The sequence below is a fragment of the Gopherus evgoodei genome, chromosome 6 (assembly GCF_007399415.2).
Source record: "Gopherus evgoodei ecotype Sinaloan lineage chromosome 6, rGopEvg1_v1.p, whole genome shotgun sequence".
NCBI lineage: Eukaryota > Metazoa > Chordata > Testudines > Testudinidae > Gopherus > Gopherus evgoodei.
Genome location: NC_044327.1, coordinates 57,804,935 through 57,949,113, shown reverse-complemented (window position 1 = coordinate 57,949,113; position 144,179 = coordinate 57,804,935). Strand labels below are relative to the sequence as shown.

Below are 144,179 nucleotides of genomic sequence, written 5' to 3'. Positions count from 1 at the left end.
CCTTGTAAAGAAAACCTCTCTGTTGCTGAAGTGTGTGAGCATTCTTGGGGACCCATCAAAGGCTCAAGTTTGAAGAGCCTACTGTTGGGAGCACTGAAGGCTACACCCAGAATATTACCAAACAACACCTAGAGATTGGAGTACCACAACACCAGTAGCAACACCCTGCAGTGAGGTCAGTTACATTGTAGAGAGCCTGAGTTGCCTCTTCTGCCCTCATGTTGGCTGCCTTAATTTGAGCTCTCATTGTTTCCTGTTTTGTGAACAGAAGCAACAGCGCCAGCCCTGAAAATGATGAGAGGATTGGCTTTTGGCCCTAAAGGCCAAGCTGGGTGGCTGTAGTTAGGGCCAAATGAATATGCTGTTTTTTAAAAGAAAAAACATCATGACCCACTTTACTTTCTAGTCATTAGTTATATTTTGAAAGTTTTCTTTACAGTGAACTGGACATTTCCTTTAATAAAACACTTGGGCCTTGAAATTTAAAGTGGCCCAACACTAGGGGGAACCTCGGTCTGGGGAAGAGCAACCTGGGAAAAAATAAAATAGGGTAACCATCAACACTAATTATGTCAACTCCTTTCTATTGTTCTATATGCCAAGTAATCTCAACTACTGTCTGTCTGTCTGTGTAGACGATCCAATAATACAAGTGTAATGAGATTTTAGAGAAAACTCACTTTTTAGGAGTTGCAGACCTATGAAGATTAGCATGTTTTTCAGGCTTTGGCTACATGTCATCAAAACAAATTCTATAGGCTGGGAGAAAAATAAATAAATAAATAAATATAGTTTTTATACTTTCCTATTTTAAAGAGAGTGAATTACAACACGTATGTTCCAATGTTACCCCATGTGTAGCCAGGTCTGTTCTGGCTGCGAAGTCTGTGACTCTATTAATTACATAAAGCTATATAGTTTAGCATATCTTTAAAAAATATACTACATTTGCAATTATCCTACCCATTTTGAGCTCTTTTATAGACCCCATCATCATAGTGTCTTCCAAAATAATTAGATCTGTACTGAGAAGCCTCTGGTGCATTTCATTGAGTCTTCTGTTATTCTTTCTTCCTTGGTGCTAGAAACTCTGACTGGGGCATATATATATTTATACAGCATTTCAAAATGCCTTTTAATCATTTGTAATGAATCTGAGAAAAACTTGTGCATTGCAAAAACTAGGTTCAGATTAGCTTTAATACCTGTCCCCATATATTGGGCAACGAGCGATTTAGTTAACAATTTTATAAGCTACAGGTACTGAGATGGTTTATTAGCCATAGCTTGGAGGAATTACAATTTTGGGAATGGGTTAGAGATTCCAGAATCCAGAAATTAGTAAAGATTGAGGTTATAGGATTAAAGGATTTTGTCACAAAGAGAATATTGCCCAGGAGATTTAAATGTCAGACATTTATTAGGGAGAATAGATGTGGCCATCCCCAGTATTTACAATAAAGGAAGCTTTGTTAAAGGTATGTTTGAAGGGGTTATGCTGAGGAGGAGTTCAGGGGAAGAGAAATGGATGGTATGATTCTGCAACCAAAAATGGACAAAGACAGAGGCAGGAAGCATCAGACCAGACCAAGCAGGCATGAAGGTAGGATCATGAGGAAGTATGAAGAAGAAGGAATGAGATTGTGGAGAACTTGGAAGCTAATTTTCTGGGGAGTATCCAGAAAAGCAGAAAGTTGGCTGAGGTCATATAAAGGCAATATTGACTTCAATGGGAATTGGACTGGGACCATTCTACAATTGGCCATGACTTCTTACTTTTCACAAGACAGGAAAAAAGAGATGAGTTCATGGAGAGACGTTATTCTTTACATAACTAAAACAAACAAACACAAATCATCATTAGAACCAAATCTTCACCTTAAGCTCCCTAGTGGTGTGTATACTGGCTCAGTGCTGAAATGACCAATCATGTCTGGGTTGAAAGGAGCACAGAAGGACTCCCTGCACAGCTCATGTTTGGAACCTATGAAGAGCTGAGGCAAATAAGTACAGTTGGGGTGGAAAGCAAAGGCAAGTAAGTTCTTCAGTTCCTAAGTAGCTCACTGCAAGTCTGATCAGAGGCTACTGCATATCTAAGGCTGCAGCAGGAATCCTCATGGAGTTATCTGGAAGAGGAAGGCAAGAAACCCAAGATGGGAATTTTAAATATATTTTTTTTAATGTACTTACCTGCTCAAAAGCAACTGAGGGTCTGATAGTGCCACTCTGTCCTTTCCCCAGTGTTCTTTTACATTTGTTTCCATTCTAATTAAGTTTTTATATGGTGTATACTATCACGTGGTATTTTAGTGCATTAAGCGATGTGACTAGCATCTGTCATGTGTGGTTCTTGCTCTAATTTGGTTCCCAAGGGGGCAATCTGGATATTTGTTTGCTGTTTTGGTCAGTGTGGCGTGTGCATGCATGCAGGCATGTGTGTGTATGTGTGTGTCTGCATTATGTGCTTTTATTTGTGAAGACCAGGATGAAAAAGTGCTTTGACCTTATACCTTAAGATCTTTGTCTTGATGGGCACTGTCCCTTACCAGAGCCCCTTTAAAACAACGTATTTCCAGTGCACTAAAACACAAAATGCAACAGAATGCTCATTTGATAAACTCCATAGATTTTATACCTGGATACACTTTCTGTGAAGCAAACTAAATGTCTCATAAAAACAACTGAACCTTATAATGAATATTTGTTGAAAGAAGAGTAGATTGTGTAGAAGAAAACTATTGTGAAAGAGCAAGGTTATTTTTTGAATATATTTCTAGTCTAGTACATTTCTCCTCTTATTGATAGGCATGATAGTTCCATCTTTAAGCACTGCTCACCAGTCTACACTGTGTAAATTTGTGCCAGACCCTGCCAGGGCTGAGCCCTGGCACCTGCAGGCTTGCTGTATCAGTTATGAATATAAGAAAATTGTTTAAGCCGCAGCACCTAATTGCTTGAGCCCCAACACTTCCTTCATTACAAATTAAGCCCTGTTGTAAGATAAAAGTCAAGGAAAGGGCTGCAATTTTTTTTTTTTGTTTTTTTTTGAGAAATGTCAGCTGAAGATATTTGCATCTGATACTGATTCAAGTGACATGCTGGCAGGATCAATATAGCTTTCTGAATACTTAGTTTATCAGAGTCATCAATAATTAATTCAAAACAAGCCCTTTTAAAAGACAATGTGCTAAGCCATCAAGTGAAACAGCTACAACACACCAGTTAAATCTTTAGTGAGGGCCATGCTAGAAAGATGTATTTTATTAATTGTTAAATAAAAAACACAGGAACAAAATCATTTTTCAGTTCATTTGCATAATTATTTTCAAATATTTGTGACTATGGAAAACAAAGGAGGATTAAGAGTTGTTTTTTTTTCTCAAAAATAGTTATTTGGTTTTTTAAAAAGAAAAGAGATATTTCCTATCTAAAAAAGATGGTAAATTAATGGATTACTCATTTCACAATGATTTACATATTGTTCAATAATTAATGTGCTGCTTGTGCTAAAGTGGTAATATAGAGAAGAACTTATTCAAAGGCAATTAGTAGTATTAGCTGAAAGTTTTGCTTTGGGGACTTTTATTATTTAGAAGCTATCTTTTATCATTAATTTAAAAGAGATAACTTAAGTTTAAGCTAATGCTGCTGCAGCTGGGCCCTGAATTTCAAACTGCAATCTATTCTTTTAACCAGTTTTACAAATCACATATAATAATTCCAAAATGGTTGTGTGCACTCAAGGTACGCTCCGGGTGTGCACACATTTTTAACCTCACCCCACCTCGCTATTGTAACTAAGATATAAAGGAAGAATGCAAAGCCTTGGCATTGTCTCGCATGTCAATCCAAGGAAGAGGCAAAGGTTAAGACTGAGGAAAATGAGACAGACTATCCTGTGTGGCCAAGAGAAAGATGTGCTGTTCTGTGGGGGCCACCTCCCCTCACATAAATGGAAGAAAGGCCCATGAATGAGATCATTTTTACTTCCTTTGCTCACATGCTAATAGGGGCATTCTTTCCTTTAGTTAAAGCAGATCATTCATGCACCAGGGTTCAGTGCTGCATTGTGCAGTGTTTCCGAACTCCTGGTGACTGTGCTGTGACTCAGGTCTGAAGTACGTGACACAAGCATGGTTTCCCTTGCTTTGCGGTGACTGTATAAGGGCCTGGTAGTCAGAACCCGCCTTTTGTTTTCAGTGAAATCTTAAGTTAAAATCTGGCAACCAACGTGGTAGATAGCAAACATGGTAAGCAGATTTGATTTTAAAACAGAATACTTCTCCAGGGCTTATTAAAATGGCATTTGTGTGTGCTCTGGCCTCACTGATAGCAAATCGAATTTGAATGGGGAGTAGTTCTGGCTTCTAGGAGTGCCAACTGTTGCATACCGGCCCCAGTGATAAGATTTCACAGCGACATCCTTTCTGTTTGTCTACCTTATTAAAAGGCAAAGTCAGCTCTGTCATAATTGGGAGCAACACCTGTTAATTTTTATGGGAATGGCACCAGGCCTGAATTTGATTCACTTGGCCAAATTCATCCCTCCCATAGGCCTCGTCTACACTTAAAGTTAGGCTGCTATATGTTCAGGGGTATGAAAAAATCTATAGCCATGACAAAAATAGCTATGCTGACCTAATCCTCAGTGTAGATACAGCTATGGCAATGGAAAGATGCTTCTTTCAGCATAGCTATCAACACTAGGGGAAGTGGTTTCCCTTCAGTGATGAACCCACTATTTTTCCCCTCCCCACATCAGTGTAGGTTGCATCTACACTACAGAATTACATCAGCATAGCTATGGTGACGTAGTTATGCTGCTATAGTCTCTGTAGTGTACACACCCCCTTACTCCAGTGTATTTGTATTGACTTCCCTGACATTACTCAGGATTTGAACTGATTAAGTGAGGGCAGAGCCTCTGGCATTGTGAGTGTAAATCTGTGTAATTTACATGCTTGGAGGACAGATGGGTGGGGTTGTAATAGGAAAAGCAACCAATAGAAAGGGGTAAGAGAGTACAAAATAAAGTAGGACAATTTACAGTTTTATCCTACATCTTCTTACAACTTCCTTCTGGTCATATCTCCTTCTACAACTCCCCCTCTTCCACCTTCTCACTGGGTGTGATACATTAACATAGTCATTTTAATTTCATTAATGTAAGGGTCTGCACAGGTAGCAGGTGTGTCTCAAGGGAGACTGGAGTGGATGCAAAAAACACACAACCACCAGTCCCAAGGAGCCCTTCATTCACACCAAGCTGAGCGATGCTAACTGAGGGGAAGGAGACTTGCCAGGGCAATGTGCTGGAGACTTAGACCACGTCTACTTTAGGATAAAAGGTGTATTTTAACATAGTTTAACGAACCCATGCTAACATCCTGATTGCAGACAAGGCAATATTAGTTTTAACATCTCAAGGTAAACCTTAAGTGGGGAGCCTAGGGCTCACCTTGAAAAGCTACAACTTCCTTTGTCTACAATAGGCTTTTAACAGATTAGTTAACTAATATGTGTCAAAAACACACCTTTTGTTCTAGCAAGACAAGGCCCTATTGTAAAGCTGGCCATCCCCGATGGAATCCCCAGTAACAATTGCAAGTTACACAGTACCTGCTCTCAAATGGGGGTGCTCCCTTTTTCTACTGTAGCAGTCCCAGAATGAAGTTTTTGAACTGTGTTAGGTCATTGATGGGACTCGTGCCCATAGTTTGCCCTACATAAGAGCACATGAGAACTTAAACCACAAAGGGTATTAACTCCATTGTTATGAAGGCCCTCCTGGACCACAGAGACATATTGATGAATGTCAGTGTGGGTTGCATGATGCCAGGTTTTTTCACTGATCGGAAGTCTACATTCATGGACAGACTGGGTTACTATTCCCACCAAAAGACATTGTCATAAATGGAGTTATGGTCCCCACCATCAATCTGAGGGGCCCTCTGTACTCCCTTTTGCCTTGTTTTATGAAACTGTACCCTGATTTATGAGGCCCTGGCAATAAATGGTATAATTATACTCACAGCAGGTGTGGAATGGTTGTTGAATGTGTTTTTGGCAGATTGAAATCCAGCTGGTGATGTATACAGACCTATTTGGATACCAATGTCATCACAGCTATGTGCATTAATGTGGCTTGCTATGCTATTCACAATCTTTGTGAAGCCAGAGGTGAGCCATTTCCCCTGAATGTACCTATGACAGTGAGGGGTGAGTGCCTTTCCCGTGCTGAAACCCTGTCCTCAAGCTGTGTAGCCAGCCTGAACCTTTCCTCTTTCCTGCAAACATGCCTTTCCTCTAGCCTTAAATCCCTCTGTTTTTGATACTGGATGTGCTTGTTGACCTTATTCAGAACCTCAACCATAAGTTCATCCTTCGAAACACTTCCTCTTGGAATAGTCCATGCAGGTACCTTGGCCCAGGCTTTTTGCGGGGGGGGGGGGATTTGGAGGTGCTGTAGGCTGTAGAGGCTGCGGGGCCTGGAATAGGATGAGACACAGACTGCTATTGTCTCAAATAGCTCAGGAGCACATTAAAAATCCTTGTGAAATTTCAAGGGCATAAAATGATACTTCAGTATACTGTGAGAGGGATGCTTCAGTCCACAGAAGCTACCTGGACAAAGCCTGGTTAACTGAAGTGAAAGCAGTGCAGAGACAACGGTAAATTAAAAATTCAGAGCTGTCTTTTGATTTCTAAAAACTGCAGAACTACGTGGTGGGGGAGTGTCATCAGTGACTGTGCTACAAAAACTTTTATATACGCCATCATATGCCAGCAATGCCCCTCTGCTATGTACATCAGCCAAACTGGACTGTCTCTATGGAAAAGGATAAATGGACACAAATCAGATATTAGGAAGGGCAATATACAAAAACCTGTAGAACACTTCAACCTCCCTGGCCACGGTATAGCAGATCTTAAGGTGGCCATCCTGCAGCAAAAAAACTTCAGGACCAGACTTCAAAGAGAAACTGCTGAGCTTCAGTTCATCTGCAAATTTGACACCATCAGCTCAGGATTAAACAAAGACTGTGAATGGCTTGCCAACTACAAAACCAGTTTCTCCTCCCTTGGTTTTCACACCTCAACTGCTAGAACAGGGCTTCATCCTCCCTGATTGAACTAACCTCGTTATCTCTAGCTTGCTTGCATATATATACCTGCCCCTGGAAATTTTCACTACATGCCTCTGACGAAGTGGGTATTCACCCACGAAAGCTCATGCTCCAAAACGTCTGTTAGTCTATGGCCAGGTCCACACTACAGAGTTAAATCGATTTAAACAGCGTTAAATCGATTTAACGCTGTACCCATCCACACTACAAGGCACTTAAAATCGATTTTAAGGGGTCTTAAAATCGATTTCTGTACTCCAGCTAAATGAAAGGAGTAACCCTAAAATCGATATTACTAAATCAATTTAGGGTTAGTGTGGACGGAAATCGAAGTTATTGGTCCCATTCTTTTACTGAGCTACCCAGAGTGCACTGCTCCGGAAATGGATGGTAGCCTGGGACCATGGACGCACACCACCGAAGTAATGTGCCCTAGTGTGGATGAGTAAAATCGATTTCATAAAATCTGTTTTATAAAATCGATTTTATTAATTTCGATTTTACTCTGTAGTGTGGACGTGGCCTATAAGGTGCCACAGGATTCTTTGCTGCTTTTACAGATCCAGACTACCCCTCTGATGATAAACTTTTTTCTATCATTTCAGGTCTACCACATTTTGGAGGACATAACAAAGGATGCCCCATGGGCAAAAGGAGATGTTATTCCAAAGTGACTATGAGAAATCAATAGTGCATGCAACCAAAGTATTCAAATGTGTAGTTACTGAACAGCACATCTATGAGTGGACTGGACTGGTCAGCTACAGACGTGGCCCTGGGAAATACACCCTTCTCCGAATCAAGAGAATGGTGCATTAGCTGCCTCGCGGCTTAGACTGTTATGGCTGAATGCAAACACTCAGAACTCCACAGCCTTCCTCCTCCACTCCCCCTCCAGCACATTTCTCGACAAAATTTCAAAGCCCAGTCATATTTGGGACGAATAGTTTTGTCACCTTTGGACTACATGGATATCTCTAATTGAAATGGACTAGATTTGTAAATAAAACACATTTCCACCTTCCCCCCACCCCCCAATTTGCAGTTTCCAAGCATCCCAATAGACCATTGAGTGGTTACAGAGTGGCATATTTACAAGCATGGCAATATAAGGTTATTATTTTTAAGAAACAGGAATGGCCCTAGCAAAAATCTGCACCTTTCCAGTCAAAATTCACTTTCAAGGCAATTTTTTTACTGTTTGCATTTCCTGGTCAACATTTTGAACTTCACATGGTGCGGTAGGAAGCCAAGTTGCTGGCATACAATCTGCCATTATCGGATAAACGCTGCTAGTCAGGGCTTATAATAATTTTTGGTTTGGTTCACAGAGCAGGAATCCCACCCATTACTATAGCAAGAAACACTAAAATGGAGTCAGAAACTTACCAGGTTCCATGGTGGGTTGTTCCTTTGGGAGGCATCAAACAGCTCCTCAGAGTATGGCCCCAGGATGTGCTTCTTCTGTGCCTGCTCCAAAGTGTCCTCTGGGACCCCTTAAAATAACTGTCACTTCATTGTCCTCACTTGGCACCTGCTGCTGAATTATGGGGCCAGCAAGTCACCACCCTGAGCTGACTAGGTTATAGCGCATTACCACTGGCTTCACGCTCAGCACAGTGCCCAGAACTTGGTCAAACTCCTCATAAAATGGGCATGATGTCGGGAAGCTGCCTGAGGTGTGGTTCTGGTCCCTGATTTTATTGTACTCAGTCTTAAGCCACTTAATCCGCTCCCTGCACTGATCTCTGGTCTCGAAAATTTGCAACTTGATCATTCCTGATAGTGAACAAAAGAAGTAATTCTTCCGCTCTACTCCATGCTGATTAGGCCTCAGCTGAAGTATTGTGTCCAGTTCTGGGCACCACATTTCAGGAAAGATTTGGACAAATTAGAGAAAGTTCAAAGAAGAGCAACAAAAATGATTAAAGGTCTAGAAAACATAACCTATGAGGGAAGATTGAAAAAATTGGGTTTGTTTAGTCTGGAAAAGAAAAGATTGAGAGGGGACATGAGAACAATTTTCAAATACATAAAAGGTTGTTACAAGTAGAAGGGAGGTAAATTTGTTCTTGTTAACTTCTGAGGATAGGACAAGAAGCAATGAGCTTAAATTGTAGTAAAGGGGTTCAGTTGGACATTAGGAAAAACTTCCTAACTGTCAGAGTGGTTAAGCACTAGAAAAAATTGACTAGGGAGGCAGTGGCGGATTAATGATTTTGCCGCCCCTAGGCCCTGAAATAATTGTCACCTCGCCCCTGGCCCCGCCCCAACTCCACCCTTTCCCGACCCCCATTCCAACCTCTTCCCCAAAGTCCCACCCCAACTCGACCCCTTCCCTGTCCCTATTGGATCCCTTCCCCGAATCCCTGCCCTGTCTTCCCCCAGCGCACTGCATTCCCCCTCCTCCCCCCTCCCTCCCTTCCCCACGGAACAGCTGTTTTGCGGCGCAAGCGCTGGGAGGGAGGGGAGAGAAACAGGACACGGTGGCACGCTTGCAGAGGTGGCGAGCTGGAGCAGAGGAGCATCTCCATGGGTGCTCAAATTTGCCGCCACTTCAAATTTGCCACTCTAGGCCTAGGCCTTGTCGGCCTAGACAATAATACGCTGCTGTAGGGAGATTGTGAAATCACTAACATAGGAGATTTTTAAGAGCAGGTTAGACAAACACCTTTTAGGAATGATCTAGATAATACTTAGTCCTGCCATGAGTTCAGGGGACTGAACTAAATGACCTCTCGAGGTCTATTCCAATCCTATTATTCTATGATATTTTATAGAATGTGATCTTATATATACAGTAGAACCTCAGTGTTATGAACACCTCGGGAACAGAGGTTGTTCATAACTCTGAAATGTTCATAACTCTGAACAAAAAGTTATGGTTGTTCTTTCAAAAGTTTACAAATGAACATTTACTTCACACAGCTTTTTAACTTTAGGATGCAGAAGAAAAATGCCACTTTCCCTTTTTTTAGTAGTTTATGTTTTACACTACTGTAATGTATTTGCTTTGTTATTTGTTATTTAATTTTTTTTTTTTTTGGTCTTTGACGCTGTCCGATTGTGTACATCCAGTTCCAAATGCGATAAATTGTTGACTGGTCAGTTCATAGTGCTGGTGTTCGTAACTCTGAGGTTCTACTATATATATAAAAAACAAAATATGGTTTCTATTAATATTTTTTGTTATTGGAAGTTAATTTTGGTCTTAAAAGTATATGTGCATGTACTAATTCATGGTATATGTGTGTATGTTCAGATTTTTTCATGTCTGATCTCTTTTCTTTTGTTTTTTTCATTGCAAGATCAGAAGCTGTAAGCACATTTTTCTGTTCCTGATTAGGTAGGGGTGGCATTTTGCCTAATTCAAGGATGTATTCCTTTACACTTTGAAAGCAGATTATTAGTTGCCAAACTCTTATCAAAGTCAGTGGGAGCTGTATGACTTAAACTTTGCACTACTCTTTGAAAATATATTCTTCTTCTTCTTTTCTGACGGGGCTAGCCTCTTTGATGTCACAGCCTGCCATAGCTTCTGAGCTGCTGTGCAATGCAGCAGCTCCAAAGTTGCATATCACGTATTTGGAGCAGAACCTGAAATGCTGTCTGTCACATCTACCAATTACATTGCCTTAAATTCAACATCAATCAAAATGGTTAATTTGATAGTCAAGAATCTGATCCTGCTGAGCGCTCTCTGAGCCTGCAAAATGCCTCCTCAGTTCCCATTGATTTCAGTTGGAGCTGGGAACTCCTTACCTTGCAGAAGGTGCAAGTCACATCATGGAATTGAGCATTAGAATCTAAGTCCAAGGTTATGGTTATGTAGAAGGAGACGTCAGAGAGATTCTCATGGTCATGCTAATATCTCCAGCCTTGGCAGAAGCAGACTGTTTACAGTATCCTTGAACATCTTCCTTGTGTTAGAGTAACATCAGCTCAATATTTTGAATAACTCAAACCAAAATTAAAGTGTAAGAAAGAGATCTTCAACAACGTGGAAAAGAGGATGGCAGAGATAGGATAGATCAAAGCTCTGGGACCAGACTTTGGAAAAGTTTAGATACAAGCTTAGTGGCTGAGCGCCAGCTCTAGTTAGGTTTTTTTATATCTTGCTAATTAAATTGAATTGAAGGAACTCTCTTATGCCCATGCATTTTCAAGCAAGGGTTGGATATTTCTTTCCTCTCTGTTTTAACTGAGGGATCAAATCAGAAGAACAAATAATTTGTGCCTAAAATTAGATAAATTAACAAAATCGCCCATGTCAATGAGAGCTGTGAGAGTTCAGCATCACTTATGTAGCAGGTCACTTATTTAGGTGCTTTAATATGAATGTAGGTGCATAGAATCATAGAATATTAGGGTTGGAAGAGACCTCAGGAGGTCATCTAGTGCAATCCCCTGCTCAAAGCAGGACCAACACCAACAAAATCATCCCAGCCAAGGCTTTGTCAAGTCGGGCCTTAAAAACTTCTGAGGATGGAGATTCCAACCCATTCCAGTGCTTCGCCACCCTCCTAGTGAAATAATGTTTCCTAATATCCAACCTAGATCTCCCCCACTGCAACTTGAGACCATTGCTTCTTGTTCTGTCATCGGCCATCACGGGAACAGCCTAGCTCCATCCTCTTTGGAACCCCCCTTCAGGTAATTGAAAGCAGCTAGCTATCAAATCCCCCCCTCACGCTTCTCTTCTGCAGACTAAATAACCCTAGGTCCCTCAGCCTCTCCTTGTAAGTCATGTACACCAGCCCCCTAGTCATTTTCGTTGCATAGCTTTAGGCCCCTACATTTGAAAATATGGACCTAAATTTCTGGATTGATCTCTTATATGCCATGATTCAGTTTATATCAGATTTTTGCAGCACAATTTTAAAAATCCTAAAAAAAGATGTTCAGTGTAAAATCCACTGGCACAGCCTCTATATAAATTCAGCAGTGTAATAGATATGTTCTCCGGCAGATGTTTCTTAACACTGAAGGGACCTGTGCATAAAAGGAAAAAAGATCCCAGCAGCCTCACCAACCTAATATGAACATTAGATTATTCACTTTCCCAACTAATCAATAATTGTTATAATTAAAATTGATAGCTGCAAAGAACATGATAAAAGGCTGCTGCCAGAATACTGATTGTGTATTTGGCTTGAAAAGATCAGCAGTAGTGTGAAACACTTATTTTCCAATTTGCTTGTAGCTATGTGCAAATTGCTTTAGCTGTATACAGCTGATTTAGACCTTGCCTGGAGGTACACTAGATTAATTGGGAGCCACACATTCATTGCTTACAGAATAGACATGGTAATGGGTGAAATTTGTTAGTGCCAGTTATAAAATAACTATGTAATTCTGTTTTTTTAATGTTGTCCTTTTATTACTCTTTCAGGATGGGGGAAAAAAAAACAATTAGAACCTTTCAGACAAATTGTGATTGCTTTCAAGTCTTTATGTAAAACCCAATGTGACTTTGGTCAATATTTTATGCAAGCAAACAGTGTGAATATGGTATTGACTTTTTTTCAAAAACGAAAAGCACTTCAATGTACACAAGAGGGATTTTTTTGTCCTTGTTGTAACTGAGCTTTAGATACTGAAACCATTATGTTGTAACTACCATTGTCTTTTGAAAATAACTCTTTGTTCTCTTTTGTATCTTTACTGTTTAATAATAAGGTAGTTGACAAATTCATCATTGCTTGTGGGCAACCAAAAGTTTTTTTAAAATGTATAGTTGTAGATTTTCTTAAATGCTGTCTCTCCCTTATCCATGTGTATATGTAACAAAGACACCTAAATCCCACAGCAAAATACATTTGCAATATGCAGGACTGAAACCCCAGGGAATATGTGAGCCATTTTAATTGGAAGGCACTTTACATTATGGAGCCCCAGAACAAACATGTAAGGCTAAATTTGCATATATGCTTGACTGAATGGCACCTGCAAAATTTGAATCTGTACCAGCTGCATCCACGTAATCCAATTTTACATGCAAAATATTAAATTGTGTCAAACTGAGCACACAGTTACCTACCTCTATAATAGGCTGATCCAAAATTATGGATCAAAAGTCCTGAACTCTGGGGATTTAGGAGTCAAAAGCCAGATTTTCACCTAATGACCCAACTTTATTCCCTTTGTTATTCACATGTACATACTAAAAGTATATTAATTGCACTGGTTATCTTAGTTCAGTGAGCCAAATTCATATCTAAGAGCATGTCTACACTGCAGCTAAATTGTCACTGCGTCGATTTAGCAGGTATGATGAAGACCCGCTAAGTTAATGGCAGAGCAATCTCCTGTCGACTTCTGTTCTCTAGCTCCCCGAGAAGCATAAGCTAAGTTGGCAGGAGAGCACCTCCGTTAACACAGCACGGTGTAGACACTGCAGCAAGTCAACCTAAGCAACTGAAGTAGTGTAACTTAGGTTGACTTACAGCTTTCATGTAGACCAGCCCTTAGTTACACCCGTGTAATCCCACCTTTCTTAAAGGAGTTTTCACTACTATAATAAACAGCAAAGTTTGACCGATTATTTTCAGTGACTTCCAACTGATTATGTTAACTCCTGCTGAACCTTCCTTACCCTTTGGAGCAATGAATTACTACTCCAAACATTAGATTAGGTCCTTAGCTGACATAAATGAAGCTTTGGCCATTTACACAAGCTGAGGATCCAGCAAACAAATACCTGTCTCTGATAAAGAAAACCATAGAACTAGGCAACTCATTCTGAAGTGGGATGATTCTGAATTAGGATAGCAGAAACTGGAGGCAAGAATAAGCATTAACTTATTATGTTACAATAAATGGAGGGGAGAGGCCTATCATGCCATTGATTGCTAAGCAATCTTTTCATTGGGGAGTTCTGTTTAAAAATCAATGGCATGATATGGCCCAGCATTACTTAAATATTTACTCATTTAGGCTCAGCTGCAGCAGAGACTGCCAGGGGAAGGATACAAAAAGCCGCCCTCCTCCATCCCCGTGCAATGAGTAAGTACAACCACAATCCCTGCTTCCCCCCCCGCCCCCCCCCCCCAGGTTCTGTTATATCCTACTGCACCCTGGGAAACAAAGCACCCAAAAGGGAGCAGAGAGGAGGTAGAGCCAAGCCCCTATAACCAGCTGGTCAAGAAGCAGGTTTACCAGAATGCTATATTCTCTTAGCGAGCTGCCCCGAGAGCAGTGAGTTTTCATAATGCTCTCAGTGTGACCCAGTACCTAAAAGGCACAACTGAGCCCACAGATCATGATCATGATCCAGCTCCCATGAAAGGCAATTACAAAACTTCTCTGATTTTCTGTGCTCCACACAAAAAGGAAATAATTTGGCCCCAAAAGTTACTTCTACCCTTAGTAAGATGATATTTTTGTAGATGGGCATGCTAACCATCAAATCCAAGTAAACGATAGTATCTAGACCAGTGGTTCTCAAACTTTTTTTTGTGGACCACTTCAAAATTGCTGAGGGTCTCGGCAGACCACTTAATGATCTTTCCAAATGTTGTTTGTACCATTAGCTAACTATTGTAAAGCACTTTGGATAAAAGCACTATATAAAAACAAACAAACAAACAAACCTTTATTAACTTTTTTTGTTCTACAAATGAAAGTACACAGCTCATATTTTAATATCAATAGTCTTATCTTTTTAATGTGATGGATCTGTCCTCTCTCCTCTGCCGCAGTAGCCCTCAAGCTGGGGCTGGGAAGGAGAGGGGAGGTCTCTCCCTAGCAGCCCAACCATAGAGCTGGGGAAAGTTAGCTCTCTCTCTGGCCACTGCAGTCCTGCACATCCCGAATTCGCCTTGACCCCTCTTCTCACACCACCGCCCCCTCCCACTTACCCCATATTGCCCCCAAGGCCACCACCTCACCTTACATGTGTGTCTTCTAAGGGCACCTAATTAGTGGAGCCCCACCTACATGATTCCACTAATTAGGTGTGCAGCCACCCAGGCATGCACCTTATCGGAAACTATCCATGAACCACCCGAATGGAGCTTGCAGAACAATAGTGGTCCACGGACCACAGTTTGAGAACCTCTGATCTAGACACTTACACACAGTATCTCACTAGTGAGAGGCTGAAAATAAGCAGAAAATTCTAAATTTATACAGCAGCTCCTTAACAGTTTGGCAGATTTTTCAACCAGAGAATTCCAGGATGTTTTTATACGGCACTTCATGTTTATGTACTTTAAATAAAACTCTGCTCGGATAATAAAGACAAAATCACTTTTTCACCTTTACACTTAGCTAATGCTACTCAAGAAAGTGTATTGCTGAAGAACATAACCTGCAGTGAATTTATAGAGATTAGCAATACATACATCCTTCTATTAGAAAGATAGCCTGAAAATAGACCTATGCTAAAAGAATCCATACAACTCTGCTCACAAATCAAAAAAGAAAAGCAGAAATCACTTACTGTATATTTCACAAAAACAATGTTTAAAACTTTTTTTTTCCAGGATTTGAATTGGATTTCAGAGTCTTTGTTTCCTTATGTTTAAGTGGAATTGCTATGCCATTTACTTACATGAACAAATAGTGTAACACTACACTGAAAGCAATAAATAAGCACTATTCTAGCATCAGCAAATTCAAATAATGGAAATAATATAATTTAGGTACAACATTATATAATTCAAAATGCTTGGAAACGGTGTTGAAAGGACTATATACATGAATCCACTGATATAGAACTGCATGTATTAGCTCAGTGTTTAAAGGTTCATTCACCTGTAATAAAAACTGCTTCTGAAAGTCCCCAATGCATTTATATAGTATTATGGTGGAAATAAGTTTTCTGAGTGATTAACACCTTTAGTCTGTAAGTAATAATTATCTTTGCTAAATCCTAAAGTTTGCTAATGTATCAGAACATTTAAGAAGTTTCAAGTTGCCACTGATGTTGAAAGAATAATTTAGTACATTCTGCATAAAAATTAATAACACCCATTGTGAGGATTTTAATGGGGTCTAGCATCCCATCACTGCACATGTTAATGGCTTTCTGTGTGCATCAGTGGTCTTGAAAGAGTCAGATAAGAAAGTGAAACATTCACTGTCTTTGCAGTTTTTCCATAATGAAGCAGATTCAACTTGTAAACATTGTATGCACAAAAAAGGGTCATTTGCTGCTCTCACTGGGGCCAATGAGAGTTGCAAAGTGACTCAAGGGAATGGTCCAAAGTTGGAATGAGCAATTAGTGCACAAACAGGTAATAGGGTACCCCATTTTCCCAAAGCTTAGTGAAAATACGGATCTGCAATATTTTTCATGTCCTGTATTGAAAGAAAATGAAAAAGGATGAAGAAAAAGTACAATGACATGCATAGGCTTTTCTATGTTAAACTAACACAGATAGTTTACTGTACTTACCTAGAGTCGCACCTCTTTGCTGTCTGATGTAGTCATCGTAGGTTGCAGGTTAACAAGTAACAGAAACATAGAAAGGCTCCAACAAACACACACACACTACGTTAACTTAGAATTACGCCTGCTTTAGTGCATTTCGTAGCAAAGGAGACACTAAAATCAAAGAACTATGGTCAAGGCAACATTAACATCCAATCCAACCTCAATTCATATGCTTTGCCACCTAGACATCATGCTATCTAAATACAGACAGTCCTCAATGTTATGATGTTTGCATTACGACGAACGGCACTTATACGTTTATAAATTGACATCGTTTTGACTTTCTGACATTGGTTTCGACTTTACAGTGCTCGATCCGACATTGTTCCTATGGGAAAATCAATTTACGACATTTCGACTTAAGACGCGGTTTTCAGGAACCAATTGTGTTGCAAGTCCGAGGACTGCCTGTATACCCAGATTCTCCTCCAATCTACAATACATTTCCTTTCGATTCCACTATACAACTACCCTCAGCATACAAACAATTCCTCTAGATCACGCGCAGCTGCAAAACCATAATTCTTATCTCAGCAAGATATTATGCCTTACCAACACACATCTTTACTTGAAAAGATGGGTTATTAATACTTATGGAAAAATGTGGGAGAGGTACAATCAGTGTGGCAGAAGCGGAAGTTATGGATAGCTTGGAAAGCAGAGGTAACAATAGGAGAGGCCAGAAAGGAGAAAGTTGAAGTAATCAAAGGGAGAAACAACCAAGCATACATATACAGTTTTAGCAGTGAGGATAGTGAGAAAAGGGTGAGTTTTGGTAGATATTAAATAGGAAGAAGCTGGAGGACTTATTGTGAGGAGATGGGAGTAGGGGAGAAGAGAAAAAAAAAGTGAAGATTACACTGAGATTTTGAGTCAGGCAGATGAAAAGCAGTAGACATCAATAGTGATACAGAAGACAGGAAGGAGAGGAATAATGAGGGCAAGCAGTTGCATTCTCTGCTACACTCAGTTTCCATTGAGTGCACCTGAAGTAGGGAGACATGAAAGAGGTCTGTGCTGCTCCCCAATCTTGGGTCTAGTACTATGCCATTCCCATCCCTGGCATATTTTAAACACAGATTCAGGGAGGCCCTAATTTATACTGCCTTGCTATGGTCCCCAGGGGCTGATATACCACCTAGGAATTTCCAGAGCAGTGATTCTCCAGGGCTTATCTTCAACCAAACCACTATATCAGGTACCTGGAGGGACTGGCATAGAGCCAGATATACTAGTTCTTAAGATTCCCCAATACCAGGCAGAATTTCCAGTAAATTGGTTCTGGTACCTTTACAGTCCCTTTGTACTGGTGGGACCAGCAAAAAGGGACCAGATGAAAGAAGGGAATCTGGTCTCATACATACATATTTTTAAGTGTTGATTTCGAGATGACAGTAAGACCTCCAACAGGAGACAGATGAGAGATGTTCTGGAGGTGTAGAAGGTAGGGAGATACATATGGTAACCTCACACAAAGATGTTGTAGTTGAAAATAGGTTAGTTAAAGAAGGTTGAAAAGGTTAATGTAGGTTGAAACAAGAGGGAATTCTCACTTCATCAGCTAGAGAGCAGGTACTGTTCCCCAAGCCAGCAAGAGGAGGGAGTTTCTCTAACAGAGGAGAGAAAGCATCCCATAATTTAATCTCTGGTTGAAACCCTGGGAATGGATGTTAGCAGAAGAGAGTCCATTTAGAAAAAAGGGGAACCAAGGATGGAAGTCTGTGGTCCTTCAACAGATTGACGGAAACGACAATGAGGAACGACAATGAGGAATTAGAGTTAGATGCTGAAATTGTCAGTACACCTGTAGTGATACTAATAGTGCCCCTTCTGGGACTTTCTGTGCCTTTGTGGACTTTCCCACAGAGCACCTGGGAGCATGAAGAAACAAACTGGGAAGCCTTGGCTTATTGCTTTACTCCCTCCACAGGTTCCAGGTCTCATGAAGAGGTTGCCAGGTCCAAGAATGTACTGGGATGCAAATCACAACGAAACGCAAAGGCAGCACCGACTTCTGGGTACGTCAGTCACCCTGGAGGAAGATGGAGATGGAATGGGGCAGGTGCTTGTTGCTGCTGGAGTGAACAGAGTGGGACGCATTTCACTAGAGGCAACAAGGGCAGGACTATCCCTGTGTCTGTACACCACACTGCCTGAGATGCCAATCTGCAGCATCAGAGGAGTCATGTTAGACTCACAGGGCTTGGGCTACAGGGCTACTTTATTGCTGTGTAGACTTCTGGGTCCAGGCTGCAGCCCAGGCTTGGGGACCCTCCTACCTTGCAGGGTCCTAGAGCCCAGGCTCCAGCCTGAGCCCAGAAGTCTACACTGCAATTAAACAGTGCAATAGCCCAAGTCAGCTGGCATGGGCCAGCTGGGGGGGACTATCTTTGCTGTGTAGACATAGCCTGAGAGATAAAGCCCCCGGTGAGGAGAAGGCTTAGCAGGAAGGGTCAGCTTCTCTTGCATTCAGACAGGTTCTGGGCCCATATTATTTCCTCTCTTCATTAATTCTTTGGAGTCTCAGCCTTCACATAGCTGAGGCAGAAGGGTATATTGTGCCTGACTGTTGATGCTTGGCAGCATGGCCACTTCCTGGCTTTGGAAGATGTCAGCCATGCTGTATTCCTTCTAGCTGTTCAGAGTTGCAAAGCATGCAAGGTGTTAGTCTCTCAAAGTGTTAAAGCTAAAGGAAGGCCTCAGAGAAGGAAGAACAGATTAATCGTCAGTGGAGGGAAAAAATGAATGGCTTGGGCTGCTAGTCTCTCTTATAGCCTAAAGACTGTAATGAAACCATGTAATTAATCATCTTTTAAACAGCTGCTTACCCCATATCAATCAGTGTAATTCATTTTGTTACTTACGGACACTCATTCTTAAGCCACACTAAATCAGAATGACCAACAGTGTGAATGTATGAGATCTATTTTGCTGTAGAAGTGTTAAAGGCAAAGGCTGCAAATCAATGGCACATTTCAATACAAAACCAACTGAAATTTTAATGTAGAAGTAATATGACACTTATTTAAGTGGTCAAGAATTCTTCATTTGAAGGACACCTCCCTCCCCAAGGAATACACCCTTTTCCCCCATTTCTTGATTAAGTTAATTTGAACTATATCAGCACTACAAGCTTTCCACATGTGTTTAGGGCCAGACGATAAGAACAGCCCAGAGATGAATAATGTATAGTAAAATCAATAAACCTTATTACTAGCCACTAAGGGGGCTGATTTTATGTCCATAAAAGTAAAACAATTATAGCAACATTAATGGCAGATTCTTCAAAGTAATAACAAATTCAAGTATGCTTGTCTGTTGGGAATCGTTAATCCACCCTTGTGCATTTAGTATCCACTAAGCAAGAAAAATGGTACCCACTTCATATACAAGCTCTGACCTCTGACAGTGCAAGTCGTCATCAGAATAAAGAATGAGAGTTCAAACACCCCTGTATTTGCTGATGAATGAATCAGTGGTACGCAATCAAGGATAAAGTTGACACCCAAAATAACCTGGCTAACCATCTGTTTCTTTCATGCATTAATTGGTGTCCTTTTATTATCATCTTGTACGCTACTTACTGCAGTGGAACAAAACTATCGGACAATCATAGAACTGGAAGGGATCGAGAGGTCATCTAGTCCAATCCCCTGAACTCATGGCAGGACTAAGTATTATCTAGAACATTCCTGACAGCTGTTTGTCTAATCTGCTTTTAAAAATCTCCAGTGATGGAGATCCCACAAGCTCTCTAGGCAGTTTATTCCAGTGCTTAACCTCCCTGACAGGAAGTTTTTCCTAATGTCCAACCTAAACCTCCCTTGCTGCAGTTTAAGCCCATTGCTTCTTGTTAATGCAATAACATGTACAACATGTTTTTGGGTAGTATGGGTAGGAACATTTAAAATAAAGGTGGGCTAATTCTGTCCACAGGTACACACAATCAACTCCACACAGCGGGTCTGCACAGGTTAAATCCAGGACAAAGTTTGGCTAGTGTTTCTAGTGCACACAGGCAGTCATTTCTCAGCTGAAGGTATCAGTAGCTTAAGAATCAGAAAGATGACTCATGGGTACTAGGTACCTGATCCAAAGCCTACTGAAGTCAATCAAAGACCTCCTTTAACTGCAGTTTTGGCTCAGGCCCTATGTGCCCAAAAGGAAGAAGGCGTAAGGTAAAAATGGAACAGACTGGGCATGGAGGGTGTGGATTCGTGCTTCACCTTATTCAAGGACAGCATAGCTGCCAAACTGGTGAGTACTGCCTGGAAACCAAGCCAAAAGTCCTTCTGGGGACACTAGCAGCTGTATGGTGCCTCCAGAGCCTATCAAACATACCTATTAGTAATTAGGACACAATCTCTCTCTAAGCTGGGCAGAGGAAAGCAAGGTGAGACAGACGCCAAAAAGTACAAAAACAACTTTTTTTTTTTAATTCTGATTGCCAAATTATTTAAGGCAGGTATAAAAATGAAAGCATTCAATATACATTTTACATAAAATAAACTAGATTACAGCATAAAACAAGTAACCAGGCAATGGCATTAAAGTCTCTCTTCTAAAACTGGATAATTGTAAACATTAAAAAAAAGACTGCAGGACTATTCAAGTAATAGAACAATCACAGATGTCTTCTGGTATGCAGGCTATTGGGTTATTTGCCATTCAAGATTATCAAAAAAAGACATTTCATTATTCACAGATACTCATTATTTCCCCATTTAAAATCTATACATTATGTACAACACAGTTTTTGTGGTACTGGCAACCCCATGCCTTCCAAATGTATATTTTTCACAATACACAATTACAATGAAACAGTGAGTACAGTAACATTTTACACTGATGCATCTTAACAGGAGCCACCAAATAGACATCTAAATTGTACCAAAGTGTCATCATCACAGTTAGCCTCTCTGAGGGCTTGTGGGCAATATTAGAAGTGTATGCAAGGATCAGGCACACTGATACATCGTATTATTTATTTACAATTAAAAAGCAAAAAGAAAAGAAAAAAATGGCCTTTTGTGGTTAACATTTTTCTAAACATGACAAATACATTTTTCCTTTATTGTGTGGTTTGCAATTTAGCAGCAGACCCTGTGTGCGAGCCTGGTTACCGATACAAAAAAAGTAAAGAATCTATATATATTTATATATATATATACGCGCATATATATATAGATATATAAAAAAACAGAAGTCTAATTACAGCAACATTTGTTACTCTGTGATAAAATCTGCAATTTACAAAAATGAAATGACTGGTTTTTGCCTGCCATTAAGGCATTTCAAATTAACACCATGGAACTGATGTCTGTAATAAAGCGCTTCCTCATGTGATCCAGTCACATGACAATGTACATTTCCAAACTCCTCATTCTCTAAAAAAAAAAAAAAAAAAAAGAAGAGGTTTTAGTATGATATCCTTTTCCAACATTTAATTATGAACTCTTGAAATGCACAAAAACTAAGAAACTAAGTACATCTAATTAGTATTGCCAACCCTAGCCCTCTGCTCCAAATCATGAGATGCTAATAAAGGGGGAGAGGAATACTGTGTCTCTTCTAATTTCTGAACCTTTAGGGTGCACTTGAGTCACATGCTCAAGCATTTCTCTGCAACACTGAGTGCTAAAAACTTGCTTTTTATTCAAATGAAAGCTGAGATTCTCATTTAATCACTTGCCTCTGGGCGGCTGTGACTAAGAAAAACAGCATATATCATGGGACTTGTGATAAAATCATGGAAGTTGTTAATTTTACTGCATAAGATTTATTCTGGAGGTGCTGGTGGAGACTCCACTGTTAAGGCAGAGTTGAGCTTTTCTCTTAAGACAGAATTTTTATTATATATAGGGTTTTCATTTCTTTTAGAGGTTGAAAAGTAAATTCTATTTAAAAGCAAGTAAATAGTTGAAAGGCAAATACATTTGATTCCTAGATAACTTTAAAACAATATAATCTTTAATGTACCTTCTGAAAATATGTTATTTCCAATAAAAGTATCTGCAAATCAGGAAGCCAGATATACTTGTACTTATACATAACAGCAGAAGTTTACTCAACCTTAGATGGATCTATTCCAAAATTAATCCCTTACTTGCCTTTTATGAAAACATTTTGAATCCTAATTATATACTTCATAACAGATTGTTTTACTTTAATAAGTACTAAGAGGTAAAGGATAGTCTCTGAAAATCTCAGACGACAGGCAGTCTATTTCATTGATTAATTATCTACATTATGATTATAATACGAGTGTCAGAGACAAGTGTCTTGTTAGGAAGAATAGAGCTACAATTAACTAAAAAATCCCTACAACCTCTCCCCTCTCAATAAAAGCTGCTGTCTATAGGGATGCAGACCTCCAGTCTTAGAAACCTATAATTTGCTTCCTCCTTCCCTATTAAGATGTCTATGTAAGTATAATTCAAGGTTTACAAGATATTTACCTTCTTTGTGCAGGAAACATACCAGATGCAGATGCCTGAGCAGCCACCTGCTGAGTGGCAACAAGGGCAGCAGAGGTCAATCCTGAAGGAAAGAAGAAACAAAAGACTGTGGATATACTTCTGGATTTTATGGTGTTCAGAGAGACAAGTATAGTCGTCAGTGCAAAAACCATAAATAGCAGCCAATCACTTTTTGCAGGATGCGTACATCAAATATTTCAGGCAAGACAGGTAAGACAATTTGCCTGGTCTGATCAGTGTGCCTTAATATAATGTACTGAATTCTCCTTAACAGGCATTTTACAAGAAAATATGGCATTCTACCTTATTGTATTTCTTTCCAAGCATTGCACTGCATGGTGCTAAATGGTTTGTATGAATTCCTGAATAGGAAGCTCAGTCGAAATAATGGGTACCAGGAAACAACAAGAATCAAAAGTCAAAGTGAATTATAGAAATGAATACTAGCTGCTTGGAATACAATACTTCCATAGTAACTTGTTTTTAAATTTCTCCCACTGAATGAGTATAATGCATCCCATAAGACGTATGGAATCACTGAATCAAATTTAGAAGTATTTAAGACTTTTGTATAGGAAAATGACTCTAAGGCACTGAGATGAATTAATGTCATTTTAGCTACAAACTGTACTAGTGTGATCTTCACTGCAGGGAGGAAATCTTTTAATTCTGCTAAAACAGTGTCAGAAAAGGAAGAAAAACTGGTGTAAATCAAGAGAAAATTAATAATCTTTCATGCATCTCTTCTTGTGGTTCTTTTTTCCTTGACTGCAACAATATGTGCTGTATTCACCTAAATAAAAACAGATCATGTGCTATTTGAGAAGCTGTAGCTGTGATAATCTCAAGGATGAATGCAGGGTCTCTGCTGTACATAAAATTGGTTCAAAATTAAGAGCTTTTCTCTTTGCTATGCTCTCTCCATTGTTTACACAAGACTAATTGTGTCAAAAAGGTGTTTTTTTTTTTACCTCTTTTGGGTCTTTCTAATGTTAATCAGTTAATGTCGGTTTTTATTATGGTTGATAATATGCATGTGAATGATATCCTAGCTGACAAGTAAAATTTTAATAATTTACTGGCAATCAGTGGTGATTTCTAAAACAGTATTACTCAAGCATGAAGCTGTAGCTATAGTGTAATTTGGTGTTACCAGCTTAGTCCTTGCTGCATTTTCAAGCTTTCTCCCTAAACTATTTTTTCTGGTTTCCGTAAAACACGGGTTTCTATTAAAATAGCTTCACCTCATACTTGCAACATCAACTAAACAACTTTAAAAAGTCACGTCGATCCTACCGTTAGAAGCCACACCTCACCTTGAAATGGGTCATATTGCCCAGGTATAAGTGGGTAGCCCATTCCAACGTGTGTGTGGTGGTGTGTATGAAGGTGCCGCTGGCTAAAGGGGGAGTGACGATCTCGCTCCCTCTCTGCTTCCCGCTCACGTTCAGCTGTAGATTTTTCCACAGGCTGACAATAAAAAGATAAAAGAAATGGTATATAATATTTTTAAAATTGAGAATATCACAACCAATACACTGACTCTGGGTATTTAGCAATGGACATTTAAACACAAAACATGAGACAGATTCTCCAGTACACTGGAGTGGATTTGCTTTACTCCCCAGAATACTTAGGTGCCCTAAAGCTGGTGTAGCCATACTCTCAGGATAAAGGGATCCTCAGGCATCACATAGCAGCCACAAACCACCTCTTCTCCCACCAAATCTGCAGGGGGGGGTGGCCTAGGCTCCCTTATGCTGGGCTGATTCCCGGCTGCTCTAACAGCTTATTTGAGCTGGTGGCAGCTGGTGTAAATCAGTCCTTGGACTTCTTTTATTTCTTTCATCAGAGAGCTATTTCAAAACTATCTTTAAGGTCAGCAACTTGCTTTCATCAATTAAAACTTTTATGACGACTTATCTGAAGGCAAAGTAACACTGTTTACTCTGACATGGATGTCTCCAAAACAGGATTTTAGTAATTTGCTATTTAGAAGATAACAGCTTTGCAGCAAATATATTGAAGAGATATTATCAAATCCCATAGTTCAACTTTTTAATCGCATTATCTGTTTTCAAACAGGAGCTTCTTGGTAAACTGTAATAAAGCATACCATGTCCCAAGAGCTATCTATGAATCTACTACTTATATTAGGAAGTATATTAGCAGGAAGCCTGTTATACTTGTCACTTGCAGTATATGCCAGGGAAGCACCCTGATTTTAAATTACTTTTGATTTAAATGCTGATATAAAAATCATCTTGAATTCATAGCCTGACTATGCACATTTTTAGATGACATTCTCTGCCCTTTCCCTAGCCAACCCCGAATGTGTTGCTGTTCAGTAACAGATGAAGCCTTACGGCAGGGGACTTGCTGCGGTACTGGTTGGCATGCTGCTGGAGCAAATCCAGTGCTTTAGATTCAGTGGTTGATTTTGCGTTGATGCTAGGGCTGGTATTGACTTTCTCCGCCTCTTCTCTCCCTGACATCTTCCCATAAACAGGATAATGAAATCCTGGCGAGAGATAGGCCCCTGCAGATAAACAATAAATGCCACATCAAGTTACTGTTTTTACATTTGGTTATACCAATGTAGGGTGGAGAGATTCCTATACAGGGGATTACACCAAAAATGGATCATGTGACTATAAAATTGTATCTTTGTTCTTCCATTTTTTCAGCTAATTCACCCTGATGAACGGAGGTTATAAAGAGGGTTGAGCTTACAGACATTTCAGACATTTATGGATCCTCTTAAGTGAAAAGAATAGTAACTATAATGGTTCTGACAGTAAGTGCTTAGAATATTTTTATAGGCAATAAACTATCTGTCAGTCTAACAGCAACAGCAGCCTGTCAGGGGTAGTGGAAACTGTAACTGGGAACTCTGACAGTTCATAAAAGGAACATCTTGTATTAAATCAGTTTAATCTGCAGAATTTTCCCTAGCATAAGAACAAGCAAAACAAATGTCATCCGTGAAGCTGCTAACAGCCAATATTAAAATGTAGGTTTTACAGCACTGTTAGTGTGTAAATCTTTACTAGTGTACAATGCCAGTTACAGAACACGTACCAGGATAGCTGTGCATTAGAACAGGAGAGACTGCACGGTATGCAGGATGATTGGGATCATACATCTGTGGGTAAGGATAAGCGTGCAAGTACTGTATATATGACTGATGCTGACTCATTGGTGAGGAAACGGCCACTCTAGCACCCCGAGAGTCCTTCCAGTTTACAGGAGTCTTTCGATCATCATTTTTAATCTTGCTCTCCTCCAATGACTGGGAATCAGAACGCTTGACCTCTTTCGGTTCCTCTTTAATGCTTGTTAATGAGACAGGGAGGTTGGGTATGGAACCTTCCTTATTAGGTGTTTTTCTAGGGCTGTCTTCTTTTAGTTTTTTCTCCCGATCAAGTTCTTCTGATTTTTGCTGATCAAGGTATTTGGGCTGGTAGACATAATGATGCCATGTTCTTGAATCTGCGTCCTGATATGAGGGAGAAATACATTTTGTTCTAAATGCACATTGTGAAACAAGATAGTCATTGATATTTGTCATACTTTTGTAAATGTCTTTTTTTATAGAAGTGTTAACAATACACCCAGATTATGGATATTGTAGGACAGATATGCTTCTTATAAATTCACTATACTTTTAAGCTCAAACTCCAGGCAACATTACAATGTAATAGCAATAAACTTCTAACAATCTGATTGAATTATTTCATCTTATATCCTTTCCCATGCCTTTGACTAGTTCAATCATGAATTACATACATATTAGGTGTTAAAATTGTGTGATTATACTATATATGTATTTTGATTAATGGCCATAGAGAGTTTTTCCCATCTGCGAACTACAACATTGCTAATGCTATGTCAAAGGACTTTGATAACCTGGAATGATGAACCTGAAAAATGGATTTTGCTGGAAAGGTGCTTACCTTGGCCTTGATCCTGCCAACATTTGTACACTTGAGTAACTCTATGTCCCTCTGAACTCAGTGGGACTGTTCACATGGGTAAAGTTATAAAATCACTGTTCGCAGGATTGAGGTCAGGGTTTGAGAAATGTGTGTAGAATATGTCTGACAGTTTATAAACATGTTAAAGAGTGAGTATGTGGTTTCTTTACAGGGTTACCTAAAACAGCACATCTTTACTGAATAACAAAAGAATATTATTTTTTATGAGATATACAAGGGCTAATTACTGTTATTTTACTTTAATGGTCAATGTTCACAGCATAAGAAATAGTAATAGGTAAACTGGATTAGTTTTGGTTTGGATACTCATCATGGTCCATAGAAATCTTCTCCTATCCAGACCAGAACTATCCCACTTTCAATCTAGTTCCATGACCCTCAGCCTTACTTTGAAAGATGGCTTATAAAAGATGAATTCTGGGATGTGCCAAATGCCACAGCAGGGGTCAGCAGCCTTTCAGAAGTGGTGTGCCGAGTCTTCATTTATTCACTTTAATTTAAGGTTTCGAGTGCCAGTAATACATTTTAACATTTTTAGAAGGTCTCTTTCTATAAGTCTAAAATATATAACTAAACTATTGTTGTATGTAAAGTAAATAAGTTTTTTTAAATGTTTAAGAAGCTTCCTTTAAAATTAAATTAAAATGCAGAGCTCCCCCCGGACTGGTAGCCAGGAGCCGGGCAGTGTGAGTTCCACTGAAAATCAGCTCGCGTGCCGCCTTCGGCACACGTGCCATAGGTTGCCTACCCCTGTGCCAGAGCATAAGGATATTCAGTGTGGGAGCACTGGGTCACAGCAAAGAAAGAGTAACATGTCTTGGCAGGGGTTTGGATTGGAAGGCTGTCTAAGATGTGGGAAGGCCAGGAGGAGTCAGAGTGGTAAAACTATCATTGACTTCAGTGGGGCCAGGCTTTTACCCATTGTGTGGACCCACAGAGGTTAGGAGCTTACTGAGGACAGATAGAGAAGGATGTCCCCTTAACGATTTTGAAAAGGTCACGCTGGATTAGGATAAAGAGTCGAGCAACAAAGAATCTGCTCGCCCTTCTTTAGTAAATGTCAGCTGCCATTAAAAAACAAAAAACAACAAAAACAAAAAACCCAAGCCATTTTTCAAATCTACTTTGTACTTCATTCATAGTGAAAAGTGCTTATTTCTTAAAATTTCACTCTGCTGCACTAAGCAGAATGACTGAAATTTACATTTAAGAGTTTTAATTTTACTTGGTTCTATATGAAAACATGAATTCTGTTTAATTAAGATTAAAATTTTTCTAATTAATTTCTTAAACCTGGATTCTGTCACCTCTACTCATGCTCGGTTTCCCTCTCTCAAAAGCCCCACTGAAAGCAATAGATCTACACAAGGAATAAGGTACAAACTCAATGAAAAAAAGGGTGGCAGAGTTTGCCCCATTAGGAAAGATAGAAAAATACAACAAAATCGTATCAGTAAAACCTTAAAAATAATTCAAGATTATCCATGTTCAAGTTCCAATGGCCTCACCTGTTTAAATCTTGTGGTAGGATCTACTCCTGTCTGTTTCATTGAGTCCATAACAGATTTCATTTCCACAGCCTCCTTTATAAGCTGATGGTTTTCCATTTGTTTGGCTTTGAAGCTATCAGACTGAAGCTGCTGCTGGTGATTTGAAAGAATCTGTGATTTGCTTGTCTCTTCAGCTTTACTGGGGACTGATGACCCTATTTTAGTGTTACTTTTGCTTGTCTCTGGAACTGAAGGAGCCTTTGAGATAGTAGCAGAGGGGATATTTTTCTGCTTGTTGTCATCCTTTCCTAGTTCCTTCAGTGAAGGTTCGCTCTTCCTTTCACAGTCTCTCCCAGTTTGTGCCATTTTCTGCTCTGCCAGTCTCTGGTCCTCATAATATTTTTCATACTGCTGCCTATAGGCAGGGTTAGAGGCCATTAAGGACTTTTGGTCCATGTAAAGCCCATAGGCATATTGTCCATAATAAAGTGACTGGGCAAGTGCAGGATGTCTCTGAGTTATTACTGACTGATGCTGAGGCTGTAAATTAGTGGAATTAGTATCATTTTTCTTGGAATCTGATGGCTCTGTCCTGTCTTTCTTTTCAGTCTCTTCCTCGGCCTCCTTTTTGATCTTCAGTCCCTGTGAGGTACAGCTGTTCCCAGCTGCAGGGGTGCTGACCTGTCCAGAGTGCATGTAACTTGGAGAATAATAAGGATCATAGCCATGGTAATAGGGAGAATGGGACTCTTTCACTTGTGATGATTGTGCTGTGATTGAAGAATGGCCTTTTACAACACTTTCCTTATTGGAAATAATATCTGAAGGAGAGCTGGCCTTTGACCTCATGTCCTCTGACCGGCTGTCAGAACCACCATCATCCGCAGCATCAGAAATATCAGAGTAAGCTGGGCTGTTGGTTTTAGCAGCTGTACTATCTGCACCATTTTGTGTCAACACATGCAGTGGCGCCAAAGAAGATTGTCCATTCACCAAAGTGCTGCATTCCATTCTGGAGGCACTCCCTATAGAAGGGCTGGGTGCATTGTCTGTGAAAGTGTAAACCTTATCCGCTTCAGCTTTAATACTTGCCATCCTGCTCTCTTGAGACTCTGACAGTCCATTAGCTAACACTTCATTCTTGTTGAGATGGTCCTTTAAAAAATGCCCAGATAAATCTTTCCCAGACCCTTTTGAATCCTCTAGCTTTCCCAGCTTAGAATCCATTTTAGGACTTCCAGTCTCTTTGCTTTCTTTGTCCTTCAACTTTCGCTTCTCCTTTTTCTTTTTGTCTTTGAGTGATGTGAGAGCTGGGTTTACAGTGCTTGGCTCTCCCATAATTGTGGGCTTTGGTTGAATAGGTTTTAATGGAGGGCTCTTTGGTGTAGCCTGAACAACAGTGGTTGTGAGTGAGGGCAATCCTGGTATTGTCCCTGTAGTGGTGGTTGTAAAGGCTGTAGTGGGTATAGCTATTAATTGGGGAGGAGTAGGAGCTGGAGCTGGGGCAATGGGCCTGGCTGTTTTAAGTTTTGACAGATTTTTATCCACTTTGCAGGTATTGGCCTTTTTGCCCTTGTCTTTATCTCCCACATTTTTCTTGTCTACTAATCCTTCAGCTTCCAGTTTGGGCATTTCAGAGGCCAAACTGCCATCTGCTACTGAGCAATTGTCCAGCGTGGCTGCCATATTAGAAATTACAGGAAGGCTGTTCAATTCACTGTTTGGGCCCTTCTTTTTACCAGAATTCTTGCCAGTTTTAGAACTGATGATTGAAGTTGGGCCATTACTGGTCAACTCTCTTTTCCCTTTGGGTGTCCCAGGGGTATTAAGAGGGCAGGGAGATGTTGGTGCTTTTAGCTGATCAAAACTTGATATACTTGTGCTTGGCTCACTGCATTCAAGTGCCACATTACTTAATGCTTCCTCACAGTCTGAAATTTTATCTTCACTGTCAGGCTCAAACTCCAGTTTGTTTTCTGGATCTAAATGTGCATGAGCCTGGTGGTAACGCAGTCCATTGATGTGCTTGTACTTTTTGTTGCAGTTGGGGTGAGGGCAATCAATCAATACTGGAGAAGAGCACCCTTGGTCCAAAAAAGTAGTCTCAAGTTTCCCCTGTGGGGTAGTTGGAGTGCTTCTAGAATTGGTGCGAATGCGCTTTCCAGATTTATTGTCCTCTGAACTGGAGTTCAAGTCTAGCTCCATTGGAGGTTTATTTTTCCTCTTATTTGTGGATGAAGGGCTGGCTTTGACATCCTCCACTGCACAATTTGGGGGTGTCCTGCGTCCACTTGAATTAAGGCTGCCTCGCCTCCCCTTCCCATTGGCACCACCCCTGTTCTTGTTCTGCAGTCCTCTTGACTCTGTAAAGCTAACATCATTTCCAGGTGCAGCTGCAGCAGACCTTGCTCGCTTTCCTCTCCCCCGACCGCCTCGCATTTCCAGGTCACTCGTTGGAGATTCACAAAACCTAAGTTAGGAAGAACAGATGTCAGAACAGAGACTAAAACATCACCACCAAGAACCATCAGCTATTTCAACCATCAGAATGACACAGCTTCATGTAACAGAATCTGCAATGCTATTAGAGGAAGGGTGCTCTCTTTCAAATAGGTACATCATGAAAGAAAAAAACATTTGCTTCAGGAATATTACGCACAAAGAGAAAAAAAGTATTTTTAGTATCCAAGAAAATATTTTAAAATAAACTCAATTTCAATTTAATTCCAGAGATATTTTTTCAGTAACATAACAATTAGAAAATACAAATTGCCAGCTCAACATCTGCATCTTGCAGTGTGTAAGAAAGAATTACTCATTCCTCTTCTGAATGGTTTCAATTATATACAGTTGTTCTTTATTAATCTCTGTACAGTTTCTTGCCGAAGATTTTTTTTGGGGGGGAGGGGCAAGAGTAGAGAAAAAACAGTCCCAGAATGACTGCCTACCTGGGAGGGGCCCAATCATGCTTTGTACAATCCAGCAGGGTCCCAACATAAGTCTTGTTCCGCCATGTAACGTTTACCACTAGGACACCTGTAGGAGGAAGAGAAACAAAATATTATCACAGTTACAACAACTTTAAAATAAAATAAAATAAAATAAAAAACCCAACAACGAACAGAATCCCATTCTTATTTGCTTTCAAAAGCTGTGGTCTACACTCTTCCTCTTTTCTGGTTTCAGTGACCTCAGTTAAAACCCACAGGAAAGAGTGTGTGCGTGCATGTGTGATCAAGATACAGCTTACAGAAGGAAATGGTTTTTGCCATGTCCTGCTGTAAAACGACAACATTCACCTCTTAATTTTGCTATTACTGCACATAATTGCTTTCATTTGGCAGGCAGCCAGCATAAACTGAGCACGTTACCAGTGCCAAATCAGTAAGTGACTCAGAAGAATGCGCTTTGTTTAAAACAATACTATAGTAGTGATATTATTTATTTGAAATTACCAATATCCAAATCACCACACACATTTTGTTAGATAGGGAAGACAAATAATAATGATTATTATTATTATTATTAAAATAAATGTGCTATTTCAATGTTAATGTCTTCATCATTTAAAGCTTTGCTTTAAAAATACTTCTGTTAAAATTTAAATAAATCTACACAATAACTGCAGGCTTAAATTTTTGTTTTATGTGAAAAATCAATGTATTAAATATGCAGTGTAGGGGCTTCTTTTAAAAAAAATGTAATGGAGGGTATCATTCAAACCCATTCAGATTTCTCTCAAACACTTTCACAGAGAGACAATTTATAATCATGTTGTAAACTAGTAGACATAACTACCCCTTTAATTCATTAGATACTGTAGATAAACATAAGGTAATATTCTGAATCAGTTATCATTTCTCTTTAGAATGCATGATGAAAAGATGAATTTCACCTAGGCAGAGGAAGCAGCATGGTGCAAAATGTTAGCAGTTTCACAAAAATTCATTCTAAAGAACTAAATATTTAACTAAAACTACACACACGAATCTTATGGTTTGTATTTCTCTACACTCTCCTTGTTCTAGCTAGCTCTAGCTTTCCTACAATGGAAATAATAATGGCACTGTGCCAAATATGTTTCCAGCCTGTCTGCTTGCTTTGTGTTACCAGAGTGATTTCTAATTTTACACTAAAACTATCTCACTCTGCAGCACCAATGTAAAGTAAACATGTAACCCCCAGCTTATTTCCTTAGGGCCCTTTTAACAGCAGGAAAGTATTTGAAGTGCTGTTAGCTAAAGTACTAGGGAAAAAGGGATTTCCTTGAAAATTCTCAATAGCAGATTTGAAAATTGTTCCCCATATGGTTTTAAGTTGCTTTTATTATAACTTGACAGTAGAATACCATATATTGTGGTAACATGGTCTAAAGACAAAAAATAAATCACTCTTCAACCAAGGTTAAAAACAGGTTCCCGGGATATAAAAGATCAGGCTAAAATTCCTATTTAGACAATCAGTTAAACAATTTTTTTTTATCGTCATCTATGCTTTGATACTAACAAAATGGAATAGCTGGGGACATATATTTTATCCCGACCCCCTTAAAATAAAAAAGAAACAGACACCTGACAAAGCTATTGGGGGTGGGGAAGTGATGTTTTTCTCATCATTTGCTCTCTAGGGCATCATGTGTGGTGTCAGATACATTTCCAGCTGCTTAAAATTCTTCAGCATGTCAGCTATATTTACAGCACTGGAATATAGTTGTATTGCCAGAAGGTTACTGCATTTTAGCTTTAGATGCAACAGGCTGAATCACTGTGTTTGCAAGTCTCTGATGTAGCACAAATGTATAATTAAAATTGCTTGAAAGGAAACATGAAAGAAACAACAAGCCCTTCATTCTTAGAGTAATAAAATTAAAACCAGGAAAAGTCTGCACAGACACTTAACATTTGTCTGCAGTGAAAGGCTTTTGTTATTGCATTCCCCTAAGGGTTTCACGTTTCCAGCAAAAGCAGGCTTTCGATTGGCCAACTCCTGTTGCGAACATTATTATCTGATTGGCTGGGCTGAGCACTGCAGCACAGACCACAAAAATGGTATGATAAATGAGCTTCAAAGGGGAAAAATGATGCAACACCACAGAACGGAGCAGTAAGTAAGTGAGAGGGTGACTTGAGGGTTTGGCTACACTTGCAGGTGTGCAGCGCTGGGAGTTACAGCTGTCTTCGTACAGCTGTGTAGGGAAAGTGCTGGAGTGTGGCCACACTGACTGCAGAGCTTCCTCCCCCCAAACACTGATGAGGTCCAGCAACTCACCATTGCTCCATGCTGGGGCTCGTTTGGCCTGTGGAGCCATGGTCACCTGGAAAGATTCACTGACTGCACTCCACACCTGGCTGAGCAAACAGGAAGGGGATTTTTAAAATTCCCTGGGCATTTAAAGGGCGGGTCACCTGAGGCCAGGGCAGTAGAGTTCGAACTGATGAGCAAAGTGGCTGAACAGACATTCTGGGATACCTCCGAATACCTCTGGAGGCCAACAACACCGCTTTTGGTGGCCACACTGGCGGAGCAGTGCTGCATCACCAGCGCTGCAGTCGTTATTCCCCAGGCCGAGGTGGAGTACAACCAGCGCTGTAGCCAGGGAGATACAGGGCTGTATGTGCCTTGCAAGCGTGGACGGTGAGTGAGTTGCAGCGCTGTAAAGCCATCACCAGTGCTGCAACTCTCCAGTGTAGCCAAGCCCTGAGTGAGTGAGAGCGACTGTATATGCAGAAACTCTTTTATCGGGCAGGAATAATCCCAACAATGAGAGAGGCTTGCCTAAAGTTTCTTGACTCTGTAAATCAAACACTGGTCTGTTTGCACTAACTAGGCTTGTCAATGTGATGAAAGGTTACTGTCTGCTAAACTGCGTTGTGTTTATACACTGAGACTCATGTCATTAAACTGTTTAAGATAGCATTCAAACCTATTCAAAACTGTAAGAACTGAATTTGCTCACAGGAAAACAGGATTAAGAAAAGGTTTATTTTAAAAAGAAGTCATTAACCATTAATCATCTGTGGCGCTGTTTAAGGCAGGGTAAGATTTTATAAATAATGGCCTAAATGAAGCTGATACCTCCAAATAGTAAACCATTTCAATCTGTTATCATTTATAGTAGCTTTAGCTGAGTGGTCAATAAAACCAGAACAGTATTATACTGTGACTGATAAAAACAAATAAATGAGGTAGTTTCATCTTCAGGAAGGAGGAGGAGGAGAGAGTAGTTCTACCCTTTGAGAAATCTCATCCATCTACAATGGTCCTCTGCAGGGGAGCTTTATAGTTGCAGATTGATATTCCTCTATAAAAATATCTATTTATAACTGTGTGTGTAAAAACAGAACAAACATATCCAGAGTTGCTTGCATATAAATCCCTGTGTGGATTGCTCTCATATAGGGAAGTGTGCATTCAGATCACATATGCCACTAGAGCCAAATGAGAATGGCAAGTTTTGGCTTTGGGAAAATAAATGGTATAGCATTTTACTCAAGTGCTGAAATCACTTCATGTTTTGTGATCCCTGGACCTACTCAAGTGAATGGGCAAAAACTTAAAAGAAGGAAGAAAGTGCCAGTGAAGACACATGATGAAAATTAATGATTTTCACTGGAAATTTGGTTTCTGCAAACTAGAAGCTCCAAACTAAATGTCAACTCTAAATTTCTGAACCTGGGGATACATTAAAATACTATTTCAGTGGTAAAGTTAATGCTTTCCATCTAATTTTGTTCTAATGACCATAACTGTGAGTGGAAATCATAGATCTTTCCAATCTTTAAAATTCTATTATGCTATCTAGCCCATCTCTCTCTGCTACTACAGAATTGTTCCCTAAAGTACATTTTCAGTATGTTGTCCAGTCTTGTTCTAAATGTACAAGGCAACTGGGCGTCTACGTCTTCTCTTAGGAGATTATGCCAAAGCATTAGAACTCTTCTGTATTTTCCTCATATTCTGTCTAAAATTTAAACTTAGTTAAATTAATTTTGTTACTTCTTGGTAAAACCACATGGATCATTCTAAATGATTCTTCCTCCTCTTTTATCAGAGGGGTAGCCGTGTTAGTCTGAATCTGTAAAAAGCAACAAAGAGTCTTGTGGCAATCTGTTAGTCTTTCATCTGCCACAGAATTCTTTGTTGCTTTTCTCCCTCTTTGGTGTTTATATACTTGTATACCATCATATTTCACTGTACTTAATAATGTTAAATATATGTAGTTTTTTTATTGTGTATATAGAATATATGTATGTTACATTTAAAAAAAAAAAAGAAAAAGCACAGAGACAGGCATCAGAAGAAGGCGCAAGCACAGAATAATTGAAATCAATAAGTAATTCAATAATTCTTAGAAGACATTCAAATGACCTTCCAGTATAAGAAAGTCAATACTGTATATTTAAAATAATCATGTGTCAAGCAAATAGGAGTACGTTCCTTCCTTATAAATCAGTTCTACTAACATCCTACTCATTTTTGTTGGTCATTTCTAAGGCATCAATCCTTAACTTTAAGCATGTGTATAGTCCCACTTCAATGGGACTGCTCACATGCTTAACTTAACGATGTGCTTATGTTTTTTTTTTGCTGGAATTGGGTTTAAACTTCCTTTTAATTTGCCAATATCTTTTTGGTAACAACATGCCCAGAATAAAACAGAATGATCTAGGTCACCTCAGAGACACATCTGTAGAAAAGAAGCCTTCGCTCTTTAAGAAAGGTATGGAAGAGGATGAATTCTCATTCCTTCATGTACAGAATACAGAATCTTTTTAGCCACAGGGAAGTCCTCTAAGAATGTGCAGTGAAGGAAGCACTTTTAATCAACTAAAATTATAACAGACATGGTTTGAGTGAACAGAAGCAACATGGGATTTTAGGAATGCCTCATAAGGAGACATACAACTGGAAGGCCCACTGCAGCAAAGCTCTGGAAGATGAAAATGGATGTGATCAAAACACTGGATAGCTAGGAAAAAAAGACTTGTTGAATCTAGCTAAGATGTAGTATAATTGGCTACTTTAGTCCAAATCTTTATCCTGGCACACAACTCAAGTAACAGAGCTACATAACTGGGAATTCACTGGGGACTGAGGGGAAAGGGATCTTCTTGCCAGGTTTCAGAAGCATTACATGGCCAGTAACCTCTAATCTTGCTGCATCTGAATCCACATGGAGTGTACCCGCAGATCCACTGGCTCTTCCTTTACCTCACCCACAAAACTCCCCCGTATGCTGAGAGCCCATGTGCTTTAGTGGTTACAGACTCTTGTGTGGTTCTTCACATCCTGACAGATGCTTCTTCCTGTTCAGAAGAAACTCAACTGACCGAGATGAAAAAAATGTCTGTGTGCACATCTCATGAGCCATAGCACTACTACAAATTATGCCACTCTGTGAATGCTTCCGCTAGGTATTATCAGAGAAAGGGTTTGGTCTGTCTGGGAATTGTGGATGGAAAGTTAGTGAAGACAAACTCTTAGAGGTGTGGCACAATATCTCACCTTAGGTGTGTGCCAAGGTATAGGAAACAGCTGAAAAAAATGGTTACCTATCTTTCCATCATTGTTGTTCTTCAAGATGTGTTGCACATGTCCATTTCACTGTCAATATGTGCATACCTCGTGCACAGTTGTCGGAAATTTATCCCCTAGCAGTAACTGTCGAGACAGCACGAGTGCCGTCTGGTGCCTTGCACCATTGCAAGCAGATATAAAGGGCCCTGCTGCCCCTGAACCTACTCATTTCCTTCCTACCAGAAAGACTCCAATAGAGAGGGGAAGGAGGACAGGTTGTGGAATGGACACGTGCAACGCATCTTTTAAGAACCAGTTACAGAAAGGTAGGTAACTGTTTATAGTTCTTTGAGTTATAAGCACATGTTCACTCCACTGTAGATGACTCACAAGCAGTTCGAACTGGAGATGGGTGTGAAGTCTATTTGAACAGGGATTGCAGCACCACCTGTCCAAATCTGGCATCATCTCTAGATTAATGTGAGATGTCATAGTGAAAGGTAAATGTATGGACTAATGACTAGGTTACCACTCAAATGTCCAGGATGGGTACACCAGACAGAAAGGCTATGGAAGTTGCCTGTGACCTGACTGAGCGAGCCACCAGTTTGGCTGATATTGCACCTCAGGGTAATCAGTATCTTACATGCATATAGCTGGAAATCCAGGAAGAGATCCTAGAGTGGATACTGCATGGCCCTTTACTCTTCTGAAACAGCAACAAACATCTGAGACAAAGACTTAAAAGGCCTAGTCCGATCCAAGTGAAAAAACCAAGGTTCTTCTAACATATAAAGCATGGAACTTTTCTTTATTCAAATGAAGCTTTGGAAAGAAAGTCAGTAAATAAACTGCTTGATTAATGTGAAAATTGGAAATCATTTAATTTTGGGTGAGGTCGAAGGAAAATGGTGTCCCTAAAGAAAATTGTATAGGGATGCTCCTGTATTCTCCTAACTAAGGTTACAGCAACCAAGAAAGCCACCTTCATAGACAGGTGCAACAGAGAACAAGTCACTAGTGACTCAAAGGGTGAACCCATCAACCTTCATAGAACTAAATTTAAACTCCACTGTGGAGGGTATAATCTGAGCAAACGTTTTAGAAATCTGAGGGACATGGGGAGCGGGGGGTTGAAAAAATTGATCAGTTATACGCAGGAGGGGAGAAGGTTGAGTTAGTTCCATTAGAGTCCATTTGGTGGCTAAATGCTAACCCTTGTTTCAGAAACAAAAATTGGTCCAAGATATAGCAAACTGGAGCCTGAGCTGAGGGGATGTCTCTTAAAAAGGAACAAATGGACAATCTCTTCCATTTAGCAAGATACGTAGACCCGCCTGAAAGCGTCCTATTATTTAGAAGAACTTTCTGCATCCCCTTAAAGAAAATCTCATTCTGAGGTTGTCAGCCATGAAACTTCCACACTGTCAGGAGGTGGTCCTGAATTTGGCATGAAGGAGACAGCTGTGGAGCTCTGGTGGATGGGGCTAGTGGAGTTGAAAACTAATGCTGATGGGGCCATGCTGGGACTATTAGAATAAGGTAAACAGAATATTTCTTGACTTTAGACATAACTTTGGGAAGCAGTGGAACTGGAGAGAAAGCATACAGCAGACCTTTTGACCAGGGTAGGAGGAAAGCATCTGTCAGTGAACCTGGGCTGTGATCCCCTTGCGAACAAAAAATAACATTTTTGTTTGCTATTGTTGCAAACAGGTCCACTTGGGAAGTTCCTCACCACTGGAAAATGGATGTGAACACATCTGGATGAAGAGACCACTTGTGGTGACCTGTGAATGACCTGATCAGGTGGTCTAGGTTGTCTACAAATTTTGCCCCTTGATATGCGGAAAGAACTCCACACAAGTTAAACAGATGGCCCAAAGGGAATTCACTGGGGACTGAAGGGGAAGGGATCTTCTTGCCAGGTTTCAGAAGCATTACATGGCCAGTAACCTCTGATATTCATATGGAGACACAGATCCTGAGGCAACCAAAGGCCATGAGTCTGAAGGGAGCCCTCAACCTAGATCTGATGCATCTGTGACTAGAATGAGTGACTGTTCTTGAGGGTGAAAGGTATCTCCCTCACAAAATGTGCAGGTTCTAACCACCAGTCCTGGGAGGATAAGACTCACGCAGGTACTTGAACCACCATATCCATATGATGATGGGCCTGCGACTACACCAAGGCCAGCCAACCATGTCCTTCTCTGGGTTGTAGCGTAGCATGCTACACCACACAAGTGCATGCCGCTACCATGTGTCCTAGAATTTTGAGACAATTCCAAAACTACAGTGACAGGGTGCACTTCTAGCTCTACAGCAGTGACCTGCATTGTTTGGAATCTCTGTTCTGGCAGAAAGCCCCAGCCTTTGTAGAGTCCAGAGCTGCCCTAATAAATTCTGTTCTTTGAAAGGCATGAGGATAGATTTCTTTGTATTGATTAGGAGCCCCCCAGAGAGTGTCAAAAGTGGACTGAATAGTGGCTAGGGTTGAAGAGTACAAGAGACCTGGCGCAGCCTCTTAGTAGCCAGTCATCCAAGTAGGGGAACACATGGACATGCAACTTTTGCAGGAATGCCACTACTACAGCCACGCATTTTGTGAATAGGCTAGGGCAGAAATTGGCAACCTTTGGCATGCGGGCCATCAGGGAAATCTGCTGGCGGGCCAGGACGGTTTGATTACCTGCAGTGTACACAGGTTTGGCCAATCGCAGCTCCCATTGGCCGTAGTTTGCTGTTCCAGGCCAATGGGGGCTGTGGGAAGCGGCGTCGGCCGACGGATGTGTTGGCCGCCGCTTCCCGCCGAAAGGCAATATTGTAGATTGGTTGTGGAATCTGTTGATCACAAATCTGAGAAACTTTCTGTCAATCTCCATGTGAGAGAAGCATTCCTTTAAGTTAAGAGCAATGTACCAGTCCCCAGGATCTAAGGAAAGGGTAATAGACATGTGTGCCAAAGGCAGCACGCGAGCTGATTTTCAGTGGCCACACTGCCTAGGTCCTGGCAACCAGTCCGGCGGGGCTCTGCATTTTAATTTAATTTTAAATGAAGTTTCTTAAACATTTTAAAAATCTTATTTACTTTACATACAACAATAGTTTAGTTATATATTATAGACCTATAGAAAAAGACCTTCAAAAATGTTAAAATGTATTACTGGCACACAAAAACTTAAATTAGAGAGTGAATAAATGAAGACTCAGCACACCACTTCTGAAAGGCTGCTGACCTCTGCACTGGAGTAATCATACAACCTTTTGTTTTCCTTGTTTAGCTGCCTTAGATCTAAAATAGGTCTCAGAGCGCTCCTCCCTTCTCCCCCCGCCACAGATGCTTTGCCTTCAGAATTCAGAAGTAATAGGAATAAAATCCCTTCTACTGAATGAAATGGGAGCTTCTTGTATGGCCCCCATGAGGAGGCGAGACTGGACTTCCTGATGTAGGATGCTTTCATGAGAGTGATCCCTGAAGACAGGGAAGAAGGTAGAAAGGGGGGACAGAAGGGTGTATTCCAGTTCCACCCTGCTTAAGACTTAATGACCCGTGGCAATGCGGGTCAGAACACTTAGGAAGTGGGATACATAATTGGCAAAAATTGGGGTGATAAGAGATGGTTCTCTGGTGAGTGGTAAACTGCTCTCAATCAACAGGTCAAAATGCTTATTTAGAGAGGACCCAGCTTGCCTAGAAGAACTGGTAGCTGTAGAAGAGGAGGAAGGAGGAGGATGCCTCTTGTAACTTCTGCTCCTTTTTTTGAACAGGTCTTGGGAATGAGGAATGAAGGACTGAAACCATTGAGACTGCTGTGGGAGGAACAGCTTTCTTTTTGTCGCTGGTGTATAGATCTCCAGAGACTTAAGGGTCTCCCTGGAATCCTTAAGACTATGAAGCCTCTCATTGGTCTTATTGGAAAAGAGAGAGAGAGAGAGACCTTCAAATGGGAGGGTTTGGATGGTTTGTTGCTCCTGTGGGGGAAGACCTGATGACTACAGCCAAGATTAACATCACGTAATGATGGAGAAAGCCATAGCTCAAGCCACAGAGTCCGCTGCATCCAGGCTTGCTTGCAATGATGTTTTGGAAATTAATTTCCCCCATCTCCCCCATAGCACTGAACTCCTGCTTTACCTCATCGGGGCCTTGTCTTTGAACTTCACGATACTATCTCACAAGCTGAAATCGTAGAGACCCAGCAGAGCCTCTGGGTTCATGATCTTCAACTATAAAATTCCTCTGAAGTAAAGCTTTCCACTTTATCAAATGGGTCTCCCTTGTTTGTTTACACAGACCATTGCTGCCATTGTCTATGAATACCAACAAATTTTGCCCCTTGATATGCAGAAGGAACTTCACCCAAGCTAAACAGATGGTTCAGTGCTTCCTTGACATTTATAATGGAGACAGAGATCCTGAGGCAATCAAGGTCTAGCTTTTTTGCTTCTTTTCTTTTCTTTTCAGGGTAGAGGCTTGGTATCTCTACTTCTCTTTCTGTTAGCAGCAGCAACTACCAGGGACCCTGGATGACATTGGTTATAGACGCAGTGCTCAAATCCCTTTTCTATCCTTTTAGCAGTGGGAGGCAGGGAAGATGGGGTTCGCCATAAAACCTTGACAGGTTCCAGCTTAGCCTCATAAATAGGGAAGGCTACCCTAAACAGTCCTGCAGAGGCTAAAATGTCCATGGGCCTGAATGACCTTTGCTGCACCTCATATGGGTGGAAATACAGAGCAGCAGCCACCTCCTCAACAAGTCTTGATGAGCTCTGAAATCATTAAGTGGAGGAAAAGCAGACTCAGTTACTACCACCTCATCAGGCCATGAAGAAGAAGAGGTTAAGGGTTGTTGAAGAGGTCCCTACTTCAGTTCCTCCACAAGAGCGTCCCGAGCACACGGTTCCCACTGTCCGACACCAGTCCTGGGGGAAGGAAGATGGTGACCTTGCTGCAGATGATCCCTGCATCTAGCCAGTATTGAAGGATGGAAAGGGAGCAGAGAGAGTCTAGAACAGAGGTGGGCAAACTATGGCCCACGGCCACATCTGGCCCACAGAACTGTCTTGCCTGGCCCTGGAGCACCTAGGCCGGGGAGGCTACCCCTGGCCCCTCCCCTGCTATCCCCTTTCCCCTTCAGCCTCAGGTTGCTGTGCCACCAGTGCTCTGCGCAGAAGGGTTGTGAGCTCTTGCTGGGCAGCAGGGCTGCGAGAGTTGCCAGAAGTGGTATATTAAATTGCTCCCCATCGGAATGTGCTACTTATGGAGCACAAGGACTGGCAGCCGTAAGTAGTACATTCCTATGGGGATCAATTTAATACACTACACCCGGGTGGGAAGGCTGTGCCTCTCCAAAAAGCCAGGCCCCCTCCCCTTATCTGCCTCCTCCCACTTCCCGCCCCAACTGCCCCCCTCAGAATCCCTGAACCATCCAACCCCCCTGGCTCCTTGTCCTAACTGCCTTCTCCTGGGACCCCCCACTCCTAACCGTCCTCCCAGGACCCCATTCCCTATCCAACCCCCCTGCTCCCTGTCCCCTGACTGCCCTGACCCCTATCCACACCCCTGCCCCCGACAGGCCCCCCCCCGGGATTCCCATGCCTATCCAAATGCCCTGTTCCCTGTCCCAACTGCCTCCCTGAAACCCCCTGCTCCTTATCCAAACCACTCCCGCTCCCCACCCCCTTACAATGCCACTCAGAGCACTAGGAGTGGCAGCCGTAAGTAAGTAGCACATTCCTACAGGGAGCAATTTAATACATTACACCAGCCCTCCACACAGTTTCAGAACCCTGATGTGGCCCTCAGGTCAAAAAGTTTGCCCATCTCTACTCTAGAATGTGGAGGGAAGCCCAAAGGGGACCAAAAGAGCCATTGATACAGAAGCAGGACCCAGCTACGTGTAAGCCCTTGGCTTATACAGTGCCAAGGCTGGTACCACAATGGGCAGGCACCCTACTGGGGCTGCTGGGTATGCTCAGGTCGAGACTCATATGACCTGACCTTACAGTCTGATAAGGAGTCCGCTTTTTCAGATCTCAGTGGAGCTGACCCCATCAGTACCGGGGAGACCAGCTCTGAGTCTGGAGATGGGGGTACCAACAAAATCATTGCTGGCTTCCCTCTAAATGGAATCCTACGTAGAGAGCTACTACTGTAGAAGCCACTGGTACTGAACAGTGCTCTGGGGCTGGAGCTGGGACTGCAGAAGCATAGGCTTCCAATCCCAGTAACGAGAGAGATTCCTGAACAGCAGGGGAAGCTGGCATTGATGGGTTACTCAACTCTCTAGCTACCACAAAAGTCTTAGGTGTAGATGGCACCGGAAAGGGCTCCTGAGTCTGCAGTTCTGAAAGTAATGCCAGTCCTTTCGGGATTGATCTCAATGGACAATTATGATGCTCCAGATTCAGCAATCCCTCCTGGCTTATGGACTGTGTCAGGGGGTGACTCTTCTTTGAGCGCACCTCTGAGTCCTTGCCTCCGCTTAGTGCCTTCACTGTAGAGTTTGAAGGCTGCGGTACAGAGCCTTTGGGAGATTTATATGTCTTTTCTTAGGTACCGGCAACAAGGATCTGCCTGTGGACTCAGAAAAGGGGGAGTTTTCCTAACTGATTCAGCTGTTCTCAGTACCCGTTCTGAGCAGGAAAGTTCTGGCGTCAGGTGAAGTGCAGACTTCAATAGCAAGTACTTGAGTCTGGCAGCCCTGTCCTTTTTTTATTGGGGTTTGAACCCCCTAAAAATGTGATATGTCACTCACATGTGCCTAGGGTGACCAGATGTCCCGATTTTATAGGAGAGTCCCGATTTTTGGGTCTTTTTTTTTTTAATATAGGCTTCTATTCCCCCCCCCCCCGCCCCCGAGTCTCGATTTTTCACACTTGCTGTCTGGTCACTCTACATATGCCTCTCACAGACACTCAAGGCAGCTAGAGTGTGGGTCGCTCACTGGAATAAATTTATTACATGACTGACAGGCCTTGAAGCTAGGAGAATAAGGCATTAGTCTGGTACAGAGCCCGGTATCCAACCAGGAACCCCACTTTAGAAAATTACTACTATAAGCTTCTTTTTATCTCTAAATATAGACAAAACACACTACACTAGACTATATACTATAAACACTACTAGAGGGAAGCTTTACAGACACAAAGATCAGTGCTCCAACAATCATCACTGGCAATAGGTAGGAAATGAGGCATGGCTCTTCATACCTGGGCACTCATACTGCCCCGTCAGGTACTGCTTAGGGGAAAAAGTCTGATAAATGTGCACAAGGCAGGTGCGCACACACCTTCAGTGGAATGGACATGCAATCACTCAAAGAAGGAGGATTATTTTTTATATTCATTATACTATTCCTCTTCAGCCCATTTCTTTAGCATTATTTCAACAGGAGACACAACAGGAAAATATTTTGAGGAAACCAGGGGTACCATGCTATCTGCACATTGTTATTCCTTCCACGGGAAGGACAAAACTGCTCAAAAATATCAAGGGAAAATTAGTGTTCTATTCAAGGAGGGAAAAAAACTCAGACATTTATAGTGCAATTTTATCTCAGAAAACATTTAGATTATAAATAGATAATTCTCTCTTCAGGGAACTTGTGCTTTAAAAGTACTTAGTTGTAAAGTGCCTAGCACATTTTTGATGCAGTCGTACCAAAAAAAATAAAAAATAAAAATGTGATTAGGTTAAATAAAAATACCCCTTCCAACCTAGTGTAGATGGACTACTAATTCCATGTATTAGGGTTTGAGCACAGTTTATAAGGTATGTATGTAATAGCAAACAACATAACCCCTAAATAGGAGCATACATTCTCTTTACAATTTGGATGTATTATTCTAATTCAAGGTAACAAGGACATTCACAATTAGGATACTTCTGTAACAAGCAATATATGCTGGACACCAAGCAGTGTCAAGCACACAAAAATCAAAACAGCCAATTGTAAGAAACAGTCTTTTTCAATATTTCAGACACTGACACTCCTGCTGCTGTAGATTTCGTTTTTTATTGCAAAGTGGACACAAGTAACCAGTTCTCCAAGAAAGAAAGTGTATTACACCTTTAGATTCTCAAAAACAATCCAATAGAATGAGATAGGATCATGTTACCTAAGCTGGTCAATATTTTTTTTGCGCCAACATCCATTGACCGGTTAGTCAATAGCTCAGTCAAGTTCTTACAAATAGGCCTTAATGTAAGCGTAAGAGATGGCAAAGAATAGTTAGGTGTTCTCCCAAAGACCAATGAAGTCTATGGAATCCTTTTCATTGATTTCAGGGGGCTCTGGATCAGGCCTTTAGCAGTGGCACAAGATCTTATATGAGAGACATTTATTTTTATTTCAAATTTGTTGCATCATTCTGAGGGCTTTTCACTGCTCTTCAGCTTCACAGCCACATTGTAGGAAGTGATAATTATGGCAAAAATAAAGCTAAACCAGCTGTGAAAACAAAATATCCATAAATATCCCCAACAACACAACAAGGTCTTCCCAACAATATTTTGGGATAGTATTAGTCAATTTAGTGCATATGAAGGGTAGAAACTGTAAGCATGTACTGGAGTTTTGTTATTGTATGACATGAAAAGTGAAAATTTAAAATACAGTCACTTCATCAGCAAGTATAAGGAAGAAGTATTTTGTATGTTTTCATGATGTGGTGAACCCACCTCTCTTTTCCTTCCTTCTTTTCACTCATTGGATACCAAATAGCAGGCCTGAAATTCATTGGCTACTGAATATAAATCTAGATAATAAGGTATGTAACACAATTTTGGTGGGGAAAAAGTCTATATTATTTCAGCAGTGATTTAAAAACAAAAATCAGTAAAAGTAAATATCATAGCAGTGCTATATATGCTAAGCATTACAATACATATAACACTAAATTCTCTTAGTGTTATCTACACTGTATACAATTTAGGAGACCGGTTATAACATTAGTAAAAAGAGAGAAAGCATAAATACTGTCTACACTGTTAAACACAAGGATCTCAACTGGGCACTGAGAATCGCCAAGGTAATGGTGGCAGGAAGGAAGGAGTAATTCTTCTCCCCCAGACTGTAGATTAGGAATGGGGCCACCTCAAGCCTACTTTCTGAGTAGCTTCAGAAACCCTTGCAGTCACCCCAACAGCCCTGCAGCGGAAAGGACTAGACCAGGGTAGGCAACCTATGGCACGGGTGCCGATGGCGGCAAGCAAGCTGATTTTCAGTGGCACTTACACTGCCCGGGCCCTGGCCACTGGTCTGGGGGGCTCTGCATTTTAATTTAATTTTAAATGAAGCTTCTTAAACATATTAAAAAACCTTATTTACTTTACATACAACAATAGTTTAGTTATATATTATAGAAAAGAGACCTTCTAAAAATGTTAAAATGTGTTACTGCCACGCGAAACCTTAAATTAGAGTGAATAAACGAAGACTCAGCACACCACTTCTGAAAGGTTGCTGACCCCTGGACTAGACAATATATGTAAGGTTATGATAATACATTATTTGCTTTCATAGTTCTGTTAATAAATCATAATAAACGTAAGCCAAGATTTGTTGATGACAGTGCTCAAAACTTTGAAAATGAAGTCACTTATTTAGGTTCAGAGTTAACAATTTAGGAGCCTAACTTTAGGTCTCAATTATTGAAAATCACAACTTTATAAAATAGGTCATACTTTCAAAGCTCTGCACAAGTAGCCACTAAATCAATTATAATAGGAGAGCAATAAATGCTCACCGGGGATATAGATCACAGCACCTACCAGAGAAATGCGAATTTACTTATGAGATCAACTCTAACCTATCTTCCTAAATAACTCAAGGGCTAGATTATAGGGCCAAATTCTCTGCTGGTGTGAATGGATGCAGCATTGATTCCATTAGTACTGTTTCCATTTAATGCAGCAGAGAATTTGGTCAGCAAAATGAAGTCATGAGGTTTACACAAAGATCTTCTGAATATCTTCCAGATGATTTTCCAAAGGTGAGAACCATTTTTTTCAATCAAATGCCTAAATATGGGTTAAGTGGAGTTCTGCTTGTTTAAAATATTTATTTGAATGATAGTCATGCCTAATTTCCTTGGCATGCTGGTGCACCATGGAGACTTTTCCACTTTCAGACAGTTATTGCTCACTCGAAGCCGCAGAGAAAAACTCCCAGACAGTAAGTACTGCACTTCTTTTGTTGTCATTGTGTCCCAAACAAAGTCAAATTGGAGAGACTTTTTTTTATACCAAAGCTTTTCTGATTTAGCACCTCTTGAATGTCGAGAGACCAATCGCTGGACTTCCAAATGGCATATAGCCACATTGTCACTTGATGCGCACACACAATCATACAAAAATCAATTCTGAATATCTTCACTATCAGTGAATTTGTAAATTTGTACACAAATCCAATTCAGATGGATCACCCTCTCTGATGAATATACATAACACAGATACACCTAAGATAGTTTGCCATAATTTGGGCTATCAGCCATCAAATAAATTGCTGCCCAAGGATTAAACTAGCTTTATTCTACACTTGTGACCATCAAGTAAGTTCCGCTCATACCTATTTGACATAATTGTCCACAGTAACTAAAGTATTTCAAGTGTCAAAAAGTATGGGAAGGAAAGGAGAAGGAAAAGCCATAATTTAGGACACTAAGACTCATATATGGTCTGAACATTTTATTTTCACTCATTTTGGAGGACCAATATAACTCCTGTGCTCCATAAACAGTCAACCCAGACTGGCATTAAAAATTTTATACTACAGCATCATCCATCATATAACCCTCCATCTATCCATCCATGTACAACAAAAACAAAAACCCTTAAACATTTTCATATTATACTTTCAAAGCTAATTGTACACTTTTTTTCCTGTTCCATGACTTCCAAGTATTTTTTCAATAGCCTAAAAGTCACAGGAAATGTTTATAAATCTACACTGAAAAGTGAATTTGTCTTATAGTGATCCAGAAACACTATATTTTTCGCTAGTTTTATCACGTAATAAATGTAACACCACTTAAGAATCTCACCAGCTACAACAGGTACATATATTGCAGAAACCAAGTTCAACAAGTTTGGAACTGTAATGATTGTCAGGTGACAGAAAATGCAAGATGGGGGATTTTTATTTATTTAGTTTTTCCCCAGAGAGCCCTACTGCTGGGTTCAATGTTTGAAGAGTCACTTTACTCACAACATGTAATCAAACCATCTGGAACACAGATCTGTGATTAGTCACCCTGAACATTGGGATTTATCTGAACAAATGTACAGCAATGGAGCAGAGGAGATAGGGCAGCATTAACAAAGAGAACTGTAATGAAACACTTTATGCCTTCGTGTGCTGCTGCTGTAGTCATAAACCTTTGAAATACATCACTCTAGTGCTAATGTACTACTTTATGAAAGCACAGTGATCTTAAAGATTAAAGGTCTGAAGAAGGACTAAACAAACATTTCTGGTTTAGATAGTGTTGCCTTGTCGATGGCTAGGGTAGGTTGGCATTATTCTATTCACGTTAATTTATAGCCTCGTCAACAAGGTACCAGACTCAATTCATTCATGTGATTTCCAGTAGGTTTTGAATAATGTCAGTTTACATTTGCCAGGTGTTTAATCCAAATACTGTGCCTTTATTTCTCCCTTAACTGTGAAGTCATCACCACAAGTTACTTGAAACAACAAGCATCTTGACTTGAAATGATTTGTTATTCATTTGGCTAGTTGCAACATTTACACAACAAAGATTATTTCTTGTAGCAATTGTTTCTGGCCATCAAGAAGACAACCTTTTTATCCCATGTAAAAAACTGCACAAAAACCTAAAGATTTCTCCCAAAGCGTACAGAACAAGCATTGAAAACCATAACTGAAGAAAGCCCGTTTCCCCATGGGCCCGCATGCTTTAATTCACAAAAGAACACACAGCCACTTCCATCACTGTCACATCCCCTGCAGCCTTTGTTCTGAAGCCTGATGAGCTGTATTGATTTGGGAAAATCATTGAGCTTCTTGGAAAACTAGACTCTAGCTTATTCACCACCATCTATTTCTTTCTCATGAAGACAGTTGGTCAATATTCAGTTGACTGGTCAGCCAAAAGAAGCTTTTGCTGCTTTTCTTTTTCTTGCCTCCCTAGTAACATTATCCTTTCCCAGCTCTAGAATAAAATACAACAGCATGTTAGAAAGGCTTGTTGCTAAGGGTGATATGAAATGGTAATGTCTGTGTGCACAAAGCAACCACCTAAATGCTAATGTTAGTGTAGTTTTAGAAGCTAGTGCAGTGTAAAAGCCAAACCCTAGTATACCTTATTGACTTTTCTGTATTATATTTTCACTGTAGGTTTCCATTAAATAATTTTTAAAATATGCCTTGCTTAAAGTATAAGTGAACTCTATTATTCTATTTCCACCATCTACATGTGAGTAGATACCTGATAATGCAGAAATTCCTAATTAATTGAGGGCAAAATCCTGCATTCTTTTCTTAGGCAGCAAAAGACTTAATGAAGAGTGAGAGTCACCCGCAACAGGCACTGCAGATTGGCCCCAAATGACTGGTAGACTTAATGCAAACTGAACAACTACACGAAAATATGAGCCACTTGGAAGAATGGTTTCCAAAACTATGAAGCCACAGCCACCAATATACCTAGTTCACATATAGCGCAGTAGCAGCACGGCTCCAGTGGTGCTTTAAAGAGTCCAGGACTCCAGCTGCTGCGGGGAGCCCAGGGCCCTTTAAATCACCGCTGGAGCCCTGCCGCCGCTACCTCGGGGCTCCAGCAGCGGGGCTGGGCTGGTGATTTAAAGGGTCCAGGCTCCCCACAGCAGCTGAAGCCCGGAGCTCTTTAAATCACCATTGCAGCCCTGCCACCACTACCCCGATATAAAGGCGTTTCACTTATAACGCGGTAGGGATTTTTGGCTCCCCAAGACCGCGTTATATCTGGGTAGCGGTGTACTGTTATCTGACCTCCAGAGTGCAACCTGAGATTTATTGTTTTTAATCTCTATCTTTTCCTTGGTCAGAGCAACTGACCCACTTCACTGTTCTTCTAAAGTTTAAAAACAAAGCTGCAGACCTAAGGTTTTGGTGCCAACTGAAATAAAGTTAGCTGAAAAATCTTTTAATATCCGCATATTCTGAACAAGATCAAATCTGTTTCAGAAAAAAAATTTTCTCTTCAGCAGCACTTTTTGTTCTTTAACTGCAATAATCACAATTTGTTATTCATATTCTCTAACATTAAAAAAAGTCATATGGTAACAATTTTGATATAGAAAAGGACACCCTCTTTTGTAATCTCCCAAATGTACCACTCGTTTCTCAAGGAGAGTTATTTTGGTCAACGGCTTTCCACACTATGTTATTGCTTTGTGGAACACATGGCCAGTCTTCTGCATTATACTAGAGAGGAAAGAAAAAAAATCCACTGTCTTTGCTTACACTCCCAGCACCACATGTCACTTGAGATAAGCAACAGAATGCAAGGCCTTTCAACTCCTCTGTCACACTCACTTCCTGCAGTCTATATTAATTACAGGAGCTCTTCAGCTAGTTACTCCTCCCTCAAACTCTTTCACCTTAAAAACCAAGTAAACAGAAAAGCAAAACAAGATTAGAGGTAAAAAAGCAATAGTGTTTAAATGAAAATAATGTAAGACACACACTGTCAGGCACTCAGGAGTCCTTTAACAATTATCTGCCTCCTTCCTATTTTCTCTCAGATGTCAGATCACAAAAGCGCTGTTTTCAGCAGTAAACTGTTGAGAAACAGCTGAAGAAATAGAGAAGCTCATTATTTTAAAAAAAAATTGCCAAAAGAGCTCATAGTAATAAACAAACAAACAAATAGCTAGCCAGCATTAACACACATCAACAGAACTTTATTTTCTGGCTCTAAGTTATGCCTCTGTAGGAAAAACGCACTGGAGTGTAAATGCAAAAAAACAAAAACAAAAAACCACCAACCAACAATAAACCTTCAAGTGTCTTCAGTGATTAGTCCCCTATTGCTATCTATGGTGATAAAAGCTTGCCAGGTGTGAACACAGGCACAATTATTTGTCAAAAGTGTGGAACAATTAATGAAACATAAGCCAGCAGCGGACAGGAGTGAAGGAAGCGGAGTTTGGAGGAAGAGAGGATTAAGAATACAAACAAACAAAACCCCCACAAAAACCAAATCTATGGACTGCAGAAACCAAAATGCAGTGGGAACAGGCTGATAGTTCAGCTCAACCTCAAAAAGCTGCTGCTGATCCATGTATCTCGTTGGACCAAAGCAGAGCCTGATATAAATGATGATGCTTTATTTAAAGTCAAAACATTTATTTGCTTTTGTGCCAGCTCTGAAGCCTTTTCATCTCTAGATACCAGGCCCAAGAGAGAACACATTCCTATAGCTCTGTTTGCAGCCAGCTGTGGCTTCACTAAATCATAAAGCCTCCTACAAGACATTCTTTACAAAGGCCAACAGCAGTTACTAGACATGATCACTTCTCTATTATTTTACTCACTGGAATTTAAAACAGCAGCTGAAAATACTGAAAGCCACTGAACTGCATTCTACCAGCGTGCGTGTCTGCATTAAGTTTCACATATCGTTTAAAGGCTTCATTGTCCTCAGTCTGGGGAAAGGGTAAGTAATGGGGAAAACACCTGAGCCAGATGCTCTCAAGACAAACGGGACAGAGTTTGTATGGGATTTCTCATACATGAGTCTCTAAGGAATTCCTATTACCGTTAATAAAAGACCAGTTCCCCCTTTTTATTTGTCATGAGGCTTTGGCCCACATCTTACATGTCTGTGCGGGTGAAATCTTTCAAGGTCTTCGGGCAGTAACATCACATAATGAAATGTCACAGTAAAATAACCAAAGCTAGGAAATGATGAACTCTAGCTAAGAACAGTCAACAATAAAATGTGTACTAGAGTAACCTTAGTAATTTCCAGTTGCAATGGTTCCAGGGTTACAATGATTCACAGTGTTAGCCTCCGAACACTGTGAACATTGTAACTGAAAATTATTAAGGTTACTCATCTTCCAGTTTGCTGTTTTACTCCCTCTACCCCACTCCCCTACGCCCTCTTCAGATCAGTAGAAGACAAACATCTCTCACCAAGAACCTACTAAGCTTGACCTGTTCCATCTCCTGGACTATCTAGAAAAAGTAGAGTGGGAGGCTTGCGAATTTGAGGAAATCCCTTATGTAAAATTCCTTACAACCACCAGCTTGGTTTGGAATTTGAAGCAGTTATTGCAAGCCTCATGATGCAACAGCTAGCAGTTGAACAGCACACAAAAGCTTTGCCTGAAATCTCCACTTTCTAGATTACCAAAAATAAAACCCCAAACAAACAAACTACTAAAAAACACACCCACACAAAATAAATATTACAGACTACCATGAATCCAATAATCATGCTCTCAAGAAGGGTTCTAGGAAAAAATAAAGATGGTTAAATGCTAAATAATCTTTACAGTTCCCCTCTGACAAACCGGTTTTTCTAGAAACTAATAGTGGTTTTCTAGCCACCTTCCCCTGCTGTCCACATTCCAAAATTCTTATCTTTTAGTAGGGGAAAAGAAGCCCAACACAGTTACAAGTATTTCAATAACATGCTTAGAGACCAGCTCTTTTCTGTAAACAAGCCTAATGACGTGTGACTAATAGTGTTCTCCTTGAGCAGAGGAAAGGCAAAAAGGGCCTTTGTTAGCATTTACTGAAGCAAAGTAGGCATTTTGTTGGGGCAGAACAAAAGTTAGCTAGTTATTGACTGACCAACCTCAGTAGGTGTCATAGTCCAGTTCAACTTTTTTCTTTAAATTACCCCACAAGTGGGTGAAACTGGTACTCTCTGATTAACCAGTTGGCTTATCCCAGCTCTTCACCAATATTGATGGAATGCAGTGGGAAGCTACCAGAAAACCAATTTCCCCTTAGTGATCAGTACACTTCAAGGTAGGTATCTCTTCTTTTGACTGTGACTGCATGGACAGTTTTCCTAACTCTCCCTTTTGTGCACAGTATCCCAATTTCTCCATTTATTAGCAAGAGACAGGCTAGCTTTCCTTGACCTTCTGTGATCCATACAGCTACTACAGTTTCACTCTGATTATAAAGCTGATCCACCTTTGACTTTCATAGATTTAGAAACAAAACTGTGTTAGACACTGAGCACAGGACAAATCATACCCAACATTTCAGCAGAATCTTATATAGTTTGTGTGTTAGTAGCCCTAACATAACCAGCTGAAAAACTCTACAGATCATGTTAGCTGGGAAGCTTTGCCCAGATGACCCTACATTTCTCTCGCTCTCTCTCCTGTGAAAATGTCATTGACACTATGATAGAAACAGGTTTCAGTATTAATGAAAACTTGCCTGGCTTCAGCAAGAGCAAGAAGAGGCTGAACTCTCAGCCATGACTTAATTCTTACCTTGGTCAGACAAACAAAGTCAAGATAAAACTTGCCTTACTTGAGAGTCTATGCACAAATTTCTGTATAAATTATTGGCTGAACTTTAGCCTCATCTGAAACACTGGCCCCTCAGGCAGATAAGCTATGACCCCAGGTGGCACATCAAGTTCTCTCAGTTGAGGCAGGAACATTATTGCTTTGCACAGGGGACTGCAGCGTGAGAGCCAATCAATCAAGCTCCTTGACAGTTTTTACAGCCTCTTAACATTAGGCCTAAGTCAAACTCCACAGCTCCTATTGTTCACATTATTATCTTTTCTTCTCTGCTCTGATGAAGTTAGGGCAAGTCCAAGGTTTCAATGAGAAAGAAGGCTATTATGAGCAGCTCAGAGTTTATTGACTCTGATCTGTGGAACAATGGCCCGGAAAGTAACACATTCTTAATTGCTAATAATAGTCAGTAAAAATAATCTCTTATACATCCTCTCATGAAGGGAAGGTAACATAAACAGCCAGACATCTCTTCTGATAAGTCTCCATTTATTACATAGCACATTCCATACACTAACCATGCACACAAATAAAGACTATAAGCTTTCAATCAGCTACATTGGCTTGCTGTAAAAATATGGAATGTTTAACAGAAAATACCTAACGCACCGAAAAAAAACCCTATAGAGACTAAAAAAAGAATAGGACCAAAAAAGCAAATGCACGTCGCATTATACTAGATAAACAACAGACAAAAGGATATTTTTTCTGTTAAGACTAGCGCATTTTAAGTTCTATACTATCCTTTCCTCAAAATGACGTGGGGAAAAACAGTTTAGGAATGATTTGATGGTGTTATTTCCTTCTAACATTCTTTATGAAGGTCTAGATGTCTTTTTCAGATTAAACATTTTCAACTATTATATGGAATAACTGAATTTGTAGTTTAAGCACTTTATGCACTAATATTAATTATTTTTTAGTAGCAGTCTGTCACTCTAGCTGTATGTAAAAATTTTATTACCAACAGGCTGTAGTCATGATGCACCACAGTTAAATCCTGTACATGACTCCTTTTGTGTAAGGATTTCAGTCTCTCTTTACAAAACTCTAATTTCTAATGCTGGGGAGGATTCATCTGTAAATGAAAAATTGGAAATATACTCTTTTCTTATCAAATTTAGAGCTGGAACTCCAAAAATAATAATAAAAAAGGGTTGTTCTGGTACGAATGGAACTCTTGATCATAAGGACAGAAATCAGATGAAGTAATTCTATGAATCAATTCTGCAGGATGCTGAAGAAATAGAAGAAACAGAATGGCTCATTCTGCTGTATAATCTCCAGCCTTTAGGAAAGGATTATGTCATTTTAAATTCTAAAATAGAACTTTATAGCAGTACATGAATATTTACTTACTTTCTTAAACCTGAACACCACTACAAAGCCATTGAAGGACATTTTATCCATGTATGTTAGGGTATTGACTTCAAAATGTGAATGGAACCAGTAAACTACTCAGGGTATGTCTACATCTACAATTTTGCAGCGCTGGTTGTTACAGCTGTATTAGTACAGCTGTATTAGGGCTAGCGCTGCAGAGTGGCCACACTTACAGCAACCAGCGCTGCAAGTGGTGTTAAATGTGGCCACACTGCAGCGCTGTTGGGTGGCTTCAAGAGGGGGTTCGGGGAACGTGAGAACAAACCGGGGAAGGAGACCAGCTTCACCGCGGTTTGCTCTCGCGTTCCCCGAACCCCCCTGCAAACCGCAGGGAAGGAGACCTGCTTGCTTGGGGATTCGGGGAATGCGAGAGCAAACCGCAGGGAAGGAGACCTGCTTGCACGGGGGTCGGGGAATGCGAGAGCAAACCGGGGAAGGAGACCAGCTTCGCCGCGGTTTGCTCTCGCGTTCCCCGAACCCCCCTGCAAACCGCAGGGAAGGAGACCTGCTTGCACGGGGGTTCGGGGAACGCGAGAGCAAACCGGGGAAGGAGACCAGCTTCGCCGCGGTTTGCTCCCGCGTTCCCCGAACCCCCATGCAAACCGCAGGGAAGGAGACCTGCTTGCTCGGGGATTCGGGGAACGCGAGAGCAAACCGCAGGGAAGGAGACCTGCTTGCTCGGGGATTCGGGAACGCTAGAGCAAAACGCAGGGAAAGAGACCTGCTTGCACGGGCGTTCGGGGAACGCGAGAGCAAACCGGGGAAGGAGACCAGCTTCGCCGCGGTTTGCTCTCGCGTTCCCCGAACCCCCCTGCAAACCGCAGGGAAGGAGACCTGCTTGCTCGGGGATTCGGGGTACGCGAGAGCAAACCGCAGGGAAGGAGACCTGCTTGCACGGGGGTTCGGGGAACGCGAGAGCAAACCGGGGAAGGAGACCAGCTTCGCCGCGGTTGCTCTCGCGTTCCCCGAACCCCCTGCAAACCGCAGGGAAGGAGACCTGCTTGCTCGGGGATTCGGGGAACGCGAGAGCAAACCGCAGGGAAGGAGACCTGCTTGCTCGGGGATTCAGGGAACGCGAGAGCAAACCGCAGGGAAGGAGACCTGCTTGCATGGGGGTTCAGGGAACGCGAGAGCAAACCGGGGAAGGAGACCAGCTTCGCCGCGGTTTGCTCTCGCGTTCCCCGAACCCCCCTGCAAACCGCAGGGAAGGAGACCTGCTTGCTCGGGGGTTCGGGGAACGCGAGAGCAAACCGGGGAAGGAGACCTGCTTGATTACCAGAGGCTTCCTCAGGTATGCTGGGATACCTGCTTATTCCACGGAGGTCAAGAAAAGCACTGGTAAGTGTCTACACTTGATTACCAGCGCTGGATCCTCTACACCCGAGACAAAACGGGAGTACGGCCAGCGCTGCAAACAGGGAGTTGCAGCGCTGGTGATGCCCTGCAGATGTGTACACCTCCTAAGTTGCAGCGCTGTAACCCCCTCACCAGCGCTGCAACTTTGTGATGTAGACAAGCCCTCAGTGAGCTTTCTGGAGAGGTGCTGGTTGAGAAAACAGCAGTTTCTTTCTGCTACCTCCTCTGGATACAGCAGCTTGCCCTTTCAGCTGTCATATCACAGAGCTTCTCATACAAAACAAGAGAATATTGTGTACTTGTTTCAAATTAAGGATTCCCCCCTTTCATCTTGCAAATTTACACCCTGAAGAATGAAAAGAATTCATATTGTATAATACATCCAATAATGTGTTTTCAGACAGTGCCAAACACAGAATTTAACAATTATTTAGAAACACATCCGAAGAAACTGACCACAGTCAGTGAAGCACTAGCCTTTTTAAAAGGAGCATAACAAAAACCGGAGTACGGCAGGCTTTTCAAATTACTTATGTAATTATTGTAAATATAAACAATTTTTATGTTTATACCTATTCTATCCTTTATTCTATCCCAAAACAACAACTAAATGCCCCATGACATATCACGTTTCTTGTCCTTTAAGACTAAACTCCATCTTGACTTTTACATACATTTTAAAAGATACTGGAAATCAGCAGTTAGGTGGAGTAGAGACTGAACAGCTCTCTCATCCCTAGAGAGGTTGAGGCAGAGTGAAGAGGCTTGCACTGGTGTAGCCTGAACTGTATTTGTTCTGAAGCTATATAGTGGGTTCCAGTTTCCAGCACTGTCAATCACTATTCACAAGTATTACATTCTTTGTTTTGTATGTATGTGTTTTTAAAGAGAAATAAAAGTGTTAAAAAAAACCAAACCCACATCAAGAAGGAAGCTTCTCATCAATTTTCAGCTGAGAGATAAAGCATTCAATGTGAGTGCGGTGTTTTAGTGGATACCCCATAAAGCAAGTAACATAGAAGTTAGAGGAATGAGAACATTTTTGCTGATCTTTCCAAAATAAAAACCTATTTTAGTTTAACAAAAACAACAAGAGACTGTTGAGGTGCATTTGTCTCTCAGCTGAAGTATATGCACTAAGTACAGCCCACAACCCACAGCAGCTCTAGACAGTTAGCCTCACCCACATCTCCTTGCAATTTAATGAATAGTCATATCCAACAAATCTCTTTCCAACAGCCTGACAGTAGTTATTCTCTTAGACTCTGGGCCCAAAAGAGAGATTTGTCATTGCTTAAATAAATTTTACAGATGTAATAGATAAAGGCAATAAAGAAAACAGGGCTTTTATAAAACAAAGTCGACAGAGCAGAAAGCTATTCCTCTATAATGTGCATGTCTATGTGTGTGCACACGTGTGCTTGTGTGTACCAAAAGGGAAACAGACAATGAAGGTCAGGAAGCATGAAATGACAGCACTCTCTGCCTTTCAGGGAATGTAAATTTTATTTGCAGAATGTAAATCTTGAAGCCATGGTTTTCAATCTGCATGTGTGATCACTAGAAATTGATTTCAAGGAGATTTTAAAGTATTTAACTTATTGTTCAGAGATGCAAATCCCATCCAACACATTCATTACTGTAAAACAGAAAAATCTAGGTGACATTTAAGGAATCTGTTTACATATTGCAGTTTTTCAGGCACACACAGGTTATCAAGATTTCAGTTAAAATTAAGCTTGTCTACACTAAGGGTATGTCTACACTACTCGCCAGATCGGCGGGCAGCGATCAATCTATCAGGGATCAATTTATCACGTGTAGTGCAGACACGATAAATCGATTCCCGATCACTCTCCCGTCGATTGCTGAACTCCAGCTTGGTGAGAGGCAGAAGCAAAGTCGACGGGGGAGCTGCGGCCGTTGATCCGGCGCTGCAAGGATGTGAAGTAAGTAATTTCAATTCTATCTAAGATACGTAGACTTCAGCTACGCTATTCTCGTAGCTGAAGTTGCGTATCTTAGGTTCCCCCCACCCCTAAGGGACAAAATGTGTATGTTCAGTCGGGTTTAAGTCAGTTCAATTCTGCTAAAGGATAATACAGTTAAATTCAACCAGCTTTAGAACACATTTTTAAAAACACTGTTTAAACATGGTTATGCCCCATCTACAATGACCAGTAGAACATAGTTCAAAACTGCTTCAGCAAACATGGCAGTACACCCTAGTGAGGATGAGACCCTGAAGTGCTACTGGAAATATGTAAATATAGCTCTTGTCTTCAACATGTGACTTCTGAGTCTCCACAGTGACATTCTTAGTACAAACTGTCATGTAAAAATATATTTTTGATACTTCAAAAGTTTACTACTAATCCCAGAAACTAGGAGGAGGAATTAACTTCAGAAATCCAAAACAATGTGTTCCTTTAACATAGTAGCCTGGTATTAAATATCTCTGATGCTAATTGTTGCTTCTTCCAACAGACGGAAGAAAAAAAATCTACTCTGGAACACAGATGGGCTTCTTGATTTGCCTGCACTTAAAACACAAAGAAAATGGATTCATTTCTATCTCAATAATTTTTACAAAGCAATACAAAACTTTGTAGTACATGCTGAGTGTTTTGTTTCACTTCCTTGTCACATAATTGACAAAGGGAGTTTTCTTCCCCAAAATTCTTTCTTCAAACTAACTCAATTTTACACTAAAAAGTACCTTTGCTGAATACTTAGAAAACTGAAAATCACCAGCCCCTCAAAGACTAACTTCTCATTTCCATTCCCCATTCTCAAAGATTTTTAAAGTATGGTGAGGTAGTGCCTACACGTCATCTTATACTTAGCCATATTTCTGACTTAATAGTAGTTCAGTCTAATTATCTTAAAAAGACTGAAATCATGTTTTTTAAACTGAATAAGCTTAGGAAGATCATGCCAGCACAATCTCTATTTCTAGACAACTGTTTGGACTCCTGGAAGTTCTGCCTATACATTTTCAATTTTTGAGATTGTAGGATAGGAGCATAATATATGTACTGTTATATGTTTGAGTAGGTACACGGAATGGTAAAGACTTCAGACAGATTAAGTATATGTCTTTACTGCATGTTTTATTGTCATTTAAGTTTTCCCTGACAACACGAGGAAAGCTGCTTTTGACAAACCATGATTTGTTCCCTCATGGCAAATCCCAGGATGCATTCATTTTCTGACCTCTCTCCAAATATAAAATTGCAGCTCACTCCGTACATGATCATCTTAGTCAGAACAACTTCCACTCAGCCAGCAGCTAATCCACTGCAGCTAATGGTTTCTGTCAGGAAGGAAGCCAGGGAGATGATGCCATCATTATGCTATATAGAATCTTCCACATATCTCATGGGTAGCTCTCCTTTCATCAAAGGCAGGGTGATAGATCAAGTGCATAAGGAAACTATTTTTCTTAACAATAAAATGAGCAAACACATTTCTCCCTACTTGTCAATATATTTACACATGGTAGCTAAATCACAAGAAGAGAGTTTTGCATCCCTCTCCTTCATCTTGGTCCTCCTATTATAGCTGTCAAAAAATCCTAAAGTGATATACCTATCATGTCTACCTTGTCTTATGGAAAGCAGCCTCTGTGAGTGTTTCAGCAAACATGACCTTTAGGTGGCTTTCCAAAGCTACAGGGAAAAAAAAAGTAGAAGAAGAAGAAGAATTAGCCAGTAAGAAATACAGTAACTTGTTTTCTCTGTAATTTAGTTGCTCAGGAAGGATGGTGATCCTGGGCAACTTGTATGTAGAGGCAAGAAGCCTTCAAACCAATAGGTGGTTTTCTCAGGCATGTAGCCTTCAAGGTAGTACAGAATGTCTCCATCCCAAATTTTAGCGATTTCACTGATTTTACCATTTCAAGCACAATATTGAGCCTTGCTAACACACAGTAATAATTTTTGGGACACAAAACAGCAGGAGTCTTGTTCTTGGGATACCATTCTTTAGGAGAACAACGAGGAGCCCGGGGGCACCTTAAAGACTAACAGATTCATTTGGGCTCTGTTAGTCTTTAAGGTGTCATCGGACTCCTAATTGTTTTTGTGGACACAGACTAACACAGCTACCCCTCTCATTCTTTAAGAGAAGAATGTGAGACATGGCCACTTTTGCTGCAGGAGGGAATTCAGAGACCTTCACATGTCTTTTGCTTTGCACAGAAAGAGCCAGCTTGTTTGTAGCAATTTCCTGAAAAGCCTGGAGTCTCTGAAAAGGAATACGATCATTCTCAGCTCTAACAAAGTCATCTCATTGGGCAGATCTAGGGGCTTTGAGAGTCATAACAGAGTTCCTTGGGTTAGAGACCCTGATTCGAAGAGGACCTGATTCAGTCAGTGAGCTGTGTTACTGAGATTACTGATGGCAAAGACATATTAAACCAGGGGTTCTCAAACTGGGGGTCGAGACCCCTCAGCGGGTCACGAGGTGATTACATGGCAGGTCGCGAGCTGTCAACCTCTATCCCAAACCCAGCTTTGCCTCCAACATTTATAATGGTGTTAAATATATAAAAAAGTGTTTTTAATTTATAAGGGAGGGGGAAATCACACTCAGAGGCTTGCTGTGTGAAAGGGGTCATCAGTAAAAAAAGTTTGAGCGCCACTGTTTTAGACAGAACCCTCCAAATTCCTTTGGATTTCAGACATCCATTCACTAGTTGCTATGATGTGTTGAAATTGACCTGCCCCAAACAACATTTTTTCTAACTGTACAGCCCTCTCTTTCCTGTCTAGTGGATGCATTAGAAGCATAGTTGAATCCAAGGGTAACTCAGGCTGTCATTACTTGAGGATCTCTTTTCTTCGGGACTTTTGGATTAATAAATTATTCGTATTCTAAAAGGAAACGCTTCTAGAGGGATTTGGGGTTTCTGTACTGACTCTGAGCAAATTTGCCCTTTCCGTTGACAGCGATTCTGAAGAGAGAAAGAAATAGAATCCTTTATAGTGAGTTTGCATCTAAGTTTCTTGGGGTGGCAGAGGAAGCAAACATGCATGGAGCCCACTCGCTGGCCAGCTGTGGATCAGTTTCAGGATGGGAGATTATGTGGTGTACCAACCCATAAAGTCACATGAACAATTTAAACCTGACTAACCCAGACAATGGACATCTGTGGCCCAGGGCTGTCATACTTTATGAACAAAGAAGTCTTGTCACTACTTCTTAGTGCTTAGACACCAAAATTCTTCATGCCTCAGAAATACTATGGATTGACAGACAGATTAATGCTGTTTTTTAAGGAACCTGAAAGGATGTTTTCCTCATGATTTGCATTTGGGATAAGTCTGCCAGAAATGACTACTCAGTATAGCTGTATGTACTGCTGCTTTGATCCTGATACTGGATGTAATAAATGACTACAGAAGGAACCAAAGGATTCCATGATGAAAGGAAGAGTTTTGCTGCACCGAGCATGTTTCATTCTTCTCTCTCTCCATGATGAGAAAGTAACACTAAGAGAAAAACAAGATGGTGACTGAGACCCACCATGAGCTGCCTTGACATAAGACAGGAAATAACTGGGAAGGAACAAGAGGCATGGAAAAAGCTGGAGGACATAAAAACCTCATCATATGATTGACTGCCACTTTCCTTACTGATGTAGACAGATAACACCTATTGGCCTCAGTAAAATATACTAGGTTATGTCTGAGAGACCTTGGAGGGAAATGTTTTTTCTGGTCCAATCGAGACTCAAAATGCAACCAACACCACTAAAAGAACAGACAAACACCAATAAATACTTACTGCTGGTGCTTTCCAAAAATATCCAGTTGGAGATAGTCTGACGAACTAAAGGAGAACAATAAATTCCACTCGTTCTGCCAAATGAAAACTAACAGCCATCTTCACTGAGCCTGGATTAGCATTATTTATGTGCTTTGGTCAGAATCAGCAGTTCATTTCTTAGATTTTAATATGGGCTGCCATGTTTACAGCTCTGCCTTCTTCTGCCATTTATAACATAACTCAAAAAGGTTATTTTACTTTATTGAGAAGGGTGGATAACTGGGGAAGAGTCCTTCAAAATTTATGAGACACATACTAACTTGAAGCTAGCATGAAAGATGAAGGCCCGAGTAGGGGCCAGGCACAGCATTCTAGTAGAAATACCAGCACCCTCTTCCTTAGGACAGCTGGGCTGTTCATCAGTGTGTTGCCCACAGAAAGTGGGTCTTATTTTTCCTATCAGACACTGGCTAGTAGAGTAAATATTCTGACTGGTAGGTATCTAGTATAATTTTCATGCTCTGATTTTTAGCAATCTTTACATCTAGCCTTTAAGTATTATAAGCCACACTTGTCACACCCTCTAGGAGGGTTACTGAATGTCAGTCCAACTGCAGAATAGTATTCAGCAAAACAACATTCTTATACCTAACATAAAACAGATCACTCCATTTGGAGTCTGCTGGGGTTTACAGAAAAAAGAGGGAAGTGATGAAGAAAAGCACACATTCAATATTACATCTTTTAGATTTATTTATTTATTTTTGTAAGCACGCTGGACAAAAAGCTGGTCAGAAAGAAGTCACCATGGCAAATAGTGTGGGATTAAAGTCCAGTAAACACATTTATTACCTTCTATTGTTGTAATTCGTGGTCCACATTAATCTATTAAGAATTTTAGCCATATCTTTCCCATTCTATTTAATTCACAATAGTCATTCTTACATGCATACAATCTCCCCTCCACCAATGTTGTTTTAAAATATGACAAGTTTTAGGTCTAAAAAAAATTAAGGATTACATACTACCTTCACAGTAACTCCTTGTATGACAAAGGAAAGTGGAATAAACCGTCAGTTTATCACAGGGCCCTCTTAATTCAGAAAATTCATCTAGATCTAAATGAACTTTACCATGTGACTGCAATAAAAAATAAATAATGAATGCTTTGCAAAAGAAATCTATGAAAAGCAGATTTAAAACTTCACATTTTAATATGCACTTCAAATATTGTGATAATTTTTGATACTCTTCTACCATTGTACTTTCCTTCATCTTGTTTGGTTATAGAAGACAAGGGTCTAAACAGATCATGGGGCAATATGATGATGAATTAATTAAGCCCTACTAGAGGCAGGGAGATTTATTAGTCACCTCTCCACTAAAGTATGTTTCCTGCAGGTGTGCATCTCTGGCTGAGCTTGAGTACAACTTCTGTCTTCACCATAATCACCCCATATTAGAACTGCAGTTAACCATTACCCTTTTTCACTGAGTTTGTCAAAGAGCTTTTCCTTTGAAGGACTGAAGAGGAAAGACTGTTGGCTTTACTGCACTGCTTAACCACTAAACCCTCTTGTGAGGTCTTCAAAAATAACAATTCAGCAAAAAATGAGAGTGTTGCAGCCACTGAGTCAGCCCCTATAAGCCCTTTTCTAAAAGGCAGCTTTCAATGAATCCGTTTTCAATGTTTTTTCAGTTATTCTTATATAGAAACTTCCCTCCCACACCCGCTTTCTCTTTGGAAATTTGGTAACCATAGTTTCTGTATCCTGCTGAGACTTGATATGTAGAGCTGTATTCTACCTGCTATTAAGCTGCTGATAGCAGTGTTTCTGTTGCAATTTATGAGAAATGTCAGTTGAAGGCAGAGAGTATTGTACACACTATATTTTCCCAGCTGGATACCTCCATGAATGGAAAGCAAAAACATGAGTACACATGCACTGTAGATTTGAGGGGGGAAATGAAGAAAAACGTTGCAGGTTAGATCTGCTGGGTGGTCTAAACCCACCATAGGGTAAACACATGAATGGAAAGATGCAACTAAGATTACCAAGAAACAGTAGAGACATCCAACACATTGATGCTAAATCACCTCTTCTAGGATCCATAATCACCTCCCATCCTTTTACACGTTCATCTTTTCTTCTTGAATTTACAACATAAATTTGTTTGTCTGACTGACCTAATCTTCAGGGGTTTGTTTAACATTTTAGTATGAAGACAGACATTTTAATCCTAAATGCAGGCATCTGTATCCATATTAATCACAGTTTTTTTTATAAAACAAGTACTGAGTTGCTAGACACAGGAAACACGACCAATTTTCTACTACCCCTTCAAGATCAATTTTGCCTACTTTTATTTTGTCAATCCGTTTGCTAACGAAAATATTTTAGCCTTTCCTGGCAAACAAATATCTCCTGTAAAAGCTCTTCGTTTCCTCATCACACAAAGGAGGCAGTTGAAAATAATAGTCCTGACAGCACAGTGAGATGGAAGCCCAATTCAACAAAGACAGGATGAAGAAATAATGAGTCAATGTCTGCTATATCTGTCTTCTGAAAATATGGAACTATAATCTTTTCACCCACAAGTATTGGGGATTACAGCAGAAAACACTGACAAATGATTATCATCAAAACACTGTCAATCTGAACCAGATTCAAAGTTCTGTGGTCCAGGTTTTGCCTCTCCAGAGATTATTATATTAGACTAAATGTTTTAAGGCAAATGAATTGATCCAGTTCCGTGGTTTGTGCTTACCGTACAGTCCACAATATATGAAAACATTCAGTTGTCTGAGAGAAAACTACTCCAGATGTGAAACTTTATAGTAAAGGAGAGACAGATGATTACAAAAGCAGAATCATTTACTTAAAAACACATGTTTCTCAAAGAACTTGTATGCCCTTACCAAAAAGCTGTCAACTTGTACCACAAGTAACTGGCTCCAAATTTGCAATTAGTCTTTGTCAGTTCCCAAATCACCCTCTCTATCAGAAACACAAAACTGAAATAATGAAAGTCCAAAAGCTGCTAAACGTAAAATGCTCATAGTCAAACTGAGGATAAAGCCAATTTCTATTTAAATAACAATATGAAACTCTTTAAAGGAAGGGCCTTCTGATCTCAAAGATTCAAACGGTGAACGATAAGAATCTGCATGCTTTAGATTTCCAGGGGAAAAACTACAGAAAGGAATTATGACCCAAGCTGTCTGTCATATGCTAAAGTCCTAGCATATTTTAGTGTTGAAACATAGGGCTCTCGGCTTGTACTTAATGGCAATTTCATTGTCAATACCTTATCAAATGTTTATTGCTTTTTAAAAAGGTTTTGGGAGGACGGGAATTAGCAAATATTAGGGGTGAATAAAAGTTAGATTCATTAACATCTTCTTGCTCACCCCAAAGTTTCATGAGTCAATCACTCTTGCTTTTTGTGCCAATTTTTACACATTTAATGTTTTGTTTTATTTCATATTCATAAAATACGGAGGGTCAAATAGAATTACAAGTTTATGGCAGAAACAATAATCCCAAACCTTTCGAGGAGGAGAAGAAACAATAAAACTGTGATGTACTGTAATGCTGTCATTTTTGTATTTCTTTTCTGGAAAAAACCCATGAACAGTCGATGCCTTTGAAAACTACTCTAGCCTTTGACAGCTTATGGTGTTTGCTGATGTCACGCCTGGTAATTGACACAATGCAAGGTCTGCATGGCGCATTGCTACAACATTTGTTTTACAAGTGCACATTTCACAGGAAACCAAGGATTAATTTTCCCAAGACTCACAGACATACACTTCCAAAAAGAGAAAAATAAAACTGTTACATAGCCATACAAACCAAAAGTCACAGAGTGGTGGCAGGCAGCCAACCAAACTATTTCAGGTCTGCTTTCCCATCTGCTTGGCCTATTAACTATTGTAAAATACAAGCAAATTGCTTTTTCTCCAACTAATTCTCAGAAGGACTCCTTAGAAAGCAGATTCCATGATACAGCTTTAATAAAACAGGACGCCTTATGATCAATAAACCTTCTAGCACTGCAAAGATTAGGAAAACCATCTCAACAATGAATAGCAAGAAAAACTGTTCCCTTCCTCCGCCATTAAAAAGGCATTGCAACAAGAAGCTACCACAGACCAGGAAACAGTTTTATCTTGATCTCTCTGCTAGCGAACTGAAAGTTATTATCAATTCATAGTAAATTACTGCACCAATATACATTATTTAATTTACTACAAGTTTTTAATTTACAGATTAAAAAATAAAAAGTCTTGCATAGCTCTAAGCAACTTAGCACTGCACCAATATACAATAACTAATTTACTACAGGTTCTTAATTCATAGATTAAAAAATAATTTGCCTAGAAGCATTTTCAACAGCTGCCCATAAATCAGCCCCTTCTGCTGTAAAGTTGAACTCTAGAGTTATTGTGTCTATTGTGCATTTTAAGGTTCAAAGCAAGAATTATTATTGCATTCATTCATAGGCAAGAATGTATCCCAGCAATGAAATTTACCCTTCAAGGCCAACTCAAGCTTTACCATTGGACTGACTAAACAAAGTAATTGCTCAATAATATGCTATCTCCCTTTTCTAAAGACCATTTTTGGTGAGCATATCTAGGCTGATGACCAATGGTATGTAATAGCACAAATTCTAAAAATATAAACACTTGCTGTCTACAAACAATGCCAAATTGTGAATAATGGAGTATGAACAAACCTCCCAGGATACAGTTGGGTTCTAAAAAGTGTTTGAATTATAGGGTTATCAAATGAGTTTGTGGAAATGGGGGATAAAAAATGCACTGTAGACTAAAGCAAAAGTATTATTTGCAGAATGCCCCTATGTGAAATATGCAAGATATAAATAATGTCGCCAACACATGATGATAGTTCTGTCACCTCTTCATACCCTGGAATTGAATTTTTCCCCCCTTTCTGTGTGAGGTTCTGTTATTAGACACAAGCTAAGTGTGTTTTCATAATATACCATCAAGTCAGAATAGTCCTTATACAACTTTTCCATGTCCTTCAGAATGAGGACTCTGGTACAGCAAATTCAGTAAACATTTCAGCCTTTCTTAGCTACATTAATCCAATGCAACTAGACTGATGATTAAGGAGCAGGGAAACAATTACACTGTGTGCTACTGCCAAGGATGCAAAGACTCTCAATCTCCTTGAAGCCGAAAACAAATTAGCAGTTTTCCTTGTATCAAGCTGTCCGTCCAAATGAAGCCTGCTTTTCACACAGACATTACTAACTGTGCTCTTCTCAGATAACGCTTTAGGGATACAAAAACATTTTCTCTAGCTTATTTCCTGTCATTTCTTGTCTAGACCAACAGAACAGTTTGTAACCCAAGCATCACCTTCCCCCCGGAGCAACACCAGGTTGGGAATTCCTACCTCCTCTGAAAAAGCCCCCCACTTTGTTTCTACTAATCTAATTGGGACACTTGGTTTGGCAGAATTAAGATAAGAATGATAAAATGGGTTAACTTAGTTTCCTGTTTCATAAAAATACACCATCAGTGGAAAAATCCGAACCTCTGAGAGTAATCATTTGTCACCTTTTAGTTTAATCTCTATCTTAAGAAGAGGCTGTCTACCTATTCTTGTGGGAAAACCTCCAGGCTGAAATCAGGAAATAAATGACTGAAATGTTTCACTAACTCATTTTTGTTGTTAATAGAGAAGAGTTAGCAGTAAGATAGCACAGTCATTCAAAACATGGGTTAGATGTCATGCTGGAGCCCACTGCTTCTCTAGTCAGCAGTTTGAAACATATCTTAGGCCTTGGCTACACTGGCACTTTACAGCGCTGCAACTTTCACTCTCAGGGGCGTGAAAAAACACCCCTCCGAGCGCTGCAACATACAGCGCTGTAAAGCCTCGGTGTAATCAGTGCCGCAGCGCTGCAAGCTACACCCATAGAGGATGTGGTTTACGTGCAGCACTGGGAGAGCTCTCTCCCAGCGCTGGAGCTCTGACCACACACACACTTCACAGTGCTGGCGCGGCAGCGCTTTGAAATTTCAAGTATAGCCATACCCCCAGTTTTACAAAACAGAGGGTGGAGGCCCTTCAGAACCTTCATCTGCTGGGGAAAGAAAAAGTCAAAGATATCAATCGGAGCAGCTCATGCTGCTAAGACATGCAGTGCTCAGATGGAATAATAGGCCTCTGGGACACTCCTGTCAAGTGAGATATGAGAGTTTTAATGCAGTTGTCCATACGAAATTTGCAAATAGGTTAGTTTGTTGGACAGTGCCCTGTGCAATGTGGAAGGCTCATATTGGATTGAAAAAGCAGCGTGGGGATACTTTCAGACATGTGGTGGTGGCGGCGTTTTGTGGGGAGAACTATTTTGCTCTCTTTGGCTTTTTCCGCACTGGAACAAATTAAGGAGCAGTGTTTCAACTTTGTTCCAGTTAATATGGTTTCTAACAAATCTTGGCTAGCCAGCGTGGTTACAAAGAAACTGGTGAAAAAACATGATGTTTATCTCCCATCTTAACTAGCTTCTTGCTACAAAAAAAGTGAAGTCCAGTTGCATAGTTGTCAACTTTCAGCAAGTTTAGCAAGGGACAGTTACCCAAATAAGCTACATTTCTGAGGCTGTGACTGGAAAGTTCAGCCATTGGGGATTTTGATGTGCTTGCAATCATTACATTCTTAATAGTCACAACAGGCCTGGGTGGCTGGGTGTATCCCCTTTATACACTAAAGAAAAGACAGGCAAAGAGAGGTTTAAGCAAATACTTTCAAGCTTGGATGTATACAGTTAAGTATGCAGGTCTATATTTTAGCACCAAGTCAATGGAAGCTTCTGGTTCTCAACATCTCAGTTTTTAGATGCCTAACATCAAGGACCCAAGTTTGGAAATACTGACCTATGTGATAAGTCTTTTGTTCTCAGCATCATGTAGCATGATGTAGCATGTATCATAGTGTTTCTTACTCTACTGACTTGTCCCTTCTTATGCTCATATGCAGGCAGAAGAATCACTATCTATTGACAATTAGCTTCAGCTCAGTTTTATGAATGGAGATCTTCATGCTACTGATAAAGTCTCCCTCTTTTGTACAGCTTGACCTACTTCTGCTGGAATGAAAACAAACAAAATACATCCTACAGCTGCTTTTAAATTAGTCAAACTACTTAAATACAGAAAAACATAATGCAATGTGTTCTGTCATTATCCCTCTCTGACCTTCCTGAAAAGCGATTATTTAGCAAATAAGTCACACTCATTAAAAAGAATGACAGCTACAAATTGTATGAGAAAAGAGATTTTTAAAATACTTTTTTTCCCTTTATTAAAAAAATGGAAACATGAGGACAACTTCCTCATTTCTGTATTTACATTCACTTAAAAATGTCTATATGAGATTCAAAAGTCTGCATCGAGGTAAAAGTTAAATGAAAATACAAACAAACCCTTTGAGTTTTGATGTAAACAAAAAATCTTCAAAGCGGATTAATCCTTTTTTAGAACAAAGGATTAGGAAGAATTTTAGTCATATTGGAAAGAACTGTAAATTAATCAGATTTTATGTTGTGTTTTTTCCACAAATCTAGAGGAATTTAGGACAAAAGACTTGATGAACCTTGACTGAAGTTTCCATTGCAATATTAATTTTATGAGTGAAATTGTAGAATGGGTTGCTTGTGATGGTAGGGGACAGGCCTCAACAGCCCTGGGGCTCACTTCCAGTGTATGTCTTTTGTTTGTAAAGGTCATGCCCTCAGGGTTTCAGTTAGCCACTGGCCGGGCTCAGGAAGGGATTCCACCCTCCTATCCCTCATGTAATCTGGGAACATTATTTTTATCTCCTTCTGAAGCATCACGGATGGCCACGGCTGGAGATGAGACATGAGTGGGGTGGGTCAGGTCGAGCTTTGAGGCGGCACCGAGTATTCTCTCTCTCTTTCAGGTGCTTGGCTGGCTGGTTTCTCCTCACATGCTCAGGATCTAATTATGTGGGGTCGGGAAGGACTTTCCCCCAGGTCAGATTGGCAGTGACCTTGGGAGTTTTTCGCCTTCCTCTGCAGTGTATGGGTGTGTATGGGTATGAGTATGCCTGTGGGTCACTTGCCAGGATTGTCTGGGTATATCTCACTGAGTCACTCCTCTGCTATTGCAGGGGCCGCAGGCACTGATGCAACTAGGGGTCCCTTCCACTTCTCTGCCTGTGTCACTTAATGCTCTAGTCTTCTGTGGGCTATAATACTTTGGCCTCATTCTAGTTGTTGGGTTTAGTGTGCAGGTGCAGGTGATGTTGGTGTCCTGTGAAATACAGTAGGTGAGACTGGATGATCTAATGGCCTTACACTCTATGACTGACTAATAAAACTAGACCCAGTTTTTCAGTCCAAATCAAAGCAAGTTGTTTCCCTTGAAATTTTCTTCAGTTGATATTCTCTCTTTCTCCACCTCATTCTCCTTTTTCACACTCCCTTTTTCAGAGCAAGAACATAATTTGAAGGCCAAAGATTCATCATTATTTTAAAATTCTGAATTGAGTTGTCCCTCATGGCCGTTGGATTTTCTTTTGTCAGCAGCAGCGGTTCCTGCCAAGTAGAGGTTACTACCAGATTCATTATTAATATGCCCTAAAGCTTAAAAAAAAAAAAATCAGTAGCTAGTTGCTGCTAATTCTAAAATATTAGGGGCCAAATTCTGTTCACCTCACTGCATGAAAATCAGTCGCTATCCTGACAGCAGGTTTTGACTACGTGGCCAAAAAGGGAGGGCTGGGAGTGGGGGAAGAGAATTACAAAAGGAAAAGTTCCTATTCTCTAGTGCAGAGGTTCTCAAACTGTGGTCCACGGACCACCAATGGGCAGTCCACAGATAGTTCCCTTTAAGGTGCACTCCTGGGCGGCTGCACACGAGAAAATGAAGGGCCACATACCTAATTAGTGAAGGCGTGAAAGCGGGGCTCCATTAATGAGATGCCTGGACCCTGGAAAAGACATACATGTAAGGTGAGGTGGTGGCCTTGGGGGGAATAAGGGGTAGGTGGGAGGGGGCAGTGGGGTGAGAAGAGGGGGTGGGGGAAATTTGGGATGCGCATAGGGTGACCAGACAGCAAATGTGAAAAATCGGGATGGGGGTGGGGGTAATAGGAGCCTATATAAGAAAAAGACCCCAAAATCGGGACTGTTCCTAAAAAATCAGGACATCTGGTCACCCTAGATGTGCAGGGCTGCAGTGGCCAGAAAAAGAGGCAACTTTCCTCAGCTCCAGGTCTGCGGCTGCTGGGGAGAGAGACGGCCCTCCTTCCCAGTCTCAGCTCTGTAGCTGCCGTGGCGGGGGAGACTCTCCCACTCCTTCCCAGCCCCAGCTCGGGGGCTGCCACAGCAAGAAAGAGGACACATCCATCACATTAGAAAGGTAAGACTACTGTTATTAAAAAATGAGTTGTGTGCTTTTATTTGTAGAACAAACAAAAAAAAATTTTATGAAGTTTTTTTTAATATAGCACTTTTATCCAAAGTGCTTTACAATAGTTAGCTAACGGTACAAACAACATTTGGAAAGATCATTAAGTGATCCATCGAGACCCTCAGCAATTTTCAAGTGGTCCGTGAACAAAAAAAGTTTGAGAACCACTGTCTGTATGATCTACATACTAATTCATATTAATGTAGATGTACACCTCCAGGAATAAGGGGAACCAAATTTGTTTCTCCCTCCCCCATTGCCTACTGTAACCCAACACCAACAGCTTAACATGCAGTTCAGAAGAGATTAAACATTTCTAAAGGTAGTCAAGATAGTTGAATCACTTGTAAAAAATACTGCACAGTAGTGGTGACAGTAAGTAATTCTTAAAGAAGTTGTTTAATCTCTGTAACAAGTTAGGTGCATACGCTATTTCAGCTATGTTTTCATTCCTCTCTTTGATGGTATTCATTAGTTTAAAAAATACTCATGCACATTAAAAACATATTCCTGCTTTGCAGTCACTCTGCCCTGATGGCCTGCTATAAACATGAGTAGAACATGCAGTGAGTATGTTATAATGAAATGGTATCAGTCGTAAAAAACTGCTGTGTGTGATTTTGCTTTAGAATACTGACCGACTTCTTGGTCTTAAAGGAACTGCTGTTTGGTGGAGCAGGATCAGTTTCATGCTCAAATAGCTCCAAGCCAATGTTTCCAATCTCAATCATCCTCCTTCCTCTTTCTAGGCACCCTCCCCATATGTTTGTTTGAACAAGAAATAATTTTCTATGTATGTATGAGCAGAGCAGGGAGTCTTGCACTGCAATAGTCTTGCAAGAAGCAGGTTTTTATGTAACTATTGTCTGCAATTTTGTTAGCTTTTCACATTCTGTGCCTTGGGTTATACCCATTTAGCTGCACTTAAATCTTTTCACTGAGCTGTGAAAAGTGGCATTTGCTGGTTCCCTTTAAAGAAGCTGGCCTTTACTGCCCTTGCTAAATAAGACACCTTAGATATTCTTGGTCAGCTATTTCAAATAGCATAGCCAGTCAGTAAAAACTGTGGCTATGCTCTGCTTAGTGTTACATCTGTATCAGTCAATATGAATATGAATCAGTATGGATACACAACCTGCATATTAAACAGTGTCATATGGATTTCTTTCTCTAGTATAAATTGGCTGAAGGAAAATGAGAATGCTAATGAGAAGCAATATTTTGACGTTGAATTTAATGTATTTAGCAATAATGTGGCTACGCACGTTTCTTACATACTTTTCCCTTAAAGGTGACTAGTCAAGTTTAAAAAAAAAAAAAAAAGCCACTGCCCTTGTGTATGGTTGGGTTTTAGGGGAGGTGTGAGAGTGAAGAGGGATTTTTTTTTTTTTAATAGCACAAGAAGAAAGCATGAAAGGTTTTTTCCTTTTAAAAAAAATTTTCATTAGGCATTCAGGTCTTGTCTAACATGTACAATGGTATAGCCTTGTGATGATATTACAAGACTTAACCGACTGAAACCTGGGCAACCGAGAGGAGAAAGGAATTTTAACTGGCTGCTTAAAATTTGTATTGACTTTTTTGTTTTTTAACACTAATTTAATTTTAATGACTGAGTATTTTAGAAAAGGACATCTTTGTTAGAGACTCAACACCCATAATGAAATTATAGGAGGTCAAAATACACAGTTCTGGTACACACAGAAGGGCTCTTCCTGCTACTTCAGGGAAAACCCAACTTGACATTTCGGCCATTTCTATAGTTAAAAAAAACTCAAGCAGAAAAAACAACTTTAGAAAGGGAATTTTAAAAAAAATACACCACCACACATTTCAGGCCTCCTTTATAAACAACAAAGTAGCAAAAGAAAAAAAGGGCGCACACACAGTTTTTAAAAAATAGAGGTCATCTCTAACAAAGAAAGAAAAAGAAGAAAAAAAAGTAATTGAAGGAAAACCATGCCTTTTTATAACTACCCATCAAGTGTTTCAGCTTGGAAAACATTGTTCTATGTTACTGAAAAACCTAAAACTATGCTGTTAATTCAATTTATTTACACCCATGATGTGCACTAATTTTTAGTCAATAACAAATACCAGCAGTGGGGGTAATGCTAATGACTGCATTAACCAGATGTCACACAAGAGAAACCAATTTTGGCTTTATAAATGGCCAGGATGGCTCTCAATTTTGGCATGCAAAGTTATATCATCACACACTAAGGGTATGGCTACATTCGAAACTTCAAAGCGCTGCCGCGGGAGCGCTGCTGCAGCAGCGCTTTGAAGTGTGAGTGTAGTCGCAGCGCCAGCGCTGGGAGAGAGCTCTCCCAGCGCTGCACGTACTCCACATTCTCTACGGGTGTAGCTTGCAGCGCTGGGAGCCATGCTCCCGGCGCTGCGGCACTGTTTACGCTGACACTTTACAGCGCTGTATCTTGCAGCACTCAGGGGGGTGTGTTTTTCACACCCCTGAGCGAGAAAGTTGTAGCACTGTAAAGCGCCAGTATAGCCATGGCCTAAGATGCGATGGGCTCTACTCTCAGCCTGTTTCAAATCTCTGGTGGGGGAATTAAATTGCGGACCATATCCGGCATGGCCAGAGTGTACGGCTCCACCACTATTCTCTGCTTCCTAGAGCCCACAGGTGGTTCTGGGAAACAATGTAAATTATTTTGCTTCAACTTCCAAAGGGAGCTGAGCAGGCTCCCATGCAGCCCCCGAATACATGGGGTGGCTTAAACGCGCCTTTATCCCATCCACCTACAACCCTCCAGTCCTGCTGCAAGTACAGGAATGGAGTAGCGAAGAGTCATTCTTTGGCTACGTCTACAGTACTGCGGTAAGTTGACTTTTGCTATGCAACTCTGGCTATGAGAATAACGTAGCTGGAGTCAACGTACCTTACTTCGAGTTACCGTGGGGGATCCCATGGACTTACCTTACTCTTCTCATTGGGGATAGAGTACAGGGGTCAACTGGAGAGCGATTTTCTGTTGATGTGGCAGGTCTTCACTAGACGCCCTAAATCGACCGCTGGTAGATCGATCTCAGAGCGTCGATCCCAACTGTAGTGTAGACCTGCCCTTCATGTTTTAAAAATGTTGTATTGCAAAAAGCATGATCCAAAGGCTCCAATGAAGACCAAAGGTTTATGCTTTAAAATTATGGTTTGGTCCAATTTGTTACAACATACATTTCCGATCAAAACAATTTGGAGAAATCTTAAATAAAAGCACCATTTTAATTTGGAAACCAATGGTTGTGCACTTAACTATTGGTTTGGTCTGAGGTAATTATCATTCTGCTTAAGACCTAGCAATAAGACAACTTGGGTTTTAGACAGATTTGTTATATCCATGAAATATACAGGAACATAATTACTGGCCAGATTAGATCACAGCAGGGGTTCACTAGCCCGCTATCCTGTCCCAAACACCAAATGCTTCTGAGCAATGTACAAAAAACCCTGATGGAAATTCCTGTTATCAAATTATCTTTTAACAGAGAAAAGTTTCTTCTTAACCCCTGGACTGGTTAGATGCTGGCTTATGCCCAGATCATGAGAGTCTATATCCCTTCCTAAACACTTTGATTAGAGAAATGTATATGATATTTGTCAATTAAGCAGAACAGCCTAATTGCTATTAACCTCTTCCATGCCATATCTTCAACCTCACTGTATTACCTAACCTCTTCCATGTCATATCTTCAACTCAATGACTAGCCTGTGCTCACCTTTGCCTCTTAAACAGACTTTCCTCAGATGCTCTATTTCTGTCCACAAACATAATTTCCCAGCCTTCTTTTGCACAATATAGTTCCATTGAGACATAGGTGATTATACAACTATCTTTGTCTCCCCACTGTGAGGGTACATCATCTATACTTCTGTATATGTTTCTATATAACACTCACTAGGTGTTAGACTCAAGTCATTTCTAGGGCTGACATTTTATTTACAGATATAGTAATTTCAAACAATGCACAGCAAGAAAACAGTCTGCAAAATAATCACTCTCTCTAGGTACATTAGCTTGCTGGTCAGATACTGTTACAGGTTGCAAAAACATGACAGATAAAATTTCAAATCTAAATATGGAAGAGCTTTATGTGTTTAGAACACCTCTTGTGGCTCAAATCCTACTTACTATATAGTCAACAGGACGACTCACATGAGTGAACTGAGCAGGATTTGGCCCACGCTCTTTGACTGAAGCTGGCAAAATATAACTATCTATCACTTCCATGAAGCATTATCAACCATGACTGTCACCTTCTCTCCCTCTTCCCTCCCTCCCCATAGTAGAGGCCTGGGACCAGCTCCCCCCGTGGAGGCTTGGGGCCAGCCCCATCCCCACCCCCGCACGGAGGCGGGGCCTGTGTATGGCACCAAAATGGCTAGGGACGACCCTGCACCTAAGATTCCTCTGACAAAGAGGTCAGAGAAACAAAAAAATTTTTCTTTTTTTTGCATTTGATTACTTGGGCACATGACAGTACTTTCAGTATTGTGATCTTCACTGTTCTACTATAGTCAAGTGACTGTATTTGTGAGTTTTTCACATGTGGGTCTTGCACACAAAAAAGAAGAGAAAAAATTTTTCAAAATTGCTATGGGGATTCAGGACAGGTAAACAACTTTTACATTTATTTCAACTGAATAGATTTTAAATTGATTGTGTTCCTTTAAATACTGTTGTAAAACCAAGACCATGCGGAAAGGGAATTCTCAGTTTTGTATTGTAACTACATTTTCAAAACCATACCTACACTCAGAAGAGTTGGATGGGGAAATTGGAAAAGCCTTCCATAATAGATTTGGGAATGCCTGTATGTGAATGAAGGTGTTTCCTTATGTGCTCTTCTGGCAGAACTGGCTGCAGAATAAACATTGAGAAATATTTAGCCCAATTCCCTAGTCGCAGACCCCATTTCATCTCTAATAAGAACCAATAATGAAATGAAAACAAACCTCAGATTCCTAGGATTTAAATTTGAGAACAAAACTCAATTATAAATAGAACATGCCAGCGCTGACAACAGAACTCTTTTCAAAAATACAATTCATTTCTCCATTATTTATTATATAACAACAAAAACAAATTGTACCCAAATTCCACAAAGAGTAAAACTGTCAATCCAGCAAGGTGAGAACTTGAACACCACATGTTGACAGCTTGTTCTGCACACAAAGGCAGCAAAGTAAGTGATGGTTGTTTTCTGATCCATTTTCAGGCAAACAAGTAATCATCGGTATAAGTACTTCTCACAGCTAACGGCTGACTCCACTACTAGATGCAGCACCAAAAGCAGAACATAACCCAGGGCAACTGACTGTGAGAAACAAAATAATTAAAACAACCTCTAAGCAGTTTAGAAAGTTGGTAAGTGGTTTTCCCTTTCTCTAGGCGATTTTTATTTCCTCCAAGCAGTATGAACCAAGAAGCTCACTGCCTTTTTGCATTCTTTAGAAGCATTTTAACAGAAGTCAATTAAAGCATTCAAGGTTAACCTTATTTCTAAATTTAAAAATACACACTCAACAGTTGTTTCCAAAGGAAAATGTCCAATGTTAGCTACAAAAAAACAAAACAAAAACCAAAAACCACAACACACCACACTGCTGTTTATCAGTGATTCTTAATGTTCCTAAAACTGTAGTTTATAGTATTATAGTACCAAATATCCACATCAGCTGCCAAGTTTCAGGTTGACTTGCCTATAAATTATTCCTCACACCACTACTAAAAAGTAGCCCCGCCAGTTCCTCCTCTTTTCTTTTTCCTCCACAACAATTAAAAACACATTGAAAACATTCCAAGTCCCAGCCAAACAATGAGATGGGAACAGTAAATGCCTACAGCACACGTGTCCAAACTTAACACCCTTAGACCGTTAAAAAATACCCATATGATAATCATCATTTGGCAAAAATTATAGTTGGTGAAATCATAGCCCCATTTAGTTACAAAGCCCCATTATAAAATGTGACAGATTTCAACTGTCTACTTCCCACATCCTAAAATTGAAACAGTCAGGGGAAAAAATGGTCTTATGTATGAAATCTTCTTATCAAACTGACTGGATTGATTGGCCTGGGATAAATGAAAAATAGGATAACAACAACTCTCTCTTTGTATCACAATATTGCTTGAAACCCGATGTGTTTTTTCGCTTTGGACCGGCTACCCTAAAAACAAGACTAATGAAACCACAGCCTTCTTATGACCCTAGACAAAAAGAACAAACGCAGTAGAACGTGCAGAATGTGACATTTTGTGTAATGATGCTAAAAGGGAACCAGTTATTTCAAATATTAGCCATCTTCAAAACATTAATTCTCAAGTATACGTCCCCCTGTTTAGAAAAAGTATGTATTAGACTTAGCAAAGAACTCCAAATAAAATATCAGCTCATCTCCTTTACCCACTGTAACTGTTCTCATTATAGCTATAACCGCCACATCCTCTCTGTGTTTGCATTCCCACAGCTAGCATTTGAAAGCTCCTCAGCAAGCACATTTGGTTCATAGTTCCCACATGCAGAAGGATGTAGGATGTGCAGACATCCTACAAGCACATGCTGATCATTAAACAATTCATTTTACCAAATGGCTAGCTCACACACAAAATTATTCAAATTTCTCATAAGTTCTGACCTTTGTCCAAGTTCTCACATCTTAGTCTGTTACAACTCTTTCATCGTGCCCTGCAAAAGCCACATTGTAGGTTTTTATTTTTTGTAATGGGCTTTGAAGCAAAGGGGAAAGAAAGATGAAAAAACGTAAGAGGCCAGGGCGACAAAAGAAACCCAAAATTCAACTGTGCCTTATACACAATGGACCAGAGTCTGATCTCAGTTACACTGGTGAAAATTCTGAATAACTTCATTGACATCAGTGGAGTTCCTCTAGATTTAAAGCGGTAGTGCAAAAGGTCAGGCTTTGACCTAATTAAAAGTCAAAATCATAACTAGAGAAAATAGATGCCTGACAATAAACCCAATGTTAAAATTAAATGTGCACTCTGCATTCATAAAAGGATTGTGACAAATTTCAGCACGCATGGATTCATGCAAGCTATGATATAGACATTCTGTGAAAATGTGAAATTTGAGCAAATTTGAAAACAGCTAAATAAATGCATGCATCTGTGCTCCAAATGTCAAAACTAAAATATAAAGGAAAGCTAATAATCTGTAGGCACTTTTTGATAATACACTGTTGCATGCATACACTGTTTAGGGAAAGGGTAAGAGAATAACCAAACATCCAGATTAGTAATCATATATTCCATTAAGCAGGGTCTGATTTTTTTTTCCCTAGAGCGAACCATACAGATTATCTTACTCCTTTCACGCAATTTAGCCTCAAGCTACACTACCATTATTGAGTTGCTAGCATTAGATAGGGCATAACATCATTATTCTAGCACCATCCACAAACCTGTTAGGCACTAACATGAAGATACAGCCGCTGCCCTGGAGAGTTTACCTGTAAGAGCCTGATTCTATACTTCTTTGCACTGAATGAAGACATTTACTCCTGTAACCCTACCACATAATATCCGTAAACCCATATTAAGATTCATAGGCATTCAAAACTATTTCACAATTTCATTGTTTCCTCAATTGTTTTAGAAGAATGTTTTATGCAGGATGGAGAGAGGTTAATGATATTTGAGCATTAATTTTTAATAAACAACAAGTGCTTTAAACTGGTAGAGCACTGAGAGAATGCAGATGGAATGTCATCCTTGCAAGTGTGCTACAACTTTATAAAATACTATATTTCTGGCCCTAGACCTTTAACAAGGAGGGCTTCTTAAAGTCAGTGGGGGGTCAGAAGTTTAGTTTATTCAGCAAGAATAACACTATTAAGAGCTACTGCTCTTTCATGTCACCACAGTTAACACCCACATATTTCAACACTGGTTAATGCAGACCAGTAAAGAGAAGATTGGAGCTGCTAAGGACAGCCATCTCTGCTGGAATATTCTAAAACAGAATTTATACTGTGCTTTACAAACAATCTAAAAGGATCAATCTGCCTTATGAATCTGTTGTAGACATACCGAGAGAGAAAGATGGATGGATGAGAGCACATAAAAGCAGGTAAATCTGACTCTCTATATTGATTTTTCAGAGGACACTGCAGAGCACTTTGGTGAGGTCTTATATATCATTGCAAAGGACCAAATGCCATTGTGCATATATCTCAAGGATGTCAGGATATATTATCAACTGATGCACTGTTGTATTCTTTCATTATGTACTTTTATAAATAATCTGGTTTTCATTGCAGAGGAAGTTAAACCACTACAAACTGAATACACCTGAAAACAAACAGGAGACAATACTCACAATAGGATCTTGAAGTAGCTTTTAGCCATAATTTGGGAAATACCTTATTATTATAGTTATTGCAATGGTTTGAAGTACACCTACAGTATTTCTATACAGAAGCTTCACAACTTACGCAAGCATTCCATTCCAGAACTCTTTGCGTAAGCTGAATTTTGTGTAAGTCAGGAACGTATCTCCAACAATTACGTGCCAAAAAAAAAAGCTTACAGAACTTTTTCCTTTAGTCGGGTTTACGTAACCCAGGGAGCATTTGTAATTAACAACAGGAAACTCAAATTTTAATATTGAGCTTTTAGAAATGAAAATGGAAAAATCTGCATATTGCAGCATAATCCTCTCTCTATTTACTTTATTTTAAATCACCAGCCAATCAGCAGCTCATATTCCCCAAAGCTCTACAGCACTCCTATATGGCCAAGTGCCATCTAAGGATATTGGAGAAATCAGACTGGTTAGCTAGCACTTCAAACAAGCAAAATGCAAATAATTGATAACATAACTTAGGAATAATTTTAATACAGGTCTTTGGAATAGCTTTCATTATATAAACATGCAGTATTGATCAAGGTGCCTGGTGCCGGAATTGCTTCATTTTATTGTTTTCACTTGTACCCACTCATAGGAGCACACTCATAATACATACACCCCTCAAGAAAGACACATAATAAAACTCTATTTTGCTAATAATTTCTTAACATTATGATTAACTATGTCATTAATAGATCATTCAATCTTACACAAAGTCAGTTAACACAACACTTTAACAATGTTTTTAAGGATATGAACAGGCTCGTGGCATGGCTACAAAGATAACTTCAAAGCACTGTCGCAGGAACGCTCCCACAGCAGTGCTTTGAAGTGTGAGTGTGGTCATACACGAGCACTGGGAGAGAGCTTTCCCAGTGCTCCTGGTAATCCACCTCCACGAGGGGATTAGCTCCGAGCTCCCAGTCTCTGAGCCTGTTTACACTAGCGTCTTTAAAGCGCTCAGAACGTCTTGTGCTCAGGGGGGTGATTTTCACCCCCCTGAGCCAGCAAGTTAGAGCACTATAAAATGTAAGTGTAGACAAGCCCTCATTAACTTATTTATAAACTGTGACAGACACTGCAGGTATGGGAGTTGAATAGTCTTGAACCACCTCAGACAGGTACTACAGGGTAAGTCCTCTGCTATAACCTATCTAATATACAAGCCAATGAAAAAATCACAACAAACAAACACATTTACCTTCTTCGGTTTCATGCCACACAATCCCTTCCAAGTTCACACTGGTCCCAGGCCTCACAGGGTCCAAGGCATTCGGGTTCTGTTACTACTCCAACCTCGCAAGTATTTACACCCACTGAACGAGTCCGTACCAAAGCTGTTCAACTTGTGCAGCAATATTGGATGAAGATGAGGAAAAGTAGGAAGGCAGAATCTGAGGCGTGATACTGCTGGAAATCGGAGGTGGAGGTGCAGGCACTGTAAACAGGGGGTCAACCTGAAAACAACAGACAAACTTACTATAATGGTGCTGAGAGATTTTTTTTTTTAAATCAGTTTGCTTAGAGCTTAAATCAACTTTAGAGTACACAGGTATTTAATATATCATAGGATAATTTCAGTCTTGCACTCTCTCTTTTTTTTTTTTTACATGGATTCCACATGCTGCATATGAAAAATTATAGAAATCTGTCTTGCTAAACAAGACAAAACACTAAGTTCTAACAGAATATTCCCTGCGGCCTTAGACTACTAGTATGAAATAAAAAAAGAATTAAATCCACTGTTTTCTTGCCTCTGGCAGAAGACTGATTTGTGGATGGAAATTAGTTTTGCAAAATGGGAACAGCATTTTTCTTCCTTAAGAAAGACACTTATAGAAGTTATAAAGACACAGTACAAAGACATAGAAATGCCATGTTCTTCTGTACACCATACAGCACTGATGTACATGGAACAACTCAAATACCCCTATGCCGTGAAACATGATCTCTTGCCATTCAGCTTTTAAAACACATTAGGCTCATCCAGCTGATAACACTCGGACACAATTCTATCTACTATCTACGCACATACAATGTCAGAGAGTATGACTTTTTTTTAAAAAACACAACTATCCTGCTAATTTATAAGGCTTATCAACACATACATTTTAGAAGAATAAAATTAGACAGTTACGCTATATGCTGATTTAAAAACAGCACCACATTTTTGCAGTTAATTATACCTGTGCAACAGGAGATTTTTCTGCATGTGGGGCTTGATACTCAAGGTGCTGAGCATTTGGTCTAACCTTAGCAAAGTCCTTAGTTATGTGATGGGAATTTGTTTAGTTTTCCATTCTGCATGCTCAGTCACATATTCACCCTTAAGCATTTCAGAAGCTCAATACTTTACTATGGACATAATGTTCTCTTCATCACATCAAGAGGAAATAAAAAATGAGGGAAATGAGCTTCCAGTTAACAGCTGAACCAAGCATCCTGTCAGCTTTTTGTTTATCTCAGTTAAACAATCCTGCATACAGTTGTACATTCAAAGGATAAACTAATGTTCATTTGGTACATCTGAGTCAAGACTCAACCAAGAAACACTTCACCCATTTGAATGTTAAAAGTTTCCTGCTTTCAAACCTGTAATAAAATTTCTTTACTTCTGTGTTCCTTTACTGTTCTGCATCCCTGATAATAAAGGCATTTAGAAGTCACATCCTTATATGTTTTGATTTATGTTTCATGTAAATGCAGCTTAAAGCAGATCACACTGATGGTTACTCTTTTAAAGCCAAGTTGACAAATGCACAGAGAGGGAGGGAGATTACAGAGCACATGCTAATATCTATATTCTTTATATCCCAGAATGTTCATGATAAGAAAAATCTAATGAAAATATGAAATGAAGAAAGACTTCTTAAAATTTTAATCTGTTCCACTCTAACAACAAAGACATCCAATTTCTCTTTAAGCATCATTCATACAATTGAAAATTGACACTATCTAGCTACGCCCACAACTCTAAATATATATGTAAGGACTGAAAGTATTTCCTTAAAAATCACTTATTCTTCATCTTAATTGTTCATAAACAAAAGGAAGAAAATTATGATTGCAAGGCACGAACAGATGAAATGCAAAGATAACTGGCTGGAGTCTCATCTCAGTTACACTGGGGTAAGTGATGTAATTGAGATCAGATTCTTGTCCAACATACTTATCACATTAGAACTAACAACATTTCTGAGCTAAAAACATAGTGGACCAAACTTCTGAAAAGCACAGTCTAAATTTTTACCCACAATTCAGCATGTATACATTTTTTGCTGTAATTGCATTTCTCAACATGTGTTAGCTATATATATGTAAAATGCATTTGCAGGTACAAGCAGGATATGTAATGGTCTGACCTACATGCAGAAAAGCGATTTGCACACTTTTTTTTTTTAATATTAAACACTATTTAGTGTCTTGCAGTAATGGTTTAAAAATTAATTTTGTTTCATACAAGATAACACTACACATGGAGGGGGAAAAAATAATCAAATGAATACAAATATTACAGCAATTTGTAAAACTGAAGGCCTGATTCTCCATTTCATTACGCCATGTTTACACCACGGTGAGTCTACTGACTTTAATGGAGTTATTGTGCATAAAAATGATGTGATACACTACAGAATCAGATCCTAGCATCCTTACACTTATCTTTCTGCCATCAAAGTTGCAGAGGGAGGCAATAATAAAAAAGCTTTGCAGCATGGGCTGAGCAGGCAGCTCAAATACCAGTTGACTCCCCAACAGCTTGATCACTGCAAGATTTCCCTGAACTAAAATATTAAATAAAAGAATAGCTATGTATGAACAGCATTCAAAAGACACTGATTCTGTGCTACACAGATCCTGACAGTAGCTTGCCAGCAGAGCATTCCCTTGTGGAGGGGAACTACTAGCTGAGGTAGAGCACATGGACCTGGCTCCTGCCATGCTACTCTTGCCATCCAAGCGTATCTCTGCATGTAAATCTCTACTCCTAGTATAAGATGCCTTAGGGATCAATATACGATTGACTAAAGTAGAGGAGCTCCTAATAGCTCTAACTCACGCTGTGCACAGAACCAGAAAGTAGTAACTGGCACACGCAAGCCTCTACTTATTTCCCTCCTATGCTGAGTGCAGCTCAGCTGCAAAGGAGAATTTGAGCCCTGTGCCTTTATAAAAATTGAAAAAATGCTAAATGAATTGCAGCTGGGAAAATTCCAGTTTCAAAGATGACATCATTCTTCTATAGGATGTACTCGTCACAAAGAGAGGAGAAACACTAAATATTTGCTACAGCAGAGCTAGGGAGGAAAAAGGACATATTTTAAATGGACAAAGACAATATGGCACACTTTGTAATACTTTGGAAACGCGAAAAACAAACAATTGAAAGGGAACAAAGTGCACATTCTGATACTGTACCCCTTTAGCTATTGTTTATAAATAGTTTTATTCATTCTAGTTTCTCCTCCACTTACTAATAAATATTTAGATTCTATTGTTAAAAATACAATACAGCCATAAGGAACCAGGAGGGGGGAAAAAGCTGCAAGGTGAATACTACAGTAAAAGGAAAGATTCCTCTATGGAATTATATAAAAAAAACTCATTTGTAAAGAGAAAGATTTTACTGTCCTTCCCAGTTTGTGCTTGAAGTGAACCTTTCCTCACTCATAATAAAAGTTGTGTGTAGCTTCAATAGTGCTCCAGTTTCCAATAATTTAAAATTATTTTAACAGATTGCTTGATAATCATAAAGTGATAGTTCTCAGTGATCAGTGTGGTGTCACAAGTTTTTTTTATGAATGCTCAAAAGGGAACTGATGTAATCTATTAGAGTTAAAAAGAGAGAGGCAGGAAGGCCGCCATCTCCAGTGGAAAAAAGACACAGAAGTTTAACATCTGGTGGCGGCAGTCTGTCAACCTGAGGAAAGTTAATGTCAAGAACAGACGCTCTGCCGTTTCTCACTGTTATTTTTGCATGATTATTCCCAGGTGCTGGTACATGCTGAGCAGTAGCCTTGCTATTTATCACACAGAGATTCCAGGGTTGGGGGGAGTTGAAACACAGGAAGGTTATTACACAGATCGTAGCTCTTAATGTACATAATCAAGGGCTTTAAAAAAATCTACAAAAATATTAAAGCAATATTTTTTACATTCACCTTATTTCAAGGGCTTTTGACAGCGATTAATAATGAAGGCTAAAAAACCAGGAGTGTTGTTTGTGGCAGCCTTTCCATTGCGGAAAGTTTGATTGTATCAAGCAGTGGTGGTTCTCAGGACTAGAAAGCTGACTGCAAATGAAGAATGTCTGCCAATGAAGGGATAGTAAGTGCTCCAGTGAGCACATCAAAATCTGAAGATGACAAAAAGACATTTTGGTGGCTGCACTATGGATGCATTGATGACTGTATTTGGGTCGGAGAGTTTTAAGAGAGAAGAAATGTCATCTTAAGTGGAAATATGTGAGGCTCTGATGTATGCAGATTTCCTTCAATTTCTCATTAGTTTTATTTTAGATACTGAAATTAAGCTCTGTGCATGACAGCCGTCTTTCTGATGCAGTCATTAATCTCTAGAAGTACAGTCTTGGAGCTTTAAAATTCTGCCTCTCCCACAGGTGGGTTTCCTGCCCTGCAGGGTGGATTCCATTGAACAACACTGAGTTCCTGGAAAAAAGATAAAGCCTTCTGTCCTATACGAAGGCAGCATGTCTCCAAGGGCCTCACTACACCTGCGGAAAACCCATGCTGATGAAATAATAATCTGGACTGTACACAAACCTATGGATCCTAGGGTTGTGGTGACTGAAAAGTGACTTAGAATTTTGTTCTAATGAAAATGTTCTGATCTTTTCAGAGATTGTAAATAGATGACTTTAAATTATTAAATATGTCTTTGCCTGTTACCTGGATATTAAATTTATTTATTTAAACACATTATTTTTTTTAAATATCTTGCTGAAACTCTAGATGTTCTTGACACAAATTGCAAAAATACGATAAATTATTAGCAGCATACAATAGCCACAAACCTTCAACCTATCAGCCCTGATCCAGCAAAACACATAAGCAGGTTCACACTATAAGTATTTAAATAGTCTCACTGAAGTCATGACAACCGTTTTGCTGAATTAGGATCCACAGATCATGGTCCCACCCCCTTCACCCCCCACCCTTTGAAAAAGGCTGAGTGAATAGATGTCCCTTGGAGAATGCTTTGAAGATCAACAGAACTGAAGTATTTCGGACCAAGGTAGACAAGCAGGTTCCAAGCTGAAAGCCCTTTACGGAGAACACTCTGCCACCAAACCTCCTCTTCTAAATCATAACAAATCTAGCTTGAGCACTTCCAGTGATAACTGCAGCAGCATGACTGGCGGAAAGAGACAATTTTTTTTCAGGCAGGAAAGGTTCTAAGACATTTTATGGATCATTTTATGGCATGCCTGAAAATGAAAGCATGACCCTTTCCAAAACACATCCTCCATTTAAAAAACAAAACAAAACAAAACAAAAACAAACCAAGGCCTGTAAGGAGGACTGCAATGTACAAGAAATGCCAATTATTAAAACTGGCAGTGGCATTCACCTTTTTTACAGATTTACGAGCTCACGCTTAATAAAACCACTGCTTCTCAAGTAGAGCTGGGGGAGGTCGAAAATCGGTCCTTGAAGCAACTCTCCTTTTTGCCAGGTGGCTTTCCAAGATTCCACAGCCAAGCAGAGATAATAGTTAAAGTATGCCTGTCCTCCCTCAAATGGAGCACTGAAACAACAATGGCCCTAGAAGACCTGATCCTAAGCCCATTTACGGCATGTAAATAGGTAACTATTCTGTTGAAATTAATGGAATTAAATTATGGGAAAACAAGTGTGAGAGGAGAAGCTGACCAAACATTTATAGATATAGATCTAAAAACCATTGTTCCCCTACTAATTCTCCCACTTAATGAAACTGATCATATGAAATAATTCCTTCATCATCACAGAAGAATCATCTCAGGCTCATCTGAAAAAAATCTCAATTTAATTTCAGTTCACATATCTCATACTTAAATAACTATCAGCCTTGTAACTCTCAACAATCCACCCAAACTGACTGACACAATAGCTCAACAGAAGCAGGTACCAAATAACCAAATGTAAAGTGCAGCTGCTTTTTCAATCGTTTTGAAAGCTTTAGGCCATGTCTACATCTAAAATTTTGCAGCGCTGGTTGTTACAGCTGTATTAGTACAGCTGTATAGGGCCAGCGCTGCAGAGTGGCCACACTTACAGCAACCAGCGCTGCAAGTGGTGTTAGATGTGGCCACACTGCAGCGCTGTTGGGCGGCTTCAAGGGGGGTTCCGGGACGAGAGAGCAAACCGGGAAAGGAAACCAGCTTCCCCGCGGTTTGCTCTCTCGGTCCCGGAGCCAGCCAGCAAACCGCAGGGAAGGAGACCTGCTTGCTCGGGGTTCCGGGACCGAGAGAGCAAACCGGGAACGCCGCGGTTTGCTCTCTCGGTCCCGGAGCCAGCCAGCAAACCGCAGGGAAGGAGACCTGCTTGCTCGGGGTTCCGGGACCGAGAGAGCAAACCGGGAACGCCGCGGTTTGCTCTCTCGGTCCCGGAGCCAGCCAGCAAACCGCAGGGAAGGAGACCTGCTGGCTCGGGGTTCCGGGACCGAGAGAGCAAACCGGGAACGCCGCGGTTTGCTCTCTCGGTCCCGGAGCCAGCCAGCAAACCGCAGGGAAGGAGACCTGCTTGCTCGGGGTTCCGGGACCGAGAGAGCAAACCGCGGCGAAGCTGGTTTCCTTTCCCGGTTTGCTCTCTCGGTCCCGGAACCCCGAGCAAGCAGGTCTCCTTCCCTGCGGTTTGCTGGCTGGCTCCGGGACCGAGAGAGCAAACCGCGGCGTTCCCGGTTTGCTCTCTCGGTCCTGGAACCCCGAGCAAGCAGGTCTCCTTCCCTGCGGTTTGCTGGCTGGCTCCGGGACCGAGAGAGCAAAACCGGGAAAGGAAACCAGCTTGATTACCAGAGGCTTCCTCCTTCCACGGAGGTCAAGAAAAGCGCTGGTAACTGTCTACATTGGATCACCAGCGCTGGATCCTCTACACCCGAGACAAAACGGGAGTACGGCCAGCGCTGCAAACAGGGAGTTGCAGCGCTGGTGGTGCCCTGCAGATGTGTACACCTTCAAAGTTGCAGCGCTGTAACTCCCTCACCAGCGCTGCAACTTTCTGATGTAGACAAGCCCTTAGTCACTCCTCAACTGCAGTTCTATCTAAAGACAATGTGAAACAAAACAATATTCTTCTCAACATTGAGAAAAATGTCAGTGCAGCATGAAATATGAAATACTTAGTATGGAAGAATCCCATGCACTGCTACAGACTAGGGACCAAGCAAGGAGGCAGCAGTTCTGCAAAAAAGGACTTAAGGGTTACAGTGGACAAGAAGCTGGATATGAGTCAACAGTGTGCCCTTGTTGCCAAGAAGGCTAACGACATTTTGGGCTGTATAGTTAGGAGCACTGCCAGCAGTTCAGGGGATGTGATCATTCCCCCCTACTTGGCATTGGAGAGCCCTCATCTGGAGTACTGTGTCCAGTTTTAGGCCCCACACTATATGAAGAATGTGGAAAAATTGGAAAGAGTCCAGCAGAGGACAACAAAAATGATTAGGGACTGGAGTGCATGATTTATGAGGAGAAGCTGAGGGAACTGGATTATTTCGTCTGCAGAAGAGAAGAATGAGGGAGGATTTGATAGCTGCTTTCAACTACTTGAAAGGGGGTTCCAAGAGGATGGATCTAGACTGTTCTCAGTGGTACCAGATGACAGAACAATGAGTAATGATCTCAAGTTGCAGTGGGGGAGGTTTAGGTTGGATATTAGGAAAAACTTTTTCACTAGGAGGGTGGTGAAGCACTGAAATGGGTTACCTAGGGAGGTGGTGGAATCTCCTTCCTTAGAGGTTTTTAAGATCAGGCTTGACAAAGCCCTGGCTGGGATGATTTAGTTGGGGATTAGGTCCTGCTCTGAGCAGGGGGTTGGATTAGACGACCTTCTGAGGTCCCTTCCAACCCTGATAGTCTATGATTCTACATATGGGAAATATCAAGAAATCTTTTGTAAGCGACATATGCTGCTTAAAAACCTCAGTGCTGTACAAGTTTGATATTGTTCAAAAAGGGTCAATTTCCCCATCTTAAAGATTTACTGTAACAGTCCAACAGCTGGGTTATAGTTCCTCCCAGGTGGCAAATAGATACAATACACAAAAGTATTCTGATGATAACACATCCTCATATACATATAAGGCTCTGTAGCGAGGGGGCCCCACTCCCCCGCGCTCCTGAGGGATATAGGTCAGAGAAGGGGCGGCCACGAGCGGAGGCCCCGCCGCCTGTCCCCGCCCCCGGAAGTCAAGGAGCGGGACAGGAAGTCCAAGGCCCGTCCTACCTGTCCCCGCCCCCCAGAAGTCAGGGGGCGGGACGGAAGTACAAAAGCCCGGCCCCAGTGCTCAGTTAGGAGGAGACTGCCAGAGAAGGTAGATGCTAGGGCCTGAGCTCCTGCTGGGCCCGGCCTACCCCGTGCCCGGTACCCGGAGGGGTACTGGCCTGACCTCCCCTGGGGCCAGTACTCAGAGGAGCCAACTGAGCAGTCCGACGCACAGCCTGTGGAGGAGCTGTCTGGACCTCCCATCGCCCGGTACCCGAGGAGTGGACCGGACCCTCCCGACGCTGGACACCCTGAGGAACCCATGATCTGGGATCTGGCAGAGGGCAGGTACCCAGCGAGGGGGAGGTTGGAAGTGGCCCGGGGGCAGCCGACCCCAGTCAGGCTGCAGGCTCACCTGAGCCGAAGGCAGTGTGTTTCCGTCAGGATCCCCCACTGACCGCTAGCGGTGTTGACCGCTACTAGGGCCCTGGGCTGGAATGCAGTGGAGTGGGAGGGCCTGCGTTCCCCCTGCAGACTCCCCCTCCCCTGACCTGTTCCCCTGTTGCTCAGCCCCGCTGAAAGGCCTGAGCGTAGACTGTGTGTGTTGCCCCGCCCTGCCTAAGGGCCTGGCTTATATATATACGGTTACCTTGTCGCTCAGCCCTGCTGAAAGGCCTGAGCGTAGACTGTGTGTGTTGCCCCGCCCTGCCTAAGGGCCTGGGTCACTTGCTAACTGTTGTGGGTTCACTCCGCCCCGCAGCAAGGGACAGGCCCCGAGTCGACGGAGAGCGGTGGGCCAGTGTGGCTCCCCTCCGCCGGCAAGGAGGGTTGAGCCCCAGCGCCGCTCTACTATGGCTCTGTCTCTCAGATTTGAGATGAGCACTTCAAAAGTTGTTCCATAGAAACTGGACTGAAAACATAGGAAACCAACTATGTTAATGATAATTCACAACACAAACTAATAAATAATATTTTTCAATAAATTCTAATTCTAATAAAATCTATTCTAAATAAATTCAATAAATTCTAATGCAGAAATGAACTTGAATAATAGATGCTAAACTACACAGATAGCACTTCAAGACCTGTAGAGAAGATCTTGAAAAAAAAAAGAAAAAAAAGAAAAAGAAAAAGAAAAAATTAACAGGCAATGGTAAAAAAAAAAAAAAAATCCTCTTCTTTCTTTGATTTTCTATACAAGTCCAGATGCTTGGGCTTCCCAAAGCAGCTCACGCCTTTTTGGATGGGACAGATTAGCATTTGACAGCTGCCTGCAATATTCTGCTGCCAAAGACTGCATCTGCAGAAGCCTGTCTGTCAACTCCAAAGTTTGGCAGAGGCATGGGATGCTGGCCAAATGGCCACCTTGCCAATTTCTAATAAAGATACTTCTCCTGTCCCAACCAAAGAAAATTCCACTGATTGGGATGAGTATCCCTTAAAAGTCTCTGTCACAACCTATCTCCATGGTAACATAAGCTTTCCTGATCCACTCCAAAATGGTCACCACAGGCTGCCAGACTCTTCTTTAGAACTTAGTGCAAAATAAACAGTCTCTGAAACTCCCTAAATCTAAGGGTATGTCTTCACTACCAATATTAAAGCACTGCCGCAGTGGCACTTTAACATGGCTATGCTGTCACAGCACCAGCGCTGGGAGAGCCGTAAAAAAAAAAAATCCACTCCCAGAAGGGGAGTGGCTCCCAGCACCAGTGTACTGTCTAAACTGCCGCTTTACAGCGCTGAAACTTGCATCGCTCAGGCCGGACAGGTGTAGTTCTGTAACCCTTTCAGATAAGCATTCCACAACAAGGAAAATAAATGTACACAGATATTTTCCTCAGAGGTCTGAAGGAGGAGCCTTCAGGGCGCTAATCACCAAGTTCAAGTGCCATTCAGGGACCAGGCAATGCGCTACTAGATTCAGTTTATGAAAAGCCTTCAGAAAGCCGGAATAAATGAGGGTCCCTGCCTATAGAAATGCTGCTGTCCAGCCACTGAAAGCTGCTACTTTTGATGATTGAACCTTGAAGCAGCTGCTACTTAACTCCATGTCCAGCCTAGCTTGCAGAAACTCCAGATCTCTGGTACTGTGACATGGAGTGAATACATCCTTGCTCTGTCACACCACCAAGATGAGGTTTTCCAATCTCAGGTACATATGTGAAGATGATGGCACCTTGACTGTAATAACCTTACCTGATAAGCTTGTCTTCAGGTTTTCACTCTCAATATCCAGGGTTACAGAGCAAATCACCAGAGATCTCCAAGTCAAATCCAGCTAGTTACTGACATGATTGCTGTATCCTGGGACAGAGGTCTCTTCAGCCAGTCCAGAGCCAGTGACGATGCTCTATGACTCAGTTATCTCTCACAGATTCATAGAGTTTAAGGCCATAAGGGACCATTATGATCATCTAGTGACCTCCTGAATATTGTAGGCCACAGAACCTTACCCATCCACTCCTATTATAAACCCCCTAACTTCTGGCTGAGTTACTGAAGTTCTCAAATCATGATTTAAAAAGAAGTCAGGTTACAGAAAATCCACAATTTACACTCGTTTAAACCCGCGCCCTATGCCACAGAGGAAGGCGATCCCACCCCCACCTCCACCCCACCCCACCCCAGGTGTCTGCCAATCTGATCCAGGGGAAAATTTCTTCCCAACCCCAAATATGGTGATCAGTTAGATCCTGAGCATGTGGGCAAGACCCACCAGCCAGACACCTGGGAAAAAATTCTCTGCAGTCACTCAGAGCCCTCCCCATCTAGTAACCCATCAGCAGCTGATGGAGATACTTGCTGCTAGCAGTAGCAGATTGCCTACAATGGCATGTAGCCAGTCTCATCATACCATCCCTCTACAGGATCCTTTACTGGGGTAATGATTTAAGTGAGGCTGAAGCCTCATAGGATAGCTACAGAATCTATTTTAAACCTGCTCTGGCCTCCTTAGCGTCCACTAAACGCTTCTGTACTTTTCTGTTCTTTCTGGGCATCATTGGGTCAACTTGAGGTCTGCGCCCCACTTTCTTCCACATTCAGTCAAACACTGTGATTTAGCGCCCAGTCTCCATCAATTCAGGTGCATCATGCTGAGTCAGTCCATCGTGTTACTTTTATTTCCTGCAATGTGGATTGCCAAGACAAGGGTTCTATACCCTTGGACATTTCATGACTCCATGTGCTCCCCCGATGTATGCCACAAACTTGGCATTGTCTGACTAGATCCTTACAGATGAGACTTTCAATATGTTCTGAAATGCTATGTCTTGTGTCCTGGTGTACTTATGGATCACTTACTTTCTTTCCATGCCCATTGGCAGTGTCCTAATTAAAAGCTAGATAATAGTATTATTATTATTATTATTATATATTATTATAAAAGCTAGATAGTAGTATTGTCGTTATGTAAATCATGACACATACTCATAAAACTACCACATGACATAATAAAGTACAACAAAGAAAGTCGTCTCTGTTTTCTTTCACAATCTGGTTCTAATCCTGAAAAGGGATTTGTATAATTACTATTCAACTATCAACCTGAATAACCACAGCTGAAATACATAGATAACAAAATATTCCTCCCCCCCGCCCCAATAGAGTTTGCAGTATTTAAGGAATCTTAAATTATCATATTGATCAAATTCTGCTTTCAGTTACACTGGCGTAAGTCCATAGTAACTCCACTGAGGTACAACAGAAAACAGAATTTGGCCCAGTGTGTTTGTTTTAATTGGCAGGGAGGAAGTTAGCTTTTCAAGAGATTTTTAAAGGGCATAAAAATAATTGAAAATTATTGAAACATTGAAAATAATCCAACTGCAGTGAAGATTTTGAACTGGAAAATACTACATGTGAAAAGAAACTGCTAATAACCATTCCACTTCAAGATGTTTATTTTCTCCCTCTTTCTAAATTGAATTTTGGTTGATGAAAAGTGCCAGACTGATAGCCCTAAACCATAAAGATAGATACACACACATCAGTGAAAGCTTCCACACCTATCAGTATGCCTCCTATGAGCTAGAAGATCTTTTTTTTTTTTCTTTTTTTTTTTTGGAGTGGGGGGGAACGACACCTGAGATTCTGTGCCCTTTTAATTCTTTTGCTCTCTGATGTAAATACCAATAAGGCTGTTAATTGATGTCAAATGTAATTATAGTTTATATGAAGACCATCTGTCCACTAGTAACTACGATCACCAGATCATTTTTTATAGGTCACTGAACAGACATCTGATCGCCAAAGCTTTTCTTTGCTATGCTGAATTCAAAGCAATGGCCTGTCCTAGGGTAAAGATATTGGAACCCATTAACGCAGTGGTTCTCAACTTGAAGCCCAATGAGCAAATAGCTGCAGACCAATCATGTGACCTCCTCATGGCCATACGGGTAGTACACCTCTATCCTGATATAACGCAACCCGATATAACATGAATTCGGATATAACACGGTAAAGCAGCATTCCTGGGGGGCGAGGCTGTGCACTCCAGCAGATCAAAGCAAGTTTGATATCACGCGGTTTCATCTATAACACTGTAAGCTTTTTTGGTTCCCAAGGACAGCGTTATATCGGGGTAGATGTGTATATATGCTGTGTGGACATAGCCCACATAACACAAAGAGAGCTGCATATGGCCCACAATGGTAATTAGGTTGAGAAATACTGCATTAACCAATGCCATCCAGTCTCTTTCTCAAACATGTCCCATATTTCAAATGTTTTGCTTTTTCACTGATACTGTAAAGGTGCTTATACGACCTCATCCCTATAATATCTAAGCATCCAAGTATTTCTGGAGTTTATGCTTGCAACATTCCTGTCAGGGCATTATCATCTCCACTTTACAGATGCAGAACTGAGGCACAGCAAGTCTGCGGTAGAGCCAGAAATTTAACCCAGATCTCCTAAAGCTCAATTCTGTAATTTAACCACACAAAAAAATCCTTCCACCTTTCTTGCATTATTTCATGAACTATTTTTATCAAACAACAGTGTGATAAAAATTAATGCAGAGACTGTTTATTTATCTAGTAGTGCATTGCCTGGTCCCTGAATGGCACTTGAACTTGGTGATTAGCATCCTGAAGGCTCCTCCTTCAGACCTCTGAGGAAAATATCTATGTACATCTTCCCCACATAAGAAAAAGTCCTATTTTGGGTAATTAATTATATTGTAAATTCCTTGTACAATACGCCATCAACCCATGCACCTTTTATTTCCTTCTCTCCCTTTTTCTATTTAGATCAGTCTGATAAATCCATTACAAGAACTACAAAAACACTTATTTACACTTGGTAGAAATGCAAATACTTTGCCCAAGTGAAATGAAAAATAAATATAATCTTAACTGTCATAAAATCATGAAATACCTCTCCCAGTTCTATCAAAGGATGTAGACCTCCAGACCCTTTGAAGAAATGAAACTGCAGTTTATCAAGTGTGATTTATAAGCAACACTGATTTAGCTAGGAGATAACACTGCTGTCTAACCATTAGTAGTCAGACAACAACCATGTGAACACATCAGTTATGGGCCACTGCCAAAAGCCCTTGAGATCCTGGAGATTAACAGCCAATCCTCTGTTTTACAAGCTCACATCAAAAAGAATATTAATAAGAGGAGGGGCAATGTGAAAGCTTGTCAGAGTAATTCAGCCATTAAAACAGGGCTCTTTTTTTTTCTTTTTTGCTCTGCCTTGAACAGGTCCATGAAAGAAGCTGGCATAAGCTACAAAGTGTGGAGCTGCCAACTTCTCAGAAAATGTTTTTTATTAACATATGAGAAGTTGTAAATGGCCACAAAAGCTCCGTTTGGTGTATAATGGCGACAACTTCTAAGTGCCTATCTTTAATACATCAGTTATACAAGAGCCATCATCATTCAAATATTTGCACATTAACATCCATACACAGCAGCACTCACTGGCTTTTCCCTTCCCTCAAAATCAGAGATACTTTTAATCATAAACAAATTAATCAGTCTTCAAGACATCCATTTAATAGGCCTGACAAGTGAATTAAAATAACTATGAGTGCTAATAAATAGTCATCTCCATATTCATTTTTTTCTTCAAACGAAACGAAATAAAACATGGCACTTGGCTACTCCTGGAAAAATCTCATGATTGTTCCTTTCTTATTGAATTTTCTCTTATCAAGGGGTGACTGAGGAAGCCCGACTAGATGTCTATTCTCATTATCATGTAAGGGAGGTGCATCGAGACAAGAATACACCTCCAAAGGGAGAAGTAATACAATATTTATTCTTTCACAAAAATGTAAACATTCCCTGTGAGACAAGTTTCAACAGCACATTACTGGCACTTAAATAAAATAACAGTAACAATAATAGTGTAATAGGCACACTCTTACAGCTTGATCCACTAAAGTCAGTTGGACCTTGTCTAGACTAGGATAAAAGGTGTTGTTTTAAATAAAATGTGTTAGCTAAACCCTAAGGTTCACTTCAACCAGCTAATACATTTTAGGCTTTGTCTTCATTATGGAAAAAAGGTGTGTTCTTAACTCAAGCTAGCTAAAGAGTTACATGTGTTAGTGGGTCAACTTAAATTCAACCTGCTAACGCAGGTGTAAAACGACAAACTGGATTTTCACAAGAATTGTATCCCAATTTAATTAATCTGAGTTAGCTAACTCAAATAAGATTTATTTTTTTTTTGCAGTGAGGACAAGACCTTAAAATACAATTTTCCCACCTACACTCAGATTTTACAGTCTGTTAGTTAAAATGTGCTAGCCAACTTTAACAAAAAAAAAAGCCACCTTTTAATCCCGGTCTAGACAATGCCTGGGAATATTTCCATGGGCACCGGATTGGGCTCTAGTGTTAGGAGTTCTCTTACAATCCCTTCCAAAAGTCATCAGGTCCCCTCCAAAAAACAACACATTTTTACTTCAGAAAGTTTATTGTTACCTTTGTTTTCTATATAAGCCACCCATTTTAATATTTAGTTGTTTATTTTAAAGAGAATATCTTTGGGAGAATACCTTTAAGTTCGTCATATTTAGTGTGGCAACTCTGCCTGTGTTACTTCTGCTCTGATAAAAACCAGAAGTAGCTCAAGCATCATGCACCTGCAAATGACAAAATGCTTTCTCATAGTGGTCAGAAATAAATTTAAAAAAAAAACAAAAACAAAAAACTTATGCTTGTTTCAAACTTGTAATTTAACAACTATCTGTCACCCAAAATCTGAAAATAATTGTTAATAAAGGGGGGGAAAAAACACCTTAATATTGAACCAATAAAGTTTCCTACATAGCTGGTGTGGCTAAGTAATTGTCATCATACCATCATATTAGGATCCATGACACAAATTGTACTGTATTAGAGCTTATTTTATCAATTAACAAGCAAAATTGGGTCAAGAATACAATAGCCAAACTATAGAATGACTGCTGGTTTTCTCCAAACCTCCATAAATTCAGCCTCTGTTTAGCAGATACTCTGCTGGAACCAAAACAAGTTACATGCTAAGAGCCAGATAATAGCCAGGGGGAAGTCTTTTAGCAGTGGGCAGGCTCCACTTCCTGGATCCCAACATTATTACTTTACTATAGCCATCTGGCCTATACCAATCATAGTAAAGACATCTGAGAGGTTAAGCAGATTCCTCTGCTGATTTCCTTCTTGTTGCCCCTATTACCCAATTGTAACTCCCTCTCCTGAGTAGGAGAGCTCACTGGTTGCAGAGGGGAGTGCATGCCATTATTTCTAAAGGGGTACACAGGGCCCATGCCACTCCTGAGCAACAGGGAGAGTTCCTGACCTCAAGCTGGGCAATGCAGCTTCACACCACCCCAAACACAGGGCAATTATGACCCTAAAATTAACTGACTGAACAACTGTTAATACTACCCATAACTCTGTCACCCACTGTGTCCAAGAAGATTTCTAGAACAGGATACATTCATCTGCCATCTGATTTTTGTTTGGTTTTCTTGTCTCAAGCAACTAACTTCTTTACTTTCTCTAATGATAACTGTTTTCAAGTTGAATGAACTAATCCAAATGAAGAAAAAAATACTGAATATTTAAAAATTGATTTCAATGGGTGTATTCATTTGAATTAGTTTAGTAGAATTTAGCCCTCAATGTATAGCAAATCAGAAATAGTTTATCCATTCTTACAATAATATTAAAATTAGGGAGAAGATTTCCAATGGTGACCAATAATTTTGGTTCTTCAATTTTTGTGTGCCCAGACTTCTAATATTTAGAAAGTGTTGAGCACTCACTTTTTGGTGTCTCAAGTTGGGCAACCAAAAGCTGAGGTCCCTTAAATCATTAATCACTATTGAAAAAACTTGGCCTAAGAACATGAAAAATGAATTTAGGACCTAGTCCTTTGGAGTCAATGGAAAGACTCCTCATTGACTTCAGTGGGCTTTGGATCAAGCCCTTTTATGCTCCACCAACTCCATTCTTTAACAAGTTTAGGCTCTCATAACGCTGTCCTCAGGAATGAAAAAATTTTACCACGTTATAGATGAAAGCATATTATATTCAACTGGAGTATGCAGTCCCGCCCCCTCAGAGCCCCCTCAGCACTGCTTTAACCATGTTATATCTGGTAGCGTTATATCAGGGTAGAGGTGTATAACTCTTTTAGAGGTAAGTACATTTGATGTATATGAAGAATCAAGTTATGTAAAAATTCACTGTCTTGTACAACTGAAGTGCATTATAAATCAAATGTAAATCATAAATGAGAAGCTAATGAAATTAAATGTTCCCAAAACACAGAGACATAATGGTGCATAGTTTCAGAATCCTTGTCTCAGACAATCCCAGTTACTCCTTTTCAAATTCTCTATTAGCAAGTAGCTGATATGTAGGTTTTCAGCACCAATTGTGCCAGGCATTTTAACAACTTATTTTGATTTAAGTCAGTGTTAATGCCTTTGCAGTCACACTTTTTTATAGTTCTACAAAATACTGTGCTGTAAAATTAAATGGCTGTTTATTATACCTCTGCTTCCTTATACTTCCTGCTCATTGCATGGACTCTTCAATTAGTTAAAGCAAATACTGTACTACAATAAAGCATATACAATGTACATTGGGTTTGACAGCACTGCTGAAGATATAAAGAGAGTATATTATTTCAAAAACAGCTGTGCTGTTTTCAGATAATAAAAAGAATGATACATTTATTATTCTATGTGGGAGAGAGGGAGTAATTAGGTATAAAACCTGGATACTGTCAAGCTTAAAATCAAACAGCCTTACTTGTATTATTATTAGCACCTTATATTATTTAAACTGGAAGAGTTTTTAACAGGGTGGACAAAAAATCAATGATTTAAAAAAAATTGGATTCTCTTTTATTTAAATCAGATTTTTTTAATAAGATTGTTTTTGACGAAAAATCTGTCAAAGATAGTTTCAGTTAAGATACATTATAGCTCAAAGATATCTCATCATGCAATAGGGATTATAAATTCTAATTTTATAGTATGAGACAATATTTTCATGTAATGTGTAAGAAAAGTTTTGTAAATGGGTTCTATAGTTCATGGATTAGGGACCCAATCTTATGGGGTTCCAGGGGCTTCTGTATAGATTATTTAGGTTAATCTTTCTATGTACCCAAAGGGAACTCAGTGTTGGGTACAGAGGATACCATCAAAGATGCTTAGTTTTGATTTGTGTCTCCAGAGATACATGCTTGTTAACAGCAAAAATGTTTTTTAAATAATAAATAATATAGAGAGGTGAGAAATAACGGACCTCAAACCTATTGTCCCTCTGCAAATTTGTGTACACACAGTCAATCCCTTACCTCTATCTAAAAGTTCAAGTTTCAAATAGTTCAATTAATAGAAGATTGTTGGGAGCGGAATAGATCTGGACAAAGAGAAGAAGTCTGGAGACAAATGTGAGAAGGGAGGGACAGGCAGTAGAAACAAAGGTTAAACTGTGAGCAGCAATTCCAGAAGTCTTGAGGTCTTTCTGAGTGTAGCCTTCATTGATTTGAGATCTACCATACCATTCTCTGACTAGATGGAAAACCTACAATGGCAGCACGCTGTAAAGAGACCCAGTTTGGGAATATTTTAATGAAGTTCCTCTACCTGTGAGTAAGAAAGGTGTGTGCGCAAAATCCAAACAGTGCAACAAAGAAATGCAAAGTCTGGTTGCCCGAATGAAAACAACATCATGAGAAGTGTTCCTTCTCAGGAGGAAGCTGCACTGAAGATGATGAAAGGACATGTCTGAACATACAGGATCTTCAGGTTGGAAAACTTTTATTTCATACTTCTTTCTTAAGGACTGCCTGTCTTTCTTCTGGACTATTCTTGAATTCTCATGTTTGAGCAAAAAATATACTCTACGGCTGTTACTCTATGATACTATAATTTGGATGCAGTTGTGATAAAAAATAAATAGGCAAAGCTTCCTTTTACAATTTCACCTTTAAAAAGTAGTACTGAGTGTCAGTGAGTACAATGAGTAAAACTAAATGAAGTAGTATGGTAATAATTAAATAACTACATTGACTTATTTTGTTTAGGAGAATCCTCCTCAACATACAAGATTCTGAAGACTATCCATTTTCAAGATCAACTGTGAAACTGTAGAAAACGATGGTATCGCCAATTAAAGTGTTTCATTACATCATGTATGGCACATAGCCACAGTATATCACATGCAGCAAAAAGGAAAAAAAAATCTCCATCATACAGAAAAAACCACAGATAAGTTTGTGTTAAGAACCAGCAGATTACAAAAAGAGGTAACTGATGAAAAAATTGCCCCGTTTGTTAATGCAAACAAACTCTCCTTTCTGTATGATTGAGAACCCATACTTCATTAACATGGTTCAGTCATTAAGACTAGGATACAGTCCCACCCAATAGAGCAGATGTCGCAGGCAAATTGCTGGATAAAGTGTATGAAAGAGAAATTGAGAAAAGTGCAAAAGGTCTAGAGGTGAAATTGTTAACTGCGTCTTGATGGTGGAGCAATGTCCACAATGATCTTGTTGTATGTGCTTGTGTGACAACAGAAGAAGGGAATGTCTTCCTTACAGAAACAATTGATACATCAGGAAATGCACACACAGCAGAATACTTACAAGAAGTAGCAGTAAAAGCTATAACAAACTGAAAAAAAATTCAAATGGCTAGACTCAGCTTGGTCACAGACAATGCTGCAAATTTAGAAGAGAGTCCCAAGTAAATGACATATGTTTGCAGTGTTCATTTGATGTACCCCTAGCCAAAGACTTCAGTGTTCCAGAAATAAAGGCTAATGTTGTTGAAATTGCAAAATACTTTCGTAACAACCACTTTGGCAGCAGCTGCTCTGAAAAAAGTGAGAGGAACCAAGCTAACTCTCCCACAAGACGTGCAGTGGAACTCAGAAGTGGACTGTTTTGATCACTGTATCAAGAACTGGCCTAATCTGATAACAGTTTGGTGAACAAAACTATGAAAAAATAGATGGCACCGTCACAGCCAAAGTTCTCAACATTGGGCTTAAGAGAAATGTTGAACACATGCTGAGTACCCTGAACGCCTATTTCTGTAGCTTGAACAAAAATGCACGGAAATAGCTGTTTTATTGCTGACACTGTGTTGAAATTGGAAGGAACTGAGTGAGATCTTAAAAGAGAAATATGCAATGACAGAGTTAAATTACAAGTATTAAAAAAACAAATGGGACAAGCATTATCTTCATCTCATTTTCTTGCAAATATTCTCATACTTGGTACCAGGGTCAAACCTTAACTGCTAAAGAAGAGGAGTGGCTATGACATGGACATCCAGCAATCAGCCCTCCATAATGTCTACTATAATAAATTTCAGAGTTAAGGGTGAACCATTCAAGAAATGTGTGTTTGCTGATGAGGTTTAAAGAAAGTCACACCAGTGAAACTAGTGGAAGTCACTTAAGCACTTGGATTCGGAGACTGTTGAAATGATAATCTCACTTTTAACAGCAGTAGTTTTTCTTCTGCCAGCATAGAAAGAATATTTTCTTCCTTTGGACTAATTCAGAGGTCAGCAAAATAGGGCACACATGCCAAAGACGGCACGCGAGCCGATTTTTAATGGCACGCTGCTGCCTGCCGGGGTCTCGCTCAGCCCGCTGCCAAACCCTGGCAGTGGGCTGAGCTGGACCCCAGCAGGCAGTAGCGTGCCATTAAAAATGCTGCCCGACCCAGCCTGCACTTCTCCGCCCCCCGCCTACCGTTCTCTCTGGCGGGGGCAGGGGACAGAAGCAAGCTTGGTCCAGCCGGCTGCTGCTGTATGTAGGGTGACCAGATGTCCCGACTTTATAGGGACAGTCCCGATTTTTGAGTCTTTCTTATATAGGCTCCTATTACCCCCCACCCCCGTCCCGATTTTTCACATTTGCTGTCTGGTCACCCTAGCTGTATGGCAGGCTAGCTTCCCCATCCCCGGCCTCTTCCCCAGTGCGCTGCATCGAGCCCCGCCTCCTCTCCCTCCCTGCCATCAAAGGCCCTTGCAAGGGAGGGGAGAAGAACAGCCCCAGCACTCTCACTGCTCAGACCGGTAAGGAGGCAGGGAAGAGAGGCAGGAGCGGGGCATATCCCTCCAGCCCCCTGCCGTGACCTTGTTTACTTTACCTACAACAGTAGTTTAGTTATATTATATATAGACTTAGAGAGAGAAACCTAAAAAACGTTCAAAGGTATTACTGGCACATGAAACCTTAAAGTGAATAAATGAAGACTCAGCACACCACTTTTGAAAGGCTGCCGGCCCCTGGACTAATTCATTCCAAATTGAGAAATCATTTGGAACTTGAAAAAGAAGAAAAGCTTGTTTTTCTTTTCCAGATTATGAACAAACAGGAAAATGAACGTGAAGACTGAGTGAGCTGCAGAAGGCAATATTTTAAGTTTCTCATGTTGACCTGGCTGATAGAATGAAATATTAAAAAAAAAAAAAAAAAGACTATTTTAGTTAAAAACAATTTTAACAAAAACAAACGTGATTTTAAAAAACTTGAATGTTCAACTAAATTCAAAAATTCATATGCTTGTTTTGTTAAAATATTATGTTTGCTGTCTAAGAAAAAAATCCAGAATACATAACATCAGAGCCGTCCTTACCATATGCAAAGTACACAGCTGCGTGGGGCACCACATTTCCTGGTGCCCTGCGCAGCTGTGAGCTGCTCCTGCCCCAGCTCTTCCCCAGGGCCCCGCCTCTGCTCTTCCCCAGCCCCACCCCCACTTCCCTAAGCTCTGCAGCAGGGCCGGACCTGCACTCACCAGCAGCAGGAAGTGCAGCGACCCAGCCCCAGCTGCGCTGCCAGTGAGTGCTGCGGGGTGGTTTCCCTCTGCCCCTCAAGGCAGCCCCCTGCTAGCAGAGGCCTGGGAACACCCCCACAGAAGCCTGGGGCCCCATACAACCCTCCCCCCAATGGGGGGGCTGCGTAGGGCCCCAGAATTGCTAGGGATGGTCCTGCATAAATTGTTTTATTTAACTAAAAACAACAATGTTAAATGTCTGTCTGGTGATGTTCTCCTCCTAATACAGCCTAGCAAGAAATCCGCCAAATATTAATGATTAGCCTGTTGAATTGGCGATATTTATGAAGTCACTGGGAGGTGAACTATCTGCTTCAATTACCTTTGGTAAATGAAATAACCAAACAAACCATTCGGTTTCCGATATAGCTATAAAACTAATCTGAAAGTTTTCAAAATAAATCACTTTTAAAATGTTATAGTGTGTACCTTCTAAAAATGAACCTACATCTATCTCTGAGACTAACAGACTAACACGGCTGATACTCTGAAACACATCTATCTCTGAGTTCTGAAGAATATGTATTAGTTATAACAACCACTTCAATTGAATGCACTTCAATGTAGAGATGCATGATCAATCGAGTCTTCCTGACTAGTGATTTAAATCAAACCCACCCTGATCTTTAAAATTGATTGCTTTTCATTATTTACTTTTATATTTTATTCATTTGCACTCTAATATAGACTAGTCCTTTAATTTGTGTGTGTGTGTGTGTGTGTGTGTGTGTGATCTTTGAACTATAACTAGTACTTGATATATAATTTTATAAATGTTCCTAAACCTTAATGTCTTTTCCACATGACTAAATCTGCTAGTGCTTTTGACAGAAAACATAAGATGTACCTACTTCTTTTTCCAGTTTTTTTCATCACTGTTGCCAACACTGGTTCAGCTCCACCAGTACTACCCATTTTAGAAGCCCTAACAGAGATGGGCCTATTCACTGCCACTGGCCAGTGTTTTAGGCACCATGTCATCTAATCGCACGGTAGAGCAAGTATGTTAGGAGTCAGTGTTGCTAACACCAGTGGGACTGAATCAGTGTTAATATTGGAAAAGTTCTGAAACATTTCCCAGGTGCAGACAAGGTTTTGTTTATGTAATATGGGCCTTATGTGTACTGCCATAGCTGTACTGGGAACAAAGGCCCTTCTTAAAAATGTTAATCGAGAATCATTACAATGATGGTTGTGCAGACAAGACTGGAAGGGGAACCTCTATGAAGCATAACACTTACTATCCATGTCTATTGAGGACTGCGAAATTGGGTAAGACAGACCCAAATGGTTGGGGGAGATGGGTAAATAGATTTCTGGGATATGGTGTTGGGGCTTTTCATAAACAAAATGAACCTAATAACAATATTTAGCTCTTATACAGTAAACAAGTTTTCCTATAACAAAAAAAAAAAAACACTTTGGAAATCTCTGGTTTACAGAGACCTCTTGGATCTGGGATACCACACTGTGCTGGGATACTGATGGCAGAGCATAATAACAGCCAACTATTCTCCACTAGGCAAAGTTTTCATTTCTTTCCAATATACTAAGTAACTAAGTTGAAAAGTCCAGTTAGCTATTCTTTTTAACAACAATTAGTCTTGGTGAATAGTATTTCTGAAAAACATTTGTTTTTCTCCTAGTCAGGAGTGAAATAACAGTTTGTGCACTTGCTTGATATCTACAAATCAAACTCTGTGGAAATGTTTCTACTGTGTCCTGGAAATATATCTGTTGGTCCTTAATTTTGGACCTAATTAATCTGACAGTACTCCTTTAACTACAAGAACTTGCTACCTCAATTTTTCTGGCTGTAAAATGGGTGCTGTGTGATTTAAAACAGACTTTCAAAAGAGCTCAAAAACCACAATGAAGCCAGAATTTCAAAATAGCTCAGTTCCTATTTAAATACCAAATCAAGTAGCCAGATTTCAAAAGAGCAAAGCCTATCTACTGCTAGGGTCTTTGCAAATCTGCCCATAAATCTGGTTGCCATTGTGTGTATTAAGCACTTAAAAATCCGCCCTGCAAATCTACTCCTTTATGTTTATAAAGTGCTTTGGGATTATTGGAAGAAGTAAACTAAACAAATAAACAGAGTTATTTAAAATAAAATTTTATGGCTGAGTCCTATAGTCCTAATTCAGACAAAGATCTGTTGACTTCAGTGAAAAAGTTTTGCTCGAATAAGGACAGACAAAGGAATCTGGAATTTAGCCCTTCATTTGTATTTCAGTAAATTCCTCCCACTTTCACAGAGACCATTTCTTGGCTTGCCTCTTCCCTTCCCTGTCAACACAGGTAATTCTTTCACTGTTCTCTTGGTTCTGAAATGAAAACAAAACTGAGCTGGAGCTGGATGTCACTGCATAAAGTGGGGCAAATTAAGCTATGTTTCCTTCTCCTCCAGAACAAGGACTCAGCTCAGTTACATACATCACAACAGCGCAACAGAGCAGAAGGTATTGGCTTTTTCTATTACGCTCACATTTGCATGAAAAGGAGCAGTCAAACAAAAATTAAGCACTTAAACAGCTTTAAAAGCACTCGTTCAGAATACTGTACTTCAGCAAAACGTTCATTGTTATTCAGTGCTTGGCAAATGACATTGCCATCAAATACCAGCAGAAGAACCGTGAAGAGTAAATGCTATCTGAAAAAGAGGCTTGTACTTATGCAGTGCTAATGACCATCTAAAAGAGCGATTCTGCATGGTTACATCCTCTTTTAGATTCACAGCTGCAGTTTCACAAGAGCAGCCATACATCATAATATGCAGCCATTTTAGGCTATCCTTGTGCTTTTTAAAGAACAATATGGGCAGTAAAGAACTGCTAAACTGTGAACTAAAGTTCCCAGTCAATACCAAGTCTATTTTAATAGAAATGATTGGGGAGGAAATATTTAAATGTTATTACAAACAACAGATAGCAGGAACAAATGGAAGGCAGTGACAGGACTCCCCTATAGTTAGCTTCGTTAATATACTCCTTTATTAGGTTTTAATGTCTAGCTAAATATAGCACAAACACAGAGTATGTATTAATTGGATGAGGTCAGATAGTTATATTAAAATATGTAATACACACATTTTAATGAATGTCATGATTTTGATTATTTAATCACATGCTTATCTATCTAAAATGATGCCATTTATTAACTGATATACAGTGACTTTTTGAGAGGTTAAAATTTTGGAAATGGAACATTATTTCATTGTACTTGAAACAGTTCCACAGTCAAAGCCAAACATATGTGCAAAAAATCTTAAACGGTCACTAAATCAGTCACAGACTTTGTGGGCAAGCTGAAAAAGTAACTGCTATATTCAGTGCTGAGATTTACAGCCACACCCACCACAGCAAATAATCTCAATTATGTACACACATTCAAGCCCAAGTAAAATGGAGGCAACTATAGCTCACCGCACATCAGATTTTATGGCTTATTATTACATTTCTTTAGTTCTTGAACTGGGTTAAGACAATAAACAGCCTGGCAGTTCGTTCAACATTTACTCTCCAGGTGAATGACTACAGGAAAGATCCCATGTCAGTCCAGGTCACAAACTAGCTGTTGTTTCCACAGTCCTAAAAATGACATCAGTCATCACTGTGGTAACTTTCAGGATACCTTTTTGTACACATTTGGAAGAGGAAGTTCTAGAATCGAGAGATGGGCTGGTGCCAGTTTAAACTGTCAGAGTTCAGCTGGAGGTTAACTATAACCAGGGAAAGAATGTGTTTTGCTTTCGGCTCATAGTTCTAAAGAGAGAGAGTCATTGGTGATATACATAGCTAATGCTTCTTGTAAACCCCAGTGAGATGAAAGCAGCTTGCAGTCCAGGTTACTACAGGCACAATCATCTTATGAAAGTGTTGAAGTACTGAAGAGAAACTACTCTTCTGTAATTAGTTCATACCATATGTTCCTCTCCAGTGTGAAAACACACTGAGGGAAACAAATTAATTCAAAGTGTCCCTGGGCTTGAAAGGGCAGCTGTGATGTTGCATCCCTAGTCTGCAGACATGGCAACAGCATGTTGGGGTAAGGTCAGAAAAAGCCACAGAATTAGACAGTCACAAGAAGGACCATTGTACAGTGTCCCCTGTCCTGCCCCCAACAATTAGCCACTGTCTGCAATCTGTGGCTTAAATGGTCTTCATTCCCAAAGGATGTGTTCCTACTTGGAATATCTAAAGCAGGGCTCGGCAACCTTTCAGAAGTGGTGTGCCGAGTCTTCATTTATTCACTCTAATTTAAGTTTTCATGTGCCAGTAATACATTTTAACATTTTTAAAAAGGTTTCTTTCTATAAGTCTATAATATATAACTAAACTATTGTTGTATGTAAAGCAAATAAGATTTTTTAAATGTTTAAGAAGCTTCATTTAAAATTAAATTAAAATGCAGAGCCTCCTGGTCCTGTGGCCAGGACCTGGGCTATGTGAGTGCCACTGAAAATCAGCTCGCATGTCCCCTGCAGCACAGGTGCCTAGGTTGCCTACCCCTGATCTAAAGTGTGTTAGCTACAGTGCGGTAAAATCCTAGTGGAGACAAGGCATATAGCCTATGGCAGCTCTGACGGAGCTCAGAAAAGGAGTTAATGCTGCTCTAAGCAGTATTCACTCATACTTCAGACAAATTTTAGTTTGCGAAGGAAGGAAACAAGCTGCTTAATGTGGCTCATTCCTCCCCAACAGTACCCCTTTCTCCATACGGCCCATTGTGGAAGGGACAGAGAAAGCTGTATGGAATGAGAAAAGAGAATATCTCATATTATCTCCTTTTTCTTCCACATGCCCCACCACAACTATTTTGACAGTTGTGTCCCACCCAAATCCTCATCTGATGAAAGTCTGCGATAGATGGATGATGTCTGGGAATGTACTCTCCTTGACTCTCTGAAGAACACAGCCTTTGCTGCAAAGTGTCACCATCAAAGGGTTGCCAGATTAATCAGTCACATAATGGATTGCTATACATTGTTGGTAGTTATATGGTCCCCATTATCATCCTATGTGAGTGGCTCACAACCTTTAATAGATCTATCCTCACAACACACCTGTGAAATAGGGAAGTACTATTATTTCCATTTTAATGATAGGAAACAGAGTCACATTCAGACTTGCCTGAGATCACACAGGAAGTTTGTGGCAGAGCAGGGAATTAAAATGGATATTCTGAGATCTTGACTAGCACCCTAACTATTGGGCAAACCAACCTTCCTCTTCTTGTTGCTAACTAAATTAGGGTACGCTTACACTGAACCTGGATGTGAGCCTCCCAGCCTGAGGAGACGGACTCCCAGTTGCGGTGCTTGAGCTAGCATACTAAAGATATTAGCATGGTCATTGCTGAACTGGTGAAGACTCAGGCTAGCCACCCAAGCTCAGACTGATCCAACCCATAGTTAATGTGGGCTAGAGATATATTTAAATTCAACATTTGTAAAACTGTAATTTAGAAGAGTGAGATTCAATTAATCTCAAAACAACAAAGATCTCCTCTTCTGTTCATAACTTGACTTTTGAGAGAAACAGCATTACGCATTTAACCATGACTAAAATAAAAACAGCCTATTTATGCAAAAAAAGGATTTCTGTACAAGAAACTGTTGGCACTCAGTTTTACGCTTCAGCGGACTTTCTCAAGGTCAAAAATGGAAAATATGAGAATGAATAAATTTAGCATTGCAACCTTATTCACAGAAGTAGTCTCTCCTCATATGAGTAACCCTAGTGACCTCAGCGTCATTACCTGTGTGCGGGCAACTCTCTCTCTTTTCACTCTCACACACACAGAGCTCTCTCATGCGCTCTCACACACGTGCGCTTTCATGCGCTCTGGCACACTCAGCCTTGCTATAGTCATACCTTAAACACAGCAACTGAAAATCATCAAAGCTTCATCTCCTGTGTGATATTTACCATATTGGTTATTTTGGTGGTTTAAATCACTCCTTTCAACTTCTGGAGGTAACGCTATATTCACAAGGGTTTTCTTGGAAGGATTAAAATTTGTTAATCACAGTTTCAAGACAAAAAACCCAACAACTTTAAAGCTGCCATAATTATCATCATCCATTTTTATCTTCATGAACTGGCTATTTCTCAGCTATTTTACCAGCCCTTTGACTCCCACAGTAAACCAAAATGGAGTTGTCATAAACAGATAGCTAAGGGTTAATGTCTCTTTCACCCGGAAAGGGGTAACAAACACCTGACCAGAGGACCAATCAGGAAACAAGACTTTTTCAAATCTGGGTGGAGGGAAGTTTTGGCTGTGAGTCCTTTGTTCTTGGTCTGTTCTCTTTCTGGGCTCTGAGAGTGACCACAGGAATCTCCAGGCTTTCTGATCTTCTGTTTCCAAGTTGTAAGTACAAGGATAGTAAGACAATAGGTTCATATTTTTTTTTTGTATTTACATGTGTGTAGTTGCTGGAATGTATTAAATTGTATTCTTTTTGGATAAGGCTGTTTATTCATTTTTTCTTTTAAGCGATTGACCCTGTATATTGTCACCTTGATACAGAGACCATTTTTATGTCTTTTTCTTTCTTTTTATATAAAGCTTTCTTTTTAAGACTTGTTTGAGTGTTTTTCACTGGTTAAGGCTAAGAAACGAAGGGAGGGGGAAAATCTCTTTGGTTAGATTTACTAAGCCTGACTTTGCATACCCTCTGGGTGAGGGGGGGAGAGAGATTAGATCTCTCGGTACTTGTGTTTCAAGGACTTGAAGCAGGGAATCTCCCAGAGTACCCAGGGCGGGGAAATCTGGGAGGAGGTAAAGAGGGTGGAATCCCTTTGTTTAGATTCACGGAGCTTGAATCTGTATCTCTCTCCAGGAACCCAGGGAGGGAACACCTGGGGGGGGGGAGGGGGAAGGGAATGGTTTATTCCCCTTTGTTGTGAGACTCAAGGAATCTGAGTCTTGGGGTCCCCCAGGGAAGGTTTTGGGTAGACCAGAGTGAGGCAGACACTGGAATCTTCTGGCTGGTGGCAGCGATATCAGATCCAAGCTGGTAATTAAGTTTGGAGGTTTCATGCTAGCTTCTCATGTTCTGAACTCTAAGGTTCAGATCTGAGTAGGAGAGTTATGACACGAGTACATAATTAATTTCCAAAATCCCTAGGTCAAGTAACTCAAAAGGGCTAAAACCTGCTCCCACTGAAATCAAGAGCAAAACTTCCTTTGACTTCACTGGGCCCTATATCCAAGGGAATATTTCTTATTTTTCCTCTTTGTCTCTCCCAAACAGAAATATACAAGATTGATGATACATAAAAGTTAGTCTCTTATCCACATGGTATTATTATTAATAAAACAAACATACATTTGTACATACTTTATTTGTTAGAAATTAAACATAAGCCTGATGAATTTGAGCCATTAGAAGTTAATAAAAACCTTGTAGATGCACGCAAAGGACGAACTTTGCCCTCTGAGTTTAAGAAACTATGCCTTATATCTTCAGTAATAGCATTTTACCATGTAGCATGATGAAAACCCATCTGCATATTGTTGGAAGCCTCAGTAACAACAAATGCTATTACAAATATGGAACTGCTTGCAAAAACAAACTGATAAAAATCCCCATTCAGTCACAGGCTATCATGGTAACTTGCCAGTAATATCAGACACATTTAAAAGTACAATGTGAACAAGATCACAATACCAGAACATAAAGGTAAGGTAAGGTTCCTTAAGGGTCACTTAGAACACTGCTTTCAATCATTTAACATATGATGTCAACGCTCCTTGTAGCGAGTACATATCAGATAATAGACTGTAGTTTTAATGTTCCAAAAAAAAAAAAATATATATATATATATATATATAGATATATATATATAGATATATATATATATCCCTTCCATTGCCAAGGAACAAAACCTAGACTTTATACCCATATACAAATATGCATATAATTATGCCACACATAACAGATCATTTCTCAGATTACATTTAGGGCTCAGTTCTGCTCCTAGTGAGTCAGTGGCTGTGTTGCGAATGCTTCCAAGATCAACCCTTAAATGCAGTTTGAAAAATGGCCTGTGAGTTGGAGTATAACTTTATATCTATAAATAAAGAGACGACACACCCCAAAAGACATATATATATATATATATATATATATATATATATATATATATATATATATATATATATATAGGTAGAAGCTAATATTGAAAACACAGTCTTAATAGGAAGCCTGTTCATACCTTAATCCTGTAGTAGACTATAATTTTGTTAAATTCAAGTACTTCTTTAATAACACACATCACTGACTATTTCCCTTATGTGTTTATTTGTAACAGAATTGAGAGGAGAAATGTTTAAAATTATAACAATAGACAGTATTCCATTAAGAAGATTATGTTAAGTGAAAGTTAAGGTTGCATAGCTAAGCTCTCAGAAGTCAGAAAATGCCACAATTAAGGTCACATGTACAACTTTTTCTCCTTGCAAGTATACAATATTTCAATTATCTCTCAAATGCAACAGAATATGATAAATTTTTTCTATATCTTAGATCTTGTCAGCATACAAACTTGCACTGGTTTAATTAACACAGTTTAACTAAAGTCTTGCAAACCCCTGCATGGACACTATTTCAGTTTTAAAAGGTTGTATTTAAAATTAATTTAAGATAAATCAGAATCAAGTTTAAACAGAAATAAGAGTTCCCATACAACCTTTTGCACCAGTTAAAGTCAACTGATTTAAAATCACCCCTTAAATTAAACCAGTGCAACTGCATGTAAATAATCCCTTATGTGTAACATCTTCTAGTACTGAATACCACATCGAGTCTGGTGGACAAACAGAATTCATAAAACTGATTTTTATGGAACAGTGACAGCAGCTAAGGCTGCAGCACAGTTTTTTTAAGGTTGAAATTTTCAAAGCTGTATGAAAGATCTGAATGCCCAATTCAATTCCCTTAAAGGTGGCTTTGAAAATCCCACCCTAAAAGTAGACAGAAAAATGTATTTACATAACATGCTACAGATTAAGAGTAACAGCTGAGAGTACCAGCCAAAATTCGCTGAAATATTTGGATCAAGTAAGGCTTTGGCTACACTGGCGCTTTACAGCGCTGCAACTTTCTCGCTCAGGGGTGTGAAAAAAAATCCCCAAGTGCTGCAAGATACAGCGCTGTAAAGTGCCAGAGTAAACAGAGCCGCAGCAAGCTAATCCCCGTGAGGAGGTGGAGTACCTGCACAGCGCTGGCGCTGCGACCACACTCGCACTTCAAAGCGCTGCCACGTTTTGAGTGTAGCCAAGCCCAAAGGCCCTAATCTGTAAACAGGCCTGAACAGAGCCCCAGTGAAGCTCTATCTGGCTGCAAGGATCATGCCCATGCAGATCTGATTTAAGCCCCAGTTCAGCAATTATCTCAAAAGTCAACTGTTTCATCCTCCAAATTGTAGCCAAGGAATTGTGCACAGTGGCTACACATGGAAGCAAATTAGTTTACTGCCTCCCTAATTCAATGCCTACCTCAGGCAACATCTTCAGTATTATTTACTTCAGCTTAACTACCTCTCTGCCAGCAGGTCATCAGACTACTGTGAAGGAATCAACCCCTTTGTCCTCAGGTGTTTTAAGCTTCCTTGGGTCTCAGCAGGCTGCAGAATGTCAGCTCTCTTGCGTAAAAACACAATGGAAAAAAAAGCACTTGAGTTTTACTGTGAGGATAGGTAAGGTGTATAGCACTGACCTTATCTAGTTTACTGCTTGGTAAAATTAAAACCACCTTATCTTCACTGTGTTTTTACCTCAGCTTAGCTCACACATGCTAATTACCCCAAGGTTTTTTTTAAAAAAAATCCTTCTTAAATGGTAGAGACATCGCTTTATAAAACTGTTAATGAAAGAGGTATTAACTACACACCTTTAGTAAAAGCTTCACTATGCAGCTAAATTAGCCATGCTCACGTGCAACATTGCTTCCCTTCATTCTGAATGTTGCTAAAAAAATTCATACCACCTACTCTATACATGCCCAAAGTGTGTTTTTTGATAGGCTCATAAGTCAGTCAAATCAGAACAATTTTCACTGAAACACTCAGTGATATTTTCAGTAAGGGCTAGCCTAGCTATCTGATTTATCACCACGGATGTTTTAAAAAAGGATGCTTAAAAAAGTGGAAAGGGATTTTTTTTTCTGATCCACTCTCTCATGCTCAAAAGTAGCTAATCAAATTTTTTGCTGAAAGTGTCCATAGTGGTGGTGCTGGGATGGGGGTGGGAGAAAATCATCTTTAAACCACTAGGAGAATTTCAGCTGAAAAGGTGACAGTTTTGTAACTGAAAAAACCAGATGTTTAGAATGGAAACATTAAGCAATCTTTAATATAGAGGTTAATGCCACTTCTGTTACAATGCTTTCTTGCCTTTGAGCTTTAAACCAATGAGTCACAAAAATGATATCCTGAAATTCACAAGCCACCAGTCAACTGGTCTTTTTAAAAAAATTATATCAATAAAGCAATAACCACAGGCCTTTCTGACCACTAGCACTGGCCACAAATGAACTAAATTATTGTGCAAATGGGTCTTGTTTCAACTCTTTTTTTAAGCTTCTGTGAAGAGGCCAAATTGCATTTCAGGCAGACAGGTTAAAGAGAATGTATTATGTTTGTTCAGATTAGCAGAGGCATTTCTCCCTCTCTCTCTCTCAAATTCAGGCAAACAAAAGAGGCAAGCTCTTCTTGCCAACAACTGGTGCCCCTTAGCTGGAAGTAGCTCGAGTTGTCAGGTTCCTGTCAGACTGCAAAGGCATACCGACACTTCCCTTCCCCCACCCTTTTGTTGTTTTTAAATATGTGCACTTTGCTCAGCAGTCCTCACCATTAAACAATTCATTTTTTCCTTGCCTTTTCTAGTTTAGGAGGGGGTAAAAATAGCAGAAGATGGTCACAAAATATAAAGCCAGACATTCATTTCCTGTACCTCAGTGTCTCATTCTTTCACCTCCTTGTCCATAGGATTTGGCTACCAAATAGGTCTTAATCTGTAAACAAATGATTTGCTCTACAATTAAACCATTCATTTCTTTTTCCTTTCTGTGGCTGCTTGGCTGCTGTCCAATGCGGAGGTTCATAGGTTCTTCTGTTATTTAGTGCTCATGATGGTTAAAAGGCAATAAGCTCATTTAGAGTTTATAAAACTATAAGCCATCAACAAAAGCATTTAATGCTTCTCAGAAGCACCATGGCTTTTGCCTGCAAAATTAATAATATTTTGAAGTGTGCTGGCCCTGGTTATTCACTCTGGATTTCTTTAAGTCAGTTATTGTATATTGTAAATACATGCATTCCACTTGAATTTTAATTGTCTGTGCACTTTCTTCTTAACAATTGACAAATCATAGCAAATGCAATTCATCCTGGAATTAGTATTGAAGCTCAGAGACTTCTGACGTTTCATTTTAAAAAATAATGTTGCTAAAGCATTTCACAATGTGTGTAAATATTGTTTCCTCATAAAAAGATGATGTGCAACATTGGAGGTTACTGGAGTAAACAAAATAAAAAAAATTATGTTAGGTTTCCAATCTTTATATCAGGAGTCTCATATCAAAGCTTTATGATCCAAGAGAAACTGAGTAATATCAAGGTCATCTTCCTTTGCCTCTATTTTAACCATTTCCTGGTGAATGAAAATCACTTCTCTGAAGATTTTGCATGAGCCCAAAGATATTGCATATATGTGTGTATCTACAGTCATGTTTATATGAACTTACAGAAAAGAGAGTGTGACGGTTATATGCTACTACATGTGTAAGGTAGCTAATGAAATTTAATTATTTTTTACATTTTCCTGTCCATAAATAATAGCATTGTTGATAGTGTACCAATAGCTACATTTACAGGTGCAAATCTCATTTAGAAATGACAGGTACTTAGCAATATCAACTTCAGCAATTTACTTTCAATGAAATTCTGCAAGCCTATTTAAAGTCTATTACAGCTGCTGACATCAATCTGCCAAGCTGCAGAGTGCTAAGCTCTACTAAAGATTTGCACCTATAAATTTAGCAATCGGTATACTTGAGTGAAATAAACAGCATTTCTCCAGATATGCTACTAGAGATATAATACAGTGAAGTGGAAATGCAATATGGTGGGAATGTCAATTGGAGTTTTGCCTCAACAAGGTCTACACATTCAGGTTGTCTAGAGTTTTAGGTTCCTGTGTTTCCCCCAATCCCAAATGCCACACAAATTAAGGTGTGGTTCTGAAAGTCTTTATGGCACTAATTCCTACTCATCCAAGTGGTCCTATGATAATGGGAGTAGTCCTAATTTTACTACTCACATGAGTATAAGTACTGTTGTCAGAAAAGTTTGCAGGATCGCATCCTGTCCATTACAATATACATTTAAAAGGAATACACTCACATTTTAATTAGCCATATCTATTCTAATCTTGCCAACACGAGGAAATCGGATGAATCTAAGACTCTTCCTCCACCAAATAATTACTCTTAGCTGACAGATGGAAGAAGAGTAGAAGAAAATAAGCTTTTCCTGCACAATATCTTAAATCTGCAGAAAAAAAGATTTGTGGGTTGATCCCCCACAGGATCAGAATTCTTATATTTTGAATTGGCAAGATAATTATAAGTAAGGAGATAAAACTAGAGCAATTTCTTTTTATGTCTTCTGCATATGTACTACATTTTCCATAATCTCAGAACGCTGGGAAGGTTTATCGGTAGGGTTTTTAAAAATTCAGAGGGCATCTTTAAATCTATGCTAAATATTAGAGTTTGAGGAAAAATGTAAACCTTGCAAGTCACTTGAAAACAGTTGGCAAATCCAAGGGCTCAAAAAATAAATATTCAAGAGCATTAATTTGTTTCTAGATGTGTGCGTGCAAGTAAAACAGCAGTCATAATGTGGAAATTTCAGTCACATTTTGCAACTAATTGGAAGCAGATTAGACTTCTGCCTCAGGGGAACATTGTCAAACTAGAAGCTGGAGCAAATGAAGAAAGAGGTGAAAGCATCGTGAAGAGCTGACAGATTTACAGTGCTCAAGGCAATAAACGGATACTAGATGAAAATGAATGTGCTTCACTGTACTGCATGCAGTTCTCTCAGTCATATCTCAGCAATAACAGCATACAGCTATGAAACTTATTTTCAGTGGAGCAGGTAGAAAAGGGAAGTGTAAGAGTGCAAAGTATATATTCAGATAATGTAAAAAAAAAAAACACCACACAACAGTTGTCAGAGACATAAATCAAATTATTAACTTAAGGTCCTATTCTGCAATTTATATGCATGTTGAGTAGTATTTACTAATGCAAGTAATCCCAGGGACAACTAATGTGGGAAACTGCTACTCAGTGTGACTAAGGATTGCAGACTCAACATGACCAAGTGTTGCAGAATCAGGCTCTTCATGGAAAAAAATAAGAGCAGATTTTTTTCAAAAAAATACTAGCAATGACAAGATAACCTGGGGACAGATAAATCAGAGTTCCAAATGTCAGTGGGAAAAATCTATTTAAAAGAGTGAGGGGGATAGAGGGGAAGAACAAAAAAGAAATACACCAATTATGATGGATAGTATAGCAATGTTGTAATGGAAACAGCTGCCTGCCTTCTACTTCAGTGTCTGGCATCTGCTGAAGCATCATGGGAAAGGCTGATGAAGGATTTGGACAAAGAATGTAAATGTACACAACTGGCCAAAAGTAGCTGGATTCTGAAAAGCTTAGTGGCTATATTTTTTTAAAAAATAGCATGTTTTTATATTTTGTTTTATTTTTTTAACAGCAACATTAATATTATCCTAGTTATATCAAATTATACCTTCATACCAGCTAAAAGAGTAGGGAATCTGAATTTCTTTTTCTATAGTAATTGATGATGTGAAGCAATAACATAAGATATGACCGAAATGAAATAATTTTTCTCAACGTCCAGATCTCAGCACAATTTAATCTTCATGTGTAGATCACATAACATTCGATCAAGGGAGAATTAGTAAATTAATACTCAAATATACTCCAGGTGTATCTTTCATATATCTTCAGGAAAAAAAAATAAACTAACAACTTCTTAGATATTTGGCCAATCTTATTGAAAACTTCCAACATCACCACTGACTCCCGTTGAGAAAAGGGGTCAATTTCTGATTTGTTTGTGTGTCTAATTTTCATTCTTTGTTGCTAAGATATAGATCTAATTTAATTTCCCTCCCCCCAAAAGAAAAACAGGCAATGACATGAAACCCAGAAACACACAACTACTGCTGATGCTCTACAGTTATAAGCTTATAATAAAGTCCAGATTTGATAGTATTATCCATGTACTGTGGCAAACCACACACAAATAAACAGTTCTCCATGAAGAATAGAAACCCAAAGACCAAACCCTTCCAATTCAAACATTATTGTTGCTTTTAACATGAGCCATCCATAAAAATCAGCCAAGGAGTTGACAGGAAATCCAAAAATAATTTGGTCTGGCCCTCTGCACTGCGTGAAAGGAGGTTACAAGTTGCTTTGACTCTTCCAAATGGTTGAGGTGGAAGAAACAGCAAAAAACCTATAAAATCTAAGTTTATTTAACAAACACCTATCGTACTACTGCTCTGATAGACTCAGAACATTTTCTAGCATAGGTCATTATAGCATAGCTGAAATATCACTGAAGGTGGTTTTTGAATGGATTATGCTTTTGGATAGAAAGAACTTAAACAAAACCTCTGAATTAAGCCAATGGCTAATGTGAAAGACTAACAGTATGCAAAATTAAATTGTATAGTGTGAACAGCTAAAGAGGCCAGATGTGTGTCAAGCTTTCCTGGGAAACTGATCCTAAACTTGGGAGGTTTCTTTAATCAAAAGGATGAAAGAAGGTAACTTCTAGGAGTTTACAAAAGTGTGACCAATTGGAGCTTAGTCTTCTGTTGCTAATTGAAGCATAAAAAAAGAGCCAGTCTCTTAGAACCAACTACAAACATATACGTTTTATATTCCATTGCCACATGATAAAAACCAGAATCAAGCTAACTAGTAGAAAGTTGACTGGCAACCAAAGACCAAGCTATTATTTCAAACTGTCATGGGAAGGCAATAAAATTGCTACCAGCTCTCCTCAAGTTACCCTTCAATAAAAAGAAGCCATCAGGGAAATAAAAGGAAAAGAAAACACATCAAAACCTTTAAAGTTCCTTTAAGTAAAATTATACTTCTGTGGCACAATGCCATCTGCTTCCTGGTTAACATAATGAGACAATACCACAACCTGAACATCAGCTTTTTAAAATTGCTACACAAATATATAAATATAATCAATACTGTGTATTTTCATCTGTGCTTTTAACTGTAAAAGCTGCATTCACACAGTGTGATTGGAATATACTTAAAATGTCCCTGTGGGCACATATTTCTTATGTTACTGGTTGACTGTGAAGGTTCCCAGGAGGCAGAAAGCGCAGTTGTCAAGCAGGGATAGTTCCTATGAATAATATTCAGAATGAGAGGACATAAAAATTAGAAAAAAAGTTAAATAAAAAATCAAGAACAATTTCATTGTTCACAATAATTATTTTTTCCACACAAGTGTCTGTAGCCATGAGTCAGAAAGGATTTCTTGTCAAGGATTCAAAATTCACCTAAAGCATTGCGCTTTTTTTTAGGTTTACTAGGAAAAATAACTTCAAATTTAAATGGACACCAGCTTTGGTTTGTAGAGTCTCTGAAGACATTGTGTATGCAAATTGCTGGAAAAGGTGACATCTTTCTTTTCAGGTTTAGTAGTATTTGCCTACCTAGATTAAATAAGAATACTAATATTATTAAACTTCTCTCACACTAGAGCGTAATGTATTTTTAATCACAGAGTTGACCCAGGATTTTAGCACTTGTAAGGGACACAAACACCAAGACTGTGCAGCCTGAAGTGTAAATCCAAGCAAGACCGACATCACAATTCACCACATGCATCTGTAAGTTAACTGATCTATTCCCAAAGGTATTTTAATCAAAATTCAACAGCCACAGGAGAAAAGTGCCTATCTCCCCTCTTGATTTTGCTTTCAATTTTCTCTTCTACAAAAACAAAATAAAAACAAAAATACAAACAAACTCAATTGTCAGTCACACCACTCTGAATAGTTTTACAACCTTTCTTCAAGTGTAAATGCTTTGTTCCAATTGCCAAGGACCATTTACTCTGAATTAAAGAGAAACTGCAACTGAGGCCATGTCTACATCTAAAATTTTGCAGCGCTGGTTGTTACAGCTGTATTAGCACAGCTGTATAGGGCCAGCGCTGCAGAGTGGCCACACTTACAGCAACCAGCGCTGCAAGTGGTGTTAGATGTGGCCACACTGCAGCGCTGTTGGGCGGCTTCAAGGGGGGTTCCGGGACGAGAGAGCAAACCGGGAAAGGAAACCAGCTTCGCCGCGGTTTGCTCTCTCGGTCCCGGAGCCACCCAGCAAACCGCAGGGAAGGAGACCTGCTTGCTCGGGGTTCCGGGACGAGAGAGAGCAAACCGGGAACGCCGCGGTTTGCTCTCTCGGTCCCGGAGCCAGCCAGCAAACCGCAGGGAAGGAGACCTGCTGCTCGGGGTTCCGGGACCGAGAGAGCAAACCGGGAACGCCGCGGTTTGCTCTCTCGGTCCTGGAGCCACCCAGCAAACCGCAGGGAAGGAGACCTGCTTGCTCGGGGTTCCGGGACCGAGAGAGCAAACCGGGAACGCCGCGGTTTGCTCTCTCGGTCCCGGAGCCACCCAGCAAACCGCAGGGAAGGAGACCTGCTTGCTCGGGGTTCCGGGACGAGAGAGCAAACCGGGAACGCCGCGGTTTGCTCTCTCGGTCCCGGAGCCAGCCAGCAAACCGCAGGGAAGGAGACCTGCTTGCTCGGGGTTCCGGGACCGAGAGAGCAAACCGGGAACGCCGCGGTTTGCTCTCTCGGTCCCGGAGCCACCCAGCAAACCGCAGGGAAGGAGACCTGCTTGCTCGGGGTTCCGGGACCGAGAGAGCAAACCGGGAAAGGAAACCAGCTTCGCCGCGGTTTGCTCTCTCGGTCCCGGAACCCCGAGCAAGCAGGTCTCCTTCCCTGCGGTTTGCTGGGTGGCTCCGGGAACGCGAGAGCAAACCGCGGCGAAGCTGGTCTCCTTTCCCGGTTTGCTCTCTCGGTCCCGGAACCCCGAGCAAGCAGGTCTCCTTCCCTGCGGTTTGCTGGGTGGCTCCGGGACCGAGAGAGCAAACCGGGAAAGGAAACCAGCTTGATTACCAGAGGCTTCCTCCTTCCACGGAGGTCAAGAAAAGCGCTGGTAACTGTCTACATTGGATTACCAGCGCTGGATCACCAGCGCTGGATCCTCTACACCCGAGACAAAACGGGAGTACGGCCAGCGCTGCAAACAGGGAGTTGCAGCGCTGGTGGTGCCCTGCAGATGTGTACACCTTCAAAGTTGCAGCGCTGTAACTCCCTCACCAGCGCTGCAACTTTCTGATGTAGACAAGCCCAGAGTGATTAGTGCAACCTCCGCTATAGCACAGCGCAGTTCAACTAGCAATTCACTGCTTGCACTTGACTGCTGATTTTTCATAGGTAAGATTAAAGAATACATCTGATTTAAAATCTGAATGCTTCAGATGAAGATTTACACTGGCATGTTCTGAAACGACCAATAGGACACATTTATCAACTATTCTGTTCTAAATGTATTTTTCAATGCAGTGAAAATGGCTTAGAAGTTTGACAAGCCCTGAAAAAAGGGAACTATGGCTTCTGTAATAAAAACCAAAAGTAGTCATTGCTAAATTCTAAATAGCCATTTATACTGTGTATTCAGATAATCCTCTAAAAGTAATGAAAAGGAAACAAACACAAGTTTGCAATCCTTAGTTATACAGAAATATTCTCTGTTTTTCCTATCTGTGTATAAATACAATTGCTAAATTATGCTTATTATTTAAAAATCTTAACAAGTAAATATACCAATGCTGACCTGAGATTTCACCATAAATAGGCCAAATCCTCAACTGGTGTAAGGGAATCAATAGAGCTACACTGTCTAAGGAGCTGGCCTGGTGTTCCTAATTTAAAAGGGGGAACGGCACAAATAAGAACCTGGACAATCTCACCAACCCTTCATAGAAATGTAGTGATGTGTTGAGGATTCTGGCTAGCGTAAGTGTATGTTATGACATTATATAAGTATTGTGTAAAGCTTGTATTGTGCTTAATGGATTAAGTGCAGAATAACCTGATGCTCCCATTTGATAAATCTCTCTACAGACTTTGTCCAACAGATTCTGAATTATCCCAGCTAGTAGGCAAGAGATAATCTGAAGTACTACAAAAACTTGATTATACTCATGGAGACCAATTGAGTACCATGGAACAAGTCAGGAAGATGCATTACTGATTACTGCTTGAGCTATGCAGGGGAGTAAAACAGAGCAACAGAGATTCAATAACTTTATTTAGAGGGCTAGTATGCAGCTGCCTAAATAGCTGTGAAAGAAGTCTAGCCTGCCCGTGAGATAGTGGAAACTCCTGCATGTATACAGAGTTTGTGTGTCAGTCCCAGGACCTGAAGAAGAGCTTTGTTTAAACTTGAAAGCTTGTCTTCCTCACCAACAGAACGTGGTCCAATAAAATATATTACTTCCCGCACTTTGTCTAACTCCTACATGTTATTTTGCTCAAACCAATCATTTGTTCACGTATCAACCTTGATGGCTTGGGTCAAGAGTCTGGCAGGAATCTTGAGTAAGGTCTGATAAGCATCAGTATAGTGCATGCTTAGATGCCACATGCACCAGTAATACCATGCCAAAACACGGTATGCAAGATGAAAAATTATATAGTTAGGGTTTGAGTTGCAAAGAAAGTACATGTACAGTGTATCTAGGCATTACTTACACAATATGCATCTTTTTAGCTGCACTCTGCCTAATTTCATATTTGCCTGCAGCCTCTTATACCTATATTTCTTTATAGCATTCACTCTAACCTTCTGTTGCAACCCTTCCTGGGTCAATTCTTGCAACTTTTACTCACACATGAAGTCCCTACTTATATTCATAGTCTCAGTGGCTTCAAGGGAAATAAAGATTACATGATAGAGCACTATATTTGGATCACTTCCATCCTTGCTCAAGCATGGGCACCAGAAAAATGATGGACTTGTGTCTTCTGATTTCCCACCTCTACTTCTCAAAGGATTTTGCCAAGTGCTCCTGGAGCACAGTGCCTACTTTATCTCTCAACTTGATCTCCAAATGACTGTTACACAGAAATCTCAACCTGCCAACCTGCAGCATGCCCTCTTTTTGGTTTCAGAAACTGAAGCAAGTTGGAAGTGCACAGGAGATGCATTAGAACCAGCCAGGCACTGTAAACTTTCAAATAGAATAGATTTGCCTTTGCTTCACAGAACACACTTACCTTCTCAATGGAAGTAGTGAGCAAGAGGCCTGCTCCTACAGATAAGGAGCAGACCTATCCATTCTTGAGCGACATCAAGCTCGCAGCTTTCTAACAGGTATTATTAAGTTCCGTCACCCCATAACACCTTTCAAGTCTTTTCCTTTTTCATAGAGGAATGCAGTTTACACGAACCTAATAAATATATACGTTTTACAAAACACAGAATAAATCCTGCTCCCACTGAAGTCAATGTAACTTTTTGCCTGAATAAAACAAGCAGCATTTGGCCTCATATCTAGTTTTACAAATACAAATCACAAGGATAACACAGTCCAAATGCTTAACATCCAAAAGACATGTTCAATTAATGGAAAGCAAGCCACAGATTCTCATATAGATGTCAATATTATACAGCCTAGAGCTGGCATCTTTTAAAAACTAGGTCACACATTTCTTAACAAAACAAAACAAAAAAAAAACACACTAGTTTTAGCATGCAAAGAAACTAGGAGTTTCAGATTTACGATTTAAGTGCTTGTTGGTAAAATAGCTTCCCAATTATCATGCCCCTCACAGGAAAAGCAGGAATGCATTATGTGTTAATGATCACAACCAGGGGTCCATGCTTTACTCTTTTGTCAGAACTATAGCAGATCCTCCCTGCAGCTTCACCATTAACATGTCTGTTTCCTGTCAGCCCACTCAGAGATAATGTCATTTATCTCAGGGCGGCACAAGACCAGTCATTAGCTTCAATAAAAGACCTCAAACAAAAGCCGGATGATGTTTTATCCCAGGCTTATAGTCTGCAGCCAAGAATCTTATTGCCTAACAGTTCAGAATTTAAAAAGGTATCTTTAAAAAAATATATCCAGCTATCAACAATTTTAGGACACTTATTTTAACAGCAAAACCTCTGCATGGAAATTTTTAGTTAATGGTTTTATCACATGCAATTAGGTAACTGATAGGAGCTTACTAAATTTACCCTTCGGAAGGATTTTTCCCTCATTGGGGAAAATTGACAGAATAATTCAAGTTCTAGCTAAACAATGAGATCTTTGAAAAAATGGCCATCATTGTGTTTGCTTGCGGGAGCTGATTCAGTATACTAAATTCTTCAGTGACTGAACTTCTGGAAATGTCTTTAAATAAAAGTGGAACTGGTTAAAATATACGTACAAACATGTGTTTTCACAGTCTTGCTTGTATTATTGCAATTCAGAAAGTTTCTATAAAGTTCCAGGTGAACTTTTAAAAATAATTTAAAAAAAAAAAGTCAAAATATGAGTAAATCTCAGCTATTCAATTTTCGTCTTTATGTTGAAAACTAGGAACAGATGGTACTTTCCATGTTACTTGACTCTGGTTATTGAACACCTCTGTGGTTAGGGGGAATTTTGCTTAGCACTTTTAACATATATTTCATTTATTGGACTATAAAATGCTATTTTGGAAAAACAAGTCTTTATATAACTCTAATTAAAACAATCTTGCAGCGAAACCATTTAACGTAAAGAACATGCTTAACCTCATGACATCTGGACAATCAATCCTTTCCTTTTTAATGGGTATTTATGAAGTTATTAAAATTGTAAAATTACTGATGTCCTAAGTGAAATATAATTTGCCTGTAGTTCAGAATAACCTCATCACCGTCAATACTTTGTGATATAAACATTCTAAACCACCTTCAATTGTTTTAATGCTACTTTAGCCTTGCACAGGAATTCAAAAGCAAAGCTGGTCATACATATTCTCAGAGGTCAGCAAGTTCACACAGAAAGTTTTCCTCAGCCAAAGGGCAACACCTCTTCACCCTGCTCAGAAAGCATTGTCACACTACTAGACAGCACTACAGCACATTAGAACCTTGAGCTGTGCTTATTGTTAGACACCCATAGTCATCAATGATTTTAACAGCTAAATCCCTTCAAAAAACAGTTTGCTATCAAACAACAATGGACTTTGTTCTTTAATTACAGCAAGTGACCTTTCTGCCCTTTTATTTCACAGTGAATAGACTACACCCAAGAAGTAGTGTTTGTAAGGCGCAAAATATACGGAAAACATATCTCTATAAACTCATTAATCAGAACATGTTCTTCAGCAATTTACAAGCACTTATAAAATGTGCATAGAATTCCCTGATTAAGTGTAAAACTAACAGCTATACAAGAAGAATAAAATAAATGATACCAGTCACATGTGGGTTAATTCACTGAAGACAACGTTCAGATGTGAAATATCGTCTTAATGAAATAAAATAAACCAATACAGGAGAAGTAAATTCCATTCTGGAATATTACCAGACTTATTAATTTTAAAGATGGAAGACAGCTAAAATGTTGCTGTAGACTTTCTGTATTTTCCTCCCACCCTAAACAAACAGAAGGTTTTCATAACCCATGCTTAATATTCCCATGTTTTAGGGTCTGTTGTGAGGCCCCACACACAATAAACAAAATCTAGGACATAACACTACTGATAATCTGAACATTTCTCAGTGTAAGAGCAATTAAAATTACAAAAGTGTGTAATATGGGTGACGTGTACATGTTGACCAACATTTACGGAATAATTGTGCTTAAAAAAAATAATAAAGGGTAGAGAAAGGGGACAGGTTTTAACACCAAAAATCTTAGGAGTGGTTAGCCTACCTGTCAAATCTACCTATTCAGATGTGTCACTGGTGGCTTAACCACAAAATAGGCTTCATGAATATAGCTCAAACATCTTAGAATTACAGCATACTTTGACTTTATCCACATATTAGGGGAATGGCGACTTTTACAACATTCTTGTGGTTTCTGCATAAAAGAGCCAGCAGAACACAGTCATTGATTTAATTAGAGTTCATGAAATCCAATTTATCATGTTTTACATGACTTTCTGCAGTAAGGAAACAGAATAAACAGACCAAAAATAGACATTTGAGCATACTGTGAAAATTAAACAGTGACTGCAACTCTTGGGAATCTGCTCCAAGCTTTTAACAAAGAGTAAACAAACACAATAAAATATCCTCCAACACTATACAAAGAAACTCAGGTTTTAAATTTGTGGACATTAACTAATTTGTATCTGACAAGACATTATTCAAATTTACGAGACAACTCATTCATAAACATTAAAACAAATGGAAATTGATTTTAACAGCCAGGCTTGAAAATTATATAGTTATCTAGGGTCACAATGGTGCTTTTGGGGCATGTCACATCTATAGATGCAAGTGTGTATAGCCAAAGCAGAAAAAAAACTATTCAATCTTAAATCCCTAAAAAAATTCTCTTGAATGATTTGCAAGTCTTTTTTAAAACTGAAGTTTCATTGATAGTATTACAGGCTGAATCTAAAATTGCAACCAATGTCTGCTGTGAGTTCTATTTTCATATGCCAAGTAGGAGACGTTCTTTAAAGAAATTGCTCTCTGGAGTGAAACACTAAGGGATGTTGTTTAAAACTGTAAGCCAGCACACCAGTGTGATAGACAATGGCCAGCACTGCAGGACTCTAACGTGTGAAGCCTATATTAACGTCACTGTGTGCCAACAGCAGTGGGTGTTAGTGGAATTGCAAGCTCTGAGAATTCTACAAAGCCAAGAGCTGGAAAATAAGGTGTACCTTTGGCTCAAAACTATTCCTAACATGTTTGTTCTTAATTTACCTATTATCCCATTTACATTACACTGACTGAAGATTGCTTGCATGTATATGAATTCATTCTTCATACAATTTCCTGTGAGACTAGAGTGAAAAGAACACAAAAACTGAGAAACCACACTACTCTGTAATCTCTGTTGCCATGACAGCAAGCCTTTGAGATACTGAAATGTTCAGATTGCCAGCTAAACAAAATTGTTGAATGTGAACATTTGGCTGAAAGATTAAAAGGCTAAGGGGGTTGCAAAAGGGCAGTATCTCCCACATTCCAGGCAGCCACTGAATCCAATCAAATGGCTCTGACTCTTTAACCACAACCATTGTGAAGACTGGATTAGGGCAATTTATCTAGATAGTTAAAGCAGATTAGAGAACTGCAATTTGAAGACTACTGGTAACAAAAGTAAATGCCTACTGTATGTACTAAATTAGTAAAAGACCATGGGATTTTAGCACACCTTTCAGAGTGAACAGAGTGAATCAGAGTGCAAATTTACACCTGTGAATTAATTAAAGCAACCTAGTTTCTCCCATCTGTATTTAGAAAAGTCAAAACAGATTCAAGAGTCTTGTATGAGGAGCAAATTTGAATTTCATATTTGTAGGTATTTTTTCACGTTTAGGATACTATATCTAGAGGTCAATTTGAATGATCTTTACATTTCCTTAACATATTTAATGTCACAACCCACAAAGTCTAATCCTATCAATAGGCCAAGAGTTTGTTGAAACATTACACAATCTTAAACATCTGCAATGACACACAAAAAGAGGCTCATAATATGTTGTAAACAGCATAAATTTTTCCAAGGACTTCAATCCATCTGGACTCTGGTAAACAACTCTGGACACTTAACACCAGCCAGAAAGTTTTCCCATCACTTAGAAGTCAGTCAGGGAAGTTGTAAAGGCAGGTAATTTAAGAACAATTCCAGACAATCATGCCACAAGCTAATACCCTTAAGGTTTTGGTTGGGTGGGTGGGGAGGAAGGAGGTGTCTTTGAGAAGGTGTCTTTGTTTAACCCAACCTGTAGAATTCATTTGACTCAATTATGGACCAACAATAGCCCCCTAGATCCTAGAGAAGAAACCTTCTGCCCTCTGGATAGAACAATTGCTGCTGACACTAGAACCTGCCTGAAGGAGCAATAACAATAGCCAAGAAAACCAGCTCTCTCCCCACCCTCCGCTAACAATACAAGGCCATTTATTCTTAGAGAGAGCATCCTTTATGCATTAACAGAAAGGAAAAGGGAGAAAACACACACACACACACACCACTTGATTTCTTTCACACATTTCAACCACTCAGCAAACAAGAAGTTCACAGCCAAGAACCTATAGGGCTCAGATAAGAAAGACTGCCTTGACAAGAGAACAGTGTTCCCCCACATATGAGAGAAAGGTATTTTGTAGATATATCACAGTACAAGGTGCACTCCCCTCCCCCAACTCCCTTCCTCCAGGCCGATTATTACAGGCACTGAGTGTCTTCTGGCTCAGTGCTGAGGTCTCTTGGCTGCTGTAAACACAAGAGCCCCCCAATACCAAAAAGACCCCTGACTAGAGTGGATGAAAGAGCCAATGTATTTACAAATGCATCTCTCCTCCCTGTCTCAATCTAAACTCTAAAGAGAAAGGTGGAGAGAAAGGATGTGAATTTCCTTTCCACCTTGGCAGAAGGAACATCCGCTTTTATACTAGAGTGCACAATAAAAAGGATAGTAAACAAACCCCAGGCAGCTAGGTCTGAGCCACACACACAAACAAGCCTCCGGTCTGCAAACACGTGTCCTCGGGGGTTGCAAACATGACTTCGGAATGTTACACTAATAACAGCCCCATTAGGAAGGGTCACTTCGAATTCTCCTTCAAAATAAACAAAGGAGGAGACACGACAACACGAAACGCACGTTTAGCCACATTTGGGAGACAGCGGGGATGGGGAAGGAGGGGAAGAGAAATTAAAGACAAGACGAAAATAAGGCTCCAACGTAACAATTTCTGTCTGGGAGTGGGGTTTATACACACGGTTTATATGTATACCACAAACTCATAACACCAATAACAGGAGCCAGGAACACAGCTGCGGGAAGTTTGTAATAAACATGGGGGGGGGGAGATAGCTGGGGGAATAAGAGCTTGTCCTACCTTTTCTGTTTTCAATTTCTTGATTCGCCTGTGGTTCTCCTCCTCCTCCTCTTCCTTCTTTACCAAAATAGAGTTCCCCATTAACCCTGAATCCGGGGCGCTTTTGCTCACCTCCCCCACCGTGGAGGAGGCGCAGTGGAAGGGGCTGTTGCTCCCACCACCGCCTCCCTTGGCCCCGAAGCCATACAGGTGCCCAGAGGGAGCTTGGCTGCTGCCACCCCCACCGTTGGGGTGGCCCTGCTGCAGGTCATGCTGCTTGTCCTTCCTGGATTTCCCCGCATCTTTATCCCGTTTGGAGCCTCTGCTGCCCTGGGTTTTACCTGCTTTCTCCTCTTTGTTTTTCCCGCAAGAGGCAATAGGGTTGTTGTTGCTGGTGTTGTTATTATTGCCGTTTGGGTTGCTGCTCACACTTTGACCCAGTGCTGAATTCATGCCAGTTGCCTCTCCAGGGCGCCCTTGGACTTCCTGCCTCTTGCCAGCACTGCTGATCTCAGGAATCCCATACAAGGCAGCAGAAGGCAGAGATTTATTAGCATCCTTAGAAGTTTTACTCCTTTTCACTTTTGATTTGCTAGTCTCCTTGTGAGAGGAATTCCCTTGGGGGGCAGGGGGCTGAACAGAAGCAAATTTTAGGCCATCAGCTAAGGCTGAGGTAGCATTAGCCCCACTGGAAGCCAGACCCCCACAATCCTTGGAGCTAGTACTGCTGCTGCTGGTGGTGGTATTAGTGGAATTATTCATCTCAAATTTCTGTCTGTCCTTCTCCAAATCGGCGTCCAAATCGATTATTAAATTTCCAACCCCGATTTCCCAATCATCGCCACTGTCGTAAGTATCAACCGCGTTTGGATCCACACCTTTGCATGCAGTGGAAGTGTTCACTGACATCCTGAAGATGAGATCTCTAGAATAAAAATCCGATGAACTTTCCTTTGGAGATGAGGGGACATTCGTTTATCTCCGTGGGGCTTTTCTTTTTAAATTATTATTTATTTAATTCTTCTTATCTTCCTGCCCCTGGTATGTCTAGGTTTATACCCTGAAGTCCAGGTCCACTTTTTCCTGTTAGGAGGGGAAAAGTCGAATATTTCTTGTCTGGATATTACCAGAATATAATACGATTAATATAGGGGGCAAAGGAGAGGGAAAGCAAGATCATTCAGAATTTCCCACGTTTTATTTTGTTTTAAAAGTTGTTAAATAAGAGGCAATTGCTTGAGATTATTTTATAGTGAACATCTTGACTCTAGTTGTATCCCAACATCCATGATCACTCTTAAAAAGTCATGTATCCTATATATAAAAACCCACCCTAACTACATGATTTAAATCCACAAAGTCAGAGATACAGAGTTCGGGCTGGTGACTAGCTGTTGGAGCACATGTGTAAAATAAGCTCCTGGACCACCACTTAGACACAAAAGCGAGAAAGGAAGGACACAGCTTCACTCCTCACTGCATTCCTTGGATTTTGTGGCTTTAAACCAGACCCTTGAAGTTTTGTAACTTTTCTATACTATCTTTTACCCCAATTTTACTTAACCTTGGGGGGTAGGGAGCACAAAGCCTGTTTTTTCATTAACACAAGATAGCTTCCATTAAAAATCAACAACCTATACTTTAAATGGTGCATTTACTTAAGAAATATCCAACTCCATGGGTAAAAAGTGTCTTTTTCTTTTTAAAATATACCCAAGATAATTCTAAAAGCAGTTGTAATGCACTCCTAGGTTACACAATTGCTCAGTCTGTTAAATATAGTATTACAGACTGTACAGGAAACTGATTAAGACATACACTTTAAGTGATCTGCACCAAGGTGGCCTCAATGACCGCAAATGATGTGTGTTTGACAAAGATTAGTTTAAAACGATTTTTAAAGTGATCTAGCCCTTTTACAGTTGACTGTCTCAATATTTATACACATATAGGCATATTGCTTACCTTTAATCCTTTATAATTTTTTAATTAAGCCAGCAAATCAAAATGCTGTTCCCATTCGACTCAGCAACAACTGTGTGCCTCATTTTACTTAAAGAGCAAAGTGATCAAGAAGCAGAAAACAAATAACATCTCAGCCAGTGTAATCGCTCAAAAATATATCTCCCCCCATTTTGGCACACGGATCAGGAGTCCTTTATTTGTATTGGTTTTCCTCCTTTCTTAAAAATGTTGTTCCTCAACTTTACAAGCTGGAAGATAATATTTCACATTCAAAACAGGAGCATCAAGGACCAGGGTTTTTTGTTTGTTTTTTTCTTAACAAGCACCGAGATGTAATAATAATAATAAATAACAATTTTAAAATGTTTTCCAACTTCACATTCCGTCTTCAACTCCAGAGTTCAGAGCCATCCTGATCAGTAAGTAATGATCCCATGAAACAAACCTACAGGCGTCCGGTTGTTACAAGACAGAATGTGCTAACATCGGGATAAATTAGTGAAAGGGAGGAAGGAAAAAAGAAGAAAGGACTGAAAATCTGGGCTGGATTCCGCCTGTTAGTCGGGAAGTGGCATTTTTTTCGCCGGTCCTGACAGATCTGATTTCTTGAACTAACTTAAGGGGGAAAAGGAAGGGGGGAGAATGAGGAGGGAAAGGGGGGGCGGAGAAGAGGGAGGCGGAAATCAGTGTTCTGATAAACCAGTTATCAGAACATTTCGTGGGAGTGGAGGAAAGAGTGTGTTTTAAAATTAAGTAAATCTCCCCAAAGGTATCACCTGGGGATTTTTCCCTCTTTTCTTCTGTATGTTGTAAGAAAATAGCATCCAAATTACAGGGGGAAGGAGGGAGAATCCGGGAGCTCAGGCTAATCAGTCATGTTGCAAGTAATTCAGTAATTAGAGACCAAAAAGATAAAATCGACTTTTGGGTTTTGCTGGACAGATTTTTTCCTTATTGTTTCAGCAAACGTTGCATCGTCTTTTTATTTATTACCCCATGCCTTCATCCCCTTTAAGTCAGATTGTCTCGGTGGTGGCTTAGTATTTTTAATTAGCTGGCGTTTGGAAACTAAAAGCTGTAATGAATTGTTGATGGATTGGAAAGGAGAGTAGGTTTTCTGGAAATGTTAGGGCAGGGGGGGGGGGATGGGCGAGTTACCAACCATCTAAAAGGAGCGATTTTGTTACAGTTCAAGCCTTTCTCATCACGTGACGATCAAGGGCTCAATTGGTTGTCGTGAGAACAAAAATGGATGACAAGCGTATCAAGAAAATACTGATCTGGTCTTTAGGAAAAAAAAAACTTAAGGTCTGTTTCTCTCCCTCCCCCTTCTGCTGCTGGCACAGCTACAAGTTATGAATGTGAAACATTTCTCTCTGCGAACTGGGTCTCTGAAGTTAGGAATGAGTGAAATGTACTGAACACCATGGCACAGCATATGTTTTAGAGAAACACCTTATAAAAGCTTTCCTCGAGTTATCTGCAATTTGTAGTAGTTTAGAGACACAGGACGGGGGAGGGATAGAGAGGTTATTTCAAGGTTTTAATGTCTTCGTATATAAAACATAACTAAACATTTGACGGCTTCAAAGTTAGTCTCCATTCTGAACCCATGGTAGATTCTGTCTGGGGGATGGCTGGCTTTTGGGGGGGGGGAGAAACGGTCATTGCACCACAACATATGGGCGTCACTATCCCCTAATTTAGCATTACATTATTGGTATTAATATGTGACAGAAGCAAAAAAAACCCTCCTGCTCCACTAAAGCTATTTTGTACCCCTAAGGTCCTATTAAAAAGTTGCCTGCTCATTTTTAGGGGGATTGGGTGGAGAGAGAGAAAAAATATGCTGGCTGGCCTGTAGTTGTGTCACTTTGATTTTCCCCTCTTGATTAGTTTAAAAAAAAAAACAACAAGGTAAAAACGCCTCCCTCCCCCCGCCGAGTGCACCGTCAAGTATGATTTGTGTGAGAGGCTACAATGCTTTTCACCCTCACCTTCATATCCCTTAGATAACTCAGCCTACTCGTGGTTTTTTGTTTGCTGTTTTAAAACACAAATAACTAGTTCCTTATTTCAATGCACAAAACTCATAATATTCCCCTTTGCATGAAAAAAAAATCCCCTCTAAGTGCTATAGACACACCACGCAACCGTACTTACGATCTGTATTGGATCGAGTTGACCTTTTCCTTCTAACTGCATTGAGTGTGTTTTTGTTGCAGCCGCTTTTTATTTTTGGAAAAAAAATCTAATTTCTTCAACAGATTTATTGTGTTTGGAAGAAAAGAGCACCAGATTTCATGAACCTTCCTTTTTAAAACAAAATTAAAAAAATAAAAATCCCCCTACACACATACACATACACACACACACACTACACAACAAGCTGGCTTTACTGCAATAGTGAGCAGCAGAAATCAGAACTGGAGAAGGGAGAGTGTGAAGCAAGCACAGACTCTGTACCTGAAAGGGACTTTTCTTTGTTCCCAATGCCCTTTCCCATCTGCCCAATCAAAGACCAGCTTTTATGAAACCGGGCTCTCTGATTGGCTAGCTGCTCCTCTCGGCTTCCGAAGGGGGTGAAAGGGAGAAACACACACGCATACATACATAGAAGCCTTGTATTTTGCAATCCTCAAATTACGTTTAGTGCTACAGCAGGCAGCCTCCTGCTGCAGCAAAATACAAATCATGTTTCCCATTTCAATTATAGCATTATCCTATATAACATTTTATGTCAAGACAACCAAATAGGGAGGCGAGCAGCCCAGCCAACCCTCACACAGTGGGAGGAGGATTTCCTCATTTTCTTTTTAATTTAATTTCAAGGCAGTTTTCAAAGCAATGATGGATGATTTTTCTGTTTCAAAGAGGCAAATTGAAATCTCACTCTGTTTTTAAATGCCCCCTCATTCAAAATTGTAACAGTTTGACACGAAACCGAGAGAGAGAGGCTGTTACATGAGTGCGATCATTTTCATGTTTAGTGAAGGAGAAAAGCAAACAATGTCTTAAGCAGGGGAGGCTCAGCAAAGAACTGGATTCCATTCCTCCCCCTCACCCACCCCTGCGTTAGAGGGACACTCAAGGTACTGCAGCGTGTTCGGTTTGTCCTTATTCCTCAGCTTAACGCCTGTCCCTTCCTCAGAGTTTATTTCATGTTCATTTTTACAATATGACTTACAGGAGACAGTGCGGTTTCTCTGTTGTTGAAAAAACACATAACCTTTTTGTTTCCAGTTTCCTGATTTACTGCTGCAAGCACTGAACTGTGAATGCAAGCGACCATATAACTACCACGTGAACAACACCCGTTCACAAGAATCAGTAACACATCTCTCTTCTAGCAGGCTTTGTCTTGCGTCAAAAAAAGAAAAAGAAACCTTAATCAGTTCTTTTGTTTAGGCTTAGAGCCAAATGTCCTTTAAAATGTATTTGAATTTATTAAAAAACTTGAATACGTTCCTTATGCTGCTTAAATTGATCGGCTTGCCAAGCGTATCCCTCCCCCACTCACTCTGTACAGAACAATTTCTACATTGAAGGGACCCAACAAACATGAATATCTTGTCGAGAATTGAATTAACTATAGGACGAAAGACTGATAACCCAGATAATGCGTCTCTGCGGTCACATATCGTGAGGTTCATGGGGTCTAGCATGAAAATAATAGTTTGTCTGGGTAATTTAATATTAAAGTCTATTAACTACCATGGCGTCTGGCTAACTGCGCTTTTATTTTGCATTTATGTCTCATTTCAAATCCTCTGTGTGTGTATTTGTGTATGTAAAGTATCTCACTCTGAAAATCAATATTGGACTTTTCTTATCTTTGAATAGCTAATTGAAAATTTTGTCCAAATCATAGTTTCCGGGAAGCAGTTAAAGCACGACATTTGTAAAACTGTATACAAATGACAATGTGGCAAGATCCGCTTTTGGACTTTTTGTCCAGCTGAGCAAATTATGTGCATTAGTGCTTATATGGTCGACACTTAACATCAAAAGGATGTTTAGTAGAGTATTTTCGGATGAGTAAACATTTGAGAACCTGCTCATTTCAGAAGTAACAGTTAAAGAAACGTTTGACTGAATAAAAATCACTTCTGATTTAGTTGTCTTATCAAAACACTAGACAGCCTCTGTCTGTTCTTTAAAGCCAAACTGGAGCTGATGCTGCAATAAACAACATTTTCCATTCTTCGCTGTGGCCACTGGCGAGTGCATACTTCTTTCCCCTCTGGCCGCATAGTAAATCACAATACGTCTGAATTATTGCTAATGGATCATATAAATGAGATCGTCTTTAAATGTAATGAAAACTATATTTTAATGACCGTAAACTACAATAACGGGTCGTGTCTCCTGTTCTCCTTTCCCCAGCTATACTGAAATTTGTTGGGAGTAAAGAGTACACATCACGCCATATGTTGTTTGCATAGCAACACTTAAAACTGCATGGAAGGAACGACGTAAGCTCCCCTGCCCTTTCTTTTAAAACATATCATCTTTTGGTGCCGATAGGGACGAGTCTAATTTGCGCAGATAAGGGAACTGCCAAGAAGGCCCTTGATGGCATTAAACATTTTAAATTATAGTGTACGCAGACTGTTATTTTTTAAAATAAGTAGGAAAAGGCATTTAAGGACAATGTCAAAGAATCACTTGAGAATACTTCTTGTGCGTGAGAAGCGGGATTCTTGAGCATGGTTGTTATGTAAGCAGGGTTTGCTGTGTGGACTCTTCTTTTTAGTCAGCCCTCTCACAGAGGCAATCTCTCGATACACAACACTGCCAGCAAAGTAAGTGCTTGCAAAGTGCCTACTTCCAAAGAGCAGCAAAGAATCCTGTGGCACCTTATAGACTAACAGACGTGTTGGGGCATGAGCTTTCGTGGGTGAATACCCACCCACGGCATCTGACGAAGTGGGTATTCACCCACGAAAGCTCATGCTCCAAAACGTCTTTTAGTCTATAAGGTGCCACAGGATTCTTTGCTGCTTTTACAGATCCAGACTAATAACACGGCTACCCCTCTGATACTTCCAAAGAAGCAATGCAATGCAAATTCAGTGTAAACACTGAAGAATACACAGCTACTCCTACCTTATAGGTCCTATAAATTGCTATGCACATCATAACTGCTGTGGATACTGTGGCATGGTTCTGAAATAGAGCATGAAATGAAACTTTATTTTAATGATTTAACTTTGTGCTAGTGAAGCTTTTAAAATCAGCAACATCGAGGCTATTTCCCCGTCCCCCCACGCTACTTAACGCAGATCATTGTTGCTGAGTTTTTTACAATATGTGTTTTACAGATTTAGGTAATAGCCCTGATTTTTCAAAATCGACCTCTGTTTAGACACGTTTCACTTTGGGCTGTTTCTTGTCTGCAAAATTACAGTCATTTGCACGTTATTATTACAGTGAGTAGGAGACAGATTGTATTTAGCATTGGGTGGGGGAAGGGTTATTATGGGAAGTGATCTGCTACCGTCAGCACATAATTTCAGGCTGAAGAAAATTGCTTCTGAATGGCTCGTCTGTTAGGTAGCCAAGGAATGGTCACTGGGAAAGATTGCAAAAATGCGCCCACTGCTTTATCTGAATTAGTCAACCATTCTACATTTTTTAAAAGGACGGTCTATTGAACAGATGTTTGTGCAACTGAAGCAGACATTATGTAGATGAAACAGCGTCATCTTACCCGGCAGTTCATATATCTCGGGAGGTCGGGGGGGGGGGGGAAAGTATAGCTACATAGTTTGTGTCGTTTATAGACTGATTATTAAGAGGTTTTTTCGAAAGGAACAATTACACCGAGCCCATTGCCAGGGTTGCTGTATCTTCAGCACTCCCACATCATGAGTGGTTGCAGAAAGAAAAGATTGCTCAAAACAACTCCCTTCTGAAGGGGAAAATGTCCTTCATCCTAAAAGAATCTAACGCCCTCTGTATGAATGAATATTCAGAGATTTTCCACCTTCATTAATTTCTGCCTGCTCTCCCAATTGAATTACAATTTTATTTTATTTTATTTTAAAAGACCTGCAGGAGGCAAATAAACTAGTGATGTTTGTCTGAAATAGCACAACCTTTTCTAATTAAAGCAATTGTAGACTGTTATGAATCTTGAAGAAAATCTCACTCTATTTAAGTAGCCAGGCACGTGCATCAAATTCACCAGCAAACATCTACTTTTAGCAAAAAGAATTATAGGCTATTTTATGAAACCCTTTGGCTGTTTGAAACCTATTTCTTGTAAAAAAAAGTTTCATTTCCCCCCCCCCCCAACAGCTTTTTAAGAAGATGAATTGGTACAATCAGAGAATATTTAACAAGCAACAAAAAATTGTGTTGCCTATCTTCTCAGCAAAGCTCTTCTTTTTCTTTCCTTTAAAGGCTGAAGTGAGCCTGGAGTCCGGCAGCCAATCATCATTATGGAAATACGCTTTTAAGCCTTCTCATTGGCTGATATTCAGGCCAGTATATGCAGTTAGCAGCAAAACAGCCGAGTCTGCACACCGACCTCAGCCTGGTTTATGCCTTTTGTGGAGGAGAGAGTCAGGTCATCGTATTTTTCACATTCCCTGCTCCACAAAACATTCTTTGTAAACAAGCAGTTAACCATGGAGAAACATATTAGCTATGTGCGAATGTATTCCCACTGGGAAGATGTTAGTGTTTTTGTAATACTAGTCACTCTGAAATGTCTGATTTAAAAAAATATATATATTTAAAATTATTTTTTTTTAAATGTATGAACAAAATCTTAATTTCAGCTCGGTTTTTATTGTCTTATTTTATTGTCTAAAAATAAAACTCCACTGTTGCTCTTTATTTCTCATTTGTAAAAGGATTGTGCAGGATATTTTTAACTAAGGGAGCTGAGAGGTGTATATGTGATGACAGTGTCAATGCTAAAAGTATCATAGCAGCAGTAACTAAACCAGCATTTCTTCTTTTAACCTGGCATCCAAAAGGAGACAATATATATTTTTCTATTAATTTACTAGATGAATTAGGTAAAAGTAGAATGAAATGTTGTTGTATATAGTACCTTTTATATACAAGGCACACCACAGCACTTTTGAAAGCAATAAATTCGATACCTGTGGGGCAATGATTATATAGACAACGGGAGTTAGCCATTATACACTTAGAAAATAGTTCATAAACAGACTTACACGGAATATATTTTACTGAAAGAGAGTATTAGCTAGGTTATCCCCTGTTCCTTTAGAACAGTCTTTAAATTTCACCTGAATAATCACAAGGTATCTCAGTTTAATGTCTAATCTAAACGTCTATTTGTGCAGGATACAGGTAGGTATTGCTGTGCATTGTATATGACCACAAATCACCTCAATGGAGTTTAGAGAGGGCAACAAAAGTTATCAGGGGCTATGAATCTGTGATAGACAAGAGTACAGTTAAGAGTCGGGGGCTGAAAATAATAGAGAAAATTCAGCTGAAGATCAGGGAAAAAATCCTGCCAGTGAGATGTATTAATCTATGGAATAATGTCTCAAAGAAAGTTGTTAAATCCCATTGCTTGGGACTTTAAAACTAGATTGGACAAAACACTAGAAAAATATATGTGGGGCGCAATCCCATGCTGGCAATGAAATGGACTGAATGATCTAATAAGCCTTCCTCATTTCTAACTTCTGTGATTCTATGATATCTTGCATTAGAATTAGAGCTTCTGAGCTTTTGACCCAGCGGTATAGATACTCCCTTTTTCAAATAATTTTAAAACTATATTACTTAGTGTTTTGTGTAAGTATTCAGCTAATTTTAAAAATATATTCTATTTACCCAGTAGATTGTGCATGATAAATAAAAATTTTAAAATGTATATTAGACTTTACTTATAGATCTAATAGGTAAGCAATTTTTGTGTAGCATCTTTCATACAAAACATCACAATGCTTCATAGTGAATTACAGTCTGTAATACACGTGATGTTTGAAGGTACAATATTTTATACAGATAGTATTCATAGTTATTGTAGTGCTAAGGTGAAGGAGCATACAAAGGCCAATGGCTAAGTGCCACATTTTAGATTTTCAGGGAGAACAAATGAGCATGGGGAAATGAAACTAAGGCATAGGGAAGAGGATTAGATTGTTTTATTAGAGGGAAGTCTAGAAGTCATAGGCCAGGGAAAGAGGAGATGAGTCTTGAATTGGAATTTGCACAGTGGTGGTCAATTAGGCATAGGCAGTCTATACTAGAAAATGAGGGAGAGGGATGTGTTGTGCAATGTGAAAAGAGGGCAGACAGAAATCTGACACTGAGTGAACAGAAGGAATGGACAGGCAATGGAAAGAGGTACGATCAGGTAGTACATATTTGGAATAAAATCATGGTGACTAGGAGGCAGAATGCGTACTAAAGTTTGAAATGAAGAGTGAATTGGTGAAAGTTTCTGAGTATGAGGGTAATGGGTTCCTACCACTGAGTAGGCGGGAGAAGACGAGCTGCTACATTTTAGACAGAACACAGTTTGGAGAATTGTAACAGTGGAATTTCAGCAAAGAAGTTATCAGAATATGTTTGGAAAGTAACAACTGGCAGACTGACAGGCCTAATAAGTGGGGGAAAGTGTGTGTGTGGGTTGGGAGCAGCTCAGAATCAAGATGAATACCTGAGTTCCTGATAGCAGGGTTGAATGACATTAGAAGCAAGGAAATACATTAGATGTTGGAGCTATAGTTGAGGGCAATCCTGTTTTAAATTAGTAAATCTACTGGAGGCTACTATATGAGCCTTGTGAACAGGCAACCATGCCTTCCTCTCTGCTCCACTCTTCTTACTGGTTGTCTGCTGGATCCCTTGCTACAATGGGACAAGATGTAGAGACACACAGGGACAGAAGACTGTGGGAGAGAAATGGGAGAAGGGAGACTGGACCATTGCAAGAAGAGAACTGTCTGAAAAGGTGGGGAGAGAAAAGATAATATGGCAGACAATGCAGAGGGGGGGAAAAAAAACAAGAGATAGGACAGATTGGAACCAAAAGAGAGAAAGGGAGGAAAGAAAGGGAGGAAAAAGAGGAAGAATGATCTTGTGGTTAATGCACAACACTTGGAGTCAGAACTCCAGAGAATTACTTTCCTATTTCTCCAACTGATTTTCTGTATGGTCTTGGGAACATCCTGTCACCTCCCCATGCCTCCCTGTTTTTAAAATTGGGACAAGACAATAATGCTGACCTATATCTCAGATAGATAAAAGTACCTTAAGATCCTCACTTGAGAATAATATCAGAGGAGTAGCCGTGTTAGTCTGGATCTGTAAAAGCAGCAAAGAGTCTTGTGGCACCTTATAGACTAAACAGACGTATTGGAGCATGAGCTTTCATGGGTGAATACCCACTTTGTCGGATGCATGCATGAAAGCTCATGCTCCAATACATCTGTTAGTCTATAAGGTGCCACAGGACTCTTTGCTGCTTTCACTTGAGAATATTAGCATTAATTAATATTAACATTGTTATTCTTACTCTATGTCTACACTGCAGCGCCTCCGATGGCACAGTTCTATGGCATATGGCAGCAGCAGATGTTTTTCTATCGGTGTAGGAACACCAAGAAACCCTTTGAGAAGCCATCTTCTGTCAGCAGAGCTACATCTCTTCTGGGGGCATAGCTATGGACATGTCTACACTTACATTTTATAGTGCTCTAGCTGGCTGGCTCGGGGCAGGGCTGACGAGTGCGGGGGGATAGCTGATACAAATTACTGGGGTCTGGCGGTCCGGAAGGGGGCCCAGCTTCCCTGGCTTCATCGGCCCTCTTTAGCCAGTCCGCCCTTCCTGGGGGGCCCAAAATTTTTTTTTCACCAGGGCCCGAACCTGCTCCCGGCCCCACGTCCAACGGCCCTGCTCAGGGGGGGTGAAAAATCACCCCCTGAGTGCAGCAAGTATGAGTGCTTTAAAGCACTAGTGAAAACAAGGTCCAAGTGCTGGAAGCTAATCCCCTCATGGAGGTGGATTACCAGGAGCACTGGGAGAGCTCGCTCCCAGCACTCACGCGTGACCACACTTGCACTTCAAAGCGCTGCTGCAGGAGTGTTCCTGGGACAGCGCTTTGAAGTTTGCAGTGTAGCCATGCCCTATGTCACTAGAGAATGTGCTTTTTTCCCCACACATCTGGCTGACATAGCTATGCCAGTATAAATTTTAAGTGTATACTAGGCCTTAGTTAGGGGAAGAAAGGCTGAATCTGACAAAAAGCTTGTTCACTCCATACACTTCTTATGCCACTTACAGTTTTGCAGCTATGCATTGATAAAGCTGGGGGGAAAAACCTAGCCTGGAGTATTGTGTCCAGTTCTGGGCACCAAATTTTAAGAAAGATGTTGAGAAATTGGAAAGAGTCCAGAGAAAAACAAAAATAATAAAAAAGTGTTAAAAAGCAGGACATAGGCAGTCTGGCTTAGCAGGCAGAACAGGAGTCAAGTAGAGTGCAGAACATGCATCCAGGTCAGGGACTAGAAGTGACGGTCAGATCCAGAGTCAGCTGCCAAATACCAGAGCCAGGGGTTGAGCCAAAGTAAGAACCATGAATCAAAACTGATGATTGGGGCTGGGGTCAGCTACCAAATGCCAGAGCCAGTGGTCAGACCCAGGATTGGTAGTCAATGGTGAGGAGTGAGGCAAAAGGGCAGGAACTGGAGAAGAGGCAAGGATTAGCAGCAAGGGCAGAAGCAGAGCAGGAATAGGGTCAGACGTGGATTGCAGGAGGCAGGCAAGACCAGGGTCAGATGCGGTGGCAGTCAGTCTACAGTTGTTTAGATGGCCTACCTTGTTAGTTAGTGGCTGCAAGGCTTCGGTGCTCCAATAAGCCTGACCTTGCAGGACTGGCAAGATGTTGCTTTGCCCATCTCCATTGCTGGTGACAAGGGAGTGTCAGAGAAACATAGGCCCCCCAGGTTCTAGATCTGCACCATCAGATCTTCACAAAAAGGTTTAGAAAACCTGACCTATGAGGAAGATTAAGAAAACTGGGTATGCTTAACCTTGAGAAAAGAAGATTGAAGGAGTCCTGATAATAGTTTCCAAAGATATTAATAGTGGTTGTAAAGAGGATGGTGATCAACTGATGGTTCTCCATGTCTACTAAAGGTAGGACAAGTGGTGATCAGCTTAATGTATAGCAGAGGTTCTCAAACTGTGGTCTGTGGACCACCAGTGGTCCGCGAGCTCCATTCAGGTGGTCCGCAGATAGCTACCTCTAAGATATGCACTTGGGTGGCTGCACACGAGAGAATGAAGGGCCACCCACCTAATTAGTGGAGCTGCTCCAGGCAGGGCTCCACTAATTAGGTGCCTGGATCCTGGAGAAGATGCACATATAAGGTGAGGTGGTGGCCTTGGGGGGAATCGGAGGTAGGTGGGAGGGGGAAGTGGTGTGAGAGGAATTTGGGACATGCAGGGCTGCAGTGGCCAGAGACTTTCCCCACCTCCAGGGCTTTGGCTGCAGGGGAGAGACTCCCTCCTTCCCAGACTCAGCTCTGTGACTGCTGTGGCAGGAGAGAGACCCTGCTCCTTCCCAGCCCCAGCTTGGGGGCTGCCATGGCGAGGGAAAGAGAGCACATCCATCGCATTAGAAAGGTAAGAATACTGATAGTAAAATGAGTTGTGTGCTTTTATTTGTAGAACAAAAAATTAAGCTTTTTTTTATATTGCACTTTTATCCAAAGCGCTTTACAATAGTTAGCTAATGGTACAAACAACATTTGGAAAGATCATTAAGTGGTCTGCTGAGCCCCTCAGCAATTTTCAAGTGGTCTGTGGACAGGACCGGCGCTAGGGGTTTGAGTGTACTAGGCGGATGGCAATTTCGCCGCCCCACGCGCTGGTCCCACGGCTCCGGTGAAGCTGCCGCAGTGGTGCCTGCGGAGGGTCCGGTGCTCCGTGGCTCCGGTGGAGCTGCTGCAGTGGTGCCTGCAGGTGGTCCACCGGAGCCGCGGACCAGCGGACCCTCCACAGGCATGACTGCGGCAGCTCCACTGCAGCCGCCTGCCGCCCCCTCCAGCAAAATGGCGCCCACCATTTATTCTGGCGCCGTAGGTGATTGCCTAGGCTGCCTAAATGGCAGCTCCGGCCCTGTCTGTGGAAAAAAAATAGTTTGAGAACCATTGATCTACAGCAGTGGTCCTCAACTTGTCATCTGGCAGACGCCAGACGAAGGACCGTGGCGGCGGTGGAGCATCCGCCAAAATGCCGTTGAATTTCTGTGGTATTTCGGCAGCGACGCCTCTCGATGATGTCACTTGCCACCGACAAGCAGCGTCATCGAGAGGCGTCACTGCCCAAATGCTGCAGAAATTCAGCGGCATTTCGGCGGATGCTCCACTGCCAGCCAGGACTTGGGCGCATTTAGATGCCCCCGCGGGCACCATAGCACCCGCGGGAACCGGGTTAGGGACCCCTGATCTACAGCAAGGGAGTTTTAGGTCAGATATTAGGAAAAATGTTCTAGCTATAAGATAGTTATGTACTTTAATAGATTACCAAGGGAGGTTGTGGAATATCAGTCATTGGAGATTTTAAAGAACAGATTAGACAAATACCTGTCAGGGATGGTCTAGGTCAGGGGTCGGCAATCTTTCAGAAGTGGTGTGCTGAGTCTTCATTTATTCACGCTAATTTAAGGTTTTGCGTGCCAGTCATACATTTGAATGTTTTTAGAAGGTCTCTTTGTATAAGTCTATAATATATAACTAAACTGTTGGTGTATGTAAAGTAAATAAGGTTTTAAAAATGTTTAAGAAGCTTCATTTAAAATAAAATTAAAATGCAGAGCCCCCTGGACCAGTGGCCAGGAGCCAGGCAGTGTGAGTGCCACTGAAAATCAGCTCATGTGCCGCCTTCGGCACACATGTCATAGGTTGCCTACCCCTGGTCTAGGTATACATAGTCCTGCATCCGTGCAGGGAAATGGACCAGATGATTACTTGAGTGACTACAGACCTCTATTTCATTGATTCTATGAAAACTAGAAGAAGATGTCTAAGACCCCAGCAAATTCTTCTCTGTGATCAAAGTATGAGTGGTGATGGCTCTGTTTCTCTTATTCTATTTCTGTTAATGTTTTTAGATTGTAAATTCTTTGGGGCAGGGATTGTCTTTTCATTATGTATATATATGGCACCTAGAACAATAGAGACCCAATCTTTAGTTAAAGCCTTTATACTCTACCACAATATAATCAATCATCATAATTAACTATCATTTTTATGAGGGAAGAAGGATAGTCTTGAGTTAACCTCCGGTAAGTTATTTAGGCTGTCATTTTAAAACTGTATGTACTATTGTGTTTGCATCCAATTTGCATAAACAGAACACCTGGTCTATTTACAATCGGTTTAGCATACAGATATTCCAGACTTGCATGCACATTTCTGCCATTGTGCATGCATGATTGGGAGCATTGGTGTGTTGTGCATGCATCTTTACAGACATATTTTGAAAAATGTGGGTCTTACCATCTCAAGTGCTGTCCTCTACTGTAAATTGGGGTAATAATGATTTACCTACCTTAGGGGGATGGTTTGAGGTTAGATTTTATAAAGTATGTTGAGTTCAAGTGTAATGTAGTTTTGAATACCCAGCTACTACAGGGAAAATGCCATAAAAATTGTTTTTTAAATAATAATATAGAGAATGGACCATTCCCTCAGGTATGGAAGGCAACTTCTGCAGGTGGATCTGCTGCCTTCCACATGGAAGAGAGATTCAGCTGCCTCAACAGCACCACCTCTGGAGTTGCATTAAGGAAGTGAGAGGGATGTAGCCATGAGAATCATTCCCATGGGAAATCTGCACAAGCCCAGGCTGAACTACCTTTTGTGTGAAACCCCTCTGTCCTGTGGAACTCTTTTACAGGGCAGGATCTCAGGGACAGCCACTTGTGTTTTCCCAGCAGCTGAAAGGATGCAGGCGAGGAGCAAAGATCCCTATAACTGGCGACTGCCCTAGTTTAAATTTCTAAAGCCAAGTTTTAGCCTGGAGCAAAGTTTTATGACCCCTAAACGTTGTGTTTTTGTATTGTTTTGGTTGTTTGTTTTTAACGGTGATACCAAGAGATATCTTTAACTACAGTGGTATTAAAAGGAGGTACTAAAATAATTTCATTTTAAGAATTTACTAAAGATGCAAATATGTCCTGTGTTAAATATGTCTAGCCATAAATCTATTTTTTTTGCATAATATATACCTGTTTAGTAAAGGATCTAACAACAACAACAACAAAAAGACAGATAATTGGTAAGCCTCACTTTGTTTTGTTGGTGAAAAAAC

General features: G+C 40.3%; 1 protein-coding gene and 1 long non-coding RNA gene across 3 annotated transcripts; one reads left to right on the top strand and one right to left on the bottom strand.

The window, feature by feature from the left end:
- Positions 1-23,020: 23,020 nt before the first annotated feature.
- Positions 23,021-130,580, bottom strand: ZNF608 (zinc finger protein 608). Its single transcript, XM_030567469.1, is given in 11 exon segments — positions 23,021-23,106; positions 24,362-24,515; positions 25,412-25,584; positions 26,127-26,544; positions 28,552-31,003; positions 31,482-31,569; positions 81,139-81,190; positions 81,192-81,274; positions 81,277-81,394; positions 127,916-128,977; positions 129,860-130,580. Coding segments are annotated over 10 exon segments (4,512 nt in total). The 5' UTR covers positions 128,804-128,977; positions 129,860-130,580.
- Positions 33,586-41,321, top strand: LOC115653800. Of its 2 annotated transcripts, none has more exons than XR_004001009.1 (3): positions 33,586-33,636; positions 38,767-38,859; positions 40,822-41,321. It is a non-coding gene; the product is annotated as an uncharacterized LOC115653800 (long non-coding RNA). The 2 variants fall into 2 exon arrangements; XR_004001008.1 differs by having other exon boundaries at positions 33,586-33,640.
- Positions 130,581-144,179: the final 13,599 nt, after the last annotated feature.